Source organism: Prosopis cineraria, unplaced genomic scaffold (genome assembly GCF_029017545.1).
Source record: "Prosopis cineraria cultivar Desert tree isolate PC_DT_omini unplaced genomic scaffold, ASM2901754v1 PC2, whole genome shotgun sequence".
In the NCBI taxonomy this organism is placed as follows: Eukaryota; Viridiplantae; Streptophyta; class Magnoliopsida; order Fabales; family Fabaceae; genus Prosopis; species Prosopis cineraria.
In genome coordinates this window covers 9,110,695-9,251,674 of record NW_026555333.1, presented here as the reverse complement: position 1 = coordinate 9,251,674, position 140,980 = coordinate 9,110,695, and the positions used below count along the sequence as shown (strand labels likewise).

The 140,980-nt window shown below is 34.3% G+C and overlaps 16 protein-coding genes and 3 pseudogenes across 29 annotated transcripts in view; 8 read left to right on the top strand and 11 right to left on the bottom strand.

The window, feature by feature from the left end:
- Positions 1-5,665: 5,665 nt before the first annotated feature.
- LOC129303636 (glycosyltransferase BC10-like) lies at positions 5,666-9,460 on the top strand. 2 transcript variants are annotated; one of them, XM_054943074.1, is made up of 3 exons: positions 5,666-5,953; positions 6,378-6,986; positions 8,532-9,460. In XM_054943074.1, the coding sequence occupies exons 2-3, from the start codon at positions 6,468-6,470 to the stop codon at positions 9,168-9,170; spliced, it is 1,158 nt and encodes a 385-aa protein (XP_054799049.1). In that variant the 5' UTR covers positions 5,666-5,953; positions 6,378-6,467; the 3' UTR covers positions 9,171-9,460. The 2 variants fall into 2 exon arrangements, with proteins under 2 accessions (XP_054799049.1, XP_054799048.1); XM_054943073.1 differs by having other exon boundaries at positions 6,317-6,986.
- A 5,622-nt stretch (positions 9,461-15,082) lies between these two features.
- On the bottom strand, positions 15,083-17,676 carry LOC129303500 (uncharacterized). Its single transcript, XM_054942859.1, has 3 exons — positions 17,276-17,676; positions 15,981-16,139; positions 15,083-15,750 (listed from the first exon to the last, which is right to left on the bottom strand). Exons 1-3 carry the CDS (start codon positions 17,537-17,539, stop codon positions 15,394-15,396), a joined length of 780 nt encoding a protein of 259 aa, XP_054798834.1. The 5' UTR covers positions 17,540-17,676; the 3' UTR covers positions 15,083-15,393.
- A 3,154-nt stretch (positions 17,677-20,830) lies between these two features.
- On the top strand, positions 20,831-25,238 carry LOC129302311 (ferrochelatase-2, chloroplastic-like). 2 transcript variants are annotated; one of them, XM_054941088.1, is made up of 10 exons: positions 20,831-20,956; positions 21,186-21,303; positions 22,158-22,488; positions 22,564-22,707; positions 22,889-22,990; positions 23,192-23,295; positions 23,390-23,516; positions 23,668-23,820; positions 23,985-24,085; positions 24,481-25,238. In XM_054941088.1, exons 2-10 carry the CDS (start codon positions 21,218-21,220, stop codon positions 24,794-24,796), a joined length of 1,464 nt encoding a protein of 487 aa, XP_054797063.1. In that variant the 5' UTR covers positions 20,831-20,956; positions 21,186-21,217; the 3' UTR covers positions 24,797-25,238. The 2 variants fall into 2 exon arrangements, with proteins under 2 accessions (XP_054797063.1, XP_054797062.1); XM_054941087.1 differs by having other exon boundaries at positions 20,850-21,303.
- A 2,139-nt stretch (positions 25,239-27,377) lies between these two features.
- LOC129302312 (NADH dehydrogenase [ubiquinone] iron-sulfur protein 7, mitochondrial) lies at positions 27,378-29,916 on the bottom strand. Its single transcript, XM_054941089.1, has 2 exons — positions 29,433-29,916; positions 27,378-27,884 (listed from the first exon to the last, which is right to left on the bottom strand). The coding sequence occupies exons 1-2, from the start codon at positions 29,843-29,845 to the stop codon at positions 27,650-27,652; spliced, it is 648 nt and encodes a 215-aa protein (XP_054797064.1). The 5' UTR covers positions 29,846-29,916; the 3' UTR covers positions 27,378-27,649.
- A 10,514-nt stretch (positions 29,917-40,430) lies between these two features.
- Positions 40,431-45,036, top strand: LOC129302488 (protein NDL2-like). The gene is made up of 11 exons (XM_054941424.1): positions 40,431-40,675; positions 42,049-42,148; positions 42,574-42,671; positions 42,810-42,898; positions 43,136-43,196; positions 43,293-43,379; positions 43,461-43,538; positions 43,621-43,677; positions 43,810-43,865; positions 44,166-44,301; positions 44,407-45,036. The coding sequence occupies exons 1-11, from the start codon at positions 40,616-40,618 to the stop codon at positions 44,626-44,628; spliced, it is 1,044 nt and encodes a 347-aa protein (XP_054797399.1). The 5' UTR covers positions 40,431-40,615; the 3' UTR covers positions 44,629-45,036.
- Positions 45,037-45,691: 655 nt separating this feature from the next.
- On the bottom strand, positions 45,692-49,449 carry LOC129302487 (homeobox protein ATH1-like). Of its 4 annotated transcripts, none has more exons than XM_054941421.1 (6): positions 48,396-49,449; positions 48,195-48,274; positions 46,807-48,078; positions 46,349-46,707; positions 46,201-46,261; positions 45,692-46,092 (listed from the first exon to the last, which is right to left on the bottom strand). In XM_054941421.1, exons 3-6 carry the CDS (start codon positions 47,875-47,877, stop codon positions 45,925-45,927), a joined length of 1,659 nt encoding a protein of 552 aa, XP_054797396.1. In that variant the 5' UTR covers positions 47,878-48,078; positions 48,195-48,274; positions 48,396-49,449; the 3' UTR covers positions 45,692-45,924. The 4 variants fall into 4 exon arrangements, with proteins under 4 accessions (XP_054797396.1, XP_054797398.1, XP_054797395.1 ...); XM_054941423.1 differs by having other exon boundaries at positions 48,561-49,449; XM_054941420.1 differs by having other exon boundaries at positions 46,807-48,274.
- A 3,595-nt stretch (positions 49,450-53,044) lies between these two features.
- Positions 53,045-55,539, top strand: LOC129302143 (uncharacterized). The gene is made up of 3 exons (XM_054940818.1): positions 53,045-53,084; positions 53,126-53,247; positions 54,754-55,539. The coding sequence occupies exons 1-3, from the start codon at positions 53,045-53,047 to the stop codon at positions 55,537-55,539; spliced, it is 948 nt and encodes a 315-aa protein (XP_054796793.1).
- Positions 55,540-57,588: 2,049 nt separating this feature from the next.
- LOC129303896 (abscisic acid receptor PYL2-like) lies at positions 57,589-58,702 on the bottom strand. Its single transcript, XM_054943469.1, has one exon. The coding sequence runs from the start codon at positions 58,424-58,426 to the stop codon at positions 57,866-57,868; it is 561 nt and encodes a 186-aa protein (XP_054799444.1). The 5' UTR covers positions 58,427-58,702; the 3' UTR covers positions 57,589-57,865.
- An 8,410-nt stretch (positions 58,703-67,112) lies between these two features.
- On the top strand, positions 67,113-68,297 carry LOC129304081 (transcription factor MYBS3-like). The gene is made up of 3 exons (XM_054943718.1): positions 67,113-67,510; positions 67,630-67,823; positions 67,919-68,297. The coding sequence occupies exons 1-3, from the start codon at positions 67,165-67,167 to the stop codon at positions 68,168-68,170; spliced, it is 792 nt and encodes a 263-aa protein (XP_054799693.1). The 5' UTR covers positions 67,113-67,164; the 3' UTR covers positions 68,171-68,297.
- Positions 68,298-71,924: 3,627 nt separating this feature from the next.
- On the bottom strand, positions 71,925-78,209 carry LOC129303552 (K(+) efflux antiporter 6-like; the record flags this gene model as incomplete). Its single annotated transcript, XM_054942931.1, is given in 17 exon segments — positions 71,925-72,475; positions 72,558-72,647; positions 72,875-72,919; positions 73,172-73,249; positions 73,337-73,525; positions 74,429-74,524; positions 74,849-74,902; positions 75,038-75,134; positions 75,685-75,773; positions 75,967-76,044; positions 76,150-76,187; positions 76,190-76,217; positions 77,073-77,156; positions 77,252-77,323; positions 77,796-77,870; positions 77,983-78,058; positions 78,142-78,209. Coding segments are annotated over 17 exon segments (1,341 nt in total), but the record flags the coding sequence as incomplete, so codon positions are not given.
- A 3,363-nt stretch (positions 78,210-81,572) lies between these two features.
- On the bottom strand, positions 81,573-85,668 carry LOC129298952 (histone deacetylase 2-like; annotated as a pseudogene).
- A 6,622-nt stretch (positions 85,669-92,290) lies between these two features.
- Positions 92,291-99,079, top strand: LOC129301875 (calcineurin B-like protein 10). 5 transcript variants are annotated; one of them, XM_054940490.1, is made up of 10 exons: positions 92,291-92,452; positions 92,553-92,724; positions 93,624-93,706; positions 97,270-97,329; positions 97,567-97,671; positions 97,839-97,947; positions 98,040-98,092; positions 98,205-98,285; positions 98,362-98,474; positions 98,658-99,079. In XM_054940490.1, the coding sequence occupies exons 1-10, from the start codon at positions 92,441-92,443 to the stop codon at positions 98,716-98,718; spliced, it is 849 nt and encodes a 282-aa protein (XP_054796465.1). In that variant the 5' UTR covers positions 92,291-92,440; the 3' UTR covers positions 98,719-99,079. The 5 variants fall into 5 exon arrangements, with proteins under 5 accessions (XP_054796465.1, XP_054796464.1, XP_054796467.1 ...); XM_054940489.1 differs by having other exon boundaries at positions 97,809-97,947; XM_054940492.1 differs by lacking the exon at positions 97,567-97,671 and having other exon boundaries at positions 97,863-97,947.
- Positions 99,080-99,191: 112 nt separating this feature from the next.
- On the top strand, positions 99,192-101,500 carry LOC129302140 (acetylserotonin O-methyltransferase-like; annotated as a pseudogene).
- A 1,811-nt stretch (positions 101,501-103,311) lies between these two features.
- Positions 103,312-107,822, top strand: LOC129302411 (calcineurin B-like protein 10). 5 transcript variants are annotated; one of them, XR_008591278.1, is made up of 10 exons: positions 103,312-103,454; positions 103,593-103,764; positions 104,881-104,963; positions 105,708-105,767; positions 106,291-106,402; positions 106,496-106,548; positions 106,661-106,741; positions 106,815-106,877; positions 107,113-107,214; positions 107,341-107,822. XR_008591278.1 is itself a non-coding variant. In XM_054941283.1 (10 exons), exons 1-9 carry the CDS (start codon positions 103,443-103,445, stop codon positions 107,165-107,167), a joined length of 741 nt encoding a protein of 246 aa, XP_054797258.1. In that variant the 5' UTR covers positions 103,312-103,442; the 3' UTR covers positions 107,168-107,214; positions 107,341-107,815. The 5 variants fall into 5 exon arrangements, 4 of the variants coding, with proteins under 4 accessions (XP_054797258.1, XP_054797260.1, XP_054797257.1 ...); XM_054941283.1 differs by having other exon boundaries at positions 106,815-106,927; positions 107,341-107,815; XM_054941285.1 differs by having other exon boundaries at positions 107,113-107,819.
- Positions 107,823-108,479: 657 nt separating this feature from the next.
- Positions 108,480-110,396, bottom strand: LOC129302413 (uncharacterized). The gene is made up of 2 exons (XM_054941286.1): positions 110,260-110,396; positions 108,480-109,592 (listed from the first exon to the last, which is right to left on the bottom strand). The coding sequence occupies exons 1-2, from the start codon at positions 110,319-110,321 to the stop codon at positions 109,283-109,285; spliced, it is 372 nt and encodes a 123-aa protein (XP_054797261.1). The 5' UTR covers positions 110,322-110,396; the 3' UTR covers positions 108,480-109,282.
- A 527-nt stretch (positions 110,397-110,923) lies between these two features.
- LOC129302412 (protein REVERSION-TO-ETHYLENE SENSITIVITY1-like) lies at positions 110,924-113,916 on the bottom strand (annotated as a pseudogene).
- A 1,444-nt stretch (positions 113,917-115,360) lies between these two features.
- Positions 115,361-124,508, bottom strand: LOC129302920 (probable serine/threonine-protein kinase SIS8). Its single transcript, XM_054941830.1, has 13 exons — positions 123,867-124,508; positions 122,781-123,221; positions 122,195-122,298; positions 120,402-121,432; positions 119,944-119,984; positions 119,209-119,277; positions 118,990-119,090; positions 118,641-118,719; positions 118,450-118,548; positions 116,805-116,873; positions 116,600-116,649; positions 116,340-116,516; positions 115,361-115,912 (listed from the first exon to the last, which is right to left on the bottom strand). Exons 1-13 carry the CDS (start codon positions 124,281-124,283, stop codon positions 115,819-115,821), a joined length of 2,772 nt encoding a protein of 923 aa, XP_054797805.1. The 5' UTR covers positions 124,284-124,508; the 3' UTR covers positions 115,361-115,818.
- Positions 124,509-129,363: 4,855 nt separating this feature from the next.
- On the bottom strand, positions 129,364-134,997 carry LOC129302207 (glycine dehydrogenase (decarboxylating), mitochondrial). The gene is made up of 15 exons (XM_054940915.1): positions 133,281-134,997; positions 132,824-133,069; positions 132,662-132,743; positions 132,475-132,574; positions 132,201-132,396; positions 131,973-132,098; positions 131,486-131,671; positions 131,270-131,383; positions 130,884-131,036; positions 130,539-130,727; positions 130,361-130,438; positions 130,157-130,282; positions 129,974-130,072; positions 129,734-129,851; positions 129,364-129,571 (listed from the first exon to the last, which is right to left on the bottom strand). Exons 1-15 carry the CDS (start codon positions 134,541-134,543, stop codon positions 129,477-129,479), a joined length of 3,171 nt encoding a protein of 1,056 aa, XP_054796890.1. The 5' UTR covers positions 134,544-134,997; the 3' UTR covers positions 129,364-129,476.
- Positions 134,998-140,383: 5,386 nt separating this feature from the next.
- Positions 140,384-140,980, bottom strand: part of LOC129302206 (putative GATA transcription factor 22) — a 1,901-nt gene continuing 1,304 nt past the window's right edge. The window contains exon 3 of the mRNA XM_054940914.1: positions 140,384-140,880. Within this exon, the coding sequence (XP_054796889.1) occupies positions 140,551-140,880 (330 nt within the window). The 3' untranslated portion in view covers positions 140,384-140,550. The remainder of the gene's footprint in view (positions 140,881-140,980) is intronic.

Sequence of the window (140,980 nt, the reverse complement as noted above, 5' to 3'; positions counted from 1 at the left end):
TCATTTATTGGTAACAATAGACATTTGCTTAATTCACCTGTCTAGCGACTTTTGTATGGGTTGCCTTCTATATGTCATCCAACTTTTGTTTACATCACTTCTGTGAGATGATATAAATATAATCTACTTTAAAAATAAATGTCTTATTAGAAATATGATCTATAATACTATACGCATACTATACTTGCAGATATGTACTTATTTATAGTACTTAAAATTACGACACTAAAAAATGTGTTTAATAACATGTTTACTTTTACCAAAACTACTTTGGTGTATCATATGGTATCGACGTGACTAAACTGTATTTGCTGCTAGCTTGTATTAGTTCTGGGTTATGAAACTGTCTGTCCAACTGATTGGCTGAAGGGCAATTTGCATTTCATGATGATTTGGATCTGTATTTCCAGTCTCAGTACCTAAATTATCTTCAATGGTCAATGTTGATTCAAGCAGTGATTGAAGGTATTTTCTTCTTAAACTTGTGATTGGCCCAATGGCCCCGCCTCTGTAAGGGCAGAGTAAGGTCCACAAACTAGTCAATTCAATAAAAATGGCGAATCACCAAAACAATATTTTATAAATTACTCTCTTCATTTTTTCAAGACATCTTTTGGAGAGTTTTGAAGTTGCGCTCGAGAGAGAGAGAGAGAGTTTTGAAGTTACCTGTAAAACTTTTTGCAACCTTTACGCTTCATTATTTAGATGAAGAGAAAGAAGTAGAGAGAAGAAAAAGTAAGAGAAAAACTTAAAAAAATTTGTCCTATTTACAAGATTATAAGATTTGTTCTCTAATTCATGAGATCGCTGCCTATGTGGGATCATTGTTGATGTGCGATCTATAAGCACCTCTTTCAATATTTATTGGGTTTGGACTAAATTTTTCTTCTTACAAAATAAAAGAAGAAAAGGCTTTTAAAAATAATAAAAAATTATTATTTTTAAAAATTTTTCCTCCTAAGTTTCTTTTATCTCTACTTTTTCCTCCATCTAAACTAAGTTTTAAGGAGTAATTACTAACTGATTAGTTTTTTTTTTTCAAAAACGTCTATGAAAAAGAGTAGTTTTATTTATTTAAAAGAAGATGTAAGGGAGAGGAAGGGAAAGAGACAGAAAAGTGCAAATGAAAAATATTTAGAGAGAGATAATATAATTTTAAAAACTTCAACTATTTTTTTTATTTATGTTATATAAAATTGTTTTACAAAAAGAATAAAGGATGAAATTTTTGTTTCCAAACCATAATAAACATGTGGATTGGGGTCACGTAGGCAGGACAATTTGCACACTTTTTGACCTTGGAATTTGCACTTTGTCTTCTTTCCTTCCTTTCCTTTTTTACCTTGAATTTGCACGCTTTCTTCGAACCTATACAAGAAGAATGTACAAATAAGTCCAAAAGCGGGGAAAAATATCATTGCCTCCTTCCTTGGTCCATACTCCATAGTTTTGGTGAATTGGTGGCATCATCCCTTCCCTCTTCCCTCTTCCAAGAATACGATTAATAAAATTATTTCTTTCTACATTTTATCTTCTTTAATAAAATTGTCTGTTATACAGAAAAAAAGAAAGAATAAGATAAACTATTAAATAAGCGGAAATTTGTCTTGCTCCCATAGGCTATAGCCCTCACCCTTTGCGTGCTTGCTTTGATGGTTGAATTAATTAATATCATGCTATTTATATGTCATCCTCTAATATTTTGTCATAGAGGAGTGACCTATTTGTAATTTTTCCATATGAAAAATGTATGAAGACTTAATTTTGATTATTACATCTCATATCCTTCATAATTACTTTTTTGGTATCGTGAAAATAACTTATTAACCATTGCAAAGTATTTTTTTTTTCAATGACCATTACAGGGAGAAGTTGAACACTATCTAAACTTCATACAATAATAATAAATAAAAAAATCATTTACACGATTGTTGATGTTTTGAAAATCAAATCTTCAATATTGGACTCAGTGGCGGGACCAGACTTGTGAATTATTAGGGCGGGGGGATTTTTTATAAAATAAATATGTGTACATATATAATTTTTAAATATTTATTTTAATTATTTTTAAATAAAATTATAAACTAAAAATGTTTACATTATAGATATGTTTTCATCTGTCTTTAGATATTGATGTTTTAAACAAAAAATTAGGGTAGAAAATTATAAAGTTTTATAAAAAAACAATACATACCAAGCCAACAAAAAAAAAAAGACATGCATTGAAAATTGAATGTTGGACAAATTTAAACTATTATTTACTGATATTGTGTTCAAATTTGAGTCACAAAAACATTAAATACATGTTTATACAAATAGATAATTTGTATGATAATTAATTCAAGACTATTTAATTAAAAAGATTAACATGTATATATATGTTATAAATATATAGTATTTTTTCTTTTTGTTACGAAAAAGTTAATACCAAAAAAACTAAATATAATATATTTTGTTTTTATTTAAACATGTAAATATAAGAGATGGATGTTTATTGAATAACACAGTTTAGGGGGAAAAAATAGAATAACACGGTAACAAACATATGACAAATTGTGTTGGTGTAGTTGTGTTGCTTTCTGGAGTAATGACTTCACTGGACATATATATACATAACTAGGGTAAGGGGTTAGGGGGGTCAAGGTCCCTGTAAGGATCAATGTGGATCTGTCACTAATTGGACTCTATTGATGCAATTCAATTGGATCAAGCCAATGTTTGATTATGGATGTTCTTGAAAAGTTTTGGTTCAACTTGTTTGTCTTCCACTAGTTTATACTGTTACTGTTGGAGGGGAAAGTTCTTGCCCAAAATGAGATTATCTAGTTCTAATGGGGGAGTTTTTCAAGCATGGCAAAGCTCTTGGCTCCCTTTGGTTAGAGTGGATTCTAAGGTTTCATACCGTGTCTATTGTTTAGTGTGCTTAAATTACATTTAGGAAGAAGTACTTAAAAGATTGGGTGTTTTCATCCCCTTCTCCCTTAGCTAATATCTTAGTTGATGACTTGTCTAAGGTTAGGAATTCTTGGCTTTGTGTTTTCTTTGTTTCTCTGACCCCTGCCTATTTCTCCTTCTTCTTCTTTTTGGGATGTTGTTGCACTTTTTTTTTTTGTTTTTTTTATGTTATGCTATTATCTCCTTTTAATTTTGGATTACATTGCTTATTTAGTTTGGAGTTGGCTTCCCTTCATTGAGGAACCTCTTCTTCACACCTCCCAAATTTGAATTATTTAATTTAATTTAAATGATCTAAATTTAATCAGTAAAGGAAAGCCAACTTTATTTAGTTTTTAATTAATGAACCACGATGCTCGTTTGGGAGGGGGGGATAACAACAATAATATTTGATTATTGGTTTGGCTAATTGAATTGATCCAATAAAACTAATTTTAAAAATAATTATGAGAGAAATTATTGTATGGATTGAGTGTATAACGTCATTCATAATTTATCCAATAAAAACATACCATATCAAATGATTATAAATATAAATTGATTCTGTCATTAATAACAATAGAGAGATAAGAACTAAAGAGATACTTTATTCCAAAAATAAAATCATTAAAACTAATGATATATCAAATTTTATTTGATTGAACTTATGTAATATGATATATTTTTATTGGATAGATTATAAATAAGGTTGTGAACTCTCCCTTAATTTCTCCAATTATGATTAGTAATATTGCTTTAGATCTAGTTGAAAGGAATCGCTGTTTATTTCAATTCAATTCAAGCTGCAATAAAAATAAACTAATTTCATCGTCAAATGTTAAAGCACGATATTTGATTTCTGTGGGGAAATTATTGCTGAAGAACTGGAAAAAAATAATATTTACTTAAAAAGATCTTTAAAATAGTAATTATTGAGAAGGATCAAATACCAAAATATAAATTTTAAAATCCAAAATTGCCGCTTATCAAATTTCTTATATTTTGTTTGACCACGTTTCAAATTGAATTTGACTGTTAAGTTATTGGCAATGATAAATAAATAAATAAATAATGCTAACAATCAAAACAAGTGAAAAATTTCTTGTGCCTAAAAAATTCACAAGTAAGTCCTACCAAGGTAAGTTGATACTAAAAATATTTTTAAACCAATTAAAAAAATAAAATAAAATATCTAAAAATAGATATTTTTAAAATATATTGATTTAATTTTTTAAAGTAATTATTTGAAAATTATATTCAATTAATTATTTAAAAATTAATTATTTTTAACATATATTGGTTTAATTAAATTTAATACTACATTTTTCTTTTTATTAATGTGGAATTGAAATCCACACAACTTTATTTTTAAAAGATTTTTTTTAACTTATGAAGTATCGTTAATTTTAAAATATTATTAACATGTTTATATTAAGATTATAATAGTTAATTATATTTATCTCGATCCTCCATCCTAATTTTAATTCTTAGTATCGTTTATAATAAATATTATTTTTTCCAAATCCTTGGCAATAATTTTTCCTTGATTATTCTATATTCAGCTACTACATATGCAAGTTGGCGCGCTAATCATGTTTCACGATCTTTATGTGTTGCTATATGGTTCCGGATTTTCTTCCGCCATACCAAAAAATCAAGAACATAGTTCAACTTTCTTTTGCATCAAAGGCAAGTATTTTATTTTTAGTGCCTCATTCTATTCGTGACATATTTCTTTTTCTGCAATTATTATTTTTAAGGCCTATTGATCCCACTCTTGTGTAAAGCATGCTAAACTACTTCCTCCATTTTTATTTCTCAGAGAAACTATTATTTTTTTTATAAATAATACAATATATATCTTGATAAATATTTATTAAAGATTTTTTAAATTACACCTCACAATTTATATTAATAAAAAATAATTAATACATGTTTATCTTGATTAATACAAGATACTTTAGTCTATTTTTTATTTTCAAATATAATTATTATAATTAATGAATTTTTTTAAATTATATGATATAATTTTTTTATATAAAAATGGTAGGAGTATGTTTGTGTGTGCGGATTTTTTTTGAATGTAAATTAAAATTTTTTAAAAAATAAATAAATTACATAAATTTTTGGGGTGTCCCTCCTCACTTGGTCTCTCCCCCCTAAACACGTTGATGAATTGTTCGAAGTGATCGCAATGCGTTTGATGTTCGAAGCCTTTTTTTTTCCTCCTAAATTTCATTTTATTTTAGCTGAAGCAAGCTTGATTGTCGACTTAAAAATTAAATGCTATTTCCACCGATTTTATTTGCAAGACATTTTGAAATTATTAGAAATTTGGAAGACTGTTATGAATTTTTTTTTAAATCTAAGACCATCATTAAGTTCGCGATCTTCCTTCTCTGTTTTTTTTTTTTTTGGCCAACAGCGATCTTCCTTTTCAGTTCTAGTAAAATTTACATGCATAAGTTATAGCATAAATTTTTATATAATAATTTTAATTTATTTTACCCCAATTTTTAAAATAAAAATATTGAAAATTTAAATATTAAGATATTAAAGATTTTAGAGTTTTTTTTTTTCGTAAAGGGCTAAGGCAATGGTCAAATTTCTTTTAATTAAGATGCTTACAAAATCTTAAAATTCTAATATAAATTTTACAAACTGATGGTCGTTGAATGTCATTTTGCCGAGACCTTTTAAGACGCGCATCTAGTGATCTAGATCCCGACCTTGAAACATGAATCTCAATGGCAATGTGGCAGCTCGCAATATGAGGCGCAGCGGACAAACTCGGCCAAAGCCGGCGTGGAAAATGAAAAACATTCTACGTTTATCAGATTTCCCGAGTCATGCCCCATCACCCAAGTTCCTGAAAAATCCATGCTCATGGTTACCAAGCTAAATTAATTTCCCTCCTTCTGGGCCTTCTGGGCTCTCTCCCTCTCTCTCCTTCTCTCCTGCCAAGATTCATTCGCCAGACCCGGGGGAACCATTACTTTTGCAATCAATTAATTCTGAGGTTGCTGATTAGAACCTGATTTGATTTTCTCTTTGATTTCTTATCTCCATCCATTTATTTTTCTTCTTAAATAGTTGATTTGGTATATCTCGGAACTTTCTTGCTTGATTCAAAAAAAAAAAACCCATTTTAGTTAGATGCTCGGGGAGGGCTCTGTTTGAGCTAATACCCATGTGCTACAATCTTGGCCTTTCCAACAGCACATGTTTAGTCTCGTTTCGGAATACTGCTTCTACTTTTAGATCTATGTTGAACTTTATTGTTTAAGATGATAATGTTCTGACATAGACTCGGGGATTCGAAGTTTCATGTGACGACTTGTGAATCTCTTACCTACTTCCCTGTTTTTGTTCGTTTTCCAAGATTGCAATTAGGACTTTGGAATGATTCACTGCTACTGCCAACAGAGTCAACTTACTTACAGGATTGAATCTTAAAGGGGTCGGTCGGATTTGATCCTACAGAAGACAAGCTTCCGGAAGTGGTTGCTACAGTAGGTGTTTGTTTCGACGAGATGCAGTCCAGGGTTGCTGCCGTCGAAGAAGGAAAAGAAACCGCGGTTTCGACCAGAGCGAACCAATCCAAAGCCTTGCCACAGAGATTGTTGCAGCTACTTGTGCTGTTTCTTGCTCTATGTGTTGCGTTTACAGTTATCAGTATATACATGGTTAAGCATTTTGGGGTTCAGAATTTGGTCACATCTGTAAATTCCAGTCTTCAGCCTTGTTACGAGGAGCCGAATGGTCTGGAGAAATATGTTAAGCCTCCTTCAAATCTGATCCATAACATGACTGATGAACAACTATTATGGAGGGCCTCCTTTGTGCCTCGAATCAAAAAGTATCCTTTTCGAAGAGTTCCAAAGATTGCATTTATGTTCTTGACCAAGGGACCATTGCCTCTTGCACCTCTCTGGGAGAGGTTTTTTAAGGGACACGAGGGATTTTATTCGATCTATGTTCATTCATTGCCATCATTTCAAGCTAAATTCCCACCTTCATCTGCTTTTCACAACAGACAAATCCCTAGCCAGGTTCGTGAAATTCATCTCATCTTTTTAGCTTATTGTTTTATAGAAATGTGAATTGTGTATCGGATATACAATCTTAAGTTCCTTGTATGAAATTGGTGACATTTAGACAACTATCAAGCTAAATCCATGACCATTGTGCATTTTTCTATTTTTCGGCTTTAGGTATCTCATTGGTTTGAATGACAGATGTAGTCCTACAGTACAGTAAACTATCAATGGCAATGCAATTATCATTATACTGGATCATACTGAAAATACAAAGATGCTCTTAGGATTTTTGTGCACTTGGGGTCTGGGGATGATTTGGATTATGTGACAATCTGAAGAGGAGCTGGAACCTGACAACCTGTAACTACATTACCAGATTATCCATGCTTGATTGCAAAATTTAGAGTTGTCTTGAGTGGAACATTATTTGTCTCTGCAAGTCTTGTGTATTTTTAATATTTTTATGTTGACTACATGAGATTGTAAAGTGGTTGGTTGAAAAATCAGATTAACATATGTAAAGGTTGAGCTTAGTAGTGAAGATGCTTAGTACAGGACTGGCACTAAACTGTAATTTTGTGCATATATATCAGTGACTCTTGCTTAATAGAATCTGAAGCTGGCGTGTCAAAGATGGTCCAAGTGGATGGTTTGTGCATATATTAAGATTTCATGGATGTTCAGCTTCAGTACACGTATATTTTCTTGGGAGATTTAGGGGTTGCTTCTTTCCAAATGCTCTGAGAATTAACGGCCTCATATGCCTGAAGTCTTGTTCAACTACCCATGAATATAAATGCCATCTTGTCCACTGCAATGCACAGACGGTACATGGTTAGAAATAGCTGGTCACAGAAACCATCTGATAAAGTCCTACGACAAACATGAAAATTGTTTGCATTACTTCAGATGGTAGGATAACATAGAGACATCGAAGTCATTGTCTGGGTGCTTATTTTCCCTTGAAGTAAATGAGCGGTATGGAGGAAAGGCTGTCAACTTTTGCATGAAGGTTAAATTCCAAGGAATATGAACTATGAACCATGGTTTCATGAGCCTTGTGCGGTCTGTGAAGTAGTTATACCAAGAGTTTTGCCTTTTTTGGTTGTTGCACATGGGCATCCTTGTATTGGAAGTAATCTTGTTTGGGACATAGACGGGTATTAAAGGTGGGCACTTCTCCTAAATTCAAACCTTGGTTCGTTATAGGGACTAGTCTTTTCCACTTCACCCAACCCCTGCTGATGAGGGTTTTGCTTAATTGTTAAGTAGTGAGTTGGGTTTCATGCATGCATCTCATTTATTGTTGTTGAACTTGATGACTTTGGCCTGATCTACTCACCCTTGTGAAGAAAATTTGTGCTTGAATGATGAAGAGCCTGCTTCTATTTTCCTTACCCTGGAGTGTTTTGTAAGAATATTGAAGATGCATTAAGTTGATATTAGTTTCCAGTTAGCATTAATTTTCTTCTGGTGTAACTATCTGAAGTCTGGATATTTTGCACAAGATTTTCATCATTCTAAAAACTCATTGGATGCATGCTGTTTCTGGTGCAGATTTCTGAGTGGGGAAGGATGAGCATGTGCGATGCTGAAAGAAGACTACTTGCTAATGCATTACTTGATATTTCCAATGAGCGGTTTGTTTTGCTGTCCGAATCATGCGTCCCGGTCTATAGTTTTAGTGTCATCTACAATTACATAATGCGATCAAAATACAGCTTCATGGGAGCATTTGATGATCCTGGGCCATTTGGCAGAGGTCGCTATAACGAGCACATGTCTCCTGATGTGAATATCACAGATTGGCGTAAGGGGTCTCAATGGTTTGAAGTAAATCGGAAACTTGCTATCAACATAGTTGAGGACACTAGATTTTATACAAAATTTGAGCAATATTGTAGACCGGCTTGCTACGTGGACGAGCACTATTTCCCAACGATGCTGACCATTGAAGCAGGGAATATGTTGGCGAATAGGAGCGTGACTTGGGTGGACTGGTCCAGAGGAGGAGCTCACCCAGCCACCTTTGGAGGATCAGACATCACAGAGGAGTTTTTCAGAAGGGTTCGTGAAGGTCATCGCTGCCTTTATAACAATCGAAACTCTTCCGTTTGTTTTCTTTTTGCCAGAAAATTTGCTCCCAGTGCTTTGGAACCTCTGCTACACATTGCACCCAAAGTTTTGGGCTTCTGATCCATATTCTTATTATTCATTACAAATATAGGGAATTATATGGATTTCGAAATCAGATTTTTTTTTTTTTACGTGTTTTTCTTTCAAGTTGCCCCATGCATATTGGTTGTTGGTAGTAATATAACCTCACTTTTTTTTTTTTGATTGAGTATTTTGTCCATGCCTTTTCTTGAGGCCTAAATATCTTTATTGACTGTACTGTTCATAACGGAAATGCTTGATTTCTCATCACATTCGACTATTTCAGCCAAATTTATGTTCAATATTGAGCGAGGGTTTGATGTGATTTATTCCTTTTGTGCTATTTCAATTCCGAATGGTGTATCTAGTCTGCTTCGTTGTTGAGTGAGTGTGAATACTGAATAATAATATATGGGGCATGTCTTCGTTACCCATAATCTCTCTATAATCACTTATAAATTGTTCATCTGGGTAATGGAATCTTACGCGTATAGCTGTCCTCGTCCATAAGTCAAAACTAATCTTAAGTTGCATTTAAAGCAGAATTATGGCAATTCAGCACCAAAACTCGAACAACGATCACAATTCAGGCTTGCCGTGAGGTGAGGAGTGGACGAACAAGGTTCTGTCTCTACCATACGGTGGATCCAACAGTGCAGTGTCGAAGTTATTTGAGCTGGTCTCAACTCTCAAGTATATCTCTTTCATTCAGTTGATCATTTTGATTTTTTCCCCCTTGCAGACATGATACCATCTTATCAAAAATCAAAAGAGGAGAAGAAGTAAATGGAAAATGAAAAAAATACACACATTTTCACACCGTCATGTATCGGGGCCTACACTGATCATTATCTCCTTGGTAAGGAACAAGTCAAATTGTCAAATTAGGCCTGAGCCGAATAAAAAGATCCCAGAAGATTCTGTAAATTAAACCCGCTATTTACGTTACGTGGTAAGTGGTAACCCATTACTCGCTCTAGGGATGGACCCAGAAGTCCAACGTCTATTACGCTTCTAATCAGACTCACCATGATTGCAGCCATTGATAAATTTACTACTCTGGCCCACTATCATAATTCATGCCCTAACACGTGTTACTGTCTTGCATTTAGTGGAATTGAAAATCAGTAATGTTGAACGATTGATTTAATATTATGCCGATTCAAAAATAATTAAGATAAAATTTACGGGACGAAATAAAAAAAATTTGAAATAGGACAAAATATAAAATTATTATTAAGATATTTCATCTTGTTCCAAATATCATATATATATATATATATTATTTTTTATTTTAAAAATATACATTAAATATATTAATTATATTAATATAATTTATATTAATATTAATTATATCAATTATAATTTCAATACTTACAATCTTATATAAAATTAAAAATTTTTATATTGATAATTTTAATGATATAAATAAACAGTGCGATATCTTTTTTATAATATATTAATTATATTAATATAATTTATTTTTATATTTATTTATTTACTAACTTTTTATTTATACCATGTTTCTTATTTTATTTTTAAAAAATAATTAACTTAGCATATCTCAACTAAAATAAAAAAATAATAATTTAATATTGTGCTTGACTTGCCTGTTGTTGCTACACTTATAACTTAAAGATTACTTGTAATTACTATTATAATGTGTAATTTAATAATTGACTTTAAATTTTTTTGATTTATATATTTATTGTTTTGATTTCAAACTTAATAAATTATATGATTTGAAATTTTAATCAATGTTCTTATCTAAATCTTTTTCCAACATTGTTTAATTTATTAAAATAATGAGACATCTTGATCTCATTTTAATCACTGATGAGATAACACATGAGATAAAAATTTAGTTTTAATTTTTTTTTATATAGATATAAGATAGGGGAGTCTTAATTTCATTTCACCTTGTCTCGTGTACACCCTTGTTGAAAACCAATCCAAGCTTATGTGTCGTGACCTAAGGCCCTGTGGTCCCTTGGTTGGCAAGGTAGAAGTGAAAAAGGAAAACTGTTTCTGATATTTGTTTCATTTTTATTATTTTTAAATACCAAAATAGAAAAAAATGATGATACAAAAACTATTTGCAGTCATTTCACTGGTGTATATTCGTCTTTTTCTCATAATTTTGTGGCATAAGAAGGCATTTTCAAAACACTTATACGGCATCGTTCCAAGTCCCTTGAGCCTCTTTGTGGGGATTCGCCTGAAGGAAATAGCTGGCACTCAACCAATCGCCAGCCTGTAAATCCGGGCAGCTACCCAGACTGCCCAGTGCCCTCTTCAATCTCTCTCCTAGTCTCCCTCGTTGTACCTCCCTCCCTATTTAAACGCTCCATCTGTGCCCCTTTGGCTCGCTCTATGCAGTCTCTCAGTGGTCCAAACTGTTTCAAATCTCACAGCCCTAGAAGCTTATTCATCATCAATGGCGTTCACTCAGCAGATGCTCGTTAGCACAATAGCTGTGACCCTCACTGTCCTTTCAGTTATCAATGTTGCTCACGCTGCCGAGGCTCCGGCTCCCAGCCCCACTTCCCCTGCTGTTGTTATTTCACCATCACTCGCCTCTGGTTGTCTCGCTGCTGCTTTAGCTCTCTTCTTTGGATCTACTCTCCGGATCTAAGGTTGATTTAATCATTTTGGTATAGTTACATCAGTGTGGCAGTAATAGGGACTCATTAGTATAAATTCGTCTCTGGATTTCCCGTGCACAGATTATATAATAATATGGGTATTTGCGTATTTTTATTTCACGTGTGAATTGTTTTTGTAATATTGTACGTTTGCGTTCATAGATTGTAGTATATAATCGATTTCTGGTTATTTTTAAGTCTGATTATTTTAATCAGCGATGTCTGGTGTAGTTTATCAGTTTCTCCGGTGGAGATCATTTGGTCTTCACTAAGCTGTTTTTAAATTTTACCTTAATTTATCTGGTTGGTTTATGATCACATCAAAAAATGCCTCTGAAAAATTGGCTGCAAAGCCTTCTTCATGGAGATCAGAGGCCATAGCATTCGCCTGTGAATTCCGGCTTTTTTTTTTGGAATGGAAAATGGATCAATATAATATATTCGCCTGTGAAATGTTCGAATTCCGGATTCAAGCATTTCATGTCCGCCTCTTGTGAAACGTAATCAATTGATTTGTCAATGCAATTCGTAACCAGTAAGATAGTTGTTATACTGGTTTTCCCCCAATTTATATCGCGTGCCACGAACACAATCCAGCTCGAGACTTCTCAATCATCAATGGTGATGGTTTGCGGACAGACGGATGAATTCACGACACGAGTCCCTTATTTATGATGACATACCAAAAATTAGCATATAAATTTATTTCCTTAAATCTAAGCTGGTTATTATCATGGAAAAGAATGGACCTACAATTTCAAATGCTTTCTGTTTGATCTGTTTGATTGCCACTTTATTCTGCGGGTAACGTGTCTTCAACCAACCATTAGAGATTATTTATAGGTCATGGAATATGGGCGCACTAATTTGTGAACAGTTCTTTTACAACTTGTAATGGGTTTTGCATTCCTTAGTTGGAAGAACGGCTTATTTTGTCTGTAAGAAGTCTCCCAGTCAGCAATATATTTTCCCTCATACATTATAAAATATTTTAAATAAAATTATACATACCAATAAAAATATAAACTTCTAAAAATATTTTTTATTTAGTATTCCATTTAAAAAAATATTAAAGAGAAATAATATAATGAAAAGAGTAACATTAAAAAATTTATTAATAATAAAATTTTATTTTTTTGAAAATGTTTATATTTTGAGAAGTTAATTTTTTTAAACGGTATTATATTATTATTTATTTGTGACATGGTGTGTCGGAATCACAGGAGGAGGCACTGGGACTGGGAGTGATAGGTGAGAGGCGGAACGGACGGACTTTCCATGTTGGGTGACTTGGGTCTGCTTCGGTCCCACCATCGGACCAGATGCGGGAAAAAGATGGTGTCCATTCGTTGTGCCATTTAAGAAAAGGAGAAAGGAGGAGAGAGAAGGGGGGGGGGTTGTGAATTGATATACTAGTGCGTGAGATCATTTATATTAATGAAAAAGAGTCTGCATGTACCGTCTTGGGCTATGATGAATCTAAGATGACTATGCAGCATATTCTCTGATTAAAAAAAGATTATTAAATTTTCTCCCTTCATTTTGTCATTTTACATATACAAGTAACCATATCATTCAAACAATAAATTTTCTGTGACTAATTAATTAATTTCATATTTAATATAACGTAGATTTTTTTAGCATTTGGTCTCTATTCTCATGAATTTTGTATTTTGCTCACAATTTATTTTTTATTTAAATGCTTTGTATGCGTGTGGATAAAATTTTCACAATTTGTCAGTTTTATAAGAAAATAAATAAATACTTATAAAGTAGATAGGCACTCGCAAAATTCAATATGCTGCCTTCTGGTTAAAACAAACATTTTACACAAAGTGAGCTAAAACCAATGATTATCAGATAATCAATTCAGGGCCTTTCTTTCTTTGTTTCTTTCTTTTTTTGGGCCTTACGACTTGTTAATGATGAAACTCGCCATAACATTGTCATATGGTTAAACCATGGCCGAATGCGATGGCTGTGTCTGGAACCTTTGTTAACGTTCTCCTAAACATCTACCAAATCCATAATCTTTATAACATCGTGAGCTTCATAAATTCCAGTCGAATCACACAGAAAATGAGGCTATACACAGAGACACACACACACACCCAATTTGTAGAACTCCAGAAATACTTCTAGTATGGCAATGTTCATGCAAGGAGCTCAATTACAGATGTAAGAGTTAATATAATTCAGGAGGCAAGCACAAGTTAGCTGATGAAACCTGGTTTTTAAGTTGACAAAAAATAATCCTGGCTTCCGCAAATGCTTGCCTATCAGATGAGGCATGTCATGCTTATGCATATTATGGTTTCTCGCCGCCGAAGAGCCTTTGTCTTGTACTTGGAAGTTAGGTGGGCAGAAGAGTGATTAAGAGTTCATGGGAACAAAAACGGACATTCAAACGGTGCAAGATGGTCTAGAATGAAAATTTATCGCTAGGATAAGTTAGTGCCTCTCAATTCCATCTTCCTCTGTTTCGGGTTATGGAACTTCATTAGGGAGGCTCGGTTCCACGCAATTATTACGAGGCTGTCACTTGTTATGCCGAAGGGTTAACAATCATGAGGAGAAATCCTGTATAAATAGCTTAATAAATTGATGTAGGAGGCAGAAGAGTGCACGGTGCTCGACTTATCCTCAATAACGAAGAGCATCAACAAATTTTAGGGAGTTCTCTAGAACTCAACCTTTTTGTTGAGTGAAAATTCCATCAGAAAGTATCAGAAAAGGTTCAGGGCTTTGCCGGAGAAAATTATGAATAGTTGAATCGGGTTTGTAACTCAGCCACGTATCCAGCAATGAGGTCCATTACGTTGAAAGACCAATGCAAATATTGATGTTTGGTTCCAACCGCGTAGCTTTTGGGTTGAGGTTATTAACAGTCAATCAGTGGTTCAAAACTTGTCAAGGTAAGACACTATCTGGGGCAATTTGCTCCCCAAGCAGTCAAAATGAGGAACATTCTTTCTCCAATATAAATGTTTTGGGTTTAAGTGGCAATGTGTTGCGTAGAAGTAATTTTGGACTTGTAGGAATTAGAAAGAGATGAGGGAAAAGATGAGAGAAGAACAGAAAGATAGGTAGAGGCAGAGAGGAATGAGAGATTAAGAAGGGGTTGAGAGAAACTTAGTAACAAAAGAAATTCTATGTAGTCATTGCTGAGATAAACTACAGTTCAAATGCCTTAACATATATATAGGCTTCACCCGCTTACCTCACCCAACGGTTAATCACAGCACCGCTAAACTGTTATTCAAATCTAACTAACATTAACATTTTATAAAACTATAACACAATGGCAACTGATAATGATCTTGGTCTCATTGAAGTAACCTAAACCTGAACACAGGTATAGGAGGAAGCAAAGCAAAGAAAGCTTATTTTCACACTGACAGAAAATGAACATATGATACAGCAGCAGACGTGCACCAAAAAGAAGACACAATGTATACTTTGCTAGTATAGCTCCTAAGCTTGGATTGATGGCAAAAAGCATTGACGTTTGTGTATCCACTGTTGTGGAACTTTGAGATGCCAAAATTTACAGAGAAAATTAGATGCTACTAATCCACATCATCTTCATAAAGTACTATATGAAAACAGAGACATACTCATTGGGTGGGTACAGGAACACTGTCTTCAGTAGTCACCGACTCTGGTGGAGGAGACTTCTTTGCAAGAGCTTTGGGAAAGTCAATATCATCTTGTATACAACGCTGCTGAGGATGTGCCAAGAGTATGCACATGTGACGGAAAATGACACGCACCAACCCTTGCCCACTCTCCAAGATATAGCCTTCATATTCACTTACTTGTTCAAGGGCTTCCACAAGGGTATCATAAACTGCCTGGGGACAATTTTCAGGTCCAGGCTTGTCATGGAGATACATCACATCCAAAGTGAAAAGCCTTTGGTTTGAAGACCATTGATGTAGTGGTCGCACTGATGATCGACAATAGATGAGAATCTGAGAGAAGGATATTGCACATCAATATATCATCAATGTCAATATATATAATAAAGTAAAGCCTATTGGAAGCTACACTATTTATTAGCTATATACAGGGCTGTGTGGCTCACTTCACAGCCTAGTCAGAATTCATAGTATTGGCAGCACTTCAAAAAATCCTTGATATCAACAAATCATAAGAAACGTGCAATCACAGAGACATAACAATGAGGTCAGCCACAACCTACCACTCTGAAAATGCGATTCTGCACATGAGATTTCTTAGCTTCATGAGCAGCAACTCTGAACAAGTTAGTAAGATCTGGTTGGCTGCTGGATGAAGTAGCTAAAAGCCCCCGCATTGCAGCAATTGCAGACTCAACATCATTGCTAAATTCTTTCTTGAGCTGCAAATTATTAGAATACATGCAAAACAAGCATAATTAATCACTACTTCAAATCTCTTATTAAAAAGAAACAAATAAGAAATTAAGAATGTTCTGTAGATCCATATTACATGGAAAAAGCAAGAAATCTTTTCATTTATTAGTTACTACAATGACGATATAATGCACAAATAGCACATCAAACATCAATAAGAAGAAAGATTGGAGATATATTGTCATCACTAGGCCAAGGAAGCATGTAAAACTAAGACATTTAATGCATCCTTCAAAACAGTAACTTGTCTATTTTCGTAAATACAATATAATAGAAGCTAACATTCAGTAGGCCAAGCAACCATTTTTTCCAAATAGAAAATGATTATCAAGGGTTTCCAACTAGCAATGGATGTGTGTACTTCATGAAACTTTGAGCTTTCAAGCATATAGTGGCAATAAAGACTGCAAAGGCACCCATGAATTATAGAGATATGATTAATGTCTCAAAAATTAAAGCGCTACAAGAAAGAATAAGAGCTTATTCTTCATTTTGTCATGCCGATTTAAAAACAAGTTCCAGAAGACTTGTTTTCAAATAATAATTTTATAAGAGCAAGGTTCTAATTCTCAGCCCTTATTCAGGCTGTTTCACAATGCACTAAATCTCCTTCAGGGATATCATTCTGCCACTTTGCATATCATGTAATAATAAGCAAGACACACAGGGGGAAGAAAGTGTATCAACATAGGTTATTTCGAGTTGCTCCTATAATCCGAAAGCAAACGACTTCTTTTCCTTTAAACTATGTGCTAAGGAGTCCAGGACTAAACCCTAAATTTACTTTGCAATCGCAATCAGCAAAATAAGCATAACAAAGAGCTTGCCAATTAAAACATCGAAGATTAATGTCCCTGCACCTCCTTATTTTTCTTGGTCTGTCATTTTCTTGGGTACCAAGGACAGGAATTGAATGAAAAATAAGTAAAAACATTTGGTGCAAGAAGAAAAGAGGTGCAAGTTTTATCTGAAATTGAGAGGAAAAAAGAACGAAGGGAATATGCCGGGCACAGATTGGAAGGGAAGGGGTAAGAACGAGAAATTTCTGAGCGTCTTTGACAGCATTTGTGATAAAGAAACAGAATGGGAAAAAGGAAGTTACCCAAGAAGCAGACTTTCCGAGAGTGACGAAGGCAAAACGATGTTCAGGATTGATGGTGAGCTTGGCATTAACAAAGAGAAGGATGGCTTGCTTGATGGAGTCCAACCTGGTGAGTGGTCGGCCATTAGAACCAGTAGCCTTCAACTCGACAAGGGATTCAGGATCCACATCCACACAAATCAGTATATCTTCGTTTCTTAGGGGTCCTGATTCCAGCACATACTTGCTTGCTCTGCCTGAACTATCTCCCTCGATCCCCTCCATATTCTCTTCTTCCCTTTCTCCTTTGCCGAATCCGGGATTCGAATGGATTTTCGCAGGCTAATCGGCCATCAGATGGTGCCTCTTTAATCTCGTCTGGAACTCCTTCCTTTTTCGTATTTTAGACTTGAAAAACTCTCCCATGACTATTCTAATTTTACATGAACGAATTTTAAATATTCCAATCTTCTTTTACAAATTTTAGACTTCAAAACTTTCATTGACATATGAACGTCAAAGAAACTCCATCTATACTAAAAATAAAAAATTGGAATCTCAATTGTTTGTGTTCGAAAACTTTTACTGTATTTTCATATCAATTAAGTAAAACAAACATTCATTTAAAAACTAACAAGAGATACTAACAAAGATGATCCAACCAATAAAGATTAGATTTATGGCTTACAAAATGATCATGGGTTTAAATTTTTGTTTGCCAAGTAATTTATAAATATTTTTGAAAATATTTAGTAGACACCATCCATAAAATTTTATGCCTCGTTTGGTGCAATAGAAACGTTTTTGACAAAAATGAGAGTGGAGTTAAAAATGAAAATAAAGGAGAAATGAATTTAAAAATGTGTTTGATATCATAATAAAAATATAATATAATTTTAATTATTATATCTTTTTATAATGTAAAAAGACTTGCATGCTTTAATCTAAAAAATCCTACTCCTTGCTACCATTGTAACTGTAATCAACCAAGCATGAGAATTATATGTTTTTTTTTATTATACCACATTGATTGATTGAAGAATTGAAGAATTATATGTTATTTTTATTATATCATATTGATTGAAGAATTATTATGTTTTAAACAAAAAGAAAGGAAGAAAATTTTAAATTGAAGATTAGAGGAATCCATTTGATTTTTTAAGCTCATGGGTGTTGAAATTTTTAAAGTGGTTTGAATTTTATCTTTTTCCCAAATGCGTCAAAAGGATCTAAAATATTGTCTTCCCATCTACAGCGTCATTTATACAATTGCAATGTTGAAGGGACTACATGGTTAAACCCTTCCCCCAACCTAGATTTGTTGGTGAAGGGACTGCATAGCCTAAACCTCCCTATAGATGTTCCCTGGGTCATTGATTTTATGAGTCGTATTTCAAATGAGAGAGGAAATGTGCAAGGAAAGATTGTGGTACTTAAAACCATTGTAAATTCTTATTGTTGCAAATAGAGAATTGAAGAACAAGAGTTAGAGCAGGAATCATCTCCATTCAGTGTCATTCTCGTCGAAGTCATCATCATTCAGCATCGTCCTCATCAAAGTCACCACAGTTGCTGCGATGGTCCTCTTCATCATTTTCAATGGCAATAAAAATGGAGAGATGGCAACGGGGCAAGACCGTCAGACTTAAAATTGTGATGGAAGTGGAATTGGGTTTCATGGGAGTAGGTGTGGAAGTGGATTCCATCAATTTTGATGGAAGTAAAGTCAATTCAAACATACCAAATACATGAAATATGAGCTTCCAGTTTCAATTTCACTTCTCTAGCCTCAATTCACTCCCACCAAAGGGGACATTAGGGAATGTGCCATCACTGTCGTGCGAACCAAATAGAAACAAGAGAACATCTTTGGTTGTTCTGTGATTTTAGTAGAGCCTTATGCATGGTTTACAGTATACACCTAGATTTAATGACGATATAGATCATCAAATAAAAGTCTAAAGCTTAAATCATGGTTGCAATGCTGCCTCAGGGACTCTGATTTCTTCACATGGCAGAAGAGGACTATGATCGTGGGTCACAATTTTTCATTTATCTGGGAGGTAAGAAACAAAAAACATGAAAACCACACGTCCCGATCTACTGCCGAACTCAATAATCTTGTCCATATGATGAATCAAGCTGTGAAGAAAGAAACGCATTCATAGGGATAGATACAGACATATTGGGATTCCTCATGCGAGAAATACCTTTATTACTATTCAATATACTTAATAGGGAATTGACCTCGGAGAAATTGCATCACATAGACAAAGGGAGGTGGAAATATCGAAATGATTATCTATAGTAATGGTCAATTAATTCTGGCAAATGGCTACGGAACCAAGGAAACAATGACTTTAAGAAAATGTCACTCTTTATGTTTTGCTGAATTATCATGCGGGAATCCGGTCCATCAAAGTCTCTTTAATTGCATATCATCTTCAGGAGAAATCCATATGGAGTACCTAATTTTGTGCAAACTAAAATTTCGCTGTTGTTTTTAGGTATCCAAATACAATTTTTATTTATTTTTATCTTCTTTGTTTTGGGTAGAAGAACGGGGAATAGGACCCAAACAGAACTGAACAGAAAACTTTCTCGAGCTTTGTCAACATGGAACCTTATTTTTTATCGTTTACCTAGCTTTCATGAGAGGTTCATTCGTTCGTTCATTCATTGTGATCCATTAGTATGGCCAAAGAGAAACCAGATATTTCCAAAACGGTGGATCCTGGCTTTTAGGAGCGCAAGTCAGATTCCAATCATCATTTCGTTGATCCTCCATGGCTCTTAGACGACAACCACCACCTCAGATGCAAAACCAGATTAAGAAAGTGTTCATGGTATTCCATGTGAAAAAAAGGGGAACATCTTGAGAGATTGATGTAGCTGCCTTAAATTTGAAGGTAACCATAATTTGATAGGTGGCCTCCAATCGTGAACAGGCAGCTTATTACATATAGGCACCGTGCAAAAGGTGGCTTGTTTAGACAATAATCAACAAACACCCGTGTCTGACTTGAGTGCCAACTACACCACACATAAAAACAAAAACAAAAATACTGAATTTGAATTTCACCAGATATTGTGTCTTGAAACTAAAGAGAAACATGTTTCAAGGATCTTCGTCCGGTTTTCGATTTTGGCTCCAAGCGGCAGTCAGGTGGCTATCGAATCAGCCCCTGCTGCTGACTCTACTATGAAGCCATTCTTCCCTCTATCGCCTGTGGAATTGCTACCTCATCAATTACTAACAGACCAAATTATTGAGTTCAAGATATGAGAATGTAGCCCTAAACACGCAGAACTACGCAGCGGCTGAGGGATCGATCGACTCAGCCTGAGATGCGACTCCATCGAGTGGTATTCAGTGGCTTTTAAATACTCAACGAAGAAACCCTAAAGCATTCGAGAATTTACCATAATACCACCACATGGCCTGGCTCACTATAGTCCGTTGCTCCGATATTGGGCCTGGGCACTGTCCGGGACAACATTGGGCCTAGACCATGTTGTTGCAGGGAAGCTAGAAATGTCAGTAGAATAAAAATTACAAGACGCCGTGTCTGACTTCTCGTCACCCGTTGGGTTGGTGAGGTGCTGTTGCTGTCCGATTCCTAACCGCGTTTTCTGGGGCTTGAGAGTTGAGAAGAGAGAGCCTGCATTGAGATCGAGTCTGTTCGGTTTGACTGTGGACTGGTTAGATGAGAGATTCTTTATTTTATTTTTGACTTTGCGGTTTTTGTTTTGGTTCAGCTCGAGTGTTCTACGTTAAATATATTGAAGAAACTAAAAAATACATTACTCGTGCATTTCTATTTTCTTATTCTCCTGGGCATTTCGCTCTCGTCATCATTCACTCCTGCTTCTTTGCGAAGCATTGAAGCTTTTGGTTATTTTTCTTTTTTCTTTTTCTTTTCTAAATCAGTTTCGGTCGATCCGCTTTAGAATTTCGGGACGATGAACTCTGCCACATGTTCTGGGGTTAGTCCTGCCATCAGCTTACGTGATTCCAGTCTTCATCGTTTGGATCGTCAATTTTCTGTGTAAGTCGCTGCTGATGAGTTATTCTATTAAATAATATTGACATATTTATCTGTCTTTCTTCCAAGACTGATCTGGAGAAATATATTGTTTGCTTTGTCAACTGTTCATTTCGATTAGCGGATCATGGAATCTAAAAGCCTTTCGTAAACTCTAATTTTATACATTGCCACAATTTTATTGCCTTTTATTCTCCGAAGGGATCATGCTTTTCTGATTTTCATGGCCTTCTCCCTGTGTCGTAAGGTTTGGTTCCTCAGTTTACCAAAATTAAGACAATCAAGATATATTGTTTCGAATTATTGACTGAGAAATTTCTCTCCAAATCCTGCCCAAAAGTTTCAATGTCGAATGTGAGTTAATGATAACATGTTGGCGTAATGCCTGTAAATTATTGCAGGGTGAAGCTTGATTTTTCTTTAAAAAAACTGGTATAATCTTCTAGGATTTTAGAACTTTTAAGCTGCGGAGTTTGAAAATGTTCTAGTAGTCAGCCAATTAATATGTAGCATTTTCAATCATGTGTGGTCCTCTCATTGCCCATGTCTCAATTATTTTTTTGTCAACACTGAAGTTTTGCCGTGAAACAACTATTATATCCTCAATGGTGTTCAGTTTTCTGGATTTTGAGCTGACTGTCAGAAGCTAAATATTAACTTGATACAAACAACAACAACAACAACAAGCCTTATCCTACTAAATATTAACTTGATAAATTGATTGATTTTGCAATTAGTCACAAATATTTTAAAAAAATTGGTTACTAGTAAGTATTGTGTTGCTCTATTGCCTTTGTCATTTTAGTTACTATTTAAACATTTTAGTCACTATTTGAACTCAGTTCCTCTGTTTGCAGGCCCAGGTTTGGTACAAAAAATCTTGCATATGTCCTAGGCCACTCAGATCATAACAAGTCTGCATCTCAAGCATCCTTAATTATGTGCTGTAGCTCAGTTAATCAAAGAAACGGTATGATGGGGGGAACTGTTTGTTGGGGTCCCTTCAGCAGGAGAAACATAGTAGGTCAAACATTTTGTTCTCTGGGTACATACACTTATGATGGCCCTGCTTTAGAATCACCTTCCCATGTTATGGAAGAAAAAGTTGGGGTGCTGCTTCTCAATCTTGGAGGACCAGAGACGCTTAATGATGTTCAACCTTTCCTGTTCAATCTTTTTGCTGACCCTGTAAGTTAGTTGGCCCTTAAATGATTTATGTTTGGCCTACTTTTGTTTGCTGATACTTTTTTTGCATTGAAATAGGATATCATTCGTCTCCCAAGGTTGTTCAGGTTTCTACAGCAACCATTGGCAAAGTTAATTTCTGTGCTTCGGGCACCTAAATCCAAGGAAGGATATGCTGCTATTGGAGGTGGCTCCCCTTTAAGAAAAATTACGGACAAACAGGTGGACTGCACTTTCTGTTCCTTTGCCTTTTTTTCTTTTCTGGCTTTCCTATAATCTTGAACCTTCACTGAGAGGAATACTATTGTTCCCCTTGATGTCTATCCAACATTCTGCTGATTAATGGTTTTGAATGTATTTGATGTTGGCTATGACATTCTTATCATTTAAGGCACTCTTGCAGGCACATGCACTTAAAATGGCTTTAGAAGTAAAGGGCCTTTCTGCTAATGTTTATGTTGGAATGCGGTACTGGCATCCATTCACTGAAGAAGCTGTTCAACAAGTAAGTCCATGCTTCACTGGGTGGTATTTTGTAATTTTATTGTCCCCATATTGTCCTTATATTTCCTGTGCGTCGTTGTTTTCTTTCTGAAATGAATTACAGGGTAAATAATAAGGATTTAAAATACGTATTCTGATATCCAATTCATTAGCTGAGATTTGAATATAAAATTAAGAAGCTTGTTATGCATATGCCTGACAGATTAAGAGGGATGGGATTACAAAGCTTGTGGTGCTGCCTCTCTATCCCCAGTTTTCTATTTCGACCACTGGATCAAGCATCCGTGTTCTCCAACAAGCATTAAGGTGCATATAACTCCCCTAACATCTCCTAGTCAAATCTGCAAAAAATTTAATTTAAATTTAAAATATACTAATACCTGATTTATTCAATTGTCAGGGAAGATAAATATCTGTCCAGTCTGCCTGTTTCTATTATAAACTCTTGGTATCAACGAGAAGGTTACATTAAGTCAATGGCGGATTTAATTGAGGAAGAGCTTCAGACTTTTGCTGAACCTAAGGAGGTAGGCTTTATTTTTTCGTTGATTGAATTAACACAGTTCTCTTGAGGCAATAAGTGTGAAACTTTTATTATATGGACTTGTTAACTTAGGTAATTTTATATGTTTGACTCCAAATTGATCCATGGTTTGTCTTGCTTTTTTGTTATATTAGGTAATGGTATTTTTTAGTGCCCATGGGGTACCTGTCAGTTATGTTGAAGATGCTGGTGATCCATATCGAGATCAAATGGAGGAATGCATTTTCTTGATCATGCAGGAGTTGAAAGCTAGAGGAATCAATAATGAGCACACTCTTGCTTATCAGGTCTATTGTTATATTTGAGCACTATATTCTCATATCGCTTCTCATTTATCAAGTTGGCTAATATTGCTTGCTTGCTTGATTTTTACTGTCTGCTTATATTCTTGCTTCATTGTTCTAACTCTCTTTCTGGCTATTGTCATTCTTTTTGTTGGATTAATTTCCAGAGCCGAGTAGGTCCTGTACAGTGGCTGAAACCATACACAGATGAAGTTCTCGTTGAACTTGGCCAGAAAGGTGTGAGGAGTCTGTTGGCAGTTCCTGTAAGGTAAGGTTATTATTGGCATCTCACTTTTAAGTCCTATGGAATGAGTTTCTAGGTTTTGAGTTTTGACATAGCACTCTTATTAGAACACAGGAATTTCCATTTTAAACTTTTTCCTTTATAAATATAAGATAATGAAGTAGTTTTAATTTTAAAATTTCAGATAGCTAAGGACTAGCTATATTCTTCAAAATATCTTCATTTACAAAATACAACTAAATTGGCAGTTTCAAGATTTTAAGTGACAACTCAATATTAGAACATTTTATTGTTTATTTTAGATGTGTTAGTTAATGAGTAGATTAATTGTAGACACCAAGAGACCAAACTTCTGCAAAGATAATGTATGAATTAAAAGTTTTTTGGGGTTAAAATAGTTTGTTTCTCTTTTATCCCAGCTTTGTGAGCGAGCACATTGAGACCCTTGAAGAAATTGATATGGAGTACAAGCATTTGGCTCTTGAATCTGGTATCAAGAATTGGGGACGTGTTCCTGCTCTTGGTACCAATTCATCCTTCATTATAGATCTGGCAGATGCGGTAATAGAAGCTCTCCCTTCAGCCACAGCCATGTATTCGCCCACTGGCTCCTCAGAAGTCGTTGAGCATAATGATCCTGTAAGATATATAATCAAAATGTTCTGCGGTTCAATCTTGGCATTCATCCTGCTTTTGTCACCCAAAATGATTACGGCATTCAGAAATCTCATCTAAAAGGATTAAAGACTGCCTGCTGACTTTGATGACGCTGAGGGCGTATAGTTGAAGCTTTTGCTAATAGATGACGGGTATACGTGTTTTCTTCAATTCCTTGGATCCTCCAATAGACACAGCCGAGATGCCCAAAAAAAAAAAAAATCAGTAATTTCACCCTCTTTTTTGAATCTTTTTCCTTGGTATAGTTTTTCTTATCATCAATGGCGAGTTGTTTTAGTGATAGCATCACCTTCCTTACTTGGAATAAGTTTTGAGTTCAAATCTAGCATTGACATGTTTATGTGCGGGTGGGTATGTGCTTCTCTTTTCTATGAGGAAGGGCTAGTTTAAGGGTGATTTTTTAAAAAAAAAAAAAGTTTTCTTACACTTTTTCTAATTTTTTGTAAGCAATGAACTTCCTTATGATTCATCAAATAAGAATCACTTTGCATTGTTGTTAGTTATCTGTCTTCCAACTTCAATATCTTGGCGCACCGGTTTTTTTTTTTTTTTTTAACCGTTCAATGAGCAAGAGAAAAGCATCAGGCCTTGTTTGGTGCTATGGAATTGGGCTTATGAGAAGTTGAATTGGAATGAAATTTTAATGGTTTGGTACGCATCAATTAAGATTCCTCATGGAATTCGATTCTGCCAAAAAACCTCAGAATCCAATTCCATCATCCAGATGATGGAATTGGGCTATTCCATGGAATTATTGTCACTATCCTTCATCGTCTGCAAGTCCCACCCTCACTATCTCTGCCCACGCACCGCCTATGACATCATGGCTTGAGGAATCCTTCTTCCTATCATCACGGCGCCCATGGCCACTACTAGTATGCCTCTTGCCCTTGCGATCTCGGCCACTGTCAGAGTTGGGTTAAGACCTTGAATTATCAAATGGGTATTGCATCTTACCCTCAACCAAATTCAACTTCAACATTGGATGAGAGGATGAGGAATCTTCACCATCATCGAGAAAGAGTTAAGTGAAGTAGTCGGCATTGGTGGAGTCGCTGACATCGGTGAAGGCAGGAGCAACTCTGGTGGTGGGGCTAGAGGAGGAAGGGAAGTGGCTCATGTAAGTGTGGAGGAGAGGCTATGAGTGGTGGCTGTAGGAAAGAGAGTTGACGCCATTAGGAGGAAGGTAATGGAAAGTGGGACGAAGGTAACAGTGGCGAGAATTGCTGACTTGCTGTAAATGGTGAGAGTGCGAGGCTTTCTTTCCTTTTTGAAGCAAGAGCATTTTGGTATTTTTCATATTTTGCGGGGTGGGAATATATATATATATATATATTACTATTACAATTATATTATGATTCTATTTTTATACTAAACAAACTTTTATAACTTAATTTTATTTTGATTTCAATTCTAATTTTATAAAAAACTTCTTTTATGATACCAAATGGGCCATAGGTGTTACATACCATATAAAATATAATCTTTGTCGTATAACAGTCAAGGATGTTAACACATCATGTGAATGTTATAAAACAACGAGTGACTAGTTCGATTGGAGTTTGAAAACACTGGTGTCCACCTTTCTTAGGGCCCACATAACGTGTGACTTCATGTCATTGGTTATTGGATAAATAAGTTCCCATGGGATTGTATCATGCAATTTTTACACTGGCCTTATAAGTCAATTCAAACGACTAACCATACCTTTTTGTGTGATTGTCAATGGCCACTTTTTGCTTACTCAATGAGAATCAAACAAAACGCATTTGAAGTAGTCATCGGCCTCTCGATGGACCTCGTAAGTCAGCTCAGACCTGTTACATGAAGTAGGGTTGCGGATCGTGATCGGTGTAAGCGCAAGTTCCCAGAGCTTTTGTGATGTTTGCCTGAATTATAGGAATTTATTTGGAATGAGATTTATCAGCCTCATTACACAGAAAAAGAATAAACAGGGATATATCAATATAAAAACAGGGATATATCAATATATATATATATATATATATATTATTGAAGACTTGTCTTTGTCTTTTTGGAAGTCAAACTAGACAGACAGCCTAAGGTAACTCATTCCAAGGAACCAAGAACCTTGATTTTCTAATTAAGCATCTTAAAATTTAAATATGTGACCCTCCACAGGTAAACATGTGATAATGGTTGTCCATCGCATCAGTTTGTTTCCTTGGCTGAAGGCGTGCACTTACTGGATTTTCCAGCTTTTATCGATGAGCTTCTGTTAGATCATGAACAAGGTTAAATGTATTTTTTTAAAATAAAAAACTGTGAAGAACGAGGGGGGAAAAGGTGAAATTAATCTCTGTGAACTTATTTATAAACATGTATATAAACACAGAGAGACAACGAATATTTCATGTAAATAGGTGCTGCTCATTAGCTCAGCCTGTTGGTAATTAGAGTCCTAGTTTGACATCCTCTGTTTGTTTAGAGATAACCCAAAGGGGCCTGGGGCGCAATCGCCTCTGCTGCAGAGATGTTAACAGTCTAGCATTGGCATGAACACTAAATAATCAACCGTAAAATATCTCAGAAATTATCACTCATAAACATTAATTCCAGCACCAGTTGTCTGGAATAAGAGAAATTGGTTACGCAAAAAAAACTAGCGCACCACAACTAATGAGTCAACCATAGGGTCTCATTTATTCCCAGTCTAATCAGCATACATAAGAAGTTTATAGAAGTAATTGCATGTCCAAAAGGTCTAAAATTCCACAAAAGCTGAGCAGAACGACAAACAAAAAATAACATGCCCGGATGTGATATGTGATTTGTAACATTCCAATACAATATTTCCTTTGCAACTTCTTCAGCAGCGCATACTACAAGTGTATTGCTTATTTAACACGAGGACACAGCTTGGCGACTAAGATATGAAGTACATAGACCTCACTTCGTCCACCACAAGAGGAAGTCCTTGCGCCTATTGATCTTCTTCTGCAGCTGGAGGAGTCCATATAGTAAGGCCTCAGCAGTTGGAGGACAACCTGGAACATATATGTCAACTGGAACTATTCTGTCACATCCTCGAACAACAGAGTAGGAGTAGTGGTAGTATCCTCCTCCATTAGCACAACTCCCCATAGAGATGACCCATCTAGGCTCCGGCATTTGGTCATAAACCCTGAAGACGAAAAGCAGTAAAATTGGAGAACCTAGTTTAAGTGCAAGATAGAATATGACTAAAGTTCCAAGAATCCAAGGTGAAACTGAAAATAGCATGAAATTCAATTCCTGGAGAGAAAGGAGTGATTAAAACAAGGAAAACGACCATAGAAGTTAATGCCAAATCTATAGTCTAAATATCATACAGAATATGAATCAACAAGAGCAACCGAGCATGGAATCAACATGCCCAGGAATTAAAGTTTAAACCCTATAAGAATTTTTCAGTATCAAGAACAGTAAAATACATAGAATTAGTTCCTTGAGGAAGAGAGTGGTAAAAAAGATGATCACAGATGTTGACGTCAGAACTATAGTTGAAATATCTAACACCAGGTAGATAGGTTAACAGAATTACAATTGAAGTTAATGGCATCTTAGACACTCAAAAAAGTGGACAAAATGAAAGTGTTGCAGCACCTTAAAAGTGTATCAGCAAGCTCAGTGATGTTCCAGAAAAAAAAATCAGAACAGGTAAACCAAGATGACCAAACTGGAATCTTACTAAACAGGTGTGAGAACCTTGTTTTGGCACACAGTATTGACTGAATGAAAATGCTTTCTACAACCATATTCCGGCAGAGAACCCTCATAGTCACAATGGCAGAATATACTATGTGAACTAAATGGAGATTGTTCCACCATAACAAGAAGAATCCATCAAAACAAATGATACACAACATCGTTGGTTTGATTGAATATAAAGCAACATTAGAATCTATCCCATTGAAGCATAACACCAAATCTGGGAAAATCCTTCGTTAAACATGAGCATGGAGGGGGGAGGGGGAGAAGTTCACCCTTCTTGAGCAACAGGTTACCACCCATGTTTCATGAGCAATTCTTTCAGAATTATCAACAACCACGTGACAGCCTCCAAAACGCACATGAAAGCGTTGGTTAAATTTCAAGAGACTATAGGAACTATTTAGCTCCCACCCCAAGTACTGCAGATTATTCTTAGGATTCATTCACTAAAGACAAGAGGATTAAGGAAGTGATACGAGGAATAAAAACATGCACATTGCACTCCTCCCACTCTTCCCAAAAGGCCTAACTCACCAGTAATCAACACATCCCAGCAACAACAAATTCGTCACAAGGCAAACCAAATAAACGAGAGTTGCTCATAACGTTATTTATGCTCTACTTTGGTGAATGATTCGAAATCAACGACGAACATTGTTTTCTATACCACAAAGCGTAAATCAACAAAATCCTATAATTACGAGCAGGAAAAAAATTTATACATAATCCATAAACCCAGTTGACCTACGTAAGCTCCACATGAATAGTGTTCGAAATGAATCCAATGAGAACCTACTACGAAATTAAGTACACCTAAAACGAAGTAGGAAGGCCAAGATAAACATGTCATGAGAATTAAAATTTGATTTACAGAATCCAACTCCCCAAGAATGTCTCAGCAAGTAGATTCATACGAAAGGGAGTTGAAAGGAAGATAGAAATTGAAGAGAACAAGAGAGAAAGGGGGCAAGAGGTATACTTGCGGAGAGCAGGGGCCATCTTGTTGGTGAGAGTGCCAGCGACAATCATACAATCGGACTGGCGAGGGCTGGGCCTGAAAATGATGCCGAAGCGATCAAGATCGTAACGGGAGGCGCCGGTGTGCATCATTTCGACAGCGCAGCAAGCAAGACCGAAGGTCATAGGCCAGATGGAACCCCGGCGAGCCCAGTTGAGGAGATCGTCAACCTTGGAGATCACGTACTCCGCGGCCTTGGAAAGACCGGGAGGGGAGGAGGCGGATGGGGGTGGGGGCCGAACATATGGCGCCGGCGAGGCAGTGCCGGAATATGAGGCAGAGGAGAGAGAGGGGAGAGTGGTATGGAGGGAAACTATGCGTTGAGGAGACACAAGCTGCGGGAGGCGTGAGGAAGTTCGGCTGAGAAGAGCCATGGCATCCAACCGTCGCAGGGATCCGCTATGTTCCGGTCGTCCTCTCTCCTTTTTAATGTGCAACTATTTTTTCCATCTGAAGCCGACTCAAAACTGTGATTCCGGATTTCACCAGGAAAAAAAAAAGTAATAATAGTAATAATTAATAATTAATAACCAATAATAGGAAAGTTTCCAGTCCGTGTGAAAATATTACTGGCTTAAATTTTACAATTTTAAATTCATTAAAATATACAATATTAGAACATAAAAAAAGCTGTATTGCTTGTAAGATATAAGTCACGATCAGATATATTAATGCCTAAAGGAACAAGTTTTATAGAGAAAATAAAATAGAAGTGTTTGATTATGAATTTTATATTTTTTATGCCCATTATATATTGTGTGCTTATCCTAATATACACAAACAAATTATGCCAATGGTATGACATTTATTTTTAGTCTTCTGGACATTTAAAAGTGCAATTTTAAAAAAACCTAAATAATTATTTGTAGAAAATAAGGCGAGACCAATAGCCTGTTCTTCGCTCCCCCACAACAAACCCAGAGGGATCTGGAGTAAGGTATTTTTAGTAGCCCAATCTTTCTTTATCCTCAGATCCTCACCCAGCCCAATTCATTAACAACCTGATGTCCCTTGTTACATGGCAGCAGTTAGGTTTAGTTTGCTGCTAACAGAATATATATATATGTATGTATGTATGTATGTATGTATGTATGTATGTATGTCACAAACTTATTACCTTCACATAATACTGCAATAGAGCATATATCACATATTCCATAACTCAAAATACCAAAAAAAAAAAAGGGTGGTGAAATAAAAGACCCAATCTCCCCTTTGATTCCAAATAGCACATTAGAACCTTGGCGCTAGATTTTTTGTCAAGAGGTATAAGTGGCTTAAAACCTCAAATCCTGCAAAATTTTAGTTTGGCAAGACAACTACCTTGATAGATGATTGATGAACCAAATAAAGAGAGAAATTTCTAGAAAACTTGCTTAGTCTCATCAGCGAGACTGCGAGAGTATGCAGCTCTGCGTGAATTTATATTTCATATTTCAACCACACAGGGCAAAATTATTACCCCATGGGTTTACTCACCACTTTCTTTGTTATTAACTTCCCGACCAGTGTCACTGTGTCAAAATCTTCTCGGAACCTGGCCGGTCAAGAGCACCAAGATTACCATATCCTTTCGTTGATCCATTATTGAATCTTTCTCCATATTTACATCCTAAATTCGCAGAGCCATGCAACGAGAAGAAACCAGGGTGATAAAAATCATTGTCCCAGGAGCAGAGAGTCAGTCGCAGACACACAAGAATCCCTCAACTACTACAAGATTGCGTGACTGGACTATTTGTTATCTTTCACTAAATTATTTTTTATAATTTTTGTTCTATCTATTTATATTTTCCTAAACAACTAGTAATATTTTTTAATATATATTTAGATTTGTCAATCGTTAGTTCTCCTGGTGGTAACACTGCTTTCCTTTTTTGAAAAAGTTAATGAGTTCGAAACTAGCATTCACAAGTTAATGCATGTGCGTGTCTTCTAGGTTAGGAGTAATAAATTAAAAACATGTTTAAATTTCATTTTTTGTCCCTTGGAGATTTTTTTTTTTAACAAATGAAGGCGAGTGCACTAAATGCATGTGAAGAGGTATTTCCAAAATTTTAAGGCTTGTTTGGCAACCTTGTTTTTAAAATATATTATATTTGATTATTAAAAACTGCAATTATCTTGATAACTAATTATTATAAGCCACCACCATTAATCATTGATAACCATCACTATTGACTAATTTTTAATTCTAAAATATTTTTTAAATTAACACAACCAAACAAACTTTTTTATTTTTTCTTGAAAAACAATTTTAAAAATTATATTGTAAAACAATTTTTGAAAAAAAAATGAGAATAGACATCAAGCAGGTTCTTATATTTACACTCAACCATAAAATAAGGCTAAAATAGCCTTTTAACAATTTGTGTCAATTTACATCATGAACTTTGAATGGTTGAAATCATATAATTAACTCTTTTCCTTTTTTCATTTCTATAGATGATGTTTCAATTTTAAAAAAATTTCAATTTTGATAGTTCTCTGCTCGTTTTGCTCTTAAAAGTCCTTTTGGTCTTTTAAATTGGTGGAAGGTCAAATGTGAGACTAATAATTGGAAGAATGACTATTTTGGTTTGTGTTTTTCTGAGTTTGAATGATATAATTTCTTGACTGGCAATTAGTTCCTTCTAATTTGCTGGCTTTTGATGTTGTAGTTCAAAGCTGTAATGTGTTATATTTTTCTGTCCCAAATGATGGGTCACTAGCCTTTGCCTCTAGATCAAGCTCTCTTAGTCCATGTTGGTTCGTACTTTTCTCCTTCCAGCAGCCTCAAAATCCACCTCCATCATCCCCTCACTTGACTGCCTCCTTCAATCTGCTAAAAGTGCTTTCAAGCTCTCTTTTTTCTACCAAACACGGAGGATTCATTGGACCTCAATTCCCCACCTACCTTTGATCATACTAAAGATTTTTTGAAATCTCTAGAAAGCAAGAAGCATCGGCTCTTGGTCACGCTCACCATACATCTGATTAACAAGAAGTTAAAGGTTGTTCACCATTTTGTTGAAAAGTTCCAAGCTGGGGAAGCCCCTAATCCAAAGCTTCCCCATTCACAATGAGAGCTTTAGGTTCGAAGTGTCATGGTTTCAGGAAGGCCACTGCAGTTCAACGAATCAAGCAACTTGTGCACACAATGGATCCAGATTTTATTTATGCTGCAAAAACATACTTCCTGTTTCAGTTTCTAGTAAATATTTATTTTCCTTTGTTATTAAGCTTTTCTTGGCACTAATGCCATTAAGAAAGGTAGGGGACTTTAGTTGCTTGGAAATCTCTATGGAATGTTGAAATGATTGAATGAAACTCTTTTGTAACCCATCTTGAAGTTTGGTTCAATGATAAAGCATGTTTTAATTACTTGAGTTTTGTTTATGGTCCTCCATTACAATCAGATAGACACATTTCGTGGTCTTGGATTACCAATACTACACAATCCATCTTGTCCCTATGGATTTTACTCAGCAATTTTAATCAGATTAGCTATGGATGAGAAACTAAGCTCTAATCCACCCTTTTTTGATTAAGGAGTTTTTCCAATGCCTCAATAATGCCAATCTGCTTGAGCTTGTTCAACATGGGCCAATTTTCACCTGGTCAAATAACAGGGGTGTAGCTTCTTTGGTCATGGAGAAATTAGACAAAGCTTTTGACGCACACATAATTTTAAACACACCAGAAATGTACGGATATAATGCAGTACAGCGAATTAAGGTCGTCTCACATGAAACTAATGAAGAGGAATTGGCACAAACAAAAAGTTGTTCTTGTCTCAATTAAGTTATCCAATGAAGTTTCTATTAAAATGAAAAGCATGAATAAAATAAAATAAGTCAGAGAATATACCTAAGATACAATTAACAATTAAGGAGCACCTTAGATATTCTAATTCCCCTTTACACTTTGCAATTTATTTTTTTTCTTTTTTTTTTTGTTGCCCAAGGTATTCTCACAGTTGATAGTTGTGAGACTAATCCTTCAAGAAATCTGAACGCCATTTAAGAGGTTATCCTCTTTTAAGTAATATTTTTCATTCATACTTTTAGGAATTGAACTCTAAAATGATGTTTAAGGAGTCCAAATTGTTACCATCTTTGTCACATTCACTTGGTCAATTAATTTTTTTTTCTAGTCATGGCATTTCAATTCAACTTTAAAATTAAGGCTCTAAATTATATATGTATTTGTCAATTACAAAACTTATGATCTAATTATATTATGATACCTCAAGCAATTCCTAATCCAATTAGAGCCTTTAAAGATTACTTAAGGCTCTTGAGTATATGTCTATCTTAAATATAAATTGAATTAATTCTAATCTTAGGTTGCTTAATGAGTGATCTATTTGAGATTCTTGTCTATCAAAGGAAAATAACAAGATCCAAACACATACTACAATTGGCCATCCAATAGTATGAGAACATAATAAATCATATTAAGGATTAAAGCGTTTATCAAAATTGATAATTAAAAAGAAATCTATTTATAAAGCATTAAAGGTTCATAGAATTTTTAAGGATTGAAAAAAATTAGCCACTCATGGTTTTAAATATAAAAAATAACTCAAATCAACACAAAAATTAAAAAGCATAAAGAAGAATAGGAGAACACTACAATATTCACTGAAGAACTTTTTAATTGTCTTCTCAATCTTCAAGAACACCACCCAAACTTTGATTTATGCTATAGAATTGCCTTCTCAATTTCAGATCTAAACTTCTATCCTATGAGAAGCCTGCAAGAGTTTTATTTATAACTTTTTCACACCCTTTTGGCTTTTGATTTTCGTCTTATCTTATCTGATCTTATAAGATACTGTTTAATTTTGCATTTGGATTTTAAATCAGCTTCTGTCATGTGTTTTTCCTCACGTCCGCATGTGGTCGTACTCCTCTTCTCCATATTTGCACGTGGGCAAACGTCATGCCTCACCATGTTCGCGCACGGTGGACTTTTCTTCATGCAATCTCTGCGTGCGGCCGAGCCTCTAGAGGGTGGCTTTCCTTGTGCTAGCTACGTCCATGGGCAAAGAGAATTGCTTGCGGACAACTCTTTTTGAGCCTATTTCTTAGGCACTTACCATTTTTTGCCTTTCATATGTTCTTTTTGCTCCTTTTTTCTTGAAAAGGCTTAAAAATTACTAAGTGAGGTATTATAGCAAAATTTCAATCAATTTGTACATTAATCGGCAGATAAAAGAGCAAAAAATATACATTAATGTAGGTAAAATACCCACTTATTAGCTTTACCCAATTCAATTTGGTTATCTTTGTTCCCTGAAGCCTTTGTCATGAATCATGGTATAGCAGCATCCGATCATAGTCCTGTTGCCTTATATACTAGAACTCCAAAAATGAAAAAGCGCCGATTCAAAATATTTCAGAATTTCTAGTTTTTATTTGATGAATGCAATAGTATTATTAATCAATGCTTTGTTCTATATAGGGCTTCGCCATTTTAAATTATCCCAAAAGCTTTGTTCCACACTTCGTGCTTTGTATTATTGGAATTCTTCTTCCATTATCAACTTTAAAGCTCGCATTCAAGAGTTGGAAAAATGTCTTAGTGCTCTCTCTTCAAAACTTACTCTTGGTAGCGGAGCCAATTCTACACTTCACAGATCTATTTCATCATGTAGACATGGACTCAAGTGTTTATATGATTGCCAAAATAGCTATTGGGAATAGAAAGCAAAGCTTGAATGGATGGTAGCTGGTGAAAGAAATGCAAAATACTTGCATGCCATTGTATTGAAGCAGAATTCCAGGAACCATATAAGAAGTTTGATTAAAGAAGATGGCTCATGGATAGATTCTCAATCTAATTTGCAGAATCTAATCTAGTCTCATTATTTCAATCTCTTTTGTTCTCCAGACACTTATTCCTCTTAGGACTTGTTAGATGATATGAATTTCATAAGTCTCTCGAAGGTTCCCCAGTTTAAGCATGATCTCCTGTCTAAAGCGCCAACTGTTGAAGAGGTTCAGCATGCTGTTTTTAGTTTGCCTAGAGACAGTCCACCTGGCCTGAAGGCTATCATGCTCATTTTTTCTGAAAATACTGGGATTTAGTTGGTCATGATCTCTTTGACATGGTGCTGCACTTTTAGGATTCTAAATTTATACTCAAAAGTATTAACAAACTCACGTCATACTTATTCTTAAAGGGCTGCAGGTTCAAACAGTGGGTGACTTCAGACCAGTAAGACTTTGCAATGTTTCCTATAAAATAATATCGAAGTTGCTTCGTATTCGGCTCAAAGATGCAATGCCTGATCTTATCTCTACATTTCAAAGTGCTTTTTTGCTAAATAGGCTTGTCTCTGATAATATTTTACTCGTGGAAAAACTCACGCATCAAGTCCATTCTTCTAATGCTAATAGAAAGAAGATTGCTGCTTTAAAAGTTGATTTCTCAAAAGCTTTCGATAGGCTCTCTTGGAGTTTTATTGACGCCGTTTTGATCAAAATGAATTTTCCTTGTAAATTAATAAATCTCATTATGCAGAGCATCACATCTGTCCAATACTATCTGAGGTAATGGAAATTTCTGTGAAACCATTTTTCCTTGCCATGGTTTGAGGCAAGGAGATCCACTTTCCGCCTATCTGTATGCTTTGGTAGCAAATGTGATTTATGCATTAATCTCGCATTATGAAGAATTTGGATTGTTGAAAGGAATTAAAATATGTGCTGGTGCTTCCTCTGTATCACATTTGTTATTTGCAGATGATTCCTTGTTTTTCTTTGAGGTTAACCACTATTTGGGTTTCAAAGTTGTCCTAGCTACATACTACAAATGGCCTGGTCAAGTTATAAACGTTGGGAAATCTTCTGTTATTTGCAGCCCTAATCTGAAGTCTGATTTCATCTTCGAAATGACTGCTGATTTGGTTGTCCCTCTCTCAGATGAACTTGGAAAATATCTTGGTACCTGGATTGATATTAAGAGGAACAAATCAGTTATTTACTCGTACATTCTAAACTCTGTTAAGAACAAGATCAATTCTTGGAGGTGTAAGTTGTTATCTCAAGCTTCAAGGTTAACTCTAATAAACTCAATTATGCCTTTCTCTTGTATTTACATCCCATCTTGTATTAAGCTGTCGAAATCCATATGCAATGCAATTGATTCTGTGTGTGTGTGTGTGTGTGTGTGTGTGTGTGTGTGTGTTTTGGAGAATCCAATCATTCCAAGCGAATGCATTTGAAAAGTAAGAAAGTTCTTTTTGCTCCTATTGCACAAGGAGGCTTGGGTGTTAGATCCACTGCTCAAGTAAATAAATCTCTTTTGGCAAAGCAGTTGTGGAGTGTAATATCTGCGAGAAAGATTGCTCCTTACTAGGATCTACCTTAAAAGCAAAGTTCGTTAACACAAACTCTCAAGTTATCATCAAGAAACCATTTAATGTTTCATGGATGTGGCAAGGAATTTATACTTCATTGGACTTATCATTCCTAATTTATCATGGCAAATTGGTTCTGGTAACTCTGTCTCTCTACATCATCCTCTGTGGTACAAACCTAATTCGCTTAACCTTTTGGCAACTACCAATTCTCTTGATACAGCCACTCTTACGGTCAGTGATATGATACTTAAATGTTCGGTTGGTTAGTTAAAGAAACAATGGAACAAACAGCGCATTCAATCGCTCTATGATCAACGTGTCTCAGATTTAATTTTGAAGATTTCACTATTTTTCCTTCAATCTTGTGACAAGATAGTCTGGTCAGCCTGCAACAACCATTCTATAGTTTATTCTGCGCAATAAGGGTATGCACTTCTATCTTTTACTCAAGATAATACTTCTCAATTAGCAAATTCCCTATTAGAAACTTTTTTGGAAGTTGCATCTACCTATGAACCACATTCTCCTCGTGTGGAAAATTTTACGTAAAGCTCTCCTAACTGCTGATATCTTACGAGAGCATCATCTTTCAACCAACACTTTTTGTCCTTTTGGCTGTGATAAAGAGGAATCACTTGATCATATATTCTGGAGCTGTGACTTCTCAAGAGCTCTTTGGTTTGGTTGTTGAAATATCCATACTTCTAGGTTTGAAGGCTCAACTATTGACAATTGGTTCCTTAACCTTTTGTCCCTACTCTTCTGTGAGTGTAGCACAAAGGAATTGGGGAAAATTTTCATTCTTCTGAATATTCTCTGGTACTAGCGCGACAACTCTATTCATCAGGGGAATCAACCAAATGCTGAGAGATTAATTGAAGTCTCTGGGGTCAATATCATTATCTCACTTAGATATGCCAATGGAATGAACCCTTGAACTTCTCTGTAATTCCCAGAACCCCTTTTGACAGCAACTCTTTACAGCAAGTGGTCAATATTGTTACATAAGGTCAAGGTGTAGAAGCAGAGTTCTTGCAAGGTTGCTGTTCTTACTAACTCATCTCTTTTAAATGGTTTGACTTTTAAAAAGTTTACTCAGGATATTACGTCTGAGAGCAGCCCTTTGGTGGATTATAAATTTTTGTTCTGCTCATAATGCCATGAATGAAGGAATTCAGATCTATTGCGTAAAGAAATATTTTATCTCCTCTACATCAACGAAGAAGCAATCTTCAAACCCTGTTCTTCAAGATATTTATGGTCCCCTCGTGAACTTCAATCAGCATAGCTTTAATATCATTGAGGCAGGCTTGCTCTTTCACATTTGTAGTTTTTCTCCTTGGCTATTTACCTCCGTTATGAGGTTATGACTTTTTATTGTAAATATTATCTTTTATTAATATATATTTGATCTTTTTATTAAAAAAATAGAAATCATAAGATTGAGCAGCCCATAAAGGTAAAGCTCATCTTTATTATAAAAGCCACGTTTTCATCAGGTTTTGACCGTACTAAAGCAGGCATCCTATTTTATTTAATTGAAATCGTGTATCAAATCTTCTGAATATCTTCCAATAGCATGTTAATGGGGATAAAACAACAGCCCACTAATAAAAATAGACGCGGTAACACTTTTCTTTTGAAATTCTTTCAATTGTTTTTTTAAATGTGATGTACATATACTAAAAGGTAATATTACAAGATTTGGAATTTTAATTTCGTTAAAAAAATTATCGCAATGCTCTCTCCATGCTATATTATAAGATAATGTTAGAGAAATTTTTTTTATTACAAAATACAATACAATTTAAAAAAAAATAAAAATTTATTAATGATATTTTTTAATATTATTCTTGAAGTGGACAAAGAATTAAAATGATATTGTAGTGTAAATGTGTAATGATTAAGTGTGTAAGAACATTTTTAAAAGTTTATAGTTTTGTTTTGAATAAGTGAATTTATAATTGTGATTGTTGATATATGTAATGTTATCTTAAATTATCTTATAATTAAAAATGAAAGGAGCATATATTGAAAATAGACTTTACCTATTTAACTCGTCGAAGCATGCCAATAAAAAATTTACATAATTCATATGCTAAAATAAATTTTATCTGATTAACTAGGTTTTACGCCCGCTTCTCTTCTCCACTTACTCAAACTCGTATGTCAGTCAGCTAAGTAATTTCAATTTGGAAAATCTGGGAAGCCAGAAACTTAAGAATTTTCACTGATGAATCTTGCACTCCTGAAAGTGTCTTGCGCCAAGCTCGGACCATTGTTGATCATACCATCAAAACGTTTAATCTTTTCTCATCTCTGATGTAATTGTTTCTTTTCTTGCTAGCTGTTGTTTTATTCTTTCCTTCTCTGTACAGCTTGTACCCCTGTTAGTTTATTTCTTTTAATGAAACTTTTCTTTCACCCAAAAAAAGAAATTTCAATTTTAATTCTCCAAGACATGATGAACTAATATTTAACAAAATATATTGCACAGATATGACACGTCATTCAACAAAGTTTTTTCAATGAAAGCGTCCCTTGTTTTTGCCGGGTTTAATTATAGCATTCTTAAAGCCAATAAAATTTCACTTAATTTTTTAATTCACTTGTCTAATTAGGAAACTTATACACTTTTTCTTGTGTTGTTCCAGAATCATCAATCCAGCTTTTGTCATTAACGTGTCGTTAGTTTTGCACATTCGGTCCGTCACCGTGTGTCGACGCACCAAATAAACATAACTAGCGTTAATTTATAAAATTTGCCAAGCATAACCAATTTCAATATCAAATAGTATAAAATGTAGAACTCATATCAAACTCTTCTGACAGCGACTACTTAGTTAGCAATTAGCATTACGAAAAAGTACACGGTAGTCAATATTACTTTATCATTTATTTTCATCCCTGTCGTTACTATTTGTCCCCGTTGACGTTGATGACGTTCTAACTAAAAAAAAATGTAAATTTAAACAAGCCATGAAAGATCCAATCATTGGTTAAATAAAAGAGTAGTCATATTAGACAATTAATTAATTAAAAAGAGAGTTCTGAAGTCCTGTTTCAACGCTATTTAACCCCCCCCCCCAAAAAAAAAAAGAGAGTTCTGAAAAGTATACGTATATAGCAAGGCAACTGCCGGATGACTCCTTTGGCTGGACGGGTAATATTTATTAACTCTCAGGTGAAAGTTTTTGTGGTGTTTGAATTAATCCTAAAAAATTATTTTTAATCTGTTACATAAAAATTCGCATATTAATCCGTTCGACCAGAAAAAAACAGTAATTCTGCTTCAAACACTATTTCTTATTGCACCGTGATTTTCTCATGCAATAATAAAACACAATGATTTCTTACGAAAATAAAAGCATGATAATTGTACTAAATGTAAATGATTTTTTCCCCTTTTAACTGGAGAATAAAAAAGAAAACGTTAGGATGGTTCCTACGGGGCTGTGAAGGGAAGCCGACTCTCAAAAGCCGATGATGGGGTAGGGCCGACGGAGCAATTTAATATTTATTAATTAAATTAATAAATAAATTATACATTTATAAAATGTCGGCCTACCCAACCCTAGTTAATTGAACCAGAGCCCAGCTGCTCATGCGGACCGCTCGTGAAGCCTTAAGTACCACGGGATGGAGCGTCGGTGACTCGGTTTTGGACTCGTGCGAGTTAAGAGCGATTGGCATATAAAGCATGGAATCCCGGAGCAATGCTTGCGCCAATTGAGACTTGAGGGAGACAAGAGAGAGGGGGAGAGAGAGAGAGAGACAGTAAAAGGAGAGAGGAATGGTGGATTCTAACGATTCAGTGTCGGTGGATATTGACGCGATCTCTCCCAAGGCTAAGGTATTGCATTTCATGCATGTATATTACACTTTCAGATGGTAATTGATGCACTTCCTTTGACTGTCTGTGTGCTGAGGAAATTGTTGGAATGAAGCATTGAATTCTGGAAGCAATGTGAAAAGGCTACGGTTGCAATTATGCAATAGGAGTTTGTTTTCCTGCATTCAGCTTCTTGAATGAGCTTTGTGAAATCTCCTGGTTCTCTTTATATGTTATTTGCTAAGTAACTTTTTCTTTTTTGTTTTTTCCTGCTCTATGAATTCTAGCTATTATGAATCTCAAGAAATTTTACTGGCTTTTATTTGATTGTTCTAGAGTTGGTGTGTTAGCCTCATTCTAAGTACATCGTTGTGTTCACTGCATTTCTTTCCGTGGAGTGTTGTTATTGCTTTTGGTTTTGCGTTAAAAAAAAAATGGCTTCAGCATTTCTGACTAACGTCCCAACCTGTTCGCTTTGTCCTCTGCTCACTGAGAGTACCATCCCTATATCATTCTGCCCCATTGGAGAGATTTTTATAACTCATGTTCCTCACTGGCTGGACTAACCTGGATATAGCAAAAAGGAAATTCTTAGTTCTCTTTGGTCCTCATGGTTTTCGATTCTGATCACATAGAAGCGCTCCTTATTTCATTCATTTATCTATATCCGGCATTGACTTGTTCATTTTAATATATATATATATATATGGCAGTATAAAGTTTTGGTTTATTGTTTTAAGTTTCTAACATATAGGTGCAGACTACAAAAAAACAAAAAATATTTCATATATGGGTTTGGCAGGATTGGTGTCCCATAAAAGTTAAAAAAGAATGGCATAACTCCCCATAATCTCATTTCATTATTTTGAAATCAAATTACATGTTACCTAAACATTGTAAAATCAATGAAGAGTATTGATAGCTCACATGTTTACAACCCAGGTCTTTGTAATTAAGGGGAATTTGATGTGTTTGGATTCTGTCATCGATATTTATTTAAAATTTCTTAGTTCTTACTCAAGGTACCCTTAACGTGCAATCTCCAAACCCAGGATTTGCCTGAGATTCTCTCCTTTTTGTGTTGAATTACTTATTAACGTGCTACTCCTTCCGTTCCATTGCATGCGGCATCCGTTAGTATCCACGTTTTGTTCTTCTTCTTCTTGATTTTTTTTTTTTTGGTGCCTATTTATGTGAGTGAAACTAAATTATTTGGACGTTTTTGTTGCACATGATGAATACTCGTACATCTTTATAACTGATTTTTCTCTTCCCCTTTTGTGCACCCCCCAAAGGGGGTGGGAGGGGGAGTGTTATCACACTTGATGTCTTGTCTATTCTAATTAACCTTGTTAGTGGTTGCTGGTTAACTTCCTTCTGAAATATCTCTGCAGGAACATGTTGTAAGGACACGTCATGGTTCTGTCTCTGTTTCTGTGTACGGAGACCAGGACAAGCCAGCACTTATAACTTATCCTGATTTAGCTTTAAACTGTAAGTTAATCAGATTTTGGGTTATAGTTTAAGCCCCTTGGTTTCCTCTTATTTTACCACAGAAACATTGTTTTAACAGATTTAATTTGACCATTATTATATCAGTATGTAAAAGTAATGACTATAGTTTTAGAAATCTGAGAGGTTTGAGTAATTAAAGTTGTGCCATTATATTTATAAGAAATTTGAATATGTATTATTTCATCTTTTTTCTTTTCTTTCTTTTTTTTTTTCCTTTTAAAGTAATGATTGAATATCCCATCAAGGTTTTTGCTTTCTGGAAAGTTTATGGTTACTTTTAAAAGATTTATACATCGTATATTAAAACATGAATGTTCTGTTGTGTCTTTTATTAAAAGGTTTTGTGGATTTTTGACATCGTGTTTTTGTGGACAAACTAACAATTTAACCTTTTGCTTTATCAGATGTCTCTTGCTTTCAGGGGTTCTTGTTTTGTCCTGAAGCGTATTCCTTGCTGCTGCACAATTTCTGCATATATCATATAAGTCCTCCCGGGCATGAGGTCTCTAGCTTTATGTCTTGAAGTGATCAAGTTGCTTGATATTTGTGTCTCAACTCTCCACTGTTATAATTGTCTTTATTTCTTCATGTTATAATTTATCCAGTTCCTTATCTCGTACTTTTTTGAGAGCTATTGCAGTTGGGAGCTGCTGCAATTGATCCTGACGACCCGGTGCTTTCAGTTGATGACTTGGCTGATCAGATAGCTGAGGTTCTAAATTTTTTTGAGTGAGTACATTTAATCTTAATCAGCAATTGTTTTCTGTTCAGTATGGTTAATATTCGTGGTTTCATTTACAACATCTGTAACTTATGGAATAGATTGAAAGCAAAGGTTTTGTAGTTTTTTTTACAAATGAGCCTAGAAGCTGATCTCCTTTCCTTCATCTTAGGAACGGAATCTGACCTTTGCTCTCCCTCCCTCCCTCCCTCCCTCCCTCCCTCCCTCCCTTTCTCTCTATACAGTCTCAGTGCCGTCATGTGCATGGGAGTAACTGCAGGGGCTTACATCCTTACCTTATTTGCTGTAAGTTGTTGTATTACTCTGCAGTTTCTTATTCTGCCAATTGGCTTTGGGTTTCAATAATGGAAGTTTTCTGATCCTTCTAACTCTTGACAATAGATGAAGTATAGACAACATGTCCTTGGTTTGATACTCATTTCTCCTCTTTGTAAAGCACCATCTTGGACAGAATGGTTGTACAACAAGGTTCTTTTTCTAAACCTAGAAAACCATCTAATATAAATATATTTTGCCATTTGCTGGAGATTTTTTATTCAATATTTTCAGGTGATGTCAAAGTTGCTCTACTTTTACGGCATGTGTGGGTTGGTAAAGGAATTATTGCTGAAGCGGTACTTTAGCAAGGTTTGCTTATGCTTCCAAAAGCATTATTCTATTACCTGTTTTCAGTGAGTTTGAATCACTTAATTATAAATTGGGATGATAGGAAGTTCGAGGGTGTGCTCAATTACCAGAGTCAGACATAGTTCAAGCATGCCGAAGGGTTAGTCCTGTTATTTTTTGCTCTTTCCACATATACAATAAGCTGCTGCTTGAGGAGATTATGTGATAAATGACAACTGTTAATTGAAAGTTGAACGTATGTCTGATTCTGTTTAAAATTTGTTTTTGACAGTCATTGGATGAGAGACAGAGTTTGAATGTTTGGAGATTCCTGGAAGCTATTAATGGGTAAGATGCACATCAAAATAGCAGCTGTCTTCCCAGTGAATAATGACTTCCGCTGTCTCTCTTTTTAGTGTTGGTAACTCGGGGGAGTCTGCATTTGTCTTCGAGATATCAACAATTCACGAGTTGCAGCATTCTGAGTATATTTTGTAGCATGCGTGGCTCTGATAATTTACCAATTATAATTGCCAAATGAACATGCCAACACAAGATGTAGTTTGGGAAAATTTTGAACACGAGAATGCGATGTTGCCTATAGCTTAGGAGCACATGTCCTTATATATATATATTGGCATCTTGCAGGAGATCCGACATAGGTGAAGGATTGAGAAAATTGCAGTGTCGTTCCCTAATTTTCATTGGTGATATGTCTCCATTTTACGCTGATTCTCTCCATATGACTTCAAAGTTGGATAGACGATTCAGTGCCTTGGTTGAGGTGTGTAAAATAGTTTCATTCCATCTTAGTCTATATGATGAGATCGTCTGTTTAACGAAATGAATTAGATTCACTGTTTTTTTTTTTTTTTTTTTGGAACTGCAGGTTCAAGCATGTGGATCAATGGTAACAGAGGAACAGCCTCATGCTATGTTAATACCAATGGAATACTTTCTCATGGGTTATGGCTTGTACCGACCATCCAAGCCGAGTGTGAGCCCAAGAAGTCCCTTGAGTCCATCGTGGATTTCTCCCGAACTTTATTCACCTGAGAGTATGGGTTTGAAATTGAAACCAATAAAAACACGGCTCTCTGTGGAAATCTAAAAGTTGGATGAATTTGCCAATTTGCTGCTCTTTCTCATGTTTGTTGTATGAGTTTGTAATTTTGTGGCTGGTGAGAAGGCTGGTGAATAGTGGATGCAGAGTATTGTACATAGGGAGAGGAGTTAGGAAATCGAGGCAAGAGACTCGGGAAGAGGTTAGTTGAAAAGCAGATACAGTCATTCTTTCATTTGTAATCATAGATATTAGTTAACATGTCTGAATAGGTGGGGGGTCAAGTTTCGGAGTTATTATCTGGATAAATAAAACAGTAAAGGCCTGATTTTACATTTGTAAAGCAAACATGGAGATCGAGGGTATTGTAATTCCTGTTCAATTTTATTGTCCCGTACTCCCTTGTATCATGTTGATGGCATATTCAGTGTCGGCACATATTTTTTTCTTTTTTAATATACCTGTTGTCACCATCTTTAGTTGCTATCTGACGTTTGAACGAACATGATTTGATTCGATGTGGACGCCACAGGAGCAAGACAAATCAAGGAGACAAGATTTGAAGAGGTTAGAAAATCTCAATATTTCGAATCAAGTCATTTACGAAGAATTTTTTAGCACGAAATTATATGTTCAATTACCAAAGTTTCGTCCCCAAATAAGAAACTGCCAAAGGCAATATTAAACTTAGGGAGAATGACAATTAAGGGCCTTTGAAAAATATCAAGAAACTTTCACAACTAAAACACCAGAAATTTACCACTGAAACATCAGAAATTTACAATTCGAAGATCTTTATTTTGTATTAATTTTCTTAAGGGTCTTTATTTGTCATTTTTTCTTAGATTTATGGGTACAAGAAATCGCCCCGGAAAGCACTAGAGAATCCCTCTAGCAGTTTCTCCCGCCGCTTTCGAAAAGTGCAAATTAAACTTCGTAGTGTCCTCAATCGAAAACCTAGCGAAGAAACGCAGGAAATAGTGGAGTTTCAGTGTCTCACCTTTGAGGGATGAATGACGCCATGAATCCATGTTTTGACTTTACGAATTTCAGGAAGGTCAATAAAACTTAATTAACTCGACAAAATAGATTGGCCAAAGAAAGAGAGGGGTTAATCCAAACTAAGCAACATGGATGTAATAGTGTTCTTTACTGATATTCTATTGTGTTTTGGTACAAGTCTTGGACCTCCATAACTCCATTAGTGGAAGCCTACTTTTCAAAAAGGAAACTCCATTCCACCCTGGCATCCAACCACACACAGCATTATGCACAGCTCCGGGAATCAAAAAGATACTTTCTAGCTTTTAGTTTCTTCATGTTGTTACGCCACTTTCTTTACTTTCAATTGATAGTAAATCTTTGATTGCTCAAGCTTATCCTGCTGCTTCTATGGCTGTTCTGCGCGCCTTCTTCACTTCGAAGAGTCTTTCTTTTGTTCATTTCAGTGTACATTTCCTCGATCAAGGGTTTCCATAGCCTTACACGAGCATTAATGAACCAATTGGATACCTTGCCGTCCACCAAATATATATCAGCATTCAGATCACGCAAGTTTCCAAACAGCTTAAACCACTAAAAAGGAATTTCGGTCAAGCGGGATGAAGTAGCAGCACGTACCTGACTTCTAGTCAATCCACTTTTCACTGCAAGTAATTGCTTCTCTGCATCTTTAGGATACCTACAATCCATCACACTAAATTCACAAGAGCACAGCCTCCATATGCAATATTATTGTTAGTGACAACTGGTAAACAAGAAAACTCACGGATGAAGGAAGTTCTGAAACATCCAAGCCCGTAGAACTGAGACAGATCGTTCAGGCAAGCCCCTTTGGGGTCTCCATAACTGATGCTCTTTTCTTTTCAATTGCTGCAGAGCCCAATGCTTTTCGATGAACAAAGCTTCTGTAGACCTTTCCTTCTCTTCTTCAGAGTGTAAGTTGTTAAATTTTTCTCCCATAGCAAGAATATAATTGCTTATCCTGTCACGCATATCCTTGTACAACGTAGAGATTGTTTGAAGGGCAAAACGAGCATGAACTTGAGGGTCCAACTCTGTAGCAGCATGAAATGCGGATACAACAGTATGTATCTCATCCAAACACTGATTATACCGACTGTCCACCTGTGTTAGAAACAAGTATAATTATTACTCTGTGAACTTCGATTCTGGAAAAGGGAAAGTCAAGATCAAATGATGTAATGGCAGAATGTTCCATCTTACCAGTTGTAGAAGTGTCAGAAGCTGGGATTTCTTTGATTCAGCAGCATCGTGCCTTGCCAATGAAGAATTCACTTGAGCTTCAAACATAGAATCTGCATGGGGATTATTTGTCGCTGTCATTCTCCTGGATGGAGGAGCTGAGCTTGACGCATTCCCTCCTGCTCTGGCTCTACTACAAGCAGCTGAACAATTTGTCTGCTCTACATTTTCAAGTGAATACCTTGCAATTTGAGCAAGTATTTCTTGAATCCCACTAAGATATCTGGACCCCAATATTGCTTGTGAAAAATTCACACGTCTATTGGAACATAAACTCCTAGAAACCCCCCCATCGCTACAGGAGGCTAGTTCGAAGCTATCAGAACTCACCTCCGACCGCTGACCAGGGGGAGGAGATGATGCTAGACTCAATGAAAGCTCATTCCTGAAATTAGGGAATTCATAAGCATGACAGGCCAAGTTTGCAACATTTGATGACGTCCATCCATTTGGATCCAGGCTTGCTGCGGACGAATAAGTCTGGAACCTGGTACCAGGTACTTCATCATACCGACGATCTCCAAAAGTTGGAAGCGAAGTATTTGAATTATCCTGCCAACTGTTTAACATATATGGTGCCAGTGCCTCCAATGAAAAGACTGAAGGAGACAAAGCCGCTGATTTCTCTAAGTTTTCTTGAAGTCCAAATCTTGCAGCAAGAATGGCAGCAAGTGAAGCAGGAGAGATAGTGGCTCCAGCTGAATGATCTTGAAACTGACTGTTGTTTCGGGGAGATGGGTTTCCAAGTGGGGTATCTCCTACAATGTTCTTTCCTTGCGATGGAACAAAGGAATTAGGATGAGCAATGCAGGCAGGATTCATTATAGGAGCATCCGAATGGACAATACTTATGAGTTCACCTTGGACTCCAGCAAGCATTGAAATTCCATTCATGATTCGGGTTTGGTCATTATGGTAAAATGAATAGCCCTGAAAGACTGGATTAGGTGTTTGTGGAATTTCATCTATGACAGTGCCGCTACGGCCAGCCATGTCCATTGGAGCACCAAACATATCATTCTCCATCGACATAGCAATGAAATGAAAGCACTGCAGTATCACTCTGTTTGAATTCTAAGGAGTGTTCTCTTCGCTCTCTTTAAGAAAATGCATGCTTAATATAGTTATATATACCAAGCCGTGCCAATGCTAGCCATAAAATGAGATATACGAGTACATGACTCTTCAGCGTCCTAAATCAATAGAGCATCCTTTCAAAGTTCGAAGTTGGAACTACAATGAAATATGAAAGATGAAAAATTGATGAAGGATTGGGCTGAGACAAATGTCAGCAAGAGGAAGCAGCGTGCGGTCACAACGATGCACGTGAGCCCAAGTTCACAGCCTACCTTGCCTTAATCCTGGCAAACCAAAGTCTACCAAATATTTCACAGCTGATTGCCAATATATGGAGCTATCTAGCGAGAACCTGTTAACAAAAAATACCGAGAAAAAGTTAGAAATGTCTGTAAAGAACTACGATATTTTGTTCTAAAACAAGAAAAAGAGCCAACCAGAAGTAACCATATTTAAACCAAGAAGGCCAATACCATAAGTGCGCTGATTTCTTTACATGAAAGAAACTTTTCATTTCCTTCAAGAACCCAGGACCCAAAAAACGAGACTCTTATTTTCAGACCCCATTAAACCCAGAGCATGTACTGATCTTGCAACAAATAGAGTATTCCAAATTTAATGGGAAGAAGGGTGTTTACTTGTTCAATTGAATGGACAGGGGAAAACAGAGAAAAGGAGCTATCAATAGGGACAGAGAGAACGAGACGAACAAGGGCCACAAAAGAAGTAATAATAAAAGAAAGAAACAAGAAAGGAGGGAGAGTGGGGGGAAGGAGAAAACACATCGCCCTGTGGTGCAGCGTCACTCATTTCTGTTGCAGGCTTTACTGGGCCCATCTCTCTCTCTCTCTCTCTCTCTCTCTCATGTCTTTTGTCCTCCATTGCCACCTCCTATTATCTGCTTCTCTGCAATCATCGCAATCAAAACATCTGGATTCTCTCTGTTCCAACTTTTGTTCATGTCAGGGGCTCTCAGAAACATTTTTCAGACAAAGCCCCTTACTCTCAAGCCTATTTATAAAGAAAACAAGGTAGTGTGATAAGAAAGATGAGTGAATGGAGTTAAAAAGTCCCATGCTTTCTCTTCGTTGTGTAACAAGTAAAAGCACAAGGCAATTGATATGTGAAAGGAAAGATAAAAGGAAACACTGGCAGTGTACTTTTCTCGGGAGTGGGCAAACCGAGAGAACAAGCAATGACGTAAGCAGGGCCAAAAATGACGACAAATTTTTTTTGGATGGACGATCTATGACGAATTATTAGTAATTTTTTTTTTATAGTAGTTTATAGACTCTATGGCCTACTTTCCTACTCTGTCTGCCGTACGATCCTATCCTGTGCTACGGCTGTAAGCATTGTGTTGTGTATATTGGCTACTTATAATAACCCGACCTGTCTTCCCAATCCTCAGTGTGGAAACAGAGGCACCAGGCTGTGTATATATTGGTGTTCTGGCATCATGTTGCAACTCTCATATAGTCTTCGTCGTGAGATCCCGTTAAAACTTTTTCTTCTTCTCTCTTCATGGCCAGAGATCTTGCTAAACTCTTGTTTTATACAAGTTCACAGAAAAGCCATTCAGAGAATGCAAGTGACAAGGACATGTCATCAACCGAAAGCTTGTTGCACTTCATAGGAGAGCTACTATTCATCCTGATTCCTGACATTGATACTCTTGTGGGCTTGGAAAGCAAGCCTCCCCTCATTTTTGTTCGTCTCTATGAAAACACGATGCAAAGTAATTGTTCAGTTTTTGATACCAAAAAAACAAAAAATTCTTATTCTTTCTATGATATACTCCTCGAAGGGTGATTCTGGGCACGTTCACGTTGGATGAGATTAATAGCTTTCGTTGAATCACACTGTACGTTAGCTTTCATGTCGTTTTTAGGACGAACATTTTCCAAAGGTACAAGCCTATTTGGTTTTTATTCTTATTTTTTATTTTTAAAATTTTTTTTTGCAATATAATTTTTAAAATTATTTTTAAAATAAAAGAAAAGAAAAATTAGTTTAGTTGTGCTAATTTAAAAATAATTTTTAATTTAAGAATCAATTAATAATGATAGTCAACAGCAATTAATAGTAATGACTTATGATAACTATTAGTTAAGATGATATAACTATAGTTTTTAATAATCAAATGTAATATATTTTAAAAAATAAAATAAATTTTAAGATGTTTCTATTTATTTGTTATTAAAAATAAAAAATAAAAATAATTTTAAAAATAATTAAATTCAAAATACTCCTCCAAACTAGGGGTGTTTACGGGACAGAACGGGACCGGGACACCCCCGTCCCGTGTCCCGTCCCGAGAAAAAGATCGGGACTGAATTTTGGTCCCGTGTCCCGTCCCGTCCCGAAAGTCGTCCCGTCCCGTTAAGAGTCGGGACGGACCGGGACAAGATCGGGACGTCCCGCCGTCCCGATAAATGAAATAATATCGAAAAAAGATTGGATAATAACATTTATTAAAATTTTAAATCATATAATTTATTAAGTTTAAAATCAAAACAACACAAGTACATAAATAACAATAATTTAAAATCAATTATTGAATCATATTAATCATAACTACACATTATAATAATAAACACAAATGATCTTTATACTATAAGATTAGTAACAATAGACAAGTCAAACATAACATCAAATCATTGTTCTTCTACTTTAGTGAAGATGTACTAAGCTAATTACTCTTCTAAAAATAAGCAAAAAATACATTGTAAATAAAAGTTATTAAATAGATATATATAAGAATAAATTATATTAATATAATTAATATATTATAAAGAAAGATATTGCCATGTTTACTCCATGCCATTAAATTTATCAATATAAAAAAACTTTAGTTTTAAATAAGAATTGTAAGTATTAAAATTATAATTGATATAAGTATAAATTATATTAATATAATTAATATATTTAAAATAAAAAATAATATATATAATATTCGGGACGGGACGGGACGTCCCGATGGTAATCCCGTGTCCCGTCCCGTCCCGAACCTCTTTCCTGTCCCGTCCCGTAAAGTCCCGTCCCGATTATTTTTGGGCCGGGACAAGACCCGTCCGATATGATCGGGACGATACCGGGCCAATCGGGACGGGTCCGGACTGAACACCCCTACTCCAAACAACTTTTTTTTTTGTCTTTAAAAATGAAAAACTGCTTTTAGAAATAGAAGCTAAACAAGACCAAAGATTATGCATCTATTATTCCAGATATCATAATAAACGTGGGCACAGAATCTTTGCTGCGAGGTTCTTCTAATTCTTGATGAGTTCCTTGCTTCATTATTTTGCATTCCATATTATCCAATTATTTAACGGTTATAGAAAAAACCACAATAATTATAACGTTTCATTACTCTTTGCCAGAAATTATTTGCAACCCTGAGCCTGAAGCGTGTGGAGAGAAGAGTCCAAGAATTGTAGCCAAAAGGCAAATTCTTTGTCTAATGCCCGTTTCTTCTTCTTTTTTTTTTTCAACATTGATATTAACTTGGAGTTGATCCCAAGATACAGTTTAAATTTTCTCATACGCGGGTCATCTTCAAATTTTTGTCCAAACACCTGATCTAGTATTATTAGTTTGATTCTCTTTGGCCATGAAAGCAAATCTTATGTGAGAAGTTGCCGTCATTTGAACGTCTCTGGTAGGTCACAGCTTAATCACCGTTGGATATTGTACTTTTAAGCCTTCATGCATTCATTGTCCCGATTTTAGAAACATTGAAAAGGATCAGAATATTAAATAAACCATCGTAATATACTTCAATTTCTTTCCTCAAGTCTTTATTCATTTGAGATAATGTAATGACAAATTATTATGACATTCATGAATAATATGATAATGTCCTCACCATATATAAGAAGAAAGGTTTATTTTTAACAAGTGAATTCATTAACAACCTCATCATGATGAAATGAAGTTGATAGACAAACATGCTTAGGTAAAGGTGGTATTTTTAACAAGTAGACCAATAATTTAGGCCCATAACTTTCACTATTTATTTAAAAATAAGATTCAAATTCAATTAACTTGATAGTGAGCAACAATATTGGCACTTTTTTGATCCTATACAATAGTAAACAATAAATCTCTTAATAAATTTTGAAATTAAGTTTTTTCGACTAAAGATCTCACTTATAATTTCTAGTCTAATACAAATAATTTATTTTATATTATTTTAAACACTAAATTATTAGGCATCTGATTTAAATATAAATTAAGGACTTTATTTAAAAAAATATTCTAACAATAATTTGACCCCTCGTTCTGAATGGAAGGAAAATATGATAGAGAAGAAACTAGGGGGGAAAAGTAAAATAAAAGTATATTCTCTATCATTAGCATAAATTTTTTCTTTTAATTTTTCCCTTCTCTTTAAAAAAAGGGAAAACAATGGTAGAAGAATTTTTTTCCCTCTAATTTTATTTTATCTCCATTTTATTTTCATTTTGAACATAGCGTGAATGTTCATGATGACAAAGGAGACATGCATTAAGATCACAAATGCTTATCCCAATCTTACTCACTACTTGTTTGCTGATGACACAGTACTTTTTTTGCATGCTAATATGAAAAGTTGCAACTTCATCAAAGAGCTTCTTCAATTTTATTATAATGCTTTAGGTTAGAGAATTAACTATGATAAGTCTTCCCTTTTTTTTCTCTGCTAATAACCTGCAAAGTGTAAAGGATGAGGCTTACTCTTTTCTTCATGTTGCTGCTGTGGATAATCCAAGTTCATATCTTGGCCTTCCCATTTTGTGGGAGAGATCAAAAGTGGCAACACTTGCCTATTTTAGAGATAAAGTGGGGAGAAAAGTTCACAGCTAGAAGAGAAAATTTCTTACCTTTACTAGAAGGGAAATCATGATAAAGTCAGCAATAAATGCTACCCCATTTATCTTATGACTTGCTTTAAATTTCCTAGGGAAAAAAAATGTGTCGAACTCAACATCCTGATTGCTAATTTATTTTGGAGGCAATTTAAATCTTGGAATAACATACATTGGAGAGCCAGGGACAAACTCTTTGCTCTAAAAAATAAGGGTGGACTTGGTTTTCAATACTGTATGACTTTCAACGATGCCCCACTCGCTCAAACGGCATGGGTAATCCTTCAAAACCCTCAAGATCTTTGGGCCCAGGTTCTTAAAGCTATTTACTTTTGCTCATCCTTCCTTTTTAGAAGCAAGTCAAGGCCCTCAAACATCTTGGGCATGGAGCGGTATTTTGAAAGCTAAAGATTTTGATGGCCCACATAAAGAGCAGGGAAGCGTGGAGAGCTTGAAGATCCATGAAGGAGTCGTGGTAAGCATTCAAGGAGTCCAAAAGTTCAAGTCCAATGTGCCTAAGGATTCATTACACAGTATAGGAGGCTCAACGACTAAAACCCAAACTAAAGCAATGAAGGAGGCCTGAATTGTCTTATTAAAGATGTCTAAGAGCTTGAACCCATGCTAAAAACGTCCAAAAAGTCCAATGGAGAGAGTCTGCACGTGCTTAGCATTTTAAAGATCTAAGTTCATGAAGATACAAGCCCACATGTCTAAGGTTAGAGCCCTTATATTTTCCCATGTGATGAATATGTGACTCGGAAATTGGGTACGGGTGGAGCACGTTTTTTATGACTTAATTTGAAGAGATATGAGGCATGATCTCCATTGTCTTCTATATTAATTAGGATGTTGGCTTTCGTTAATCTTGGTTTCCTATTTTTGTTTTAGCTTGATTTGCAAGATTAGTTTGTTTCCTACTTTGTTTTTTAGCACGTGCTGATTTTTTTTTTATTGTCTCGCATTTAATAATTGATAAAACTTGGGATTTAAGTATTTAGGTTTAGAAAGAAGCCTAGATGGTCTCCAATTCCATCATTAGAGCTAAATCTTCATGGTTTTGAAAATTTCCCTAATATCTACAAGGGGAGGCACCAACTTTGACTAGTATTTTAGGTTTAGGGCTTCTTTTATGTCTTCCGTTCCTTTGCCTACAAATAGACCTGCTTATGTACTCTTTGAATTGTGTCATGAATGAGAATTTTTTTCTGAAGTTTGGTAAAACTTTGTTATGAGTTGTGCTTGCTTGCAAGAATCATATAATAAATACACGCATGATCAAGAGTTTAATAAACTCTTATGGTATTTTCAAAGATTAAAATTATTAGAGATAGATGCTTTAATTATTATAACCTTGATCGTTATTCTTTCCTTTCAATTATTTTACCATTGTTTCTTCTATTCTCCTTTTCATTGTTTTTTTTTCTCTTTCTTTGTTTCCCAAGTTTTGTCCAGAACATCTACAATTTCTCTTTCACGTCCTGTATTAGAATTCCTACTTAAAGATTCTTGCTATAAGTAGGGTTCAAGTTGTGATATTGGATTCTGGCATGATCCTTGGATTCCTAGACTGCCAACATTTAAAGCTATTCATATCAGTGATAGTGACAATCTTAAAGCTACTGATTTAATTTCTAATGGGGCTTGGAATTTAAATTTTGTTTAGACTTTGGTTACTATAAGAAACTTTTGATTGCATTAAAAATATTCACATCCTTCCTTATCCTACTGTAGATGCTGTTGTTTGGACTGGTGCCAAAAATGGAAAATTTGCAACTAAACTTGGTTATAGGTATGAACATACACGTCAGCACCCTATTGACACATGTTCCAGGCTCTTTAACGTGGTTCCCAACTATCTAATGGAAACAAGTGTAGCAAATTAAAATACATCCTAAAGTTAAGCACTTCCTGTTTGAACCAAAAGAAAAATATTAAGCACTTCCTTTGGGGAGCGTTGCATTGATCTTTGGCAACAAAGGATGCCCTTTGCTCCAGGAAATGTGCTTCTGATATACTTTGCCCAATATGCCAAAAAAGTCCTGAGCATTTACTACTGTTATGTGACTGGTCGAGGAGTATATGGTTTGGTTCTCCAATTTCTTTCATCATGGACCCTATGGATATTACCTCATTTAAGAACTGGTGCAGGCAATTTCTGATTGAGAATACCATCTTGAGTGATTATGATAAAGCAGACATTGCCTCTCTTTGTTGGAATATTTGGAAGACAAGGTCTGCATCAGTTTTCAACGCTGCCACACTTAATCCTGTCCATGTTTTAAGTTTAATTAGCTCGGTTGTGGAAGAATTTTGGAAGATCAACCGCTCTGAGAAGTCTAATATCCCTGTTCATGAGGCTTGCATAGCTGGTTGGATCCCACCTGATAGTGGGATCATTAAAATTACTTGTGATGGGACTCTCTCTCTATCTACTGGTAAGGCTGCAATTGGTGTAATTTGTAGAGATAATTTTGATCATTTCATTAAAGGATGGAGAGAACTAGTGACTGCTGACTCAAGTTTCATGTCCAAGCTTCTTGCTTGCAAGAAGGCCATTATTATTACCTCAGATTTTAGCAATAGCCACGCTCTGATTGAAACTGATTGTTTAGAGTTGTTCAAAGCCTTCTCGTGCAAAGGTACCCCTTTTTTTCCTTGGCCGCTTCATGGTATCGTTGGAGATCTGTTTGCTAGTCCTGAGTTTCTTCCCTTTATCTCCCTCTCGTTTTCTAAACACCGGAAAATTTTGCTGCTAATTGGCTAGCTACGTCTTCCTTTAACTAAAACTTTACCTGTACATAAATGCATCCATTTTTGCGAACCTAGCCCTCTATCATTTGGCGGGTTGAGCCAACTCTAGCTCAATCTTCTTCAACAACCAGTTATTCAGAGAGATAGGAAGGCATTGGTTGATTTCTTTTTTTAAGTTGATGAATACTGTTTTTATTAGGTCTTTGCCTTTTTTGGCTTATGAATTTGTCATTTTCGTTGTTTTGTCTCTCTCTCTCTCGGGTTGTGGAGTCTGTTTTTTCTCCTTTTAATGAAGGATTTTCCAAGGTATTAAAAGAAAAAAAAAAAACAAAGCCTGAATGCTTCTCTCTCTTTTTTTAAATGATTTAGAAAAATTAATATATTCGTTAGATTAAAGTTGGTAATTCAAACTGAACACGACAAACTAGCCGGAACTTACCCAAAAAAGTTAGAGCCAAGTTTAAAAAAAAATATAATTTTTTTATGTTATTTGGGCCAAGCCCGATCAAGTTTAAATTTGACCTGAATACCTGAATAAAAAAATTTATTTTTATAAAATATATTAAATATGATAAATATTAATTAATTAAGTTTTAGGTTATTTTATATGAAAATACTATATATTTGAGTCTTACACATCATTTAAATATTAAAAAAATATATTTTATATTTTTTATAAAATAAAATAATTAATTTTAAAGTAAAAAAATTAATTAAAATGATTTTAAAAATAAAAATTTGAGCATTCAGATCGGAATTGATTATTCAAAGCAAAGCTTTTGAATTTAGGTATGTTTGGATAGAGCAGACCACCTAAATTTTTAGCTCTAAGTTGAATGGCCAGGTGAACTGCGCTGCTGTTAACTGGACCCACGGGCCTCATTAAGTGAAGCAAGACAAAATGACAAATCTCATATCTGATATACATGGAGCTATCTTTAACCTTTTGGACTATAGGCCATCATCATCTGGGGCCATGTGTCGGAGTAGTGCCATCCCTCTTAAATTTCATTCAAGCCCAAAGCCTCCATTGTTTTGTGGGCCCCACTGTGATCAGCCACCGGTTTGATTCATATGGGCCTACTTCACCCAGCCAGGCCCAACAACATTGCTTGGATACAGTGCGTTAAATCAAAGAGCAGACTAATGTCTTGAATATCCTCCAGGGACGCACAACACGTTCATCGTCCATGATTGTGGAGGATTTTAATCTGAATAAATTGCGATCCCTGTCTGGTTTTTTTTTTTGACGATCACCTACTTGTGAAGCATCTGTGAAGGCTGTCTTCAATTGGAATATTCAGAAAAAAATAAGCCGCAAAAGCTGTCCCCAGAAACAGACAGAGAAGAGGGTGAAGACGTGAAGTATTGTTTCATATTCCCATGTTGCTGAAAGGGCAGCTCACAAGATTGTTTACTTTTGCTCGGCTTTGCCTTTGATTCAGGGTTGACATTTTAGCCGCATGAAACTTTTTTTGATTCCGCCTATCTCCACTTCCACTCCTTCGCCCTTTTCCTCTACTTTTTTGTGTTTGGTATCACAGCCACCCATGCAACCTTCACATTTTCTCTACATTTAATAATTTTTACTACTTTTTTTTACTTAAAATATCAAAATTATTTTTCACTTATTTGTTTACTTCCATTCAATCTACGTATCAAGCTTATAAACTTTCTCTCAATTTCCTCAACGATTGAAGCTGAATATAATCCTCACTTATTTTCAAACTACTTTTCCGTATTTGAGACTTGAGTACACGAAAGCCTAAGCCAACGTCCCACCATGAAAACCCAGATGCAATCTTGTCGTTATTTAGTTTATTTTTCTTCTCCTCTTAAATATTTAATATCCATATGTGAGTTAATTTCTAACTGTGGAGAGAATGGACGGCGAATTCAAAGAGGGCCCCCCCCCCCCAAAAAAAAAAAAGACTGTCAAAGAAACGCTTGCGGAGACAGATTGGGGTGCCTGCAGCTGTATACAGCTTTTTAAGATTTATTCCGCCATAAGGAGCTTGAATCAAAATGTAACCGATGCTTACGCTTGCTTAGCCAATAACAATAATAATAAAAAAGTCGTAATCCCTGAGTTATTTTTATAAAGATCTTGAAGTCCAGGACAACGAACTGAAGTTGTCTCCACTCTCAACAAACTAATTAACTAATTTCAAATTTACAAATTACATTAATGCCAAATGTCTAACCAGACACCTATAATATTATATTATCCCGGAAAAGGAAAATGACAAGGAAGTTGCAGCTGTGACCATTACCGGCCGCCGATGAGGTCAAGACTCAAGAACGATGATTGACGGAACACTACAGATCTCACTGTTTAATTAGTCCTGAGGAAGCGGCGTGGCCATGGCCACGATCCCGAGTTTCTGCAGGTTGAGCTTCACAACAGTGTCCACGAACATCTTCGTATCTTCTCCGGTGTTGCCCTCCGGTATGTCCACGATGTACGACTCCAATACGACCGTATATACCGTCCCTTCTTTCTTGAACTCATTCACCGACGTGACGGACCGGTAATTGTTGAGCCGGTGTTCGCCGCCCACAACCCTGAAGCTGAGTATGTGTTTGCTGTCGTCCAAAATCTCGAGCCTCTCGGTGCTTGTCGACGCCGGAAGGCCCGAGACGACGGTGACCTCTCGGATGCTGCCAACGCCGCCGTCACCCTTCATGTTGCAGCTCTTGATGAAGTGCTTGTACTTCTGAGGGTTCTCGAAACTCCGAACGAAAGGCCACACTCTGCGAGCGGGACCGTCGATTCGTTGGGTTATAATGGAAGTGCACGTGTTGGGGGACGGCTCGAATTTGTGGTATTTTTGGATGATGGGTTCAAGTTCTGCGAATTCTTCTGGTGTTAGACCCTGAGGTCGTGCTTCCGAGGCCATGGATGTGTGGGGACTTTAAGCATGCAGAAGAAGAGGAAGAAGAAGAAGAAGAAGCCAAGGAGGAAGAGAAGACGGAGATGGATCAGCAATCATACGAAAGTAATGTGTGAATTTATCTTTGGGCATACGCGTGTGTTTGGTTTTGGACACATGCCCTGGCCGTTGCTGTTTCATTAATGTCACCGAGGACCAATTTGGCGGTCCTCTAATCAGATTTTACCAATTTATTATTGACTCATGAGAGTTATGTGGTGGCCCACTGGCCCATTAGCAGCTTTTGCTATTTGAGGAAACCCCGTCTCTCGACAATCATCTTTTCATTTAATTTAATTCTTTTGTTTTATTTTGACAAATCATCAACCAGGGATTTCATACCTAAGCGGTGATATATAGAATGCATTTTGCCGGGACTTCAAGACACGGTTTTTATTTTAATATGTGATATATAAGATTTGGAGTGCATACGTGCCAATATTGCTTCTTGCAACATACATAACTTCTTTCCTCTGTGAAACACGCAGACTGCCTTTGTCTTTGTCTTTCTTCCAATTTGAGAAAGGATAGATTCACAGTGACGGATTGCATAAAGATAAGCCGAAGGTGATGCTTTTGAGGCCACGTTTCTTTCTGGTCTCTTTCTTCATCAATTAATTAACTAAACGTTGGAAGTACATACTAGTAAGTCGCGTGCTTTCTTTTTCTTCATCTTAATCATTCGTTAATTCCTAGTTCAAAAGTGCCACTGCTGTTAGGAAAGGTACAACGGACAAATTCGTTGTTTCTACTGATTAGTCTCTCACTTTGAACGGGGAAACATCTTAATGTTCATCACATCCTAATATCTCTTTCCATTCTATTCTTAAATCTCTATTATCCGATCTAATTTTTTTCCAAAAAAAAAAAAGGCAGGTGAGTAAGGAAATATAAGTTTCTGTTGCTAAAACCATGATATGCACGATCATAAAATATGAAATGCTACTTCCTATTTTTTAATTACAGGACAGAGTTAACCAATTTTATAGTTAAATATTATTAAATTTATAAAACAATATTTAACTTTCTAATTTTTAATGAAACAATATCACATAGAAACAATAATTTTGTGCAATAGAAGATGTGGGTAATATTTAAAAGAAATAAATATCACATCTTGATCAGTTGATCTTATATTTAAGATAAAATATAAATGTGAAATTATGTTTTAGAACGAGGGGATGGGAGAGTAAAGTGGATAGAGTTAGTTTAACGGAGGGAAAGGAAGGGCTAGGAATGGAAAAAGGAGGGAAGGGAAGGAGCAGAAGTTGAAAAGGGCACAGAGGGGGCGGATCATGTGAGGGAGTCGTAACGGACGGCGTCTCCGCGTGACGTATAATGTAGATATCACTTTGTAGGATTGTGGTCAGGGTTAAAAAATAGGCGGCCTATCTTTAAAAGCTTGGTTTTTAAGTACAATTTTTTTTAAATATCTTATTTTTTTAAAATTTGGCCTTTATATAAAGAATTTAGGATTAAGCCCCTATATTATTATTATTTTTTATTTTTTTAAATTTTTAAAAATTAAAATTTTAAATATAATATTTCATATATTTTTTAAAATACAAATTATAATATTTACAAATTAAAAATAAATAATAAAAATTCTAATCTTGAAGGATAAATATATATTTTAAAGTTTAAATTTAATTTAAAAATTAAAAATATTTTATTTTTTAAGGAACAAATAAAAATAGACTTAAAAGGGTCATCCAAACTTATTTTTTTAAGGTCTATTAAAGCCAGGCTTAAAAGCCTGATTTTTTTTAAAATCTTATTTTTAAAAATTCAAATTTTTATAAAAATGAATTTAAACAGACAATCTTCTAGGTTTGAGGCCTTCACGTGGATCCCCCATCCTTGACCCGTTGCCTATACATATTCCCACCACTTTTTGTTATTTTAGTTACTGCTACTTTAGAGGCACCCCCTCTCCTTCTTCCCCACACTTCTTCCCCACAAAGTTATTACATGAGCCAACAGATTACCTCAAGCTTAACTTGCATCCATGCCTGTGTTTGGTATTAAATATTTTATATTAAATATGTTTAAAAATAATATACTCCATCAAAATAATTTAAGTCATTTGAATATATATCTGACACTAGTAGTCACTCCTCTTCTTTTCCTCTCATTTTGTTTCAACATTTTTGTCTATATAACCGACCTCACTTAATAAAATTTATTGTGTTGACGTCACACTAGGTTGTCTCAATTCAGTAGCACCACCATCTTTCATATCTCAAACTTGATCCCAACATTGACATATTTGATTGTTTAACTTGATTGTAATAAAAAGAAATGTCACATCCTTTTTCTATATTTTTTCTCTAACATGCGTCTCTCTAGATCTCTCCGAGCGTCTGTGTGTATGAGTGCTGGCCTTCGTATGTTGCTCCTTGTACAGTCAAACGGTATTAAAACATTACTGGTATTTATGAAAGCATGAAGATGTGGAGCACCGATAGACAGGGACTTCAAGTGAGAATCAGGAAAGGAATTATTAGTGCAGAAAGCAAGGGTGGTTTTTAATTTAGTGAGAGTCGGAGAGAGAGGAAGTGACACGCATGGACATGGTGTCTGGGCAGAGGGCAGCAAGAGTTGAAGCTCGACGTTAATGTTCGCCGTTTACAAGTTTGAATTTATTATTGAGAAAAGCAGAACATGCATGGAAGAAGGGCACATGTTCCTCGAATTTGTAAATCTTAACCTTCGCTGTTTCCAATCAACGTAGGACCAGCCATCGTTCCCACATGCATTCCTCTGCGCGCCTCCTCTCCGCACCAATCCTCTCTTGTATTATTGGTTTCCAAGAAAATACTAAAAAGCAAATGTCTTGTAATATCACTGGGACAAAGTATGTCGTTTCAGTGAATAATCATTGAAATATCACGCTTCTATTCTGATCTCTTAACTGCTCCCTCCCATCTTATTGTTAAGCTCATATTCATTTGTTTCTAATGTGTGTGTGTGTGTGTGTGTGTGTGTGTGTAAGGTTCTTCGTAAAATTTAGTGAAACATTTGCAAATAATATCTACAAGACTGGCCTCATCTCTTCATAGCATTTCCATCCTATTTTACCAAGAAGTCACACCAATCAAAGGATACTTAAGGCTTGCTTGGATACCCATTTGAAATCAATTATGGCACCAAGATCAAAGTTTTGCTAAAATTTATCCAAACACCATTAATTTTGCAAGACTCTATTTTGAAAAGCTATTTTTTTTTTCCCTTCATTTGAGACTGGAATCTCAGCATTTGAGCATTTTTCGTTTTCTTCCATCTTTATAGTTGATTTTGAAAAATTATTTAAATATCTTCAATTATCAACCTTACCTTTTAAGTGTTCTAAAACTTGTTAGCATTTAACTATCTACACAAATTTCTTTATTTTCGAAAAAGAAAAAGTTAGCGAGGGCCTTGTAAAAATGACCACGGGGAGTATAAGAATCTTTTACCTATACAGAGATTAAAAAAATAAATTAAATTAGTTATTTGCAATTAATGTATCAATAACTTATATTTTTTTTTTGAAATAGCTCCCGTTTAATAAGCTTATTTGTAGTGAATAAATAAATAAATATGGTAGGTAGAGGTAGATGGAATCTTACACCGAGAATGAGAATCAAGCCAAAATTCTTAATAGGCTGCTACATTCAGGATCAGATAAAATATTTATTATGTATGGGTATATATGATTTATTTCTTAAACCTTTCCTTCATCGGGATATCAATAAAATAGTGAGTTGATCTCAAATATATTAATTCCATCACATGGAAGCTTTGAGAAGGATGGCGTATCAAACAATTGACTGTTGTGAATGTAACAAATCCACGGATTGTGTATATTTCGGAATCTCCCCTTGATAAGAGAGCTGTTTGTTGTTTAGTATCACTGCTTCCATCCCAAATTATCATACTCATTATATTTTTTTTTAATATTCTTTCACAAATAAAATATTAAATAAATAATATTTTTTAATAATTTACATTTTTATTTTTTAAAAAATAAATTTATAAAATATATTTAATAATATTTATTAATATTTATTAATATATTTAATTTTATTTAAAATATTTTATAAATTGAGATGGAGTTAATATTTTATCATGTTTACTTTCCTCCAGCTACGTGGCTTACCTCTTTTGGGTCAACTATGTGGTTTGCTTTACAAACACCAAGGAGAAAATGGGAGAATCATGGATCAGTTTCCTTGAATAGGCCGCTCTTGTCGGTTGTGTTGGGCCAAGTTTAGTTTCTGGCTTAGCCCAAATCGATCACCTTTTAACTCATGGCCCCTTATCATATATTGGTCTCACTTTATCTGTAAACTTTTGATGGCTAGAAGTGGGAAAAAAACCCATTTCCAGGCCAGAATGGTAAAGGACGTTTCTACTTCGACGCCAATCTTTTTTTTTTTTTTTTTTTTTGCGTAGAAAGGTGAATATTATTCATATCAAAATAAGTGTACAAATAGAGGGCTTACTTCAAGACAAAATAAAAGGATAACAACTTGGACGCCAAATTTTACTACGCTAATTCTACCCAAAAAAGGAAGAAAAAGGTAAATATAACTTTTAATTTTTATATTTTACTCGCATTTTGCTTTTAATTGCTATATGTTTTTTTAATATTTTAAGTCTTTATACTTTTATTCTTTATTATTTTGAATTCTTTCAAGATCTCCATACTCTATTCATAGAGTGATTGAAAATAATAAAAAATAAAAATATATGAATCTAAAATATAAAAAAAATATAGAGATCAAATGTAAAATGTAAGTAAAATATATGAATTAAAAGTTATGTTTACCAAAAAAAATATGTTAATTATAATTTGGGGAGAATAGCATATAAAACTCCCAAATCAAAGAAACTAGCACTTGAAGCTTAATACATTTTGAATTTATTCTATAGGCCCGTGAGTCTTACATGCAAATATGTTATTGGTGAGAAGACTCATTTGCTGGTTGTTTGTAAAAATAACATCATGAGTATGATATTGTATTTGTGTGTATGGATCTTATCGTATTATATATGGATATTATATTACTCTCACACACAAAAAACTTATGTATTATTATTCAATTAAGTCACACGGACTAACAAATATTGTATTATTAATGTATGAATCTTGTTATATTATATATATAGCCATTATATTGTATATATGTCCAAGAGACTTGTACATTTTAAATGAAAGACAAATGTGTATTTTCACTTGAAAATATATTTGCATACAAGACCTCTAAGCTACATAATAAATTTAGAATGTATTGGGCCTTAAATAAAAACTTCTTTAATTTGGAGGCCTTAGGTGCCATTTTTCCAAAACTACAACGAAAATATGGATGGGTTAAAATTCACAATCTATCCTCTGAATTATCTTCTGAATTAAGTGGTTTATAATTACATGACTTATTTTAAAGCCAATTTTGCAACCCGGTTGAAGAAAAATTATCAGGATCATTTTTCAAAAGAATCTCTTCTCCTTCAAAAAATGAGTTTCCTGATTTTTTTTTAATAATTAAGTGTGGGTACCCAAGCCATATGCAGAAAACTTGTTTATAGTTGATATTAAAATAAAAATAGGGATCTTCGGGAGACCAAACCAATTGCAAGAAATATATGTGGATTAAATGCACGGCAACGTTTTCGTTCGTTCGTTCGTTCGATTTCCAAAGAGTGAAAGAGAGAGAGAGAGAGAGAGAGTCCGAGGACCACTATAAAGCACTAGTTTAAAGGTGGCTAGTATATGATTAATAATAAAAGCATGTTAAAGTTCATGAACGATATATTTTGAACGACCCAATTAGGAAGCTAGGAAATGCGTTACGATGTAATGCCTACTGTAATTTTGGTCAGTTACCATAATAAATGCGTTATTAATTAAGGAATTAAATTAATAAATAATGAACGATCAAACACGAGCTTATTAACGAAGGGATCACTCGCAAATCTAGCCGCACGTGGTTTAAAGGGTGGCCAGAACCAAAGCACGCAATGGTATAAGCTTCTTCTAACGCTAACAAGTAATCCACTAGCCTCGATCGTTCAGTTAACACACAAGCAACTCTAATTAAGCATTCTTAATTTCATTCTTTCTTTTTGTCTGTGTTTTGTTATCGGTTTAGAACATCCATACTGAATTTTGCAAAACTCAGCCTCACCGGAATTCATTGAGCCATTCCAAATACAAGAAGCTTTTATCTTAAAATAATTATAAATGAAAAAAACAACGATGAATGACGCTGAGGACTGGAGTCCACTCCATTGGCAACGTTGAGAAAACAAAAAATACGGATTAGTAGTTTAATCAAATCAGAATATGCGTTCCCTCGCCACTGGATTTCACAAAACTGCCTACCTGATTAAACTTGTTTAACCCATAAATCTTTTTTTTTTTTTTAGTTTTCCTTTTGAAAATTACTTTGGAGATTAGTGGTGTAAGCGCTTTAATTTGAACAAACTATTATTTCTATTTGAAGTGGAAAATAACCCATCTTGGGTTTGGTGGGTTCATTCAATGGATTTTGATATTGCAAAGCAATAACGTAATCTTTCATGACGGCTCGCGCTTTTGAGTTTGTACCTTCTATAAAAGGCATTTGCTCCCATTTAAATAAATTGATAATACTAAATATCACATCGTTGTATTAAGCCAATTTTTTATATTATATATTTTCAATACAGATCATCAATAAAGGGTAACAAATAAGTAAAGTGATTAAAAAGAAAAAATATTCATGATTTATTTTAATATATATCAATTTTGAATTGTTCCTTAAAAGCTGATAAAATATTCTGAAAGTCAATATTGGGGTGTTTTAATATAATTAATTCCAGTTTTGGAGCTGCAAAACTAGAAGACCAACTCCAGATTACCTTTTTTTTTTTTTCCTTTCTAAAACTTTGCTAGTTTTAATAGTCAACTTGGACTTAAAGAGGTTAAAGTATCTTTTCAAATAATCTATCGTCAATAATGGTCATGAAGATTTGAATCTAACAGTGAAATATGGACAGATACGCACAAACACGAGAAAAAGACAGGATGGTTTAGCTTTTGGGCTAAATAAAGCTTTCTTAACTTGGTCTTGTGAGTTGAGTTAACAAAGGCTAATCATGCTTACCTAATTGTAATCTATCTCTGCTCATTGGTCTTCAACATTTAAATGACAACGCAGTTGCAACTAAAGTAACACCATGCAAGTCACCCAAGAATTAATTAGACCCACCTTAATAATATATTATATAATCTTAAAATTAACCACACGTTATGTGCATAAACAATCACAGCTATATAACCTGGCCAAAATATAGTAATATTCATTTTTATGTAAATTAACAGAATGTTCTCCTACATTGTTTAACTTTCCTCCCGAGTTTTCCTGGCTGAACTCGTGATTAAACCTAATTATAATCATAGCTAGACTTCCTACCTAAAAATATGTTGCCATGAAGTTAATTAATTAATTCAAATTTATTCCTAAAATTCGTCAGAGTAAATGCTACCGGATGTGGTTTCATAGAAGAACTAATTTTAACTTGACAAGAAATGTTGGTATAAATTTTATTTCTTAATAAAATAGTAAGTAAATGCTTTTTTATATTTAATGCACACAATTATTTTGGAAAATGATATAAATGTCACATTTTTATCAATATATATATATATATATTTAATTTCTTTCCCTTTTACTCTGATAATAATGCACCATGTTTATTATCTATATGGAGGTGGGCCTTCCCGTCAAGTGGAGCACTGGTCACAGGCTAAAGCTTTGACAGGTAGTGAGGAGACAAAAAGACAAGAAATCAAAGGGAGTAAGATTTTCTTATTGATTATCAGGGTCCGAATAATCCGAACTGTACAAAAACTACTACTGAGCAAAATGGTCTAACGTTAATCACCAAATTTCCAACTAATGACGTTGGTTTATCACCATTAAGTACATACTTAATTAACGCAAAATCGCAGTGAGATTTCTTTTTCCATATCCATTATTCAAATCCTTTCAGCCACCCACTTTCCTTAATGCATTCATTTGGTGGATTTCACAGTCCCTCAACAACCGTTTCGTGTTGCCTAAACTAAACTTGCTGATAATGATTCCCCGTCATATGTTATGTAGCAGACCCACTCCACCATGCATTTAACAATAATAACTAAATTTGTCAATAATTTAATTATATGATTTTCCAGAATTACTCTTAAAAATTATTAAGATCCCACTCTCAATTTTTTCCACCTAATTAACGAATCTATCTACACCTAAATAATGACTTGAGTTTGATATTAGGAAGATGTGGGAAAACTTGAGTTTGATAATTACATGTATTTAGAATATTCTAATTAAAAATATATTTGCACGGTGGAAAACTCGCATGCCTTCTCTCTGCACTTGGAATCATGGGTGCGGTATATAAAGGATAACCTTTTCCGTAGACAAGAAAAAAGGACTTCTTTTTCTATTCTAATTAAGTTGTTGCTGGCAAAACCTTGGGTAGGAAAAATACAAACGGAAAACTACGTTCTGATTTTCTTTCTACTTTCTTTGCCTTTCCTGATCGGACCTTTTCACCCCACTTCCTTCATTGACATGTTTGTTTAATTGTTTGAGTGGGTATATATATACTTCCACCCCAGAAACCACTCGATAGAGATTTGTGCGACTCCTTTGTCCCCTTCTGAGTAGATCATCGGAATGGGCAGGAAATGCTCGTACTGTGGAAACCTGGGTCACAATTCGAGGACTTGTAATATTATTCAGAGAGGTGGCCTTGATGGTGTTGGTGGTGGCCTCAAGATCTTCGGGGTGCAATTATTTGATCCTCTTCCTCCTCTTCCTTCTTCTTCACCTACTAGTTACGGTCATGGCATGAAAGGAAGTTTCAGCTTGGACTGCTTGCCGTCTTCCCAGAACGCCTTCATGCCTACCACTTCTCCCTCCTCCTCCTCCTGCTCCTCACGTTCTCTGCTTGAACTCAACGACAATTCAGATCATAAAATGTCTGATTCTTATCTAGCCGGAACCCTAAGGAAGAATAAAGGTGAAGCATAAAATACAAAGCACCTCATCACCTTATATATATATATATATATATATATGCGTGCGTGCGTGTCTGGTGCTTTGTTTTTTTAATGATTCTGTGTATATATTTGTGGTCAGGAGTGCCATGGACGGAGGAGGAGCACCGGATATTTCTGACAGGGCTGAAGAAGCTGGGGAAGGGTGACTGGAGAGGCATCTCTAAGAACTTTGTGACAACAAGAACACCAACCCAAGTGGCCAGTCATGCACAGAAATATTTCCTCCGTCAGAATCACGCCAAGAAAAGAAAGCGCTATCAAACCCTCCTTCATGTTAGTACTTGATCGGTTCATTACTTCTTCACCCAATCGCTAGCTTCTTAATTGTTTTTAAGTGTCAGAAATGTCTCATATATGTGGCGTGGCAGGTGGTGGGGGGACAGAATAATAACACAGTGAAAGCAGTAACAAATTCTTGCTCAGCTGTTGGTGCTTCTGAGACTATGAACATGGATGTCGGTTGCAGCAGCCACAGCAATAGCACAAGGATGTGTCTCTCACGGTGGCTTTCAAGTTATCATTCAGTGCTTAATTGGGCTGCCTCTTCACCAAAGTGCGCTACTTTTCAAGGCTTAGAACCTGATTTAGAACTCAAACTAGCGACTCCGCGCCTTCTTTAAGTTTAATTAAGTTGACGTGTAATAGTACATGGACTAAGCATAATGTTACGAGATTGTAATTCTTGTTCTGCTACGTGTGCATATGTATTATCATTAACTTTAAGCATTATGCATATTTTAATTTCTATGTGCCTTTTCCTGTGAGATCTACGCCAGCAAAGCCATGTAAATAAGATTAAAGTGCATTTTTTTCCTAATACTTTCTTTGAGTAGTGATGGGCATCATGCATTAATAAGTGAGATATTTTCTCTCATAAATCACTTTTCAGAAGAGCAAAAATCCCCCTTCATCTTCTAAAAAGTGGTTTAGGGAGAAAAATATCCCACTTATTAATACATGATAACCAATGCTCTTTGAAGAAAAGTACAAAAACAAGAATACACTTTAATTTAAAAATAAATATTAGTGATTATTTTAATTTAAATGTTGACTACTTTTCTTCTAACAATAACTAGAAGGGAACAAATAATTATAACTTACCCTCTACAAATAAGCAATTACAACTTCTTATTTGTAGAGGAAAAGTTGTAATTAAATGTTTTATTCTGGTTATTGTTAATCAAAAAGTAGTCATTATTTAAACTAAAATAGTCACAGATATTTATAACATTTGGACTTCAGTGAATAAAAAATTTACTCAAAGAAAGTTATAATTAGTTGTTTTATACTGATCATTATCAGAAGAAAAGTAATCATTGCTTAAATTAAAGTAATTACTAATGTTTATTTATTTTTATTTTAAACTAGGAGTATTTCAGTTATTTCACAAAAAATCATTAATTTCTAAAAGACCCTTAGGACTAAAATCATGATATTTTGTGAAATCTCATTTTCATTTGCATATTTTAGGAGGTTAAAGTGTATTTTTGTTCATATACTTTTCTTTAGGAGCGTTGGACACCTTAACGGATCTAAAATCCCTCTCCATTAATGGATCACTAATTGAGGAGGATTTTTGCTCCTTTGAGCAATGGTTTAAGGAAAAAAATGTCCCACTTGTTAATAGAAGGTGCCGAGCGCTACTCAAAGGAAAGTATATAAAAACAAAAATACACTTTAACCTTATATGTATATATATATCATTATATATCATTGCATCTGTTTTCCAAGGAGCACTTAAAACTAGGAGTCATGGTTAATGTATTAGACAATATGAATCAGACATGATTTACTGTAAAATTTCTTCCAAGTTTGACGCTAATATGCAGCTTTGGCAAGTATAACATCCTTTAGCAAAGAGAAAAAGGTAGGTCCAATGTCCATATATACATATTACACCAGGAAATATGCATTTATTATTTTTTTTAATACAAATACCGCGGAACCATGTAAGAAAATTAATTATGATCATATAACTCAATAACTCATATTACACACGTCAGCTAAAATTAAAGGAAGTTCTTACACCCAACAAGAAGAGTGTTCAGAATCCTACATGCACTTCATATAGACCAGTCGCTTGTGATAAACTTTGAGTTTTTTGTTTTTTTGAATATATAGAACCTAAGAGTGGATGGGTCAAGCCTTTTTACGTTATATTAATTGTTAAATCTAACTTTACCTAACCTAACAATCTCTCTTATAAATATAAATTTACAAGCTTCCAATATCAAAGACAGCTCAAACAAAAAGTTCTTATCGGGCTAACCCAATTTTCAAGTTTTAAATAGTATAGCACACATAAGTCCTCATTGCATGTAGGGTGATTTCATTTTAGGCATTAAATGTGTACGCAATAACAAACTTTCAAGTCCCGGTGAAATCTTCTACAATACCTTTTATTAGAAATAGAGAGTGATTGTCCGGGAAAAAAAGAAGAGGAGAAATAAGCAAGAGTAATGGAATAACACCATATATTAACTTATAATTTTGAGACTTAAGTTTATAAGTATTTTTTTATTTTATATTAATTATTAAATTTAATTTTATTTGATGTGAGACTTCTTACATGTCACTTAAATAACCTAATATAATTACAATACATGAGCCTCAAGGCTTTAGCATAGTTACTTAAAAAAAAAAAAAATCCTTTTTGAGGACTTGCTTCTGCAAATCATGTTAAAAAAAATTCTATTTTTTGAAAACCTATCTACAAAACCTAATAACAATGAAAAAGTCAATTTAGAAAAAAGAAAGTGCAAGCTGTTTTAACAGTCAAAAAATCAATTAGAAAAATATACTTTTGATACACTGCAAACCCAACGCACGCTTATTCTTGTGAGAATACCTAAAAGTTTAGATATACATGTTCTTTTAATCTAGTCTTATTTACGAGAAACAAATACTTTTTGTTTAATGCATTTATTAAAAAAATTCCTCTTATATTCTCATTAATAAATGAGCATCACTTAATAAATCACTAATCAATTTCATTAATATAATTGTGGAATAAAATTAAAGAGAGTATTTTTGAAAATAAAATTACATCTCTAACATATATATTTATAGCTTCTGGCTTATTATTAACTATTTTTCTTGATCATGATGAATTAAGTATTTTTTTTCTTATAATTAAAAAGGACCATGGTATAACAACAACAACAACACACCCTATGTGAGAATATTAATATTGTCTATGATTAAAGAAAATAAAAATTATTTTTTTTTATCTCTATAGTTTGGATCCACTTCAAATTTAATCTCATAAATATGACTTTGTACAATTTAATCCTTATACTTTTGACTCAGTTAAAATTTGATCTCCACCCCTTCCATCATTTATAATTTTATTAACTCACCCTTGAGTCATTAGTGAGCCATCCTAGATAGCACAAAACATTATGAATCAGCACCGGTATGAACACATCAGGGAAAAATAAACAAAAAAGAAGGCTAAAGGCCGATGGCTCCGTCTCTGGCATCCTGGTTGACTACTCCCTCCATACCAGACGCGATTCTCGTTCTTCTTCGTACAAAATAAAGGCTTTTCATTTGGTTCACTCTAAACCCATGACTCAGATCCTTATCTTCATCTTTAAAGAAGAAGAAGCTATCATAGGCTCACATCTTTAAACGAGGGGACGGTGATAAGATTTGTTTGATTTCTGAGGTAGTGGAAGGTTATTTACGTGACTACTAAAAATCTGCCACTGCAAAAGCCGCTGAATCATAACTTGCCTTATGCTGCTCCTAATAAGTTCAATTATCTACTTCAGGATATTAGGTTGGTTGTTTCACTTTTATTCGGCTTTGTATCTTTTATGCGTTTTCACCTTCTTTTTTAAACTTGACAATTTTAACGCAGACACGTACTGATGTACCTAAATACACCCAAGCACGTGTTTATTTAAATTTGTGACCTTCCTCACAAGAGAGTTTCGTGCTACTAGATTGAAGGATCTTGGGAAATTGTACGTCTTCACTAATGGTTTCTGCATGTCAGATAGTTTATACAATAATAGTTTAAAATAATCAGTGCTCCTCACAATAATTTAGGGGCAAAAATACTTTTGTACTGAAGAAAAATCACTTTAATTGGTATCTAAGCAATTTCAAGTATCGTCTTTATCAATGTGAACACGAGAAGTTGAACTAAAAATGTCTACCTGTTTGTTCATAGTAGCAAGGCAGACCATTAGAACTTTGCTCTCTATTCATAAAACGCTTTAGTTAAATTATAAATTGAGCAGATGAGATTAAAAAAATCCTCATTAAAACAACCAATTGAAGGGGGTATATTAAACACACACTTGCATCAAGAATGCATTTGAAAAACCACAGCCAAAATAATACAATTGAGAGCGGGGACGAGGCTACAAAAAAATTGATATATTCAAATTGCGCTAGCAGAAATTACCAAGCACGATGGGCAATTAAAATTTCAAATTACATGATAAAAAAGAAAAAGAAAACCATATGATACATTTACTAACACCCCCTGCCAACCCAAAAACAAAAACAAAACCAAAAAGAAAGAAAGAAAGAATGTAGATTACAAGAATGAATATCTGCTCCATAACTTCATCCGTAAGCCTTCTTGTCAGTAAAGTTTCTTGAACTATTTTATCCTCCCTCTTCCCCTGTTCTTCCATTACTGGGGTTTCGATGAGTTGCTTGATCGCTGCGGTCAGTTACGTATACAAACTGTTCATCGCAGAAAGAGTTCAAGCGACTCGAGAAAAAAGTTTATAGTTAGTTAGGTTAATTTCTTCTAGACACCGTGGAGAACCCCGTCAAAACTTTGACATGCAATTCCGGAAATCCTTGGTTCCATCATAGTGCTAAGAATCATGTGATTCTTGGTCCATCAAAATGATGCGCTGCTTGCCACTCTCTGACCGGAGGGTATCAACCTTAAATCCAATCTACATTCAGAAAGGACATATAAGACATCTTATCCAGCGGATATATCAGTTAAAAAGTGAAAACTTTATAATAAAGAATCACCTCCACTAAACTGTCAGGAGAGAACCACCTCAATAGTACCCCAAGATGCACGACAGCAGGGATTAGCTTGAAAAGTAACGGAGTAGTAACCTGCAGAAATGACGTAAGAAAGTTATTAATGGGATTATAACTTTAAAAAAGACATCAATACCGCTAAGCACTGAAATAATATCAAAGGGTTTGGTATAATGTGAAGTTAGGTGTGTGATGTGTATGTTGTTTTCAACATTCATTGTGGATCAAACATCTAAGAAAGGGGGGAAGACTACGTACATCTCAGTACCTGTTAATTCAAACAAACAAAAAATATTACATACCAGACTTAGAGCCGTGGTCCCAAGAAGCAGCAGATACAGTTTGCCCTGAAAATATATTTACATTAAAGTCCACAGTGATTCATGATATTTACACATTCAAGTTTCAATGTGCATCAGCAAATCAGGATTTAACAGATCCAGATTGTCCCAACATGTTAACTAAGAATTTCAAAGGGATTAGAAATATGATGGCTACAGCCCCCGCAATCGCAGCAAGGTCATTTCTTTTACGTAATGACAACATGATGCGACTGAAAACTTTATCATCAGAAGATGAAAAGCCATTTTCGCACTAACCTCCACTAGATGAAGATTCGAAGCACGGCTGAGAAGAACAAAAGCAAATTCTCCTATTTGAGCCATTGACATTCCAACCTATAAATGTTTATGAATTCATGTACCTCAAATACTAGAAGATGGAAAGATAGCATTATAACCTTCAAATCACTAAATATTTCTTACAAGAACCGCAGTCTTGTTGTTATAACCAAACCCTTTTACGACAGCAGCAACTACAACAGTTTTTACAACGATCACCAAAATTACAGAGGCTAGCAATATATCAACATGATTCCAGAGGAAGTGAACATGGATCAGCATTCCAATGCTGGCAAGGAAAAGAGCAGCAAAAAGATTGCGAATAGGTTCAATCTGCAAAATTATTGAGCAACAGGGGTCAGGTTCCTTCCAGAAACATATATATATATATATATATATATATGAACACCAAACATTCTTGTTCCTAATCGGCAAAGTTTTGCCAATTTTCTCATACAGATGAAAAAGAAGATTGTACAACTAATATCAACAATAACAGAAAAAAGGAGAGGGGATATCAAGGTATGTAGATAAAAGAAAATGCATGTGCCTAATATATAAATCTCTACAATTTTAACCTGCACATGCTGAGAAAATCATCCAGCATGCATGATTGATGACCGCAAAGCTTGTTAAAAAATTTCACTTGCAGACATCTCTCTCTCACTCTCTATACAAGCCATTCTATCATGCACTGGGCGGGGGATGTAAGATAGAGAGCCAGGATTACATCTAAAGGCATGGAACCCACATGGACCTGCATATGGCTAACGGGCAAGTTCTCTAAATAGGAAGAAATTGAGGTAGAGATAAATACGGGCAACTGGGAAAGTGCTCTAAATATTAATCAATAGGAAGAAGTCTAATATTGAAGAAACTCTAGGGCTATTAATAAAGCCCTAGCTGCAATTATTTAAAACAACAATAATCTAATTGTAATGAAACTTAAAAGATAAGATAGAGAAGAAATAAAAGACAAATATTAATAAATCCTAATCCAACTAAAATCCTAGGTTTTCAAATTATAATTAAACATAATTATAAAATAACTCAAAATTCTAGATTTTCTATGTCTATATGTCTTGCAGATTTCCACCTACAATTTATTAAGATAAGCAGACCATGTCTCCCAAAAATATATATATATATATATATATATAGCTTAACAGAGACGTGACAAATTCCGGACATACTTCATACTCATAATAATTTCTGAATTTGGACATGCATCCTTACTTGCTCTAGTGTATGTTGAGCCAGATCAGTGGTTGAAATCATAACTCCAGCAGCAAAAGAACCCAATTCTAGACTAAGTCCCAGCTTATCACTACACTGAAAATATAAAAACAATCAGTTACTAGCAACTTGACATGAAGTAGAATGGATATATAGTATTTGCGCCAGGGGGGGGGGGATTATTAGATACTAATCTTAAGCCAAGGGAGGAAGTGCATTCCAGACACTTGAGTCTCTATTCTTAACAGTCCACAAATGGAAAGCATATAGTGCAGTAAGAAAGGCAGAGAGAACAACCAAGAAAACGGAAGGAAGGTGTTAAGAGAGGAAGTGGATCCCATATATACTCCCACTTTTCTATCGTTCTCTATCTCTAACAGCACAACGACAGTGGAATGAAAATTTAGGAAGTGAACAAACCCATGCTACAAGTAAGCAGAATGCAACTGATGCCAACTGATAGAGTTCATTCGTCTGCACAAAACAGGAGTATATCATAATACTACTCAAACAAAAATACATAACCAAACGGTAAAACTTTCTGAAGAACCTAATTCCAAGTCAATTTTCGTAAGTGATGGTAAGCTTCAAGTAGGATATAATACAGACCTGTGATGATAGGCTCATCATTAGTTTAAGCAACCATGGAAGGAAAGTACGAGACAAAATTGACAGAACTGAGAGGAAAGCAATCAACATCACCAACCTGTATAAGGAAAGGCTTATCACGGAAATGTCACATAAAAGCTCTAGAGGGTATGGTATGTTAGATATTTGATTGAATACACAATCAACTGAACTGATCAAACATTTTAAAGAGGTGCCAAGCTATTTCAACTTCACAGATATGTCAAATTTGTCACCTTAAATTTGAATTCCAGGCACAGGAAAGGTAGTGATTTGTTAAACAAAACAAACCCTATATCAAAGTCAAATCACCATATAAAACATACAAAAATATGTGCCACTGAATAGTTCATGTTAACAGAAACACATTTCCAAACTTCAAAGGATCAGACCCAAGTATATTTGTTCTATTAGATTAAGGCGCTCCTCACTTCAATATATGAGAAGTTAGATTAAGTGATTAAGGCACCATGAAATTCAAAAGTTATGATGACTATAACTATATACAGATAAGGAGAAATATTTAAAGCTGCTTAAAGAATAAATTATAATTACTTTAATTTGGGTGCAAGAGGTCAAGTTGTGAAAGATTCAATAAAAGCCGAAGATTTCAGAATTTCTATACTTACAGCTTTGTCATGGACATCATCCCATGAAGAACACCTGAAGTGCCACCAAGAACAGGAAGCAATGCAAACAGCAGTCCAACAGCACAATCCTTTATGGCAAAAGAACTTTACAAGAATTAATTGAACATATGATGAACTTGTTCATTGTCTATATTCGCAAAATAGAGGATGCAGGAAAGAAGAAAGAATAAGAAAGAAGAAAAATAGTTGCATTCACAAAAAAAAGACAAAGTACACACATGAGAAAGAAGAAAAATAGTAATTCACAAAAGATAAAAATACCTGCAAAATAAGCGTCCCAATCGTGACTTGCCCATGAAGAACGTTAGTAGTGTTCTTTTCCATCAAAAACTTTAAGACCTGGACATGGTTAATTGTCAAGAAAACAAACAATTTATGGGAATCCTGAAATGCATCTTTGACACTGCAATATGGGATAGGAATAAGATATGATAAAGGCTATACCACTGCAGTTGAAGACATAGAAAGAAAAGAACCAACAACACTCCCTCTGAAGCTTTACCACCACATAACTGAAAATAGCACAACAAGGGAGATGGAGTTCAGAATGCCAAACATCAAAGTCCACCTGTGCTTATAATAGAGATATTAATTATTAGAATAAAAAATTGAGGACTAATATCCTCTGAAAATGCAACGCCAAACAATCAAATCATGCATGAGATATAAGGTGGAAAATAAGTAACAAAATGACAGCACCAGCTCCCATCAGAATTTATTACTAAGTTGATCATAATACCACTACTTAAGGTTAAAATATTTTGAACAATATTTTGCTAAAAAAAAAAAAACACACTTTTTTCCGTTTCTATATTACCTTTCAATCAAGCATTCCACATTTCCATGAGCATCAAGCATCACAAAGCTTGTAAAATATAGAAGAGAAAATATCGCAGAAAGAAGATAGATGGACAAGAAGATGCAAAGACTTGTACATTCTTTATATAACTCAATTTTGCCCACAAAATGTGGATTACTGTTAGAACTAGCAATTTTGAAATAATTTGGGGCCTTTCAAGGAATTTAGCCTTCCAACTTACCAAAGTAGAAACCTTTGATTCAATTAACAAGCACGTAAGGTTTCAAATTAATCAATAAGTAGCTTACCATTTGGTTTCTGAATCAGAGTTTCTTTGTATCAAAAGGATGACAAAAATTTACTCAAAAAGAAAAGGGACAATCAAAAGGCAACTTGAGTAGTTAATAAATAAGATAGCAACAAAAAATATGGCATGAATGAGAGCAGAAGACTTGTGATGATAAAAGTGGCTTTCTACGGTTTGAATGTCATGATTAGTTATGGAACGTGAGAAGAAGAGTGACAAAGAGAAAGCTCAGAGTGTAAATTAAAAACATAAAAACAATACCAAGGCCGCAACTCCACACAAGCACATAAATAAAAAAATTTGAAGTAGGCCTCCTAGAACAGCAACTGCTCGAACAACTCGAAGCTGAAATTTTAGAGGTACAAGGCATTTAATTCAGAGTCAGTTACCGCATAAACTGCATAAAAATGAAAGAAAAGTAATCAGAAGCATAAGCCAACCTTGGTCATGGAGAACTCCAGGCCCAATGCAAACAGAAGAAATACTACACCAAATTGAGCCACAGTTTCCACCTACACACATATGTGGTATTTATTTCAATTTAAGGACAACTAATTAAAGGTAATATGTACCATAACTCATAATTACAAGCATGCCATGAGAATGGTGGGCAATATACATTTGAGAAAAGTTCCAGAGCGAATAAGACAGATGTTCTTTCAAATCCTGATAAGTACTACAATCATATTATGACATGTCCCTTTTAGATGTTTGCATGACACTTTCGTATTTTGTTCCTGATAACTTTCTCATTTGCTATGCTATGTGTGGTCAAGTGTAAATAAATAAAAGCCAAATGGACGTGAAATAGAGCTTCAAGATTGTCACACAACTACCCAAGCATTTAGTTAAGTGTTATAATTGTCGTTTCTCAAGCATTAAGAACTTTGCAATAACAAAGTCCAGCTAAAGTGAATCCAAGATGTAGACAGACCCATCTAAATACAAGCAAAAAGGAAAGGAAATCTTTGACATTTCTTTTACCTGTACCATTTCACTGATGAAGTTAAAACCCCCAGGTCCAACTATAGAGCCTGCGAGCAGATATCCAGTAATAACCTGTAAAATCATAGTTTGGGGTTGTTATTTTAGAGTTTCAACAAAAAGATGTTACAACAAAACCAAAGATTGCAGTTCTCAAGATTTAAGTTCAGAACAAGAATGTTCAGACCGGTTGTCCAGCAAAGGCAAATGCAACACCACCACAAGTTGCTGAAACAATTGCAACTACAAGGTCTGAAATTAATCTACAACACAATATTGAAAACAAGTTCACATCAGTAATCAAGTCCACCCACTCTGAAAAAAAGAGAAAGTTCATTACATTTACCTTAAATCTAGCTGCAGCACTGGATACTTGGATTTAAAGTTAGAAATTATGAAGACATTATTAACTTTATTTAAAAAATAAATTTTAATCTTACTTCTATTAAATATATATACATATATATTTTAATCATATATTTTCTCCTTCCAACATTTAATGAAGGATAAAAAAATTTATAATAAAAATGTAATAATATAATTTATAAATAAAACTAAATAGGATCAGAGAAAATATTTTTTTACATTTTTATTACCACAATGAGAATACCAGGCGCTGGCATTCTATAAAGTTCATAATATTGAAATTGAAAGTATATTTAAATGGTTAATTTATAAAAATTTTAATAATAAATTAAATCATTCAAATTATATCTATATTATTTAAAATACATTTAAATAATCAACTTAAATAATTAAAATTTTTTAAATTAAGTTAGTCAATCTAAACTAAATTTATATTAGCTAAATTGATGATGGACAAATTTATTAAAAAATTTAACTTTGATAAAAATAAAAAAAAAACTTTAAGTTTGAACAGTCTAAAACTCATGGTGATGAGTAATCCAGCGCTCACCCTCTGATAAGTACCGAAAACAATCTAAATTCAATATTAAATTCTTTTATAATTTTTTATCTTAGTAAATACAGTATCAAAAATTCCTAAAAATTAATTGAAAATGAATGGTAGATATTATTTTGAGATAAATTGTAGGGCTTGGATTATCTCTCAGCCTGATGAGCACTAATTGCAATCGTGAATATCATATATCTTAAATTTATACCTCTAGAATTACTTCACAGTATAGTAAATTAATTTTGTTATTTTAAATATATAGATTTGATTCTTTAATAATTCTTCCATAAATTATGTCTTATGAAATTTTTGATTTAAAAAAATAAATTGTTAAATTTTTTTTTTACTTCCATATTTAAAATATAATCATCATTTCTTATAATATAGGAAGTTCATTTTTTATAGAAAAATTGATGAAAATTTTCCAGTAATATATATATATATATATATATATATCAAAATGTTGACAACAAGAATACCATTTTTAGTTGAATTTAAGGATGTTCATGGGACATGATGGGATCAGAACACTCTTGTCTTGAAAAAAAAAAATTAGAAGTGTCAAAGTTTGAATAATAACATTCATTAACATTTTAAATCACATAATTTATTAAGTTTAAAATTAAAACAACACAAATGCAAAAATTACAAAGATTTAAAATCAATTATTGAATTACATAAATCACAATTATAAATATATAACTCATTATGATAGCAATTACAAGTGATCTCTAAGCTATAAGAGCAATAACAACAGACAAGTTCGGCATAACATCAAGTTATCGTCATTCTTCATTAATTGAAATATGTTAAGCTAATTATGCAGTTGAAAATAAAGCAAGAAATATGGTACTCCCTTCATTTAAAAATGTAAGGCATTTTTAACTAAAATCTCAGCCCCCAATAAAGTAGTTACCTATTTTCAAACTAACTATATCTTTTCATATTTACCTCTATTAAACACTTACAATAAATATAAAATTACTATCAATAAGGGCATTTTTGAAAAAAAAGATAATGATTACACCTCAAAAGATTAAAAATGTCTTATATTTTTGAACACCCAACTTCTAAAAATATGCCTTACATTTTTTTATGGGAGGAGGATAAAAATTTATTAAATAAATAGATATAATAATAAATTATATTAATATATTATAAAGAAAGATATTACCTTGTACTGCTTACTCTATATCATTAAAATTATCAATATAAAAAACTTAATTTTAAATAAAAATTGTACATATTAAAATTATAATTAATATAATTAATATATTTGTTTAAAATAAAAAATAATATATATAATATTCAGGATGGAACGTAATATACCGAAAGTAATCCCGTGTTCGGTCTGTTCGGTCCGTCTCACAAACTCCCATCCCAATATGACTAGGATGGAACTGGACTAATTAAGACGGATACAAGTTAAACATTCCTAATTGAATTGATAGCTGAAATTTTAAATTTTTTGTAATTAATTAAATTAAAATTGTATGAGAATATGAAGTTCTATATATTCATACATGTACGCGTCTAATGTTATATGCATCATGAGAAGGTACAAATTCCATCACAAAAAAAGTACGATTTCTCATAGCACTACCTTCAAAGTAGGATGCCGTTCCAGTGGGGAGAAAAGGATTACCATTTTAGGGGGGAAATGAACAATGTAAGTTTTGCATAAGATGATAGATTCTTCGTAAGTGATTAATAATGCATTTTATTATAAGTGGCTCCAGGAAATAAATCAACACCACCATCTAAAGGAGGACCCATGCCCATATAAATGATGTACCATACAAAAAATGATAGATTAAAAAAAAAAAAAACGGGAGTTGAGACAGGGAGAGCTAAGGTGATGTTCTTGTTAATAGCTGAATTTATTAGAATAGCCCTTCACATCCGACCCTGAATTACGAGAGAAGAGGCACAAGTGCCTTCGGGTCGGACCCTGTTCGGTTCATATCGGAATGGTTGAAAGCTCCCTGATGGTCTGTCGCCACTAATAAGCGTGAACATGAGCATCTCATTGCCTCCACCTCCATGTCAATTGTCTTCCATCCGAATTTATTTGTGTTTGAAATGCTGCTGAAATCCAGGATGTCCATTATGTGATTTACTTCGTCACGCTTTCAAATGAAGCAAACAACCCTTGTTTTGGTTGATAACGTCCACCGATCAAAGGGATGACAAATTCTTGACGTCGTGTTAGGCACATTTTGTTTTATCATCTCACGAAAATGAGCAAAATAGAGAAACCTGCATGTTCCATGTTTCTCAGCTAAACTAAACGAGTTCTCCTTCAAACAGATGAACATTCATGTTCTTCAGTGGTTTTTTACCCCGAATGATGAGATAATGCAGTTTGTCATCACATCCTTGAAAAAGTCATCACTCCTGAAGTTTCGGTGAGTGTTTAAGAACCATGCACATATGGCTTCCATCAAACGGTCATTCACCATATGTCGTGGAAGAGTTGAACTTGGATTGCAGAGCCTTTCAACATTTGCTCTCAAATTGATCTCAATTTTGCACTTTTTCTACGCCATATATGGCAGATCTAAATCTTCTTCTATGGCTAGAGAAACCACTAAAACAGAGAAAGTGGAAAAGCACAGTGAATTCCACTACTCTTACCCTTCAATGTCTCCTCTAATCACTTGAGAATCTGTTAACACGTGGCATTTCATCTTTATAAGAAAAAATTTTGAGAGAAAGACCAGCCTATTATAATCCATGTCATCTGAAAAAAGGAAAAATCAGTTCATGTATTGTCACGTGATTAACTTGCCACTATCTATTTGAAGGATGGCCAGCGATGATTTTGGAAGATGTTGAGCGAGTTGATTGAATGCTTCAAATTAAATAATTATCTATAATTCATAATATTTATGTAGTCTCCATTTTCCCATTAGCGGATATGAACAAGCAACTCAAATCTGTTACACCATACCTCCTTTTTTTGACCGAATTAATACTGTACCTCCTTTATAAGGGGGCAAAACTATAAACTGAAGTTCAATTTATACAGAAACATTATTTTCCAGATAATGATTTGGAAACTCTAGTGACGGACCTTTTCTGGGATAGTTAAACCACAGGCTAATCTGGAATTGCAGAGCATCTTATTCAAACTTTGAACTTTGTCTCATATCGATCAAACATCTATTCGAGAGATTGACTATAGAATCTGCAATGACTGTTGCACTGGACTTCATGTAACCACCTGAAATTGGAGACCGACTAAACATCATAATAAGTTGACAAAATACTTTAAAGGAAGTTTTCCTGTGAGAGATCGTCAGCAAGTTCTGCAATGATTAACCTTGGCCCCAAAGATACAATGACTTCCGCACAAAACATGGAAAAAATATAAAGATCAGGATAAAACCCTATGCTCAAATTTGATGCTGAAACAGTCCTAAAATCTTCATATATAATATACAAAAGGAATAAATATGGTCATTCAGCAGTGACTTCAAAATAAGACTATATTTGCTACAAAACAGGCACATTTTAATGTGAATGGAATTTTTAGGTTCAAGTCATTTTTGAGTGAAAGAAGGTGTTCATGGCTATGTGCCAAAGAAAAAGGTTTTCAAGGCCCTCGTGGTTCGTATTATGTTTTGGAGAAGGAAAAGGGGATGGGGACAATGACCTGATGTGAGCATGACAATAGGAATCTTCTTCCCATGGGCAAATTGAAAAACTTTTTCATTTCTAAGGGCGATTCCTTCAGGACTGATCTGCATGTACAAACCAGTACAATAAACTCCAATGGTGAATTATGAAAAATCCAAAAATAAACACAATCTCATAATAACAACTTATAATTTTCTCATAGAAAACCCATATCAAGGAAAAAATGACTAGGCTACTTAAGTTCTAGGGAGTTCATCTTATACTGCAACAAAATGAATCCATGAATGACATTACCTTCAACCTGCCCAATGGATCACCATCCAGAATGTCAGTTCCAGCATTATAAACTACAACACAGGATCAAACCTATGCTCAGCAATCTTAATTTACATGAGAAAGAACAAATCAATACACAATATAATCATTTTAAACCCTCAACAAAATATTCTGTCTACCCTTGCATGAGCAAAATATTAAAAATTGAATGGATATTCGTGATACTTGCTGCACAGAAAATTATTTAAGCTAACCAATAGAATAGGACATTCAAGGCTTCAGTCACAATGCAGTAATTAACATGCCTCAAGTGCTCTGTCTAATTTCTGCAGGTAATCCTTTGTATGTGTCCCACTCTGTCAAGGAAAGGGAAGAATTTTATCATTATAGAGGCAGATCAGAAAGAAACGTATATGTGATAAAATATTTTCACTCAATGAATATATATACCTTCACTTCAACTAACTGATTCATGTGTCTTCTGGCCTCATAATCCTAAGATGGAAAGTAGAATGGGAAAGTTAGGTGAATAACAGGCACATATCATAACACATGAACTTCTGAATTTAATTAAAAATTGTTACTACTTGTTAGCAAACCCTCCAAAATAATGACAAAAAGCACCTATTCAGCGACAAAAACAAGGAACTTATTGAGATGGTGACAATGACGATGACAATGATAAAAACCACTGCTCGTATTTCTCCTAACAACTTAAGCATTTGGGTTGAAACTCTATTTCACACAGTGCTAAAGCCTTCATGACTAAAAAATAAGAAGTTCAATCCTCACCGTTTATTGTAACTTGAAGAATGGCATTGTTAAACGGTGAGGATTGAAATCCTTATTGTTTTATGACTGCAAAATTATATTTTATATATGGTGTAAATAGAACTTATAGGAAATGTAGGACAGATGACTTACAAAGGGACATATTCTTGGGTTGTACATATCCATGATATAGACTCGGCCTTCCATAAAATATCAATCAGTGAGAGTGAGAAATTAATATACCAGGAAGAGAGAAGTTTTGGACCATACTGTCACTGGCAAAGTCCATCTCATGACCATTTCCTTGATGCGCTTCAAGATCAATGATCATTACCCTGCAAATTTGCAGATAAAAAATTGTCATAATACAAGTATTAGTTAGGAGTAAACAATAACTTGTAAATGCATAAATACCTTGATATATTTAATTGAGCAAAAGCAAAGTGGATGCATAGAGAAATGTCTGCATACACACAAAATCCACCTCCCTTTTCGGCTGAACAATGATGGAAACCTTCACCTATGTTAATGGCCCATCCTCTCTCTTTTGCAAGTTTGGCTGGCAATATAGTCCCTCCAACCTATCATTAGAAAAGTAGTGAGACCCTAGTTTCAGAGAAGTTAAAAGAACTTCAAGAAATAGATAGTCAATTGACCTGCTTCCGAAATGGGAAGAGAACTTTATGCTGCAGTAGACGATTGGGAAACAATGCCACAAGAGGGACCTATGCTTATGTAGTTCAAATAAGTAAATGCTATGCATCAGCTGTTTGAAGCCTCAACCAATACCAGCCAGATGACAAGAACTCTGTGAAACTTAAACAAAACCATGTTGTCCAATGGAACCAGCAAAAATTTAAAAAAAAAAAAAATCAAAAGAAACAATTTTTATGCCATTTGAATAATTGTTTAGACACGTGATTCAATAGAAGAAAGACAATAAGAATCACCATTTGAGAGAAAAGGGGCAACGATATGTATAGAGGACAAGAAATCAATGGCTCAAGCCTCCAAGCCAATAGAAAATATCTCAATTATCATAGCAACGTTTGAACTGTTCTTCAAGCTATTCAAGTATGATTCTGAGCGTACCTGTTAAAAATACAGAGAAATCAAGTTGACTTGATGCTGTTTGGCTAAAAGCCACTATTTTGTCAGATGCGTGAGCAATTTTTTCTTCTTTGGGAGGGGGGGTTCCGTAGATGTGAGCATGCAGCTTCATAAGAATATTAAGTAACAAAGAAATTACCACTAGTAGATCACCTTGGAAGCCTCCAGAGGCTCAATAATGCAATTTTTGTCTAGCATTTCAGATGCAACGAGAATTCGACAAATGTTTCCCCATTTAGATTAATCGAATGGGTGCCTGCATCAGGGAAGTAACAGTTAACCATAACAATGTACCCGACAATATTATTGGCAACCAATATAAATCATCTCACGTAAGAAAAAGGTCATGTCAGTAAAGGAGATATCAAGAAAAACATATATTAGCCCTGCCCCCGCCCACCAAGCATTTTAACATCGAATTGTATCTCACCAAGAAATGTGGCTCAGCTAATTTTTCAGTTTTGATCCATATAATCCCCAAACCTGATGTGATTATATCTAGAATCGAGATTTTACACTACTACTTTTCCCAACGCATAATAACAAATTACAAGCTTATGATATTTTTTATTTACGAAGACATGACCACATGAGCTTACAGGGTGGACTAAATTATCAATACCCAAAACTATAATAAAATAATGGCTGGAAGCAATCGGGTTTGAGTGACGAAAAGTATGATTTCTTACAATTTATCTATTCCCAGAAACGCTATATCGTACGACTCCGAGTAGATAACTGGAGCCTGAAACGTCATATTCTCAGTCCAGAAGCCACATTTAAAGCGCACTCACATGCACAAGTATATCAGATTATCAGTGGTACCTTGTACTGAGGGGCATCGAAGTAGAGCTTGCTTGAGAGGATACGGCTTCGTCGTAGAGCCTCATCGCCGAGTACTGAAGAGGAAGAACAAAACATCGAGGAAAATCTAGAATCTCATTGAAGATATCGGTAGAGAATGTGAGAAACTTTGATGGTGGCGACTGTGAACAAGAAGAAAATAGCAGAGCCCCGGATATTTCGGGTCGACTCGATAATGATACTCGGACTAGAATTCATTGTTCATCGGAGCTCACCAAGTAAGTTACTCAAATACAGAAGTATAAGATTCCGTTGGGTTGGTACTGTAGTGCAATGCTGAATCGATTTGGAACCATCTTGCGAGCTCATGCAATTTGGACCATGTAATTTGGACCATTTAAATTTTTAATTTCGATCAATAAATTTTAATCTAAATATTTTAAAAATAATTATAATTTTAATAAATTTAATTTTAAAAATTATTTATAAAAATTATAAAAAATATTTTTTTAACTAATATTTTTTTTATATTTAATTTATAAGTGTTTAATTTTTAATATTAATATTAAAATTTTTATATTTTTATATTTATTGACTCTTTAAATGTGCTCTATACAATTTAGATTTAAAATTTTTAACTTATAATTTTTTTAAAAATATTTTTTAAAAGTTATAATTAAAATATTATATATTTTATTTTTTAATATTGTATTCATCAAAATAAAAATAAAAACTTTAAATTTGGACCTTACAGATAAATATTTGATATCGAATATGAACTGTTCAGAATACATATAAATAATCAATTTAAAAAATTATAATATTAAATTAGATTGCCGAAACTAAATTAATACTATTCAGATTGATAATGAATGTATTTTATAAAAAATTATAAATTTTTATTTTAATAAATATAAATATAAATTTGAATTAAAAAAATTTAGGCCATTTATATTAATAAATTTGGACCATCCAAATTTAATCTGGCCCAGATTTACTTTTATGGATGAGCACGGAAGACGGACCCGATCGATTCCGATAGCAGTTAGGGTGCAATTCTCTGAGTGACACGTCAGATTACAACGGCTTTTGCGCCCCCCGACTCAGGCCCGTAATGAAATGTATGGGATTACAGGCCCAAATTGCTTAAGTGAAGAGCAGTCCGACTCCCTGTATTCTATTTTTCTTTACCCCCCGATTCATTTATTCATTTAAATGAACAAGTGTGTAAAATATATTTGAAAACAAATAACCAAATATTAAATGAAATACATTAACGAGAAATGGATTCTTAATTTTTATAATTTCTCCCAATTTTAAATTAGATTCTTAGAATTTATTTTGTTTTAACTGAACCTTGATAGTTTGATGCATTAAATTTTTTAACCTTTGAAATTTTTAAAACAAAATTAAGAACTTTTATATGTTTATTAAGATATTAAATAATTTTATAATTAATTATATAATTTTTATGAGTTAATATTTATATAATTTGGTTGTTTTATAAATAATTTATATATATAGAATTTTCATAAAAAAATTATAAAAATATAAATAATGTATTAAATAAAATTTTATTTTTCATTTTTCACCAAATTTATTAAATAAAATTTTATATAAACTTCAAAAGTATTTTTGTTTTGAAAAGGTTAATAATTCATTATTAATTTTAATCTACAAGGAATGACATAAAATAAACTATAGAAATATAATTCAAAATTAAAGAAAATTAAAAAGACCTACAGGTTACTTTTTCCTAAATTCTTCTGGGAGACTTTCTCTAAAAATGAATATGAATGGGCACAATATCCAATTTAAACTAATCCCGTGTCAAATATCAAACTCTGAGGCAATTAGTATAATTGTCGAGTTTTTATATTAATTATGTTTAAAGATTGCCTATTTCACTAAAATTATGTAAACTACTTAGTTAAACATGCCCTAAGTGTTATATATTTCTAATTCATTTTCTAATCATTAAATGTGGGGTTTTTTTATCTAATATTCTCTCTTCATATTTTCTTCTTTCTTTTTCCTTTTGTTGCTTGGATTGAAACTTCTGTTTTTTTTGTTTTTAGTTTCAGGTGTCTCGGATCTGCAACATTTTACTTTCTCTCTCTTTTCTTTAATCTCCTGTTTTTTCCCTGCATCTTTCACTCTTTCTTTATTGCTTTTTTTCTAAGTTTTTTTTTTTGGGTCTCAAATCAAATAACTCTTGATACACGTTAGGGCTGTGCATGGGCAGGGTCGTGTAGGGCAATCCATTAACCCGATACCCTGCCCCTAAATGTCTTCGGGCAAAAAAACTATGCCCAAAGCCGACCCTACCCGAAAGATGCCCGACTTTGGAGGGGCCGGGCGGGCAGGGTCGAGCAGGGATCGGGCACCTCGGGCAGGGTCTCCAACCTTGCCCTACCGAAATAAAAAATTAGAACCATCCACACAAATCTAAAATACACTGTAGCAAATTAATTATTTCCATCAATAAATCACTTCAAGCTCTTATTTTAAAAGTAATAAATTGTTAAATATCACTAGCAAAAATATTATAGTGTCATCAAAAAACTTAATGGCAAAACAAATATGGAAGGAATTTTTCATGCAAGTCACAAGTGCTGTCCAATTCCAAATTCTAAGAAATATAAAAATATTTAACCTAAGGTTTACAAACTTGATCATCAAGGCATCTAAAAAAAAAGAACTACCATTTATGTCCCCATCAAATTAAAAAATTATATCCTAAATTATTATTTTTATAAAAAAATATATTATATCTCGGGCCGGGCAGGGTCAATTGGTTGGATACCCCAGCCCTAAACCCTGCCCAACCCGAAGATCGGGCTCAGCCCGACCATGCCCAAACAGAATTGGGCAATTTTTTTAGGGCTCGGGTTGGGCATATTTTGCTCGGGTCGGGCCGAGCATCTCGGGCTCATGGGCATCCTGCACAGGCCTAATACACGTTAAGTTCTTATATCAAGTATGTTCAGGAACTGCTTATTTCGCTAAAATAATTTAAACCGCTTGATTAAATATATTCCAGATTTTATATATTTTTAATATACTTTTTTAATTACTAGATGCGAAACTTTTTTTTTTTTTAAAGGACAATGACAGCAATTTGTGTGGAGGATTAGTGCACAAGACAGGGATATATGCATGGCGATGGAGGCTGAAATGTAGAGCAATGGGAGAAGGATTTAAACTTTTGAAGCATCTTGGCCACAAAAAAGATTCATATTGGAAAGTGGTTGGGGGCGAGCAATCAAGCTCCATGACAAGACAATTATCACTGGGAGACCGATTGCAGGTTAATTCGTTTGGCACTTGATGAGACGGGACACCATGGGAGATCGAATTCATTGAACCACTCTAATCAAAGAGGCTGGCCCATGTGCCATTTGAATTGCTTCTCACAGCCGTAGCTATCGTTGTGGGCTTGGAGTCGTGACTTGTGAATGAAATCGCATGTAAGCTTGCGTGTCTTGTCGATTGATAGCAAACTCAACTACGGAATCCAGTCATCGGTGAAAATGGAATAGGTTTCCTCCTTGAAGTATGTTTGGTTCACAAATCACAAGATACACGATTCTCACGGAATTTGTTTTCTTGAGGGGGGGAGGGGGGAAAGAATTGGATTTCATGTTAACATGTGTGGAATCCAATTCTTTTACATATATCTGGTCATTGAAAAAAAAAAAAAAAAACTTTCTCACATAACCTATATTTGCCCTCTCCCCCTGCCCTTCAAGCCACAGCTAACCTCCCAACCTTCAATGCGTCGTGAATATTCTTTGCTGCTGACTGTATATTTAAGTGATGGGTTAGTCAGACTTATCATTTAGGTCATTATTTTTCACTCCATGACGTGAACTTGTGATAATCGCTAACATCTGTACTCTTTATCTATACAGTGACAAATATTAATTTGTGAGAGAATTGTAAAGAGGTCTTACACAGCATATTTATTTATAAATAAGTTTTATAAAATTTAGAAATTACAATCAAATATTATTCAAGGTGTAATTTATGATTGGGATGTAAAGATAATACCACTCATATTAATTTGACTTTTACTTATAGCTCAACTTTAAAATTTACAAGTAAAAACTTGTAATCCACAAACTAAATTTTATATTTAACACTTAATATTTATAATTTTTTCTAATTTGTTTTGCAATCAATAATTACTATCAATAATTAAAACTCTAACTACTTATTTTGTCCAACGAATTACTCCGAGAATTTAGAAGAACGGGAATTGTGACATGAGTTTTGTAGGAAAAATGGATATGCAATGCAATGTTTTCACCGATAGTGATATTATATTTTAAAAGTGAGTTAAATTTTAAACTTAAATAAATAATCAAAGAATCATTAAGCACACGCAATAATCATATGATAGGAGAAACTAGCAAGACACCTCACCTTATTTAGTCAAATTATAATTAGAATTATAATCTCAAACGATGTTGATCAAATGAAAGAAATAACTCCGAAACGACGTACATGTGTTGAAACTCAGTTACGAGAATATACAAATTTCAAGGCAATAACAATTATACTGCATATTAAAATTAGTTGTCCCATGAACTTGTCCATATGTAGCGTGATTAATTAAAACTCCAAATAATTTTTTCTATAAGACCAAATAATTTTTATTAAGAGCCATGAAAATTAAAATTCAAATGAAGGGCCAAAATATATTTATTTGACTATTCATGAAACACCGGTGTGATTCCTAATCGGGCGCTTTTTGTATCAAATGCGTGCAATAATTTTTTAAAGTAAATTGAGCGTCGCCTCGCACGATTGACATGCACGAGGCAGGCTCTGTTCACACAAACAATCGTAAATTGTTGTAAAGCAAAGTGATGAGGCTAGGAGAGAATTTTCATTAAATCTTCCCAACTTGATGTGGGCACGTTCAAGATACTCAATGCTCCCCCCAAAAAATGCACAAAAGGGCAAAATGTCACAACAAACTCGGTGGGCAAAATAGAGTGGAATTATTGTAGAGTATATATTTAATTAATTTGGAATTTGAATTATCCACATCAGATTAAAAATATTTAAACTTTATTATTTTTTATTTTAATATTCTTGATTTAAAGAAGTGATAATGAAATTAAACAGTTTCAAACTCAACCATAAGTATAATTATAAAAAACTTAAAAAAAGCACAAGGAGATATATTATTTACATGTAGTGAATGGTTTGGCTCTCAACCACAAAATAGAAAAAGTGCCTGAGCACGTCATATTCTTCCCACACAAAAGATGCCTGAGGCCCTGAGCAAATATAGCGTCCTATTCCATTTACATTTTTCATCGCACCAAACCTACTTTTACAACATATATATTCCCGTTCGTTTTCTTCTTCCTTGTTCTCTTCTTTTCTCTTTTTCATCATAATACTTTCAGCAAAAATGGGGTATCGGTATTTCTAGCTATTGATTTTAAAAATAATTCTAAGAACTTGATGACTTGATCCCTAAATCAAATATTATTATTATTATTTTGGTAAATTCAAATATTATTTTTATTACAAGAAAAAACAATCTAGAACACCACAACTGTTACTCTACTTTTTTTTTGGTAAAAGATCAAATTTTATTCATTACTAATGCATTACTACAACACATACTTAAAAAAATGATCCAATCAAGTGATGGAGCCCCGGGGGGGGGGGGGGAACAAGAAGCAATTGAAACAAAACAGCAGACAACATAACTGTTACTCTACTGTGGATGTGGGGTTTTGTGCCTTTGTTCTTCTCGCCCTGTTTTTAATAATTAAAAAAATCAAAACTACCCTGGCCACTGCAATTGTATTCTTGTTAATAATCAAATTAATAATCATGAATAATTAATAAATAAGTCCAGACTGGAAGGGTGCATGGATTTAGAAAATACTCAAAACAGTGTACCCATCCGTTTCTCAATCGACAGCGATAGATTGCGGTCTGCCACTGGTCTCCGCATTCATCCACGTAATTCTTTTTGGTTTATTCCTCGTTCATACTGCAATCTAAATGCCTAATCAAATAAAAATTGTTAAAATAAAAAATGCACGTGAAAAAGAAACAATTTTGTATACATTCTTATCTCTCCGATCTTTATTGGGCCGACGACACTTATCATTGCCCATGTTCTGGGGGCCCCAGTTGCGCAATAAACTCATGACTTGGTTTATTTTCACTCTATTTTTTACTCCATCATGCCTTTACTATAAATTTAAACTATTTAGATTAAATTTTAATAATAAAAATTAATTTATTTTTTTAAAATTATTAAATTTAAATGATCAAATTCAATTTAAAGATTTGGATTTGCAACATTCCTTCCACTGCAGTAGAAAGAAGCCAACTCTATAAACTCAACAGCAAAAGTAAATACAAACAACCCTGTTAGGCAAAATAAAGTGGCATTAGTTATCAAAAAATAAAAAATAAAGTTGCATTAGTTATTAAAATTATATAGTGACATTATTACAGAGTATATGCTTAATTTGGATTTTGGATTATTTACATTTACATTCGATTAAAATATGTAAACTTTATTAATTTTGTTTTAGTATTCTTACTCCTTTCCTCTTTTTTTTTTTTTTAATGAAGAACATTCTTACTCCTTTCAGTTGTAATTATAGGGGGGAAAATTTGAAGCCCTATTTGGTTTACCATAAACTAAAATCAATGTCTACAATCTAGTTTATCTATGAATTGCAATTTGACGCAATTAATGAAAGGTAACATTAAAAAAAAAATCCGTACTCATTATCGTTGGAAGTTGGAAGTAGAGATTTATGTATGCTTTGTTGAGATTATTTTTAATTAGTCGTAAAAGTGATAATGATAATGATAATAAAAGCTAAGGGACTCTTTGATCTGTCTGCCACAGCCTTATGTCATCAGCATTATCACCATGAGCTGCCGTCACGTAATAGCACTGGCACTACATTGCTGCCCCACCATCCATGGCCAAAAAGCGAGATACACACTATGAGATTTTTAGTAAGAGGCACAGCCTCTGTTATATCGAGAGAAATTGAGAAACGCGTTGAGATTTGTGGAGTTATAGAGATCAGGGTGAAAGGTTAAACATTCTCACGAGTTTCCACAGACCCCCATGGATTTTTCTGTAAGCGGACAAATTCTTGCTCTGCATTCTGCTCTCTATCTCGGTTTTGTTTAATTTTATGCAACGTATTATTCATTTCACCATATTTGTCATCGAACAGAACTCGGGTTTATTGACGGTACGAGAACTAATCCGCCGAGCGTTCCTACCATGCATGGCTATAATCGAGGCTTTGATATTCAATATGACCGAATGCTTCAGTTTTCGTCGACGCGTCCAGAAATATCGATTCAGGGACAAAGATCTGGCACAGCTAGCTGGCGAAACAAGATGTAATTCCTTCCTTCAGAAGACAACGTGATTACGTCTCGTCTTATATTTCATCTTTATCTCTAATCTAATTTTTCTTTGCGTCTCTCTCTCTGGAAGCAGTATGCTTGTGAGAACGAAAGAACGATAGAATTCTCCAATGAACTATCTTCTAACTATAATAAAATATGGGGAACAGGGGAAGGGTTAAAAAGTGCGAATAGAACACCCGTACTTCCTGGCCAATCCCATTTCTTGCGAGGAAAGAAAGAGACTTTATTTTATTTTATTGGATTTTTATACCCATTATTGAACTATTTTACTTCTTACGTTTTAGAGTAAGAGTGCAAATTCCTTCATATTTTAATAGCTTGTTTATGTGTACAATATTTTAGGCTTCATGTGAAATTAACAGCTGGGTAGTTAATTACCCTGTCTCTGTCCCTTTTATCATTGAAAGAAAAATTTCAAAGAAGGAAGAGTGAGCTGCTAGCTCCGATAGACAACTTGCACTGCTTCCCCCACCTCCCCCCCCCCCCAAAAAAAAAAAAAAAACACGAATGATGGATCTACTAATGGGGTTCAGGACTCTAATAAGATAGTAAACGATAACAAGCTACCCTGTACATTTAAGATGCTCCTTTTGTCATTTGATTGAAATCTTCCCCTCCGTAAGAATGCCCTAATCTCATATAAACTCAGATTGGCATCAAGAGGGGATAAAAAGTTCCGAGTTTGAACATTTCAGTTCCTCAGTTTAATGGTTAAAGATGGGATGAATTTGTCTTTTTTTCCCTCTATTTTTTGTGTACGCTTGAATTATCAAACTTGTGTTATATTCCATGTCAGATTCCTTTTGCGCCCCTTGTGTGTGGTAAATAATAGATTTAACTGATAAGCTTTGCTTTCGATGATACTGCAGTTGCTGTTAATGAAGTGGAGGCATTGTCAGAGCTGTTTAAGAAATTAAGTAGCTCAATAGTTGATGATGGTTTGATTCAGAAGGTAAATTGATCTGTCAAATGGAATGGATATTGATAGTTTTTAGTAGAATTGAGAAAATAGGTTGAGCGTACAGACTAACTTGTTTAACCCGCTAAAATTGATGGGCTGAGTTAATCCAACCTGCAAAATTAACAGGTTAAACAGGTTGGCTTATAGGCTAGCATATTTTTTTAAAAAAATTATTTCTTAATCGTAATATATTTTTTTATAAATTTATAATAATGATAATATTTTTCAAATCTATAATTTATGACTCCCAAATATGTTCTTTGTATTTAAAAGATATTGTAAATCTTTTTTATAATTTGCAAATGAATGTTTTTTATAGTTTGTAAATTGATAATTTATTAGTTTTTATATAAATATTTTGTATATATATTATTTGTTAATTTTATAAGATCTATTGATTGAAATCACAAATATGAAGTTACTGAAAAAATAATAATATGAGTTTATATTTAAATTTTCTTTCTCAATAAGAAAGATAACACATTTAAGTGAAAAGATGATTAATAGCAAAAATCTAACAAAATGAGACAACCTTTATATATATATATATATATATATTCAATTTAAAAAATTTAATTTTTTCAAAACCTATCTAAACCCAACTCAACCCATGGGCTAGCCTACTAAGCCATTTTTTTCTTTTTTTCTTTTTAATTTGGAGTGGTGGGTGGTAGAACTTATCTTTTCTTAAGCGTGCATGCGCGCGCGCGCACAAACAGGTTTGTATAGCACTAGGGGGAGATGATGAAATTTCTAGCTTTTTACACGGTTGTATTATGAAATTATTGTTTAATCTGTTTGTACATGGTTCATAGTTTTGAGTTTGACAATTAATAGCATTATTTAAGCTGTTGATATGTTCTTTATTGAAAAAAAAATAAATTGTCAATCTATTTGTGTGTGGTTCATGATTTTGAGTTTGACAACTAATAAGATTAGTTAAATTGTAAATATGAGCTTAATAAAGGGAAGGTGAAAATGGTTTTGTATGTGCAAGTTTTATCTCTTACATGTTGAAGAAAATGAAGGAAAAGACTTAATAATAGTATTTTGAACATCGTGTTCACTTAAAAATTGAATTGTTATTAGTTTAGAGTTTGAGTAAATTTTAAACTCAAGTAGCGTGTTGTTAAATAATTTAAATTATAGTGGCTGTATTTAGATGTTTGTTAATTGTTAATTTGCCATGGGGTGTGGACTAAAATTTGCTTGATAAAATTCTATATTTATTTTATTTATTTACAAATTCTTTAATTATTAATTTGCCTTAAAATGTGGACTAAATGTATATATTTATATTATATAAATTTTAAATTGTTAAAGAAAAAAATTTTAGTAAATTTTTGGAGTTAAAAAATGGGTTGAGTTGGGTTTTTTAACTTTTATTTAGAGAGTTAACTCAATCTAACCTGCAAAAATGCCAGCTCGTGTGAGTTTATCCATAACCCATTTGTCTAGTGCTATTTTTATGTGCTCCAATACCTGAGTTCACCACTTCTGCTGTTGTTTTCTACTTCCCTAACACTTGAGCTCTAATTACTAGTATTTTATTTGAAATGTTGAAAATGATTTTGATAAAAAATAAAAATAAATATTAAAATAAAAATAAACTTTAAAAATATGTTTGATATATTTATAAAATTAATAATTTATTTTTATTTAATATTAATTTTAAAATATAAAAAGATTAAAATGTCCCTACCTCTGAAAAAAACTTGCCTTATATAGATATTACAATCACCATCGCAAGTCGCAACCCAGATATCAAAATTACCATCTAATGAAGCAAAACTATAAATAGAAAATCAAAATCTTGGCCTTCATATTTGTTCTCTATTCCTCCATCATTAGATCCTCACAGGTAACGATGTTGTGAGGGCAGTAAGAGGGAGTTGTAGAGGAGGAGAGAGACGAAAGAGGTGGGTCGTTGTCGCTATTATTTCTAGTTCATCTTCATCGCTGTTAGATCCAGAAGAAGGGGGTCATCGCTGGCAATAAGGGAGTTCAGAGGAGAAGAAGAGATGAAGGAAGAGGTGGGTCACTGTCGCAATTAGTTCCAGTTCATCTTTGTCGCTTTCAGATCTAAAAGAAAGGGGATCATCGTCGGCAATAAGGGAGTTGCAGAGGAGAAGAAGAGACGAAAGAGGAGGTGGGTCATTGTCGCTGTTAGATCCAGTTCATCTCTGTCTCTTGCTGTTGTCAGTGTGGAGCACTGTGGAGGTTACCGTAGTTGCCGTCGAGTTGGTTCTCTTGTTGCCGCCCCTATTGGGGTGGTGCTCATGGTCAAGTGTGCTGAGATGGAAGAAGTGTTGGAATATTTATATATATGAATTTATATTAATCAATAAGCTCAAACAAATTGATCTTTATGATTTTGTGTGGATTGTAATAGGTGGACCACACAAGTGAGCCCAGTAGGTAGAGGCTCAGTCTACAACCCAATAGCTGTCAATTATTCCCTATTTCTTAATTGACTAAGTTAGAGATAATGAAATATAATTAATTAATTATTTAATAAAGGAGTTACTGATCAGATCCTTATAAATCGATCAATCAATAACCACTAAACACACATGATAGCTTTCCTTGACTCTATTATCTCTACACTTTTTGAAGACTACGGAAGTCCAGTAGGTTATGCGTCTATCTACACTCGAAGTAATTGAGGTGTCTCTAGCAAGCGATCATGAATTCTTCAGATACGCACCACTCAATCTTATTTAATACATGAATTGAGATATAAAATTAACAGGAAGGGTATAATGGAAAAGATGAGGTGAGAAGGCTAACGGAATTTGGGCTCCCATCGTTATGAGATGGAAATTAATTCCATCAATTTTGATGGCAATGACTTCTATGTAGAAGCTAAATTCCACTCATTTTTTCCTAACCAGACATGTAAAATTTTGAATTCCATTTCCATCCTCTCAATTCCACCATAGCAAATGGGACCTAGGTGTTTCTTCTTGGTTTGAGTTTGTGTGACTGTCCATGTTTGTCTTTGTGTGAGAGGGAGAGGTTTCCAACTTTTTTCAGATAACTCCCTTGTTGCCTTGGTTGATCATTAATGGACAGTATGTTGATGCCCTGCTTTGAAGTTTGTGTATTTTGGTGATTCTTATTCAGTCTGCTTAGTTGATTGAGAGAACACAACCATGGAGTGTTTTATTAATATAAATATGCTTTGTAAAACTGTTGATGTCTTAGCATTTTCAAATCATCATTAATGTTTGCAGAACAATTGTTTGAGTTATATCTCAGATTTAATTTTGTCGCTCTGCATTTAGAAATACAGTATTAGTATCTTTAAAACCTGCTTAGTTTTATGAACTGGCAAGGTTTGTTTATGCTCCCCTCTCACCCCACTAAAATAAAAAAATTGCAGTTAAAAAGGTATATTAACACTGTACTTATCATTATCACTTTTTCATATTAAGATCGAAAAGCAATATAATTTTGTATGATGAATCATCATATAGTAAACATTTACCCCGAGGATTGTTTACTATCCGTATGCGGTGGCTGTAATACTGAGTATATTTTTTCTACTGTAGGAGGAGCTTCAATTGGCAATATTTCATACCCCACAGGGAGAAAATCTTTTCCTGGATCGAGTGAGATATATTTTTTAGCCCCGCCATTTTCTTCATCCCAGCTGCTATTAGAAATGAAACTTAATTTGTAGGAAGATTACAATTGATTGACTGTGATCCGTTTTAGTAGACGGTATACATGAAAATGTACAACTTCATCTGACATTTATAGCTGTTTTAACTTTTTTCTTCCTCAGTGTATTTTGCTTGCTAAGCTTTACATAAAAGTTTCCAGCTTCAATGATTATTGTTGGCTAGATGTTGGAAATATGTCAAACCACTTTAGTGATGCATTACCAACACTTGTATCCTCTTGGACATTTATATGCTGCAATCCTTGCTGCCACCAAAAGGAACAATCAGGTGGTTAAAACCTTTGCTCATGTTCATACACCAACACTTTTCTGACTTTTTTTTTCCATGCATCCTATAATACATGCGCGATTCATTCATTATGTCTTAAATATACCATTGTTGTTAAAAATATTTTTCTCCTTTAGGTTTTCGATCCTTTTCTTTTTGGCCTGAAGGTATTTGATCTTTTTGATGAAAAGAGAGATGGCGTTATCGAGTTTGAGGAATTTGTCCATGCACTGAATGTTTTCCATCCTTATGCCCCGGTAGAAGAAAAAATTGATTGTACGTTTGTAGCCAAGTCAATTTCCTTGCTTCATGCAGCCGAACTCCAACTTTTCTTCACCTTATCTCTTTACCCTGATTATCTTTTGCAGTTGCATTTAGGCTATACAATATAAGGCAAACTGGGTATATTGAACGAGAAGAAGTGAGTGTTCTAAGTTAATTCAGGTGTTTGTAATTGTTAAAATGCCTAATGTTTAAGTTAATTTATTTCTGCTGGTTATTTTCTAGTCTTGGACTTACAGTTTTGGTTTCAGGTCAAGCAAATGGTTATGGCCATCTTGATGGAATCTGACACGAATCTGCCACATGAGTTTGTTGAAGCTATTGTTAACAAGGTCAGGTTTGTTTCAAATGTGAAAAATATAGTTTCAATGGGGCAGTTTGTTCATAGAATCTTCTTCTTCCCTGTAGACTTTTGCTGATGCTGATAAGGACAATGATGGTAGAATTAGTAAAGAAGAATGGACAGATTTTGTGAGTCAAAATCCATCTCTTTTGAAGAACATGACACTTCCATACCTTAAGTACGAACTTTATGCCATTATGCCCTGTTTTTAGTTTACTATTACATTCTCGAATTCCCCTTCTAGAAAGACTCCTTTTGAGGCTAATCTCCTACTTTAAAAAAAATGGAAAATGAGGCAGAGTGCGTTTTGGCAGCCCTTTCAAACTTCTGAATGTGATTGTGTTTCTTCATCGTCTCCTAGGGATGTCACCACTCTGTTTCCGAGTTTTATTTTCGACACCAACATTGAAGCTTGGGAATAAGAATGATGTTGCGGCGAGATAAATTAGGTCACAACGGATAGGTAAAGTCATTGCTGCTACTCATCAATACCCAATTTGGAGATTTATCAAAAAGTGTGAAGAATTGGTTCTACTTTGTTGCATATTGGTGGTGGTAGGAATGAAATTATTTTCAGCAAAATGTGCGGGTGCCAGTAGGTGTGTCTATGTGCGATGGATTAATTATTTATAGGAGTGACATAAGAAGTAAAAATTTGTAAAGTTTTTTTTAATTAAGAGATGTACTTTATCTATTCAATCGAGCGGATTTATTTTTGTATATCCAAAACTTTTAGGAAAATTTTTGAGGTTTCGTTGCTGATTCCTGTTATATTCATGTACAACTTTTAGAGAGGGTGTCTTTTTTTTAAGGCTTGCTATCATTTTGATTTTTGATGTTGCTGTCATGATAATTTTGTTAAGTAGTAAAAGTTTTATATTGAAATTTCAAGGACATGAAGAAGCAGCAAGTTCTTACTTCATGTTTGGTGCGGGTAAACTCATTGAAGGGATTTTTTTAAAAAGAAAAAAGGTGGATAGAGATAGAATTCTTTATCTTAAAATGTCTAGTACATATTATTGAAGTTATAAAAGAAATAGATACTTCATTCATATGGGTCAAGGAATGGTACTTCTTCTAAGGACAAAGGATGTATTATCAATTTTGCTTTAAGTTCTGAAACATTTTAACTATTATATCTTATATGATTTAAGATATTTTAAGTGTTAAATATAGAGCTATTCCTTTATATAAGTAATAGAATATAAGCATTGTATAACCGTGATTTTTCATATAAGCAGTGTGCTAATTCAACTCTTAATCATCCAAGTCAGTCCCACTTAGGTAAATGTCAGTCCATGACCCTGCTTCTCTCAAAATGATCCCCCAAAAAAATACCAAAAGAGAAAGAGTCCCGCTGCATTAAATTGTAAACTCGCTTATTAGGACTCCTTTTTTTTTTTAAATAAAGTAAAATATTATCAATCTATAAGAAATAACTCCGAAACGATGTACATGTGTCGAAACTCAGTCATGAAAATATACAAATTTCAAGGCAACAATAATTATACTGCATATTAAAATTAGTTGTCCCGCGAACTTGTCCATATGTAGCATGATTTAAAACTCCAAATAATTTTTTCTATAAGACCAAATAATTTTTATTAAAATTAGCTATTGATTAACCAAAATCAAATATTATTTTTTTTTGGTAAAATCAAATATTATTTTGAGAAATATCAATGAAGGACTACTAAAATAATTTAAAATCAGATAAGGACTTGACAAATTGAATACTTGTAAAAATTTAAACTTTTACTCATCAATTATTAATGTTTACTTGTTACAAGTCCCTGTCCGATATTAAATCATTTCAAAGGCCCTTAATTGATATTTTCCTTATTATTTGTATTACAATAAAAAATTCTAAAACACTACAACTGTTACCCTACTCTTTATTTTTTTGGTAAAAGTTCAAATTTTATTCATTACTAATGCATTACTCCAACACATATTTACTGTGTGTTTGGATAGAACAAATAATCAATTTTTTGCATAAAATAATTGATTTTAATGAAAAATATCAAAATAATACTAATCGATTATTATGGCTGGAATCACGTTTGGTAATAAGCTTCAAGAAGGAGCTTTTTCTCAGATCAATTTTACTATTATAATATTAATTATCAATAGATACTCACCTGTTAATGAAAAAATTATATCTAGCTCTTTTTTAAGAGAATTAATCATAGACAAGAATCAATAAAAAATGAATTGATGTTAAAATAAAAACATAACTTACTTTTTTTTAATGAGACTTGTCATTGGTTTTTATTTATAATAAATTTTTTTAGAATGGGCCTGGATGTAATTCTCCCCTTGTTAATATTACCCTTAGTATTACACGTGATTCTATTTTTCTCGTCTTATCTCCCGTCTCTCATCTCTCATCTCCGATCTGTTGGTCTTCGTCCACCGTCGATCTGGTCTACGGAAGAAGGTTCGTGTGCTGGCGCCGTGGTATAATTTGAGCTACAGGGTCCAAGCCAACAGGACTCCGTCATCCGCAAAGGCTCACGGGAAGGACGTGTGAGGCTACGCGGAGGTGAATGCAGAGCATGGCGAGTTGATAAATGAGGCAATGGCGTGTGATGCTCGGAGAGGGATGAGGGAGATCGTGGAGCACTGGCGAGAGGCATTCGAAGGGGTAAGGTCGGTGGCGGACGTGGGCAGAGGGAACGGAACCGCCATGAGAGTGCTGGTGAGGGCATGCCCTTGGTTGAGATGCGTCAACCTGGCTCTTCCGCATGTAGTCTCGGCGGCTCCCAAGTGTGACGGTGTGGTGTACATGTGAGGCGACATGTTGGTGAGCGTTCCGCAAGCAGATGTTGCTTTTCTTATGGTACGTCGTCTTCTCTTGGACATTACAATGAACGAATTATATGATGAATGAATGAAACGGCGCAGTGGGTGCTGCATGAAGGGGGAGACGAGGAGTGCGTAGAGATCTTGAAGAGGTGCAAGGAGGCGATAGAAGAGAAGGGAAGGGTGATCATAGCAAAGGCAGTGATCGGAGAAGGAGAAGGGGAGGAGCTCAAGGAGGTGATGCTGATGCTGGACATGGTCATGATGGTTGACACCAACATCGGTAAGGACAGGACCGTGACGGAGTGGGACCACGTCATCACGGCGGTCGGATTCTCCACCTTCACTATCCGCCATGTCCCTTCTTCTGTCAAGTCCCTCATCTTCGCCTTCCCCTGATGACCAAGTGGCATTTTTTCTTCTCTTTTATTTAGATATGACTCGTATGAATAATGTAATTAAAAATCAATTTATATATTATTTGTATTAGTTATTATAAAATTAATATTTGGTATTTAAAAATTAAATTTTTTTATTAAATTTATTTAAACTAAGATATATTGAGTTATTTATTTACGTAAATTAAATTATTAATATTAATATAATTTAATTTTTATACTTAATTAGATATATAATTTATATAATATATTTTACTTCTTAAATACTATTTAATAAATTTAATAATATTAAATAAAAATTTATTACATAATTTAATTTTAAAAAGTAATGTTTTTTTATGATAATTTGTACAGTTAAACTTGATTCTTATTAAATTATCCAAACATTTTTAATTATATTAAAATTAATTTTAAAAAACAGTATATAAACAGATTGTATTATAATATAATTAATTATAATTAAAATCAATCATATTAATTAATTATTTTTATAATTTATTATATCCAACTGAAATTCAATTAGGTCATTAAAAAATAATCTAATGAAGTGATGGAGCCAGGGAAAAAAAAAAGAAAAAATTGAAACAAAACACCAGACAACATAACTGTTACTCTACCGTGGATGTGGGTTTTGTGCCTTTGTTCTTCTCGCCCTGCTTTTAATCATTAAAAAAAAAAATCGAAACTCCCCTGGCTACTGCAATTGTATTCTTGTTAATAATCAAATTAACACGAATAATTAATAAATAAGTCAAGACAGGAAGAGTGCATGGAATTAGAAAATGCTCAAAACAGTATACCCACCAGTTGCCTCCGCAATCATCAGCGTAATTCTTTTTGGTTTATTCCCTGTTTCATATTCATACTACAGTCTACATGTCTACTCAATTAAAAATTGTTTAAAGTAAGAAATGCATGTAAAAAGCAACAATTTTATATACATTATTATCTCTCCCATCTTTCTTGGGCCCACGACACTTATCATTACCCATGTTCTAGGAACCCCAGTGGCGCATTAATCTCAATGAACTCATGACTAGGTTTATTTTCACTCTATTTTTTCCCTCCAACATGCCTTCATTATAAATTTAAACTATTCATATTAAATTTTAATAATAAAAATTAATTTATATTTTTATAAATTATTAAATTTAAACCATCAAATTCAATTTAAATATTTAGATTTGCAAAATTCCCTCCACTACAACAAAAGATAGCCAACTTTATAAACTCAATAGCAAAAGTAAACACAACCAACTCTGCAGGCAAAATAAGGTGGGATTAGTTATAAAAAAAAAAATAAAGTTGCATTAGTTACTAAAATTATATAGTGACATTATTATAGAGTATATGTTTAATTTGGATTTTGGATTATATTAAAATGTGTAAACTTTATTAATTTTTTTAATATTCTTACTCCTTTCTTTCTTCTTTTTAATGAAGAATATTCTTACTCCTTTCAGTTGTAAAAAAAAAAGAAAGAAATTGAAGCCCTATTTGGTTTACCATGAACTAAAATCAACTTCTACAATGCTAGTTTGTCTGTGAATTACAATTTGACGCAACTAATGAAATATAATATTAAAAGAAAATCCGTACTCATTATCGTTGGAACCTGGAAGTTAAGAGATTTATGTATGCTTTGCTGAGATTATTTTAAATTACTCAGTAGTTGTAGTTGTAACAGTAGCAGTAGTAATAATAATAATAATTAAAAAAAAAAAAAAAAGAGCTGAGGGAATCTTTGACTTGTCTGTCACATTCTCACATGTCATCAGCATTATCACCATGAGCCGCGGCCACATATTAGCACTGGTAGTACATCACAGCCCCACCATCCATGGCCGAAAAGCGAGATAAACCCGATGAGATTTATAGTAAGAGGCACGGCCTCTGTTATCGAGAGAAACTGAGAAACATTCTCATGATTTTCCAAGACCCCCATGGAGTCCTCTGTAAGCGAACAATTTCTTGCTCTGCATTCTGCTCTCTATCTCGGTTCTCTGTAGACATGAATTGTCTCTATTGACGGTTTATATTTGTTTACTTTTATGCATCGCATTATTCATTTCACCATATTTGTGATCGAACAGACGTCGGGTTTATTGACGGTACGAGAACGAATCCGCGGGGCATTCCTACCATACATAGCTATAATCGAGGCTTTGATATTCACTATGATCGAATGTTTCAGTTTTCGTCGATGCGTCCATAAATGTCGATTCGGGGCCAAAGATCTGGTACAGCTGGCTGGCGAAACAAGATGTAATTCCTTCCTTCTTACAATCATTTTCTTACAATCATTCACCTAAGCCGCTCGATAGCTTTGTAGGTCGTTTTACACTTTTTACGGGGCGGTTGAGCTGGTTGTTTTACACATTTTTTTGGGGTCCGGCATGGTCAGTTGATAAAAGAATGGATAGCTGACTGTAAGTCCAGGGGTTGAATTGGATGTTGAGGCGGAAGTTAAACGATCCTTGGCTGGTACTTCATAAATTTACTATTTGAATTCCTTACATTCAGTCAGAAGACAACGTGGTTATGTCTCGTCTTATATTTCATCTCTATCTCTAATCTAATTTTTCTTTGCGTCTTTCTCTTTGCAAGCGGTATGCATGTAAGAACGAAAGAACGATAGGATTCTCTAATTAACTATCTTCGAACTGTTAATAAAATATGGGGAACAGGGAAAGGGTTAAAAAGTGCGAATAGAACACCCGTGCTTCCTGGGTAATCCCATTTGTTGCGAGTAAAGAAAGGGACTTTATTTTAGTTTATTGTATTTTTGTACCCATTATTGAACTATTTTACTTACGTTTTAGAGTAAGAGTGCAAATTCCTTCATATTTTAATAAAGTGGACAATGTTTTAGGCTTCATGTGAAATTAACAGCTGGGTAGTTAATTAACCTGTCTCTATCCTTTTTACTATTGAAAGAAGAATGTTAAAGAAGGTAGAGTGAGCTGCCAGCTTCGATAGGCAACTTGTATTGTTTTTTCCCCCCTACACGAATGATGGACTTGCTAATGGGGTTCAGGACTCTAATTTAATCAGATAGTAAACGATAATAAACTACCCTGTACATTTAAAATATACAAAAGAAGATGCTACTTTTGCCATTTAATTGAAATCTTCCCCTCCGTAAGAATGCCCTAATCTCATATAAACTCAGATTGGCATCAAGAAGGGATAAAAAGTTCCGAGTTTGAACATTTCAGTTCCTCAGAGTTTAATGATTAAAGATGGGGTCCATTTGCCTTTTTCCCTCTCTTTTATGTGTACTTTTGAATGATAGAACTTGTATTATGATTCCTTTTACGCCCCTTGTGTGCGGTAAATAACCGGTTTAATTGATTAGTTTTGCTTCTGATGATACTGCAGTTACTGTTAATGAACTGGAGGCGTTGTCAGAGCTGTTTAAGAAATTAAGTAGCCTAATAATTGATGATGGTTTGATTCACAAGGTAAATTGATCTGTCAAATGGAATGGATATGGATGGCTTCTATGTGCTCCAATACCAGTGTTTACCGCTTCTGCTGTTGCTCTCTACTTCCCCAATATTTGGGCTCTGATTACTAGATATTTCTTCTTGGTTTGAGTTTGTGTGATTCTGTCCATGTTTGTCTTTGTGTGAGAGGGAGAGGTTTCCAACTCTTTTCAGACAACTCCCTTGTTGCCTTGGTTGATGATTAATGGACAGTATGTTGATGCCCTGCTTTGAAGTTTGTGTATTTTGGTGATTCTTATTCAGTCTGCTTAGTTGGTTGAGAGAACATAACCATGGAGTATTTTATCAATAGAAATATGCTTTGTACAATTGTTGATATCTTATAATTTTCAAATCATCATTAATGTTTGCAGAACAATTGTTTGAGTTATATCTTTGATTTAACTAGTTGTAGCTTAGCATATAATGAATTTTGTGGCTCTGCATATAGAAATGTGGTATTAGTATCTTTAAAACCTGCTTAGTTTTATGAACTAGCAGCGTTTGTATATGCTCCCCTCTCACCCCATTAAAAATAAAAAAAATTGCAGTTAAAAAGGTGTATTAACACTGTACTTATCATTATCACTTTTTTATATTAGGATCGAAAAGCAATATAATATTGTTTGATGAATCATAATATAGTAAACATTTATACTGAGGATTGTTCACTATCCATATGCGGTGGCTGCAATAATGAGTATATTTTTTCTACTGTAGGAGGAGCTTCAACTGGCAATATTTCATACCCCACAAGGAGAAAATCTTTTCCTGGATCGAGTGAGAAATTCTCATATTTTCCAGCCCCGCCATTTTCTTCATCCCAGCTGCTATTAGGAATGAAACTTAATTTGTAGGAAGATTATAATTGATTGACTGTGATCCATTTTAAAGATGGAATACATGAAAATGTACAACTTCAGCTGGCATTTATAGCTGTTTTAACCTTTTTCTTCCTTAGTGTATCTTGCTTGTTTCGTGTTGGGTTGCAAGCTTTACATAGAAGTTTCCAGCTTCGATGATTATTGTTAGCTAGATGCTGGAAATATGTCAAACCACTTTAGTGATGCATTACCAACACTTGTATTCTCTTGGACATTTATATTCTGGAATCCTTGCTTCCACCAAAAGGAACAAGCAGGTGGTTAAAACCTTTGCTCATGTTCATGCACTAATACTTTTCTGATTTTTTTTGTCCGTGCATCCAATGATACATGCACAGTTCATTCACGATGTCTTAAATATACCAGTGTTATTAAAATTATTTCTCCTTTAGGTTTTTGATCCTTTTCTTTTTGGCCAGAAGGTATTTGATCTTTTTGACGAAAAGAGAAATGGTGTTATCGAGTTTGAGGAATTTGTCCATGCACTCAATGTTTTCCATCCTTATGCCCCGGTAGAAGAAAAAATTAATTGTATGTTTGTAGCCAAGTCGATTTCCTTGCTTCATGCAACGGAACTCCCAACTTTTCTTCACCTTATCTCTTTTCCCTGATTATCTGTTGCAGTTGCATTTAGGCTATACGATCTGAGGCAAACTGGGTATATTGAACGAGAAGAAGTGAGTGTTCTAAGTTAATTCGGGTGTTTGTAATTGTTAAAATGCATGATGTTTAAGTTAATTTATTTCTGTTGGTTATTTTCTAGTCTTGGACTTACAGTTTTGGTTTCAGGTCAAGCAAATGGTTATGGCCATCTTGATGGAATCTGACACGAGTCTGCCAGATGAGTTTGTTGAAGCTATTGTTGACAAGGTCAGGTTTGTTTCAAATGTGAAAAATATAGTTTTAATGGGGCAGTTTGTTCATAGAATCTTCTTCCCTGCAGACTTTTGCCGATGCTGATAAGGACAACGATGGTAGAATTAGTAAAGAAGAATGGACAGATTTTGTGAGTCGAAATCCATCTCTTTTGAAGAACATGACACTTCCATACCTTAAGTACGAACTTTATGCCATTATGCCCTGTTTTTAGTTTACTATTACATTCTTGAATTCCCCTTCTTGAAAGACTCCTTTTGAGGCTAATCTCCTACTTTAAAAAAAAAATGGAAAATGAGGCAGAGTGAGTTTCGGCAGCCCTTTCAAACTTCTGAATGTGATTGTGTTTCTTCATCATCTCCTAGGGATGTCACCACTCTGTTTCCGAGTTTTATTTTCGACGCCAACGTTGAAGCTTGAGAATAAGAATGATGTTGCGGCGAGATAAATTAGGTAACAACGGATAGGTAAATTCATTGCTGCTACTCATCAATACCCAATTTGGAGATTTATCAAAAAGTGTGAAGAATTGGTTCTACTTTGTTGCATATTGGTGGTGGTAGGAATTAAATTATTTTCAGCAAAATGTGCAGGTGCCAGTGGGTGTGCCTATGTGTGATCGATTCATTAACAGACTAGCTTTGTAACATATGCATGCATTAATTATTTATAGGAGTGACATAAGAAGTAAAAATTTGTAAATTTTTTTTTTAAATTAAGAGATCTGCTTTATCTTTTCAATCGAGCAGATTTATTTTTGTAATCCAAACCTTTCAGAAAAATTTTCGAAGTTCCGGTGCTGATTCCCATTATATTCATGAAAAACTTTTAGAGAGGGTTGCCTTTTTTCAAGGCTTACTATCATTTTGATTTTTGAAGATGTTGCCATGATTATTTTGCTAGCAGTAAAAGTTTTATATTGAAATTTCAAGAACATGAAGAAGCAGCAAGTTCTTACTTCATGTTTGGTATGGGTAAACTCTGAAGATATATATTTTTTTTTTAAAGAACAATGGTGGATAGAGATAGAATTCTTTATCTTAAAATGTCTAGTACATATTATTGAAGTTATGAAAGAAATAGATACTTCATTCATGTGGGTCAAGGAATGGTACTTCTTACAAGAACAAAAGATGTATTATCAATTTTGCTTTGAGTTATAAAATATTTAAACTATTATATCTTATATGATTTAAGATATTTTAATTGTTAAATATGTAGGTATTCTTTTATATAAGTAATAGAATATAAGTATTGCATACCGCGATTTTCATATAAGCAGTGTGCTAATTCAACTCTTAATCATCCAAGTCAGTCCCACTTAGGTAAATGTCAGTCAATGACCCTGTTTCTCTTAAAATGATCCCCCAAAAAAATACCAAAAGAAAGAGAGTCTCATTGCATTAAATTGTGAACTCGCTGATTTGGACTCCTTTTCTAAAATAAAGTCAAATGTTATCAATATATAAAATGATTACAAACAAACCCAAGACCTCTAAACAGAACACTTAATGGCTCAAACATAACAGACTTAAAGAACATAATTATACTTATTATATAGAAAAATTACAACCAACTTTCTCTTGAGAAAATACAGAACGAATTGTTGTTAAAATATAAAACATGATTTGTTTATTTTTTTGAATGAGATTTCTTATTGATCATTATCTGTGATTAATTTTCTTAAAAGAGCCTGACTGTAATTTTCTCAAAAATCATAACAAAACCCAAAGAAGCAAAAGCCCAAATCATGCTGATCTTATCATGCAAATGTTGTTGAGTTGAACTCCCAAGACGTGAAGAACCAACTTAAAAGCCAATTCACAATGAGCCAATGTAATTGCAGCGAGTAAATTGAGCAAATTACTGAACCATATAAGTTTCGATTCAGTGAATCTTCTCTCGCAGGATTTTGAAAGCCAAAGCTTGATGTGAGGAAGCCAGGGCATTGAATGGAACATAGCTACATGAACCAAGGAAACAAAACCTGAAACAGAGCAAACAAAACAGAACAAGACGAGAGAGAAAACATTGCAGCGCAACATTATGGATCTCCATGCACCTGCAATACATGGAGATCCTCAGCAAAAAAGTATGCGATGTTTTTGTGGGGGAAACCTCGCAAAACCCCAATCCTGTTCCATGCTAAAGAATAGCGTCTGCTTGCGTTTAAGGTGTGACCGAACTGAGCTAGTAACAGTAACAAATCCAAGATCAGCAAACTCAGCATGGTTGTTTGGAAGAACCGTACTAGGAGAGATTGCTCTTAGGTGCCCTCCTTCACGATCAAAGCCATGAATAAGATTGGTAAATATGGTCTGATTTATCGAAACAACCTTGGAAATGCCAGCTGACAATGTCCGCTTAGTTGTGGCTCAGCTTAAAGGAGACTGAAAATGGGCTTGCCCATAAGAAACAACTTTGGGCTTCAAAAGAACACCCTTTGCACCAAGTGAGAATAGTTGAGCCCATTAGAGTTCATGACCACCGGCTTGGCAATGCTAAAAATTTGAATCTGATGACATTTAAATGTCGTCAAAGCATATTACCAAAAACAAAAAAAATGCCTTCAAAGCAATGATTATCCTCAACTTTAGGCAGCTTCATAGGTCGTGAATTCCCTTCAAATACATCTAATCTTTCCCAAATCTTTCTTTTGTACGTGGCACCGTGTCGTATAATCGAATCCTTCACAGATGAGTGATCAGCTGAAGCTCTCCTAGACGTGGCACAAGAGAATGACTCCAACATATCCTCATCATGCAAGCTGCCACGTAACATAGAAGGAGATAGGCCAGGACGAGAAGGAACGGTAGAGATGCGCTTAAGAGTGATTCCATGAAACCTGTGAGAGAAGCAATACGTAAGCCCATCAGAAAGAACATCCACTGACTTTGAAAAAACACCATGCTGAACATGCAGGAAAGGATGCAACCGAGATGACTGGTCCCAAGAACGAGAAGTATGTCCAAAGCCACAACAATTAGAACAAAAACGTCCCACATGTTCAAGTTGAATGGAAGTTTACACCACATCACCATTAGGAAGCTCAAATACAAGGCCATAAGAAAATTTAAGAAATTCAGAAAACGAAAGTTTGAACTGAAATTAAGAAAAATTAAGAAAACAAAGGCCCTTGTTTGAACTGAAATTGTGACAATCAAAACACTGAAACTTGCCAAGTAAATTGTCAATATAACCTGCAGTAGATTTGGTATAAAACTCCATCGGTAACCCAATCAAACGAACCCACACTTGAAAAGATGAAAAAGAAATCTTAGAGAGCGATTGGGAGTTGGGACTCAGTCCATGCTGAAACATAGAAAGTTTAACCTTGCAAGAGCCAAGTTCCTTGATATAAAATGAATGCAGCATTCAAGGAGGAACTAAAATAAAGAACATAATATGAACCAATATGTTGAGTCACCACAACATAACCGCGTAACTTCCAATGTAAATTAATTAAAGCCTGAAGCTTAGAAGAGTGAAGCCGATGATGGTCATGAACATACATAAACAGACAATGCTTGCGACAGAAAGCCAAATGAGATGCACTGCAATCAGGTAGATTCATCGTAGAACGAAAACAGCACCACCAAACTAAAAACCCAAACACAGTAGCACACAGAAAGGAAGAAGAAAGAACACCAGAGAAGAAGCACCACCAAACGGAGAGAAAACTCTCCCCTTACCGTTCAATGAACCTTTTTAAATGTGTTATGGGCAAAGAGTAATTCTCTTATTTTTTGTCCAAAATAATTAGGACTTCTTCATATAAATCACTTACAACATTTATAAGTCACTTAACTTTATTTTTATTAAAGATAATCTTTAATAAAGTTTTTTTTTCCATCAATATTTAACGGGGATAAAAGAAAAAATTTGTGATAAAATTTAGTAACTTCACTTATAAATAGAACAAAAAAGTTATCTTCTTTTTGTTTTATAAATAAGACAGAAGGAGTAAAGGCGAAGCATCCTGTCATCAAGCCTTCAATCACTTTTCAATATTGATAGAAAAATTAAATCCATAAAATTTCATAACAAATCTTATAATTACGAAAACCTACAACATTAAAAAATGTAATTTCCCCATAGCAAAAGTCATCTGATTGATTAACTCATACCTTGGTCTACAACGTTGTGTATGAAACTGATCAACAAAATACCCTTTAACTGTAAGGAACAGAACGCTGTTTGTTCACTTCACACTTTCAACATTTCTGTTCCTATATCAATGTACACTATTGAATCTATTATTTGGTGCATCGATGAATATCATATTCATATCCCAAATCACAATATTTTGTAGCTGAAAATTCATTCCACATCAAAATGTATCAGGCACCAAAAGTGACCTTGAATTCAGAACTGTATCTAGCACTCCAATAGATTTTTGACAAGGTAAGTCCCCAAAAGAAACCATTCCATTAAGAGGAGAGAAAATGTGGGCAGCCCCAGTAAAAAGGGCCAGCCAACCACGAAAACTCCAAAGGACACAACCACCACAAAAGGCAAGAAAGATCTTACAATTGAGTGGAGGTCGACCCAGCGGCTCTTGAATAGTATTAAGGCTCCTATATTTACCATGTTCCAACTCATTGATCCACCATAAGAGGGGCAATTCAAACAATTTGCAAGAAATGAATGGCAGTTGAAGGTGAAAAGGTTGTAAGCTTTGCTCTCAAAATACCACACACTTGACTCCAAGGCATCATCCTATGTGATCGCAGCCCCATACTCGGAGCGCCTCTAGCCCTGCTTGCATGTATGTGCGGAGAGATGTGGGGGAAAGCAACACTGTAACATGTCAGATTGCACAATAAACTTGTCAGATAAGAGTTGACACTTCCAAACAGTTAATATTGATTTCAAACCCCACTAGGGTGCAGGGGAGGGGGAAGCCTGAGAAAATGGAATACAAGGATGCACATGCAAATACAACTCCGGACAGTTTCACTCTTTCTTCAAGAGCAAATTGGAATCACTGCACCAGGCAAATAGGTGAAGAGGGGGTGAGGGTAATCTTAGGTAGTTAGGGTAACAACATATCTGTGGCCTGATAGCTCTGGATTGCTAGAAGAAACATGACCTAAATCTATGGATTTGAAATTCAAGATAAAGAGCAAAAATCCAATCTCAATATGTGGTGCTGTGTAATTAAATAAATTGCAATATTTAATATTAATATTAGCCGGTTATGGTGTCTACCCCCTTTGAAAGGGTTATATCAGTAAGCTGAAATAACAAATTGATCTACTTCAAACAATTTTGGACTCCGTTAAATGAAAGAGGAAAGAATAGGAGTTGGTTTTTATTCTTTCAAGCTAGGAAATTTATCATCTCATTGTAAAGCCCTTTCTCTAAAAGGAACTGGTTTGATGGGTTAACATTACTAAGCCCTCTCGTTCCAAATACGAATAGTTCCACAGAGCACAAGACTATCATGGTTGCAGTTAGCCCTGAGAGTTTTTCTCATAAACCAATATTAATGGAATCTGTGTATGTAATGCTTTCATTCGTGAAAGCAACGTCAAGGGAAAATATAAGGCAACAAGATAGGGGAATTTCGAGAAATAGTACCTGTCTCTGATCAAGTTGTAAGTATCTTGCAACAGCACCGAAAGCAAAATCATCAACATTCACAAAGTCGGATCCTGAAAAATCTAAAACAGCTCCATCCTGCCTGCAAATGCCAACATGACCAATGAAGGGTGCCAACCACGAGACAACAGGAAGTGGAGTCCAAACTAAACATGGAAACTTTGCCTTCCTTGGATCAATAGGATCTAGTGGCCAGAGCTCATGTTGCATAGAACTTGAACGCTCAATGTCATAAGTTGCATTCAACTCCATAGTAAAAGTCTATATAGTAGTACAGCATACAGATTTGCTCTCATTTCTGTTGAGATGCGTCGCCAAATCAAAGAACATCTTCACCCATCCCAACCGCTACCAATAAAGTGTATGGCGAAAATCAACTGTGAGAGTTATTATCTCATCAATTCAATCAGATTTTCTAAGCAGGGATGAAATTATGATGGATAGAACTAAGATCTTTCTTTCTTTTTTTCTTCCTTTTTTTCTTTTTGAGAGAAGGCAGGAGGGGGAGGGAGAAGACAATATTCTCTCTGGAAGGTTTGTGGCTATAACTTGATGTTCTTGGTTGTATGTATGTGTTCAGGATTAATCTTCAGCGGAAGTGAGAAATCATACGAGTTTACATCACGTTTGTTAAGGTAACCTGACCTCTAGCAAAGATATCATCTCCCACACTCACTTCTACTTTCCTTCTATTACACTCGTCAATCCTCTGTGCAATCTATATTAAGTTATCCAAATTTTACTCCTTAAGGCTCAAGTTGTTACTTCATTTCATGAAAATATAATAAGCATTTGATGTTATATTAAATGACAAATCATCAACTAAAAAATGATGTTTATTCACATCCCCTCGTATTCACTTATTAATATTTTAGTTTCATAAAACACCCTTATCTAATTTTTTTTAATAGAGTTAAAAAAATGTCAAATACATCTCTTCACAGTCATTGTTAGATCTAAACTTGGAATATGAACATCTCTTGAACCAAGGGATATGGAATGTATCTTTTTAACTAGAAAAGCTATCAATCCTTTAAAAAAGGCAAGTTCAAGGGATATTCTGATTATCTCATTGCCATTTGTAAGCGCAGACAGACGAAAACCCCGATGTCTAATCCCACTGGAGATTGTATAATGGCAAAGTTCAAAGCACACAAAATACTTCAATTGAATTAGACAGTCGAAAAATTAATAGACTTCGAAGTTTAATAGTCCTTACAACTTGTCTGTACAAGAGGAGACTGGAGGACAGCCGATAGAAATGCTGATACAATATTAGGGCAACACGAAGAAACAGCGAGCCAGGAGGAAGATATTGAGGTTGAGGGAGATAACCAACAAGCATAAACGATGCTATTGGTGTTCATTGATGCTAAACAAAATTAACAAGAACTGATACAATTTATTGACAGGAAAACCACTGATATCTAAATCCAAATGCGGAAGCGTTGGAAAAGTCAAAGATCTGTCCCGTTCTCTTAAAAAATTAAACTATTTGATATCGTAGATTTTTACTAGGAATTGATTTCGACAATATCAAGTTCCAAAGCAAAGAGGAAGAAACAAGAAATAGGAATATTCATGAACCTTGTTCATTTCTTCACAACTGGTGGGCCCCACGATACGATCTTTTCCTGACGTTTTTCTCCATTAGTTGAATGCAGGAGGTACAGGAATAGAATACATTATATTGATATAATATCGTATTGATCCAGATTAATTAGAATTAATTGTAACTTCATCCAATAAAAGAAGGGAAGAGGAACTGTACTGAGAGCAATTAGAGGGTTGTTGTGAGATTGGGTGGGTACTCACTGTAGAGATGGAGCTCCCTCACCTTCCGAATTGGAATAAGAAAACAATATGCAAAATAAAATTAAACAAATACCTTGAAGGCTTGAACACCAGCATCAACAGGTACTGGATTCTACAATTTAGGGATGTTTAAGATTGTATTGTACTCATCCTGATCAACTAGTATCTATTTAGGTTATGTCAGGATGGGTTTGTCCCAACCTTAAAAAAATTAAAACAAAATGCTTGTGAGATTAAACATAAAAAGGATTGGATGAGATGAAACTTGAAATATCTTTTAGGATATCTCATCCCGTACTAATATTATATATATATATATATATATATAAATTTTATATGTTAATTATTATAAAACCCTTTGAAACATGGAATAAAATTTGAATCTTGATCATTTTTTTGAGATTAGATATGAGACAGGATGTCTTAGTCCCATTTTGTGAACACCTCCTACTACAAATATGGTAGTTCTTGATTATTTTCGACCAGAAGATAACTCTTGATTAATATGAAGGTTTTGCCCACTATGTTCTTGACCCAGCAATTAAGAAATTATTTCTTTCGCCCAATCCTTCTGAGATTAATTAAATTTCAACACAACATAAATTGTGTTGCTGGAAATGCCATTAAGAGATTTCTCACAATTATACTTCATATTGAAAGAAAAAAAAAACTTTGGGAAAACAACAATTACAGATCATATAAAATTATTAATTACAATTAGAGATATCAAATTATCAAATCAAAATAATAAATCATGATTCTTATTTAGAATTAAAAACATGAGTTTGCAAAATTACCCTTACGTAAATGTAGAAAAGATCTGCTTAAGTCTAGCTTGGCAATTAAAGAAAAATAACTATTAAAATTAATATTATAAATTGAAATTATTATTAATTTTCATTGGAAAAAAAAAAGATCCGAAGAAAATAACTTGACCTTATGAAATACTAGCTTGAAAATAACAGTCCTCCCTGGTTCACCTTCATTTGAATGGAAAGAAAAATATGAAAAAGAAAAACTAGAACAGAAAACTCCTAAATAACTTTTTAGAAATTTATCCTCATAATTTTCTTTCTTTTTTTTCACTTCTCTCTCCATTCAGATAAAGTGATTATAAGTTGTGATTCCACTGTGGACCTCGGAACCACAAAGCACAACCATTTCGTCAAGAAACTCAAGTGCGCAAATCAGCCGAATATACAAATTCCCTTTCTTTTTTTTTTAAAGAAATTACTCTTCTTTCTCGTGTTACATTTCCACAAGAACCCGCAGAGATCGTATGTTTACAATTCCAAACAGGACCTCTACAGACCAAGACCAAATAAATTACACTTTATTTCTTCTTCTTCCCCCCCACCCCTTTTTTCCCTTTCTTTCTGTTTTCTTTCGTTCCCCTCCTTTCCACGGGAATCCTTCAGTTGTAGCTACTTGTACTACCTCATATTACACTTGATAGAGCCTCCCCGGCCGATTTCGCTCAGGAAGGTCTCTATTCTGTTCCGAACGGGTTGTGTTCCAGCCCCCACTTTGAATGAACCGAAACTTCCCTGTTCAGCAATCTCTATACGTCAAAGCAGTAAAAAACTTCAGCTGTTTTGGCTCTTCGAACCCAAGAACAACTTCACGTATTATTACGATAACTATGCACAACTTTATTGGGTTGAGCTCCTATCTTTCACAACCAGATGTTGAAGATGGCGGAGACGAGACATAAGCTGTGAGAATGATGGCCGCAAGTGTGGCTCCCTGCATAACAAGCAAACCAATACAAATCAAACAATAGAACAAGTGAGTATCTAGATTCCTAAAGCATATGTTGACTTATCAAAATCACACCATAAGTAGAACAGGAACACAACAAAACAGCAGTCATCAGTCGTCACACTTGTAAAAGCCTCCCCCCACCCCCCCCCCCCCCACAAAAAGGAAAATGGAAAAAAAAAAAGAAAAAGAAAAAAAGAAGAAGGGAGTTTCATGACTTCGATTGTAAAACGTGATTTTTCTCGAGTTTTCAGTCTTACAGAATTGTGAGCCTCTTGGTCTCACCACTCTAAAGTACATGAAAGGGAAGGACGTGTGTATGCTAACTGTTGCCAGGCGTTTCCCACTAGGTCCTTGGAACTTGAAGCAAAAACTAGTGACCAGCAAAAGATAAGCAAGGGCTAGAACCTACATTTGCCAGCAGTCGCGTATTATTTGTGCTACTACTGGATCAACGTCTTCAGGAATTTCAAGCCGTCTATTTTGGAATCCAACGGCGCCAACAACCTGCATTGGGTTCAACCCTTTCCATGGGATCCTTGCAGTAGCCAATTCCCACAAAATCACACCAAAACTATACACATCACACCTGTAAACAATCACAGTCACATCCTATATTAAACGCACCTGTCTTTCCAAGAATGGGCACGCATAAATGCACGGTTTACTTACTTCTCATTGGCTGGTTCATTTCTTAACACTTCTGGTGCCATCCACTCAGGCTGCAGACAAATAACGCATTTAGTCTTCTTTAAAATAATATATATTCTACAAAGTAGCAGTAATTGTCATTTAGATTTTTTTTTCAAAAAAATATACTTAAGTTGTACGAGCATAACTTATAATTTTTTTTTTAAATATTACTGTTAAGAATTACCGTTCCAGCAGAGGATTTTGAGGACAGAAAGGTATGGTGCTTCATACGTGACAAACCAAAATCACAAACCTATTAAAAGACATGAAGATATAATAAATATTCACCCAACAAAAACAATAAAAAACGAGCAGAAATGGACAACTATTTATAGTTGATCTATTTTTTAAGAGAACAACAAACAGAATGGAAAAAAAAAAAAAGGTGTTTTCAGTAGTCATAGAAACACTAAAAACATTGAAAGCATAAGAATTAGCACCCATTGATAGCATCAAGGGACAGGCAACCCATTTTCTTAGTACAAAAATCTAGATACACAATATCTATTATACTCTTCTTATCTTTTTTTAAGGAACATTATACTCTCGTTACCATTACTCAATAATAATAATAATAATAATAATCCTTTTCTATTATTGTTCTATCAAGGGACACAAATGGCATTTCTCATCCATATATTTTTTCTTCTATTCGCTTTTTCATTTTATTTCATTCTACATACCAAAAAGGTCCTAGGTTTACTTTTCATTTATCATCAACTAGGTTAAAAGAACCAAAATACGATAATGATATGCCCTTCAATTGTAGCAGTTAAAAGTGAAAAAACAGTGATAAATACCATACAGATTGCACCTCCAACGCCTAGAAGTACCATGATGCATGCTGGACACATACCAAACACTATCTAGCATGTCATGCTAAACATGTCCTAAGCGTCAGAATTGAAATGTTAAACTCGTAGGCTGAAGATTGGATGACATATCTAATGCCCTTCTGAATATTGATTGCCAACAAATTTATTCATTTCCACATGCATCATAACAATGATTCATTTTTTATTTGTCACGTGAATAAATGTTAGATGCATTCGTGTAATTAACACAAAATTTACCCTCATCAATTATTTGCAATGAAAATAATTAATTTTACCATTAATATTATTCTTTTACAAACAAATTTTCTCATGAAGGTTGAAATATCCAAGATTTTATTATCTATTTATCTGCATTTTAAATTTTAATGTAATATACCTATTGACCATGGCATGTCGTCTTGTTATGTACTGATGTTTTACTTGGTTGCCATGGTCAATTGTCGTGTGGTATCTCATGTTCAAATCCTAGATTATTAGCTTACAAATACACGTCATATAATAGTACTAATGTTAATCTATACAACTATAAAAAGGAACTCACCCCCATTTCCATTTTTTCTCATCAATAAAAATAATAAAAATAATAACAGATACTGCAAGTCTGTAACTGCTGCCAATGCATTTCCCTCTTTTAAAGGATTCATAATAAAATATTTCACACAAGTGGGCAGACAAAATAAGAAATATCAGAATTGAAATAAGAATATTTAAATCAAACGAAATAAAGAGGACTCCTGCACATGCACAGAGCCTTCGAAGTAAATTTCTAATGCCAATTTATTTGAATCCATAAACATTATATATTTGTTGAATTTCCACATTTCACAATGGAATAAATTCGTTTCTGATGGACACTTCATTCCTTCTAGTTAAATTTTGGCAAGCAAGCCTACTTTTAGATGTTCACTCTTCTGGTTTCACCTCTCTTTGCTGAGTCCTTTTATTTAAAGTTTTATGAAGCAAACTCCCCCAGCAAAAAATTTTAACAAATACCTTAACAACCCAATGCTTGTCAACAAGAAGATTTGGAGACTTCAAATCCCGATGAACAATGGGAGGATGGCTTGTGTGCAAATAATTCATACCCTTAGCCTGGTACAGGCGCAGCAAAGATTTCATCATCAAAAAGTGGAAAAGGAGAAACAAAACAAAATTTAAAAATGATAAATATTTTAAACTCATACCACATCAAGAGCCATTCGCAACCTCCTCTTCTCATCAAGTTCAAAATTGGGTCGATGCAATAGCCTATATAAACTCCCTCTGCATACCATGTGACAAATGTACTATTAAGGAATAGACAAATGATAAATCATTTATTCTAAGATTATTCAATGGTAGGCCAAGTTCCACGTTGGTAGAACTTGAAAAACAGTATCAGCAACACTTGCAGTACAAGAAGAACAAGACACAACTTCCTGAGGTAAACAAGGCTCCAAGACAATACAAGTAAACCAGGCAAACAAGAGTCCATGTCGCTACATCTAATTCCTCACCATAATATTTAACAAAAATCATTTATATGGAACTAACCTTGGAAGAAACTCTGTCAATATAGAAAAATGTGGTGGCCGAGTAATAGCTCCCATGAAAAGAACAACATTCGGATGCCGCAGCCTCAACATGATCTCAACCTATAGAAAGCAGTGGACATGAATGGATGCATATGTGCCTGTGAATACCTCACAATCATAGATGTGGGTATGTGCAGGTATATAATCACACTAAAAGAAAGAAAATTCAGTTGCTTACTTCAGATCTGAACTGCGCCAACACATCACCAGAAAAGTCTTGGTTCAGAAACTTCTTCACAGCAACCTCCTACATGCCAAACAATTCACACAAACTTCCCATATTAGTATCAGCACAAAAGATGAAGAACCAGTAAAGGATAGATATTTCCAGGACAGAAACAAACGCTATGGTGCCAGTGCTTTCAATGGATACAAACAAACTGGTTTTCGCACCAAAAGCATAATAACATAGACATCAAACATGAAAGGGATAGAAAAAAAATAAGAAATTAGTATCAAGCTTATGGCTCCTTTTGAGTCTTCTTCACCAATTACACTTCCAAGAAATATCTTAACTTTGACGAAGACTAACAGGAAAAGGATCAATTATTTACAAGTTTTTGAGATGCAATTCAAGTTCAAAATATACTATCGCATTTTGACTTCTAAACGTCACTTAATTTGCTTTGTTGGAAAAAGTTAACATAATCTCAGTGTCCTTGAGAGCACAATATACATTTCAGAAAATTGCCCATTTTACAGGCGTTCTGACATGAATTCATTAGATTACTCCTGGATAGAGTCATCGATAACAATTCAACACTCATAAAAGGGCAGGAACAAGATAAGTGAGAAGTTTGAAGAAAACTCCACGTAAAAGTATTACCATTTAAGCCTAACCACATTAAAAAAAAAAAATCTTCCAAAAACCAGAACTTTCAATGAAGTTATTCAAAAGATGGACAAGACTTACAGTGCCTTTCCAGTCAGCATGGTAAACCTCACCATAAGAACCTACAGATAAGATAGTGGCATGAGGTCATAGTTGCAACATTATATAACACCACACAAAGCACATTTCCAACCAGGTGATACTTGATATTCATAAATTAATTTGTTACATATCAAGCAACAGTGAATAAATTCCAAATCTGCTTGAATAAGCTAAGATCATAAGATCAGAGTATAATGTCATCACAAGCATCAATGAGAGGCCACTGAGCTTACTAAAAGGAACAAGGCACAAGGCCACCTTCTACAACACACGTAACATTTTTTTCCCTTTTTGGGCCAATCAGTATACACAGATATTTAAGCCTTTATGGAACTTTTCAGGAAGATATTTGTATCCCATTTAAAACAGGGAAATGTTAAAAAAATCAAAATAAAACTAGTATGTGATTTTAAAAAAAAAAACAGTAGAAATCTTACCTATACCAATACGCTCACCAATATGAAGATCCTCCCATAGAATTTCCCATTCTGCACCCTCGCCCAGTACTGACTTAACTTTCTCACTTTTACCATCAGTGAGGTTGCTATCTCTATTATCTGCTTCTTTAAATTGAATAGCAGAATCATTCCCATATTGATTGCAATTAAAAACCACTCCAACTTTATTATCAATACCATTTGCATCATCATAGTCAACCTCAATTTGCCTCTTGCAAGAAACAGCTGCCTTGGTCAAGGAAGAATCAAGAACTTGTTCTTTGTGCATCTTTAGCAGATTGGCAGGAACTTTATCTGCAAACATGACATCACTTTGCTCCAGTTCTTGCTGCTTAGCTAACCAACTAGCAGATTGATAGAATCTAACATCACTGTGAGAGGTCACCCCTTGAGAAGATATGAGGGCCTTTTCAAAGCTTGAATCAAATTGAACAGCATCAACAACAATTTTTCCATCAAGTTGATGAATTTGTTCATAAAATATATTTTCACCTGTATTTTTTTTATTGATATCTGAAAAGAGACCAGGAGAGGGAAATGCACCACTCTCTAATGGGACAGCTCGTAGTTTTTGAGCAAATTCTGGGTTCTTTGCTGCACTAAGGAAATACTCCGACAAATTTTTTACTTGCATCTTATCTGCAGATGATGCTTCTGTATGTGATGTGCTTTCACATGATATATGCATGGACTGAAGGAGATTCCCCAAATCATGTTCAACTCTTTCTGTTTGATTTATTCCACCTTGGTTCCTCGCACCCATTGTTCCTTGACTGTCCACGTTCAATAACTGTTCTGATTGAGCCCTGTCCACTGTTGAAGTTCTATCAATATCAGATGGCACTGCCAGCATTCCAGTTCCACCATCAAGTATGAGATGGGCATTGATAGGTAATTCTGCAATCTCAGCACAACCTGTTACAGCAAAACTGTAGTTTTGGAGCTGATTACTGGGTACTTCGGCAGGAATAAGAGTGCCAGGCGCACCCATCAAATCAATAATATATTCACTGCAGCAGTCCAACAAATCAATAATATCATTAGAAATTATTCCAATACAAACAACAGACCGGTCGTGTTTCCTTATTAAAAGGATACGTGCTTAATAAGGAAGGAAAGATCTCAGATGCATATATGGCCCAATTTCAGGACAGAATGAAGAAAGCTCAAATAGAGAAATATAAAAATGGCAAAGCAACCCATTAGACATAAGTTTCCATCAATGTACTCCTATGGTATATCTGACAGTTTGAATAAATAACACCATTTATCCCTGGCAAAAATGATCATATTCTATGCAATCCATTGCACTGAATCCAGTGCTATACTTTTAGTTACACAAGAGTGGAATATCAAAACATTACTTAAAAAAAAAAAACAAAAACAAAGAGGATCAACTTTCTCAAAGGAGAGGCCAAGTGTTACTTGGTGACTAGGTAGAAATAGGTTAAGAGGATTAGTTGGTAAAGAGACTCCTATTAGCATAAAAAAGAACAGATGCAGATGTAACAAGTGTCTATTGATTGGATAATACAGTTTTACGTTTTCAATGAACCACCAAGTTTACTGAGCATTAAGATACAGAACTACAAAATATATGCGTGAAATAAATTTGCCCTTGGAAGCAATCCTTTTTACTATGATATAGAGCTTTTAACATCCAAATTGACATGATGTGCACACGAGGCTGATTATATTGCCCATTGAACAAAGCTCCTTTAAATGTAATATATATATATAAGGGTAATAAAACCCCACCAAAGGATAATTACCTTCCATCATCAGATCTAATCAAATTCACAGCTCCATCATCAGTTCCAGTGTAGTAGCTCCCTTTGACCAGCATGCAGGGAACATTAATCCTATCAGCCATTACCTAAGCAATAACAGAATGTGAATTCGAATTTATTGAAGTGGATATATTCCCCCAAAAAAATCAAGTGAATTGCTTAATCAATGTTGATATTGAAGGTAACCAGGCAAAATATGGTATTGGAAAAGAAATAAAATGGTTGGCCTAAAAAGAAAAAGAAAAAGAATGGGGAAAAACTGAAAAAGTGACAAAATTTCATTTCAGCTTTTTGTATGTTGCTTAGATAAGTGAATTCTACACAGTGGCTTAATCTTCTTCAATTAGGTTAAAAAGATGACAGGCATCACCTTCACCAGATATGATCATGATATGCATAATCCATTTGATGACTACAGATTAGCTGGACCTTATAAATTAAACAAGAAAAAAATTGTTCTCCAAATAAAAAGCGGGCGATGATTAGAAATTGGACAGATCAATTGTTGCCAATCTATCCATTTCGAATGCACATGCCTCTAACTGTAGGATCAATAAGATTTTACAACCTTAAACAATAGGGCTCGATGGCGAGAAAGTCCAACATCAAGACAGCCAAGCGGAATAACAATTGTCCTCAAAGAATCACGTAACTCGTGACTTCTTGCCGACCACTTTTTCAACATCTCATCAGGGTCGCCAACTGGTCCACCCATTCTATTAACAACAATATCAGCAAGTTTCTGAAGCAAGCCACTTGAAACCAGTCCTTGTTCAGATAAGCAACAGTCCTTGGATACAGCAAAGGCTTTTTTCTCAAGCTGTTTCAGCTTAATATCAACCATACGATTCACCAAAATCACTTCGCAACCAACATTTTCAGAGAGGGAAGCAGTTTGCAGATCCACCAACAATGGCATCTTTCCTCGTTCAGCCAAATTTGAGGAGAATCCATATAAATCATAAAATCCATCCATCACTTTCTCCTCATGATCAATGACATTATAGTTCTGTCGGTGATTAAAAAATTAGGTTAGAACCCATATTTGTATCATGATTGAATACGTTCGATGGCAATATACTAAAGTAAATTCAACATTAAAAAGAAATCACAACAGATAAAAGCCTCTTGGGTTGGTGCAATCCCCCCCCCCTTTTGTAGGGGTGGAGAGAGTCATGTCCAATATGGACCTAACCGAAAATTACTTCCATGTATGCGAACGCCAAAACAAATATAGTTATCAGATATAACCCCACATGAATAGAGCAAAATGAAAATACCAAAATAGAATAATACGTTCCATTATTAGCGACGAGGCGCCCCATGCAATAATAATCAACGTCACCCCAAGTAAGATAAGTAGCCCATTCTTTTTGCGTTCGTCATATGATTAATTGGAAATTACTTCCTGGCAAGTGCATTCGCAAATTTAATTATCAGAAAAATCTATGTAAAAACCCCCCACATTGATGGAGTCACACAAAATTCCACTCGAGAAAATGAAAATGTCCAAAAGGAAACGTCCGGTTCATATTATCAGCGATATGTAATGGCCATATCCCTATTTCTCACTCTAGCATATTTAAGGTTGGAGGTCATATTCGCAACTATAGCCTATAGGCATGCCAAATCAATTATATGTGAAAAAAAGTACCCAATAACGAAGCGATTGAAACTGAACGAGGGCTTCCGTGTCGGTGACGGAAGCTGCGCAGCCGAGGCTCATCTGCTTCGCGGCGTCGATCTGAGCAGACTCAGGGTCCTTGCGGACATCAGTATCGGAAGCGCTAATAGCTAAAGCCAACTGCAATTGAAACTCCTCCTCCAATAGATTAAAATCGGCTCCCTTGTCACCACATAAATCGCCGGTACCATCAATATCTGTCCGATCAGCAACCGATTCATTTGGCCGGACTGTGCCCACTGTATTCGACACCAACGTCGACGAAGACGATGAGAGATTAGGGACAGGACTGGCATTGATTACCGGGCGGGTATCAGGCAACCGGTGAGGTTCATTGATCCCACCACCTATATGAAGCTTTCGCAATAGATGCTTCATTCTGGACATGGATCATCAAGGAGGAGGAGAGTCATTCACTGAGCTTCTCTTTCTAATCTGAAGAAAGCGTTGGGGGTGTCCCAATCCCAACTCTCGAGTCTTCGTGCACCTCCGTAATGGCTTAACCTACGCCCCTTACAAACCGAGCAGATTCGCTTAACCTGCGCACCTTTCTTCGTCAAGCTAACACCACTTGAAGGACTTAAATTAACTGCCCACCCATTCCCTCCAAGGCTTCTTTCCGACAATAACTTCACATATTACCTCTGATTTCCCCTCCTTTCTTCGATTATTAAATTAAAATTAAATATAATCTCATCTTCCCCTTCCACTTCGAAAGAGCCATTGCTTACGGAGTGCATTTAATCCTCACCGTTGGTTAGGTTGACCTGTACCAATTAATATGTCAATGGTGAAAGTGATTCGATTTAATTGACATGCATGGTGAATTGGACAATTTGTATTTACGCCGCTTATTTTATTCTCAATAAATATGTGGAAAAATATTTAATAAAATACAAAATATATAACAAGGTATGTTATTTATAAGTAAGGAACAATATGATTTATTCCATACTTCACGTAATATATGTTATATGAAAAAATATATTTCGTATATGGAAAATTAAAAAAATTCCCCCGCAGCAAAGTATTAAATGATTTTAGCCAAAAAAACTCACATTAAAAAACAAAACAAAAATCCCTCTTCTTCCATTTATCAGTGAATAGGTAATCTTAAATATATTTTGTTAGACTAATATCCGCGGCTTCAAACCAGATAAATAGTTCGTTTGGGAACTCAAACTAAAAATAAAAAGCTTTTGCAGTTCTCCTTTTTCTATTTTGTTCCATTTTTTTTTTTAAAAAAAAAAGCTCCGGCAATCAATCAAGCTTTGAATTGAAAAGAGATGGGGTTAATAAATTAAATTAAGCGAGATAATAGTAAAATATATGAGTACAAGTATAAAGAAGGTGGGGGATAACATAGGAATGATTCACGAATTAAATTGAATGGGTTTGCCGCGATAGGCTGCAGAGATGGAGGGAGAATGAATGAACGAAAGGGATGCCTCTCACTCGTGTTTCAACCCCCAACGGTGTCAATTGGAATCGGACTCCATTCTGCTTGTGATTCATAAAACGCAGAAAATGTGAAAGGTTCTGTAATCATTATCAAAGCTGGATACAATTTTACCTCTTAAAAATAAAATCTTTTTATATGCACAGCTAGATCCAATCCTTAACAATTTAATAAGTATATCCCAAATTATAAGGTAGTAGTGGAAGTATTTCGTTGTTTCAAAATGCAAAATAAATTAATAAAAATAAAATTTTATTAATGATATTTTTTAATACAATTTTTTACTCTTTAAGTGAATAAAAATTAAAATAATTATAAATTTTTAAAAATTTATATTTTTTTTTGAAAAATAAGTTTGTAAAGTATTATTATAAATTTTATTAATGTACATAATATTTTTTAAATTATCTTTATAATTTATATGAAGAAGTGGTATTTAATTGATCAAGTTATTTGTTAACTATATAGTACTTTGTTTTTATTATAGAAGAAACAATCAATTTTAATTTCTTTTTTATATAAATAAAATTATATTTTTTAATAAGCATTTATTATAAATTCTTTAAATTAGCCCTCGTAATTTTTTTCATTCACAGTCATAATAAATAATTAATGAACACTTGATTAACCAAATTAATGAAAGATATTTTAGTTTAAATTTAATTTTTAAACACAATTAATATATTTAACTAATTTTTTAAACCGTATCATACAGTTTTTTCTGCTACAGATAGAAATTGAGGGAGTAACATCTTGTTGGTTTTCCTCCTAATGGCTAGTAATAAATGGCATATCCACTAAACGCGTTATCAAATTATGATTTTAATATATCAATTAAGTTTGATTGTACAAAACTCTTTTGTCTTTTAAGTCTCCTGTAAACAATTTTCTTAAATTCTGAAAGTTGATAATAAAATCTGTTGTTGTTAATTAATTTACTATTTTGTAAATAGAGCTCATTAATATTATAAATTATAGAAGATACCTTGTCTCTTAAGTCAGGAGCAAGCAATTCTTTTAAATTGTTAACCTACATCTTTCTGGCGTCATTGAATAAAAAATAGTCACTTCAGGGCCAAATTAAAGCAAACCAAGGCTGACAATAGCCCGTATGGTCGTGATGATTGATTAAGAATTTGTTTGTTTCAATTTCGATAAAAAACACAGAGAGGAGAGACTCTAAATAATTTAAATTAAAGGTGGAGCATACGTAAAGTTGTGCAACAAATAAAAACATCCGAAATTAGAAGCCAAAGTCGGATGAAGCAAAATGGGCGATGAAAATAAAATCCAAAAAGAAAAAACATGAAAATGATTTAAAAAGAAAAGACTTGAAACAGGCATCATATAACAAATTTATCTATAAATAAGTTTTGTAAATTTATGAAAACATACTCAAGTTTTATAAAACTTGATTGTAATTAATCTATCATATAATATAATACAAATATTCTTAGACTCTCGTTCATTTTACTAGCATTGATTGACTATCGACAATTATTGACTAGTGCTTGATTGGCATTGACCAAAAAAAAATATTGTTATTAAAATATTATTAATTTAACATTTGCAAGTCAAACATCATAAAAATATTCAAGATTTTTAGTTAAAACTTTTCACATTTACAAATCAACCTCTTATACTATTAATACTTTAATATTTAAATGTTAAAATTCAAAAAATTTCAAGTCAAGCTCATAATTTTGTAAAACATAATTTGTAAATATGCAAAGTCGACCTATAAATATTAATCTATTAATATTGTAAGATTTTGATTTGTAAATGTAAAAAGTTTGAATTATAAATTTTGAATAATTACGTGTAAATATGTAATGCTTGACTTATAAATGTTAAAATATGAATAATTTAATAAAAATATTTTTTTAACCAATCAATGCTAGTTAGTGACTAATCGCTGACTTCCAACTATTAATCAATGACCGTTAGTGGTTGTCACTTGTCACCACTAATCAAAGGAGTGAGAGTCTAAAGACATTTGTATCATTTTACATAATAAATTAATTATAATTAAATATCAAGAGACATGTATGTATTTTTAAAAATTCATGCGACTTATTTATAAATGAGTTTTCATATGAGACTCATGTGTAATTTTTTATTTAGAAATTAGAACCTCATGGACCTCACATGTCAGAGCTAAATAGGAGTCATTTCTGGTGTGTGTGCGTGCAAGCATGTTTTCAAACAATATAATATATCTAACTTCTAAATCAAACATGAGTTATTAGAGTCTTTACTACAATTTATTTAAATGTAAATACTGTTGCTATTGTTCTCTGTTGAATGCATACTAGTCTAACGGAACTTTGTCGAATTTGCTGAAGGAGGTGTCCAGTTTGGTTGAATCTGCTGAAGAAGGAAATGTCTGATTTGATCAAACTAAATGTTAAAATAATTGAAATATTTTTGGATTAATTAAAACTGGAGCTGTTGAAGAGTTTGGAAAGGCCCCATGGCTTTTTGCTCTTTTCATAGACATGAAGTAACAAGTTGACACATTTCTACGGCTATTATTTACAGCTACTCCCAAAGTTTATCCACTCTTAGCTTATTTGTGGAATTGATGTATGGGTAATTTTCAGCTCCCATGACTTCCTTGAACTAGTTGGGTTTGAGCTAAAATTATTATTTTAGCCAAATAATTGTGCTCCAAGCAAAAATTAAATTTTAGGCTAAACAGATGTTTGAGGATTTAACACGGCACCTCAAAGAATCACGATTACATGCTCACGCAAGTCACGTTCATGATATGGATACAAATTGTATGACAGGACTCGAGCTTCCTAATAATTAAAGAAATTTACTTGGCTCATCGTGACATGTATCATGGTCTTGGGACAAACAGTCGCCGCGCCTTAACCATTTTTTTATGTTTTTTTTTTTTACGACCAGCGCCATCATGGTTCTCTCACAAATATTATACTTTCCCCTCACTTCAGTAGCCACCCGACCATTGATCTTAATATTTGAAATGTTAAAAAATATTTAAACTTTACGGTAAGAAATAATTAAAAAATAAAAAACTTCAGACACCTAACCTCACAAGTGACACGTTGCTAATCAGTTTGAACATAAATTTGGAAAAAAATGAATTTGAAATTATATTCAATGAAATTTTGCTGAAAAGGAACAATACATTTACGTGTTATGTTAACCTTTATTAATTACATAAAAACATGTTGAGAAAATAAAATAATAATAAAAAATCGTCAATCTCGAAATACATGAAATTTAAAAAAAAAAACAAATGTAGCCTTCGTGGTAAAACCATGAAGATATAATTTGGAGGACCTGAATTCCAAACCCAAAAAAGGATCTGAAAATGAATCTGTCCAAACAAGCCACGGTTGACATGATGACTCAGCTCAAGAAAATCTTCGAAGCTTAAATTATTTATGGATTTAAATCCCCTGAAGTGGGATAGCTGAATTTCTGTGAAGGTTCACTTTCTGAGAAAGTGAGAGAAAATTTTATATTTTATAAAAAATAATAAAATGAGAGAAAATACTAAAAAATAGAAAATTTTACCTAAATTCATCAATCCCAACTTTAGGGGATTTAAATCCATTATTTCTGATATTGCAAATTATGAGTGTCAAGATAATCTATTCACATGTCACGGTGGAGCTTTCTATTAAATGTTTGATGTTTCACTGAGCTTTACTAAATTACTAGCAAAACGTTCAATAATTCTATAAGCAATATTGCAATGAATCCCTACCTCTTTTCGGCATAGAAAATTAAATGATACATTTTTTGGGAGTAAATAAAAACCTACATTCTCCAAAATTTTCTCATCCAAGTTAGCATACATACGCATGGAACAGCAAGAACCAAAGTTTCTGCATGAATCATATCAACTTTATTCCAAAATAAAGTAGCAAGTGACAGCACGCATGAGCTGTTATTACTTCCAACTGTATTTGTTCTCCATTTTCCTTTTCTCTTTTTAGTGGGTTGGGGAAGGGAAAATATTAGGTCGTGGGATTGTGTTTGGATGAAATGAAAGAGCATTGAATTATCGCAAACGGGAACAAGTGCAAGGATTGTAGGAGAGTTTATGTACAAATTCAGAACTGAAGATAGCGATTAACGGAACACTAAGCAGATGCAGCAGCTTGTTCCTCAGCAGTCTGCGACACTGAGAGGAGGGTGCAGATAAGGTTGCGGTCACCATATACATTGTCCACACGTCCTGATCAACACAACCACTTTCATCAGTATTTCATTGAATGAATGAATGAATTCCAAGATAGTCTCAAATTCTGCTTCTACGGAAACAAAACCACTAATTAATCTGAACTTAAATGAATTCCATATAAACCAAAGAAGGATATGAAGAAAGGGATATAAGTACCTGTGGAAGGCCAGAACTTAGAAACACGGAGCCAAGGAGCTGGGTATGCTGCATATTCCCGAGAGTATGGTTTGGTCCATTCATCTCCCATTAGCAGTGAAGGGGGATGAGGGGCTCCCTGTACAAAGATCAATACCATTTTAATTTAGCTAAAAAGGAATCACTCACAAAAGTGTATCAACTGATTTGTGTTCTAATTATCAAATACACGGAGAACATTCAACGGGAAACTTTTTCTACCTTGAGTACATTATTATTAATATCAGCCTTCCCTTTCTCTATCTCTCCGATTTCTTCTCGAATGGAAATAAGAGCATCACAATACCTGTCTAACTCAGCCTGCAATGACATTTCTTACTTGAATAAGGAGATAATACCTGCTATGAGAATAGAACAGAAAGGTTACCGAGAAAGACATGATACCTTGCTTTCACTTTCAGTGGGTTCAATCATGAGAGTACCAGGCACAGGCCATGACATCGTTGGTCCATGAAACCCATAGTCCATAAGGCGCTTGGCCACGTCTTCAGGCTCTATCCCAGCAGTATTCTATGACACAAATAGCTTACAGTTAATCAGATTACAGTGGATATGCTTAAAAATAATGAAGTCAACAAAGTGGGCTACCTTAAAGCCTCTCAGGTCAATAATGAATTCATGAGCAACTGTTCCATTTACTCCTCGGAAAAGAACAGGGTAATCATTCTGCAAATCCCAAAGCATCAGTAAAGGTTAGTAAACAGAAACATTACAATAAGACGCTCACATGGGAGAGTTTCAGGATCAGGGGCAAAAAAGCAGAAACCTCTAATCGTTTGGCCATGTAGTTAGCATTCAAAATGGCTATCTTGGATGCATCAGTGAGTCCTTTTGAGCCCATCATGGCTATGTAAGCATAAGAAATTGGCAATATGAGTGCTGAGCCCCAAGGTGCTGCAGAAATGGTACCAAGAGGCTGAGTCTTGTCAGGGGCAGGAATGCCGCCAGTGCGAACCTTCAGAGTGATAGCAGATACTATCAAGCAACTATAACAAACTCACAAATAAGGATGATTTTCTGAGAACATAGTGTGCCTGCTGATGCATAAGCGAATAACATGTATGCATGTCATATATAGTGTCATCAATAACAAAAATCTATGTAGTTATACCACAGGATGTGAAGGTAAAAATGGTGCCAAGTGTTTCTTTACACCAATAGGACCCATGCCAGGACCACCTCCTCCATGTGGAATGCAGAATGTCTTGTGAAGATTGAGATGGCAAACATCTGCTCCAATCCAGCCAGGGCTTGTGAGTCCCACCTGTAAACATGAACCCGTAATCCAAATTGATCAAGGAACTAAAATAGCTTGAAATGAGGCATCAAATCTAATCTGGCATGCAGAAAAGCATCACGAAAACAACCAGTGATTTGTACAGTTGAAATATGTATAATTTTGGTTTACACCACGGTTGAACATTTCGGATCAACCCACACCTTGAAAAATAGCCCCAAGAGTGTACATAATGTGAAGATTCACACAGAAAAGCAAACCTGGGCATTCATGTTAGCCCCATCCATATACACCTGGCCTCCATTATCATGAATTATCTTGCATATCTCATCAATACCTTCCTCGTAAACACCATGGGTTGAAGGATATGTAACCTATAATTTAAAGCAAAACGAAATGAATATCAATACTTCTCAAGTTTCCCCCTATTTTTCTCTCAGTCCAAATACAAATCCAACATAGGAAGCAGGCTGTACCATAAGCGCGGATAAGTTATTCTTGTGTGTTTCAGCAGCCTTTTTCAACTCTTGAATATTGATATTTCCATGGGCATCAGTTCCAACAGGGACAATTTTCATTCCACACATAGCAGCACTGGCAGGGTTTGTACCATGTGCTGAGACAGGAATGATGCAAACATTTCGGTGGTGGTCTCCCCTTGCCTAGAGTTTCCAATTGCCAAAAGAAGCAACCATCACATACACATACACCAATGTGAAAAGAGCTAATATGGGGGAAGAATTGCATCATCACTAGATATCAGAAAGAGAAAGACATTCCAATTTTGAGATTATCTGCTACTCTTTAGAGTATGTTAGGGTGGCGTCCAAACCAATACAAAACCAGTAGCAGATGAACTACCTCTATTCCTAAATTTTGAATCAAAAGGAACTAAGAATGCCCCACAAAATTATACCAACAAAAGGTAAGTAAACAAAATTCTAATGGCCAAAGTTGTCATACTTTGTGATATGCACGAATAACCATAAGTCCAGCATATTCTCCCGCAGCACCGGCATTAGGTTGCAAAGAGAACGAGTCAAACCCAGTGATGGAACACAATAGATCGCCCAAATTATTGAACATTTCCTGATACCAGAGTTGCTTTCTTAGACACAGAAAAAACAGTTGCCTTCCTCAAAATAAGGGAAATAAAAGCATTCATAGTATTTCTTCTATCAAAGTTATTACCTGATAACCTTGAGCCTGTTCAGCTGGTGCAAAAGGGTGAATGTCAGTAAAGCCAGGCCATGTCACAGGCATCATTTCAGTTGTGGCATTCAGCTTCATTGTACAAGATCCAAGTGGAATCATACTGTGGCACAGTGAGAGATCCTTTGACTGTAGCTGATGAACATACCTTAGCAACTCATGCTCAGTGTGGTACCTACTCAGAGCAAATGAAATTCAGGTAAGCTTCAGAAGCGAAACCTTGAAACTTCAAATTTGGTGGAAAGGGATGTACGCGTTAAAGATAGGATGCGTCAAATAAGGGCTCTCCCTCGTTAGTCCAGAAGGAAGTGCAGTCTGAACTGCTGGAGCAAGAGAAGCAGCCGTGAAGAGACCTGCAAACAAAATAGAGGTTTTAGATAGACTTCAAGGGGTGAACAACAGCATAATTGACAATTAAAAAAAGGAAAATAAAATATTGCTTACAGGCTTGCCACCAGCAAAAACTTTGAAAAGCTCATCAACATCCTCCAAAGTGGTTGTTTCATCAAAGGAAACAGTGATCTGAAAACCAATCAAACTGCAAAATCAAAGACATGCAAATACGGAGAACTAATTTGATGCAAAATAAGCATAACACTTACAGTGTTTCCGTCAACAACTCGTAAATTCATTTCACTTTTGTAAGCAGCATCAAAAATTGCATAGGCATTAGCAGTTTTAACCTTCACAGTGTCAAAGAAGGGCAGATCCTGAACTTCAAATGCTCCAAGTTTCTTTAATCCAAGAGCAAACACCCCAGCGAGACCATGAACTCGTTGGGCAATAGCTTTAAGTCCTTCAGGTCCATGATAAACAGCATACATAGCTGCCATGTTTGCAAGTAGTGCCTTAAAACAATCAAATCAGATCTAACTAAATTAGCAAACTCGTACAAGACTACCAAATCAGCAAAATCACGCAAGACAAGAACATGACTCCAGAAATATTCTACAACAACAATAAGGGTTAATCTGTTCTGCAGGAGATGTTAATTTGAGATAAAATTATTTGCTATAAATACCTACAAGTTCATTCTAGGAGAACAGTAAAGGGTAGTACCTGGGCAGTACATATATTGCTAGTCGCTTTGTCTCTACGAATATGCTGCTCTCTGGTTTGCATTGCCATACGCAAGGCTTGTTTTCCAGAAGAATCAACACTGACACCAATAATTCTTCCAGGCATCATCCTCTTGTACTCTTGGGATGTGGCCAGGAAAGCCGCATGAGGACCTCCATAACCCATTGGAACTCCAAACCTTTGAGCTGAGCCAACAACAATATCTGCTCCCAATTCACCGGGAGGCTTCAACACCGTCAAAGCAAGAAGATCTGTTGCCATAACAACCTTAACTCCATGAGCATGAGCTTTCTTAATAAATTCTCCGTAATCCAAAATCTCTCCCTCAGTGCCGGGGTACTGAACAAGCACACCACAAACATCACCCGATTTATACTCAATATCTTTGAGATCTGCTGTAACAACCTTAAGATCAAAACCTTCCGCCCTTGTCTTACAAATATCAATTGTCTGAGGATGACAGTTGGTGGCAATGATAAAAGTCTTTTTCTTTCCCTTCTGAATGTTGTTACACATTGCCATTGCCTCGGCAGCAGCAGTTCCTTCATCTAGCAATGAAGCGTTGGACATGGGTAGACCAGTAAGATCAGTGATCATGGTCTGAAAATTAAGCAAGGATTCAAGACGGCCTTGGGATATCTCAGCCTGGTAAGGAGTGTACTGGGTATACCAAGCTGGATTTTCCATTATGTTCCTCAAAATCACAGGTGGAACATAGGTGTTATAGTACCCCATCCCAATGAATGACTTGAAAACTTTGTTCTTAGACGCCAGATACTGCATGTGCTCAATCATTTGGCTCTCCGTCAGCCCCTCATCAAACTTGTTAAACTTCATTTCATTCAACCGGATCGATTTAGGCACGGTGGCGTCGATAAGCGAGTCAAGATTGTCGAATCCGCATGACTGAGCCATTTTGCTCTGTTCCTCAGGGGTTGCAGAGTTGTGGCGACGAGGAAAAGTGTCGCTGGGTTTGAGTGCCTCAACCGAAATCGATCGAGATTGGGAGGCAACCCCCAGAAAACCAACATTACGTGACAAAGAGTTCCCGCCCAGCAGGTTCTCAGATTTGGATCCCCTGCCTCTGAAAGCAGAGGCAGGTAGAGATGATACATACCTAGAAGGTGTGTACAATACAGGTGTGGAAGAGTTCAGCGAAGATTCATTCTGGCGGCACTGCTTAGCTTGTGAAATGAGGCGCCTCAGAATAGCTCTATTCGCGATCCGACGTGCACGTTCCATGAGAGCGGCTTACAGAGAGATCCACGGAAGACGGGGATGAATATGAAAATGAAATAAAGAACAGGCGAAATGGAATCTGTTTTATTGGGTGTTGTTCTATGACTCCATTTCAACTGTGAAAGTGGAGAGCGCGGGTTGGGGTTGGTGACTATAATAGTCTCTTGGCCTGTCTGTATAAATAATACGTGGGCGCTTTAAGTATTGAATAATGAACGATGAGTGAGTAAATGAGCACAGTATGCGTGAATTTTCAGGACGAAATAGCTTCAAGATCTGGTGGAAACGGTAGGTGGTTGGTGTGTGCACGCCCACCTGTGAAGGAAAACGACAGATTCAATGGCATCACTGACGTACTTACTTCCAAATCACCACAAACTCTGGAATTGGATGAATGGCAGGGAGATGAAGCTATAGAGATTGAGTTTCAATGGATCAAAATGCATTTCATGTTCTTCATTTTCATTTTTCTCGTTTCCAATTTTGCTTTTCCTGGGCAGTAGGGTCGGGGTATTTCTGAATTTCAGCAATATATTTTCTGAATAAGAGCCAGTTTGCTGGCCAATTCCGTTTCACAACAGGCTTATCCTGGATGTGCAGAAGGAAACAAAATTCCTAGGGTTAGGAATTGCGAATCAGTGGGTGTCAGTAGGATAAGATTCAAGCGAATCAGAGTAATGGGAAAATATGAATCAGGCTCTTCTCGTGTGTCAATGGGCTCCATCTCGCGCCTGTGGTAGCACACCCATATTTGGTGGAGGAGATAATTTCGGCATATTTTTGTATTTATGACCAACGATGAAGTAATTTTTCATTGGCCGCATGTCAGAGAGTGTTCTTTGAGGCAGACGCGGTCCCGCTTACGCGGACGTGGATTCCGCATCTCTTGCCTTCGTAAAATTAAAAACAGCATTGGTATTTGTAGTATTTATTAACTATGGTCACTTGTAATAATTATAAAAAAATAATAATAATTTTTTTTTAAATTATATAAATAATAATTTAATTTTTTAAAATATTATAATTTTAATGAAATATCTAAAGACCTTTATGTTAATAAATTTTAAAATAAAATATCATTTTATTTTTATTAAAAATACAAATTCTAATAATAACTTTTGTTTAAAAAATAACAACTTTTATTCTATAAATTGTAAAATTGAATAAAAAATTACATTAAATATAATTTCTTTATTAAAAAAAATCACAATTATAATTTTTATTTAAGGATTAATATTTTTATTTTCTGAATCATAAAAATTGAATAAAAAATTATAATTTATCAAGTATAATTTTTATTATAAAAAATAAATTTTTAAATTAACAAACCCATTCATAAATTTTTTTAAAAAAAATCATATATTTTTTTAAATAATTGAAAGAATTAAACAAGAAAATATAATTTATCAGTAAGGATAAAAAAGTCTTTTCAATTTAAATTTTATTGATAAGTAGGTTCTTAAAAGCCTTAATAAATATATCATATTTTAAAAGATTAGATTTTTATTTATATAATTTATAAAAATTTTATTGTCAGTTTTTAATTATAATTATAATTGTAATTTTAATTTCATTCTCTACCTTCCATAAACAAGATACATTTCAATTTAGTCTTTTCTTCTTCTCCCTGCTTTTAACTTTTTAGTCCCCTGAATGTATCGCCTAAAGTTAGGCAATGGGGAGCATATGGTCAAAGATTCTGTTTATATATTCATTCCGTATTAAAAATATAATATATTTTTAATTAATTTTTATTTTTAATAAAAATAATTAAATTAATTTTATCCTTTTATATTTATTTTTATTAAATATTTTACAATAAATATAAAGTCATTATCAATAGGAACACTTATGAAAAAAGATAATAATTAAAATTTTAAAAATTAAAAATACCTTATATTTCTAAACATTCAACTTCTTAAAAAATGCCTCATATTTTTAAACATTTAATTTTTAAAAAATACCTTATATTTTTGAATGAAAGAAGTATTGCTTATGAAAAAAGGCAATGATTATATTTTGAAAGAGTAAAAATATCTTACATTTTTAAAATAAAGAGTATATAATATAAGGTATTTTTTAAAAATTTAAATGTTTAAAAATATAAAGCATTTTTAATCTTTTGAAATGTAATTATTATTTTTTTTATAAATGCTCTTATTGATAATAACTTTATATTTATTATAAAATATTTAATAAATATAAATATAAAAAAATGAGGTTTATTAAAAATAAATTTTAATTATAAATATTTTATATTTTTAAATAAAAAAAAGTATATAATAGTATACATACATACATAATTGTGTTGGGGGTGGGGGGATTTGAAGAGGGCGGAAATCTTGCAGATTTTAACAAGTGGGGATGTATTAGCCCGAATGCGCGATTCAGGACTTTAAAGGGCTATGACGCTTTGCTTTCAATATTTATGACAAATAAATGATATTCAAATAATTTTAAGATTTTATTAAAAAAATATAAGCAGGGAGAATTTCTTTTCAAGAGAAGATCCATATAAATTTAAAAAAAATGTATTTGATTAAAATAAATAAAAGGGAGATTAGTATTGTATAAAAATTTTATACAAAAGGGCATTGTATAATATATTTATATATCTTTATTTATAAAAATGATTTGTTATACGGTGATTTTGAAATTTTATAACATTTTTATATGTACTGACATATTTACGAGTACTTTTTGTTATGAATCGTATTAGATTATTTTTAAAAATATACTCAAAATAATTAAATAGATAAATATTTAAGTAAATTAAATGCACTATGCCATTTGCAGTATGTCCAATTAAAATGCTTTAAGTAATTTAAATAGAATTTTGTGTGCCATCTGTTTAATTGATTTTATTTTTATAATATAATACAAATTTAATTTTTTATTTTTTCTCTCTTTACTATCATTAATATTAAAATTAATTTATATTTAATATAGTTTAAATATTATTTTTTTTTGAACAGATCATAAATGATATGATGCATCCAATCTACCTAAAAATTTCTCTCAAGAATATGCTTTTATTTTACAGATTTTTATTTTTTTTTAAATATTTAAACACAGAGCGTAAAATATAAATAAATAATTTAATGGATAACAATAATTTAATTTTAAGAAGCATAGGTAGGGAGATTTTATTTTTTTTTTTAATAACATTGACATTGATGCGGTTTAAGTCCAACTTACATCATAATGAATGTCATTGTGTACTTTGAATATGTTGACTCAACTTTTTCTGTGGAAGCTGAAATCTCATGCTCTTGCTGGCCAAAAAAAGAAAAAAAAGGAAGAAGGAAATCTCATGCTCTTAGGACTAGCATTATCAATGCTACTCCGCGTCCTGCACATGCATCACTTTCAACAGGCGGAAGTAGTGCGGGCGTGGCTTTCTTTAATCTTTAGCACCAGCCATTCATATGCTACTTAACATTTAATATGTTTATTTATACAAAATTAAAATTCTAACCATATGACTAATATTATTCATTCTTTAAATTTCCATTCAATAGACAAATTTTTGCTATTGGGAAACAAAGACATCACCTGTCAAGTCTCAAATGCTCATAAAAACTAAAAGCAACACCGTCACCTACCCCTTTTTTTGCCAGCAAAGACCATCACCTATTGCATCACATGTGAAACTAGGAATAGATGCAGGAATGTACTAGGAAATAGGAATATTAAAATATATTCGCTCCGAGATTTTGGTTAGGTATTTTCTTTGTTTCTTTTGTTCTCTTTTTCAGGGCAATTAGTCAGCGGATTTTAATCAGCTCAACTGAGGAGGATGGCCAATTAGACGCTACGCTCTTCCACGGTGGGTTTGGGAAATTAGGTAGACGTGTTGAGAAAATATACCTAAATTTGTGGGAAGCAACAGAAACACGCCTCCATTCATCTGACAATTCGGCCCACACAAACTCGGCAGATATTTAGGGGTTTCCTTGTGGAGTATTTCTTATGGGCTCAGATGGGCACCTTGAATATTTCTGTTCTTCTTTTTTGGCGTTTTTTGTGATAGCAAAAACTATTGAGAGAATCCATATTGTATCTCAAGAAAGAGAATCAACAAACGATTGATCCAATTGATAAAGACTTTACTTATAATTAAAGGTGCAACTACTTGCTCCGCGAGAGGAAGCCTGCGCACTTTCTTTGCATATCCCCCTCCCTCTCATTCCATTCCCACGCGGGGCTCACACACACTCTCCACAATAACCCCCAAGCAAAATAATGTCTTATATTACACACACACACAATTATATATATTCTCTTTAGATCATAATACGTGGCATCAATAACCATTTCACTGTTCTAAAAAAAGGTTAAGTAAAATCTTAATCTATTATATATCCTTTTAATTATATCCTCGTTAAATATTTTATATAAGTGTCTTAATAATGATAATTAAAATATTCATGCATTTTTTTAAAAAGAATAATAAATAGTGTATAGGAGTATAGTTGAAAAAACAATTCAAAAAATTAGACTATATTGTATATTTTGAACTAGGCAAGATTTTTAGAAGATACTTATACTATGGTTCGAAAATATACTCCCTTCATTATTTATATATACTTTTTAACATTTTTTCATGTAGATTAAGAAAAATTATTAGATTGTTTTATTTTTTTAAAGATATTTTACAAAAAAAAACGGAGCATCATTTATTATCCTACCTAGGCATCTTATAATTTTTATTTTTGAAAGGTGCCTTATAATATAGGGACCGGAGAGAACATAAATATATGATATGATTTTATTTTTATTGTTTCAAAAATCTTCTAAAAAGTAAAGATAATTTTATATAATTTGTCATCTAATATTTTTAAATCATAAAATTAAAAGTTCAAATTAATAATCCATCCATTTAAAAATACAAAGTATTTTTTGAGGGCTTTGATATTTAAAAATGTAAGACATTTTTAATATTTTAATTTGTAATTAATGTACTTTTATCAAAAATGTTCCTAATAAACAAGTCACTTTTTGTTTACTTTCAATTGAAACATTCCATTAAAGAGGGGTAAAAATGAAACAATAGTATTAGTTGAAAAATAACTAGCTACTTTTTTAGGAGGTGTAATTTTATTAAAACTGCCTTATATTTTGAAATAGAGGGAGTGGCATTTTTTTTTGTTTTCCAAAAATTGTCCCCCCCCTAAGGTTATTTCTGCCTTTGCCACAATATTATGAAATCAAATTTTGTTATTAATGTAAGTACCTTATTGATGGGCAATATATTACCTTTGTAAATGCCCTTTTGAACTAGAAAGTATGCATTGACCTTATCTAGTGAGTTATCCCCTAAACTTTTAGAGAATCCTATCTGAATAAAAAAACAACAACAAATTGTAGGGAAAAAAAATAGAGAATTCTGTGATATATATTATTAGGATGTTATATGGCATGCCTCTCACAAAATTTTGTTTATATGATAATGTTATAATAATTCAGTAAAATAAATTCCTTATTGAACATAATATTATATTAATTCATATTTAAAGGATGTGATATTTCAAGTATCTAAAAATATTTAAAAAAAACTCCATAGTTGAGAAGGCAGGCTAGGTTTTAGAGAACCATTGAGATTCATGTGTAATTTTATTTGTTTTTGTTATAATTTTTTTTGAAGGAATTACAACATTCGTGAGCAAATATTTTTAAAATTTAATCAAACGATATAAAATTATAAAATTTTCATGCTTGTTAAATTTGTATACTTGTATTTTAATTAAAAAAGTCTTGTATAACAATAGATCAATTTTTCCAGGGACCAGATAGCATCATGCGCGTAGAGTTTACTCATGCCACGGGACCAGAAAGATCAATTTCTCAGACATTCACAGGCTGTTTATTATTTATTTGTCGGGTCAACAATTACATGGCATTACTTTCTAAAACACCTGGCTACATTTCAAAACTGGCAACAAAATGAACAATTGCTAGCTATAGATAAATGTACTAAATAAATAGATAAAATGGAGTGAGAGTAAATCTAAATAGGAACAGAGGCATAAGATAAATCCATGAGAAGCAGTGCCGCTTGAGCTACTTCGTCCGGCGGAAACACTTGCTCAACCACCGACACGTTGTTCCTGAAACTAAATGCAAAATCCTTAAAACCCATATTCTTCTTTTCTCTCTGCTGAGACGTCCCTGCGTTGCTTGCCGTCGCCTTGCACTTATTCTTTAATGCTATAAAGTGGTTTGTGCGAGCCTTCTTTTCCTTGCTATTTAATCTGCAAGTCGCTGCACCATTTCCAGCTTCCGCCATTAAAGCCCTTCTTGCCTTCCTCCGCCGAATCCCACATGCATTGCACAGTGACTGCATGCATATATATAAGTGTGTCACCATTAATGAAAATTGTAAGGTTCTGAGATAATAGAATAAATCCAAGGGGAAAATGTTATCAGAAGAATTATTT

Bases quoted from the DNA above. Each gene is read 5' to 3' on its own strand.
- LOC129302413 (XM_054941286.1), bottom strand. From the start codon at position 110,321: ATGAATCTACCTGATTGCAGTGCATCTCATTTGGCTTTCTGTCGCAAG. The intron at 109,593-110,259 runs GTATGTTCATGA...CTTCTCTCACAG, and splicing joins CGCAAGCATTGTCTGTTTAT to GTTTCATGGAATCACTCTTA.
- LOC129302143 (XM_054940818.1), top strand. From the start codon at position 53,045: ATGGGTAATCCTTCAAAACCCTCAAGATCTTTGGGCCCAG. The intron at 53,085-53,125 runs GTTCTTAAAGCT...CTTCCTTTTTAG, and splicing joins CTCAAGATCTTTGGGCCCAG to AAGCAAGTCAAGGCCCTCAA. The intron at 53,248-54,753 runs GTAAGCATTCAA...TTGGCAACAAAG, and splicing joins AGATCCATGAAGGAGTCGTG to GATGCCCTTTGCTCCAGGAA.
- LOC129302920 (XM_054941830.1), bottom strand. From the start codon at position 124,283: ATGTCCAGAATGAAGCATCTATTGCGAAAGCTTCATATAGGTGGTGGG. The intron at 123,222-123,866 runs GTACTTTTTTTC...AATCACCGACAG, and splicing joins TTCAATCGCTTCGTTATTGG to AACTATAATGTCATTGATCA. The intron at 115,913-116,339 runs GTAGGTTCTAGC...CTTGTTATGCAG, and splicing joins ATACGCGACTGCTGGCAAAT to GGAGCCACACTTGCGGCCAT.
- LOC129302411 (XM_054941283.1), top strand. The intron at 106,549-106,660 runs GTGAGTGTTCTA...TTTTGGTTTCAG, and splicing joins GGTATATTGAACGAGAAGAA to GTCAAGCAAATGGTTATGGC. The intron at 106,928-107,112 runs GTACGAACTTTA...ATCATCTCCTAG, and splicing joins ATGACACTTCCATACCTTAA to GGATGTCACCACTCTGTTTC.
- LOC129302488 (XM_054941424.1), top strand. From the start codon at position 40,616: ATGGTGGATTCTAACGATTCAGTGTCGGTGGATATTGACGCGATCTCT. The intron at 43,197-43,292 runs GTAAGTTGTTGT...TCTTGACAATAG, and splicing joins ACATCCTTACCTTATTTGCT to ATGAAGTATAGACAACATGT. The intron at 43,539-43,620 runs GTTTGCTTATGC...TTGGGATGATAG, and splicing joins TGAAGCGGTACTTTAGCAAG to GAAGTTCGAGGGTGTGCTCA.
- LOC129301875 (XM_054940489.1), top strand. The intron at 97,330-97,566 runs GTGAGATATATT...ATTGTTGGCTAG, and splicing joins AAAATCTTTTCCTGGATCGA to ATGTTGGAAATATGTCAAAC. The intron at 98,093-98,204 runs GTGAGTGTTCTA...TTTTGGTTTCAG, and splicing joins GGTATATTGAACGAGAAGAA to GTCAAGCAAATGGTTATGGC.
- LOC129304081 (XM_054943718.1), top strand. From the start codon at position 67,165: ATGGGCAGGAAATGCTCGTACTGTGGAAACCTGGGTCACAATTCGAGG. The intron at 67,511-67,629 runs GTGAAGCATAAA...ATTTGTGGTCAG, and splicing joins AACCCTAAGGAAGAATAAAG to GAGTGCCATGGACGGAGGAG. The intron at 67,824-67,918 runs GTTAGTACTTGA...GTGGCGTGGCAG, and splicing joins GCTATCAAACCCTCCTTCAT to GTGGTGGGGGGACAGAATAA.
- LOC129303896 (XM_054943469.1), bottom strand. From the start codon at position 58,426: ATGGCCTCGGAAGCACGACCTCAGGGTCTAACACCAGAAGAATTCGCA.
- LOC129302312 (XM_054941089.1), bottom strand. From the start codon at position 29,845: ATGGCTCTTCTCAGCCGAACTTCCTCACGCCTCCCGCAGCTTGTGTCT. The intron at 27,885-29,432 runs GTATACCTCTTG...TTTCGTCTTCAG, and splicing joins ATGGCCCCTGCTCTCCGCAA to GGTTTATGACCAAATGCCGG.
- LOC129302207 (XM_054940915.1), bottom strand. From the start codon at position 134,543: ATGGAACGTGCACGTCGGATCGCGAATAGAGCTATTCTGAGGCGCCTC. The intron at 131,672-131,972 runs GTATGACAACTT...TGGAAACTCTAG, and splicing joins TTATTCGTGCATATCACAAA to GCAAGGGGAGACCACCACCG. The intron at 131,037-131,269 runs GTTTGCTTTTCT...TCATGTTTACAG, and splicing joins GGGCTAACATGAATGCCCAG to GTGGGACTCACAAGCCCTGG.
- LOC129302487 (XM_054941420.1), bottom strand. From the start codon at position 47,877: ATGTCGATGGAGAATGATATGTTTGGTGCTCCAATGGACATGGCTGGC. The intron at 46,262-46,348 runs GTGAGTTTTCTT...GATGGATTGTAG, and splicing joins TTTCAGAACTTCCTTCATCC to GTATCCTAAAGATGCAGAGA. The intron at 46,093-46,200 runs GTACGTGCTGCT...GTGGACGGCAAG, and splicing joins GTGGATTGACTAGAAGTCAG to GTATCCAATTGGTTCATTAA.
- LOC129302311 (XM_054941088.1), top strand. From the start codon at position 21,218: ATGAACTCTGCCACATGTTCTGGGGTTAGTCCTGCCATCAGCTTACGT. The intron at 23,296-23,389 runs GTGCATATAACT...TTCAATTGTCAG, and splicing joins GTTCTCCAACAAGCATTAAG to GGAAGATAAATATCTGTCCA. The intron at 23,517-23,667 runs GTAGGCTTTATT...TTGTTATATTAG, and splicing joins CTTTTGCTGAACCTAAGGAG to GTAATGGTATTTTTTAGTGC.
- LOC129303636 (XM_054943074.1), top strand. From the start codon at position 6,468: ATGCAGTCCAGGGTTGCTGCCGTCGAAGAAGGAAAAGAAACCGCGGTT. The intron at 6,987-8,531 runs GTTCGTGAAATT...TTTCTGGTGCAG, and splicing joins ACAGACAAATCCCTAGCCAG to ATTTCTGAGTGGGGAAGGAT.
- LOC129303500 (XM_054942859.1), bottom strand. From the start codon at position 17,539: ATGGAGGGGATCGAGGGAGATAGTTCAGGCAGAGCAAGCAAGTATGTG. The intron at 16,140-17,275 runs GTAACTTCCTTT...AATAATTTGCAG, and splicing joins TCGGAAAGTCTGCTTCTTGG to CTCAAGAAAGAATTTAGCAA. The intron at 15,751-15,980 runs GTAGGTTGTGGC...TCCTTCTCTCAG, and splicing joins AGAATCGCATTTTCAGAGTG to ATTCTCATCTATTGTCGATC.